We start from the raw sequence: 144,179 nt of genomic DNA on the forward strand, positions 1-144,179 counted from the left end.
CATGTTACCACTTATAGTACCACATTGCTGCTATGCATTTACTTTCATTCTGGCAGCAGAAGATATGCCTGTTTGTAAGGAATTTCTAATTACATTTGATGTTGCATACCTGCCAAGGTGTGCTGCTGAATTTCATAGAGTTCACAAACATGCTGTATCTTGTCATACCTCACAGAACTTAGCACTCTAGAAGAAAACATTGAAGAAAATATGTGTGCACTTAATTTTTCACTGTCTAAGCCCACACTGAACCAACAAGGCAATTTTTAATCTCTTGTAATGGTTCATATGTCTATCATGTATTTAAGTATTTTACTAGACAGATTACATTTCAGGGAAGGTCTGACTACCCATCCAGTTTTGTATCTTTCCCTTTATGAAGGAAAACTGAGATATTAGCATCCTCAAGATTTCAGGTGGTCTTGGGGGTCAAGTAGCCCAAACGACGGAGCCCTCATTTATTTCTGGTGGAGCAGCAGTGGAGCAAAGGGACCACACAGCTGCACACTGGCTCCAGTTCAGGTTCCCCAGCACCACGATAATGAACTTCATTATTCCTGTCAGGTGGCATCACTCCGAGTAAATGAAGTAGTCATGTAAAAGGATTGTTTGATGGGGCCTGTAGTAAATGTATCTTCAAGCCCAATGGTGAAGACTTCGGGAGCCATTCTCAGGTTTCACCCTCCTCCTCCCTGATGAATAGCAACAGCAGAGAAAGCCTTGTTCACCTCCTGAAGGATAAACTCTGGCTTCCTGACTATATGCAGTACTTGCAAGTGTGTTGTACCTTTCACAGCCTAAAGGAAATGCCAGATAGGCATTCCTGAGCTCTCCTCCTGCCCCTTCAGTAACCCTTGTATCCAGGTGGTTTTGTACATGATATTTAATTTACCATTTGACCAAAAGACAAGCTTAAATTCAAAGTAAATGTTAAACACTTGCAAAAAAATATGTATAACTGAAGCTAGGGAGTAAATTCCCTACTGAAATATTTTTGCTAAGGATTGATCTAAATGTTATTGCTACAAGTGGGAAATTCTGGATATACCTTCCCAAGAGTGACAGCAGCAAAAGCCCCATGAAAATCCACTGAGAAGTACCCAATGCTCCCAGCTCACTGAGGTCAATCTGAAAATGTAACTCACTTTTTATTAGATTCTTCTTATAAACAAATAAATTAAATTCCTTCCTGTTTTCATAGTATAAGTTTTCACTGTTAGCCAGAAGCTAGTGTGGTGGTCATACGGACAAGATTTGTCTTGCTGGGTGTGGGTAACAAGATATGATTGCGGAGACAGGCATGGCAGATACCATGGAAAGACAATTCTCATTCTATGCCTACAAGCTGTAAGGTATCTCAAGCCTGAATCTATGCAACCAATCACAATGTGTCCTCTAGTTTCAATGTGACAAAGCAAGGTGTGTCTCCACAGCTGTGACCCTTATCAAGAGTAAATTATCAGGAGATTGAAGACATGGCTGGAGAAAAGCTAAATTATTTCAGTTACAATGAGGGAACTAAATTTATTTAATTTAAAAATTTATTATTTTACTGTGTAACTACAATGTAGAGAAATTGGGGGGGGAGGGGGGAATGTAAGCAAGATATTTTGAAAACTAAAGATCTTTTTCACATAGAAAATAAGGTAGTTGAAATCAAGAGGTGATTTGAAATTGTCAGCCTTCATGACCTCAGAAATGTTTATTTTTGATTGATCAATATGCATTCTAAAATACACTTATTTGTCAAATGAACATGCCAAAAGAAACATGTGATATCACATGCCTTTATAAAAGAGAAACGCATCACATTCACCTTTACTTTATCCCCATCATGAAGGGCTTGATAATAGCCCTGGTTTTAACCCTGGTGGGTAAGTATTGAACTCGAATTTACTTTCATGAATTTAAAATAATATATTGAGGAAAAGCTTTCAGAATCTAAACACAGTTGACTTGCAAACATGACTTTGTTATATAAAAATATTTTATTACTCTTTTTGTTGTTTAGGGGGGAAAAAGGCTTTTAGTGTGTTGAAATAAAGTAAAATTAATTAGAAAGGGTTATGCTATATGTACAAGATGAAATATAGCCTTTTATACTAAAATACGTTAACTTTTTGTGTTTGGGGTTTTTTCCTTTGTCATTTCATTACTCTTTTTTTTCTTCTCTTTCAGAGAGCCAGCATCTTAATTACCGTAAGTAATTTTCCTATCAGCTAATATAATTATAATGAGTGAAATTAAAAATAAAATCTGAAAAGTATATCAATGTTTAATATAGTTTTACAACAGCTAATTTTGTTTAGGTGCAATGGAAAAATGAACAAATTCATCTTTTTTTGTTCCATACATTCTAATACAGGTACTTCAATATGTTCTGTACAGTCTCTATAATACTTCATGGGAACCATTTCTTTGCAGAACCTGATTTCAGTGAAAACAAGGTTTATACATTTGATTATGAAAGCACGCTTCTTGGTGGACTTCCAGAGAAAGGACTTGCAAGAGCTGGAATAAGACTAAAAAGTAAAGTGGAAATTAGTGGTATTGGGCCAAAACTTTGTCTTATTAGGGTAAGAAAATTTATTCAATTTGCAAGGTAAAATTCTCATCATAGTTGACTTCTTTTTTAAGCTTTTCGGAAGTAATTAGGTTTCATCGGGTGTTGTGCTTACTCAGGGAGAATGTAACTGATACTGTTATTTTTAATGCAGTGCCCTAAATTCTATTTGCACTTTGCCAGCTCAAATCAACCTTCAGCTTGAAGGATTTCTTCTGATTGGTGGTCAGGGAGACAATGCATTGTAATTTGAAATGGACAATAATTTATTACTGTATCAATCCAATTGTTCAAAACTGTACAACCTAGGATTATTTAATCAACTTATTTCATAACTAGCAGACAAAAGTCTATAAAACTTGCAGCAGTAGTTGGATGTGATTCAGTATTTAGCACAATTAATGTCATCTGGTAGCTTCTTTTTCTGAAGAGTCCCAAGTGACATTCTTTGTCATCCTCAACTGTATATTTTTGCCGCATGCTGAGTAATTACCAAGAGTTTTGATTATGTGAAAAACACTTTCGCCTTTAACAGAAGCCTCTACATCCTTGTAATGAGTGTATAGAAACACACACTTCAACTTCTTTATATGAACTCCACTTACTGCTCCGCATATGGGGGAAAAAAATTATGTTTTTAAAAGCTTTAATTTAGCAAATTGAAAACTGCAGTTTAAAAAGACTGGTGACTGTCTGATAACAGTTCTAAATGCTGTAGCCTTACAGCCTGAATTAGCCTTCTGTTACTAGGTACTTTTATAAATCCACATTACAATAGATCTGGATGGGAAGCATTGTTTTTCCATGACCTTTGCAAGGGGATGGATTTTTTGAAAAAAAAAAAAAAACAAACTAACAAACAAGGAAATAAGAGCCACATGTGTACAGGGGTGAGTAGAAGTCTTCCTCAGCAGAAGGAAGGCAGAAGCAATCTTGTCCTCAGCCCACATCATCCCTCATTCCTGCTGGAAAAGTTCTTGGTGTGTCAAGATGAGTCTTAACCAAAAATTGACTCCTGTTCCCTAAAGCCTTCCAACACAATTTCTCTGGCTCTAGTGCATTTGTAAAAGTTTTAGTTTCAGGAAAAATTACAAAAACAATTTCAGACAAGAAATAGAGAAAAGGAAAAAACCTCACAATTTGGGGGACAAGTTTTAAGCTAAAGGTAATGGTACATTTATTCTCTTCTACTATGGGAAAAGTTATTTTGCTGCTTTTATATTTAAATGAGACAGTTTGGAGGGATGGTTCAGGGAATTAAACTTTCATCTGTAGCCTACTAGTTCACATTCAGCCCAAACAAAAAGCTGTGTTCCCATGGCAGTTTCCAGCTGACAATTTTTTCATCACAAACCTACAAGTAAGAATTGCCAGCTGTGTTCAAAACCGAGCAGACAATGTAAGTCCTGACTGGGCCCTGAGGGCTGGGGAAAACTACCCCACCCTGACCCTGCTGAGTAGTCCCAAACCTGCCTGTACGCAATATGCCAGGAGCATGTCCAAGAGGCAGCATGAGGGATTTGCTCCGTAACAGCCTCCCCTGGAAGGTTCAGTTACTGGGTTTGGCAGTGATCTCCACCAACAATAACAAAAATAAATATGAAAGTGCAGTCTCCAGTGATTTGCTGTATGAGGATTTAGTTTGTGTGACTTTTTGAGAAATTAATCTGCATCTTGGATCACATCACCAGCCTGAGGTGTCAGAGAAAAGTCTCTTTAAATTGTCAAAATATATAGAAGGGAAGAGTCCTCTGAGAAACTAAGCTAAGCATGCCTATTCCCATGGGGCAGGAATTATTCAAGTTAAGCATAGTTTAGCACAACTCTACTTGCTTGGATGTGCCCCAGGTTGAGGCTGGAGTGTGAAGTGCAGAGCACGGGTGGAGCCAACAGCATCGTCTTCAGTTCTACAGCAAAACATGTAGGGAATGACAATTTCTGTAGTCTGCTGTCCACTGCTCAAACTAATTCAGACTATCTGGCTGGCCCAGCAGCCATGTTGTTATTAGTTTCAGACTGCTGCCTGTGCTCTGTGACCCCAGCAAGGGAAATGACAGAGTTCACAACAGGAGTTAATGATGCTTTATGCAACATTAACTTTCTCCTGCAATTTCCTGCAGATCTTCCCTACTAGTTTTGGGTAGCAACCTGCTTCATGTGGCTCTTCTCTGGCTCATTTCTTTGTACAAGTCAAACTTTGGCAATATGGATTGTCTATGAAATAGAACAGAGTGCAATGGCTGCAAAAGTATCACAGCAGTAGAAGTATCATTTGCATTGCTCTCTTTCCTTTTCTATATGGAATATGTGTATCAACTGGTTATGCTAAATGATAAGCTCTAAGTTTTCCCTTTGAAGAGGCTTTGCATTATTTAAAAGTGTATTTTTGATGTGAGTAAAGCTCTAGATGCTTATGTGTATTGAAAAGTGACTAAACTGAAAAAAAATTAAAGAGGAATTATATTTCTCCTTTGTTCTAGATTCACTCAATCGAAGCAGCAGAGTACAATGGTGTCTGGCCCACGAGTTCATTCTCTCGGTCACTCAAACTGACGCAGGTTCTAACTGGGCAGCTCAGTAACCCCATCAAGTTTGAGTACAGCAATGGCCATGTTGGAAACATTATGGCTCCCGATTCTGTCTCAGATGATGGTCTTAACATCTACAGAGGGATTATGAATGTGCTAGAGCTAAGTATAAAGAAGATGCAGCATTCATACAGTTTACAGGAGGTGAGATTTTTGGTTTGGCAATTGTGGTGGCTTTGTACATAAAAAAGTCTTCTCTTCATATTCTTCTACTGCATTTGCTGAATTTATCCTTGTCATAAACTTCACTAATGAGAAACTCCTAGGCTTGGAAAATCATGATTAAGTTGTTTTGATGGGGCATTTGATGGAGATGTAGTTATACAAGACAACAGAAAAGCAGATTTTTAATCTGTTTGATGGAAGTATTTCAGAAAATGCATTTACAGTGTTAGAGCTGTAGAAAATCTGACTGATTATTCTAGAGAAAGTAAACACCTGTGAAAGCTGAAGCCTACATAAAATGTGAATGCTGTATTAAAACAAGCTTAAACATACAGCTTAATAGTAAACTTAAAATAACAGTAATTTGACTTTTTTCACCAATCATATATACTTTAATCTCTTCTAGCTCCTCTTTTAGGAAAAAAACTGTATATCTCATGACATTACTCTAATAGCTTTGGCAGTTGCAGTTGATGCTCTGTTGGAATTTCCACTGGTTTTCAGTTTTAAATATATTAGTCAGGGTAAATCATCTGATATTATTATTCACCACAGAAATTGCAATGTGTTTAAGTTTTGTGAAACCATATTTACATTGATTAGAGTACATTCAATTCAGAGAACAGCAAAAACCTTGAAATTATTATACTTTCATGTTATTTTTATTGAAAATGTAGACCAGAGTAACTTTCATTTTTTAAAAATTTATTTTTGTGTAAGCAGAGTTGTTTCTGGGAAATGAGCTACATGATTTAATATTTTCATCCTGTTTGTTTTGCAAAAAATCCATGTGGTGGTGTTGCATATTCTGCAGCACTATTTTCTCAAATCTAGTTTCACATCTTAATTCTTTCTAATTCAGTTAGCAATATGTCCTATTGCTAGGCAATAGATGTGACTTCATCTCCTAGAATTATTTTCAAGTTTTCTTTGCTTCTCTCAGACAAAACTGATTAATGAGCTTTGGCACCCTTGCTTGACAATCGAGTCACTCTTTAAAGGAAAATAAGCATTATTAGTTCCAAAATCTGAGCTGCAGAGAGGTTTAAAGGACTAACCTCCTACATACCATCTTGTGGATGCAGGGTAAGGGTATCTGAGCTAACCATGAACTGCACACAGCCAGATAAAAGGAGTTTAATTCCTCCCACTGAACTCTCTGGGCTGAACATTAAAATTTAAAGTCTGGATGCCTCTACCATACCCTACAGTCTGCTGAGGAGCCTCATACATGTATTTGCAGAGTACAAGTCTTTCAGAAATCTTGGGCAATTCTTCTTTCAAGCCCTTACCAAAGGCTCAGTGTCTCCAGGAACTCTGTTAAACTAAAGATGAAGTGTGTATATCTTGCCTTCTAACCACCACATGACCACTTTGCTGTTCTGACATAGCCCAGAGCTGGTATCTGCACAGGCTATGCTATAAATAACAATAAAAAAAATCATGAAAATAACTCTTCCTCCTAAAATTCAATCAAATGTTTTTCCTCTCCAAAAATCTCACTGACTGAGGAGATTTAAAAGCTCTTATAAATGTATATGCTGAAAATATTATTGAAGAGCTCAGCTAAAACTGCAAATTCAAGAAAACCCACAATCAAAAATCTGTTATACTGAAATTCTTTTTAATTATTGCTGTTCATATTGTGACAGATCATCTGATATTGTAAGGCCTGTTCCATAGGCATTTATAACCTCTCAATAAAAGCAAGGATTTTTTTAACCTTGAAATACCTTACTGTTGAGATTTTATTCTGACAGATCAAATTATTTTGACACTTTTTGTTAATATTCCTCAAATCATATTTCATAATCAACAGCTCTAATTGAAAATTGTTACTCCCCCTTCCTGAGGCTCCAACTAAAACTTTGGGAGTTTTAGTTCTCTCAGTGCAACTCTGATGTGGCTTACTGGAAACTGGTACGTGTGAAAAAGAGATGAAATTAATGATCATCCCAATTATGCTTCTGGAAAGCATAATGAAAAAAGAATTCATTTCCATTGTTAATTTTGAAAATACAGAATTAAACAGGAAATTTCATGTTGTGAATTGAAGTTTTGCATAAAAGTGAACTTTTCTGATCCTGTTCTTATTTTTGCCAGGCTGGGATTGGAGGTATTTGCAATACAACATATGCAATTCAGGAAAACAAGAGAGCAAACCTAGTCTATGTGACCAAATCCAAGGACCTAAACAGTTGTGAAGAGAAAGTTCAAATTGTCACAGGTTCAGCATACACTTATCCGTGCCAGACCTGCCAGAAGGTAAATTACAGTGGTATTATGTATATAGGTTTTATATTCCTATGCAGAGCACCATTTGGTATCCATCATATGAAATAGCATGAAATACTTTGAAACACTAAAAATGAGGGAAGAGTCGGGTCTACTGTATCCAGTTGTCAATATTTTCTTTCTATATGAAAATCAGGCCACATTGCAGCAGAGGTCTGTGGTGCAGACTGTCATGTACTGCAGGCACACTTTAACTAGCTCAGAATAGCTGGCTTGGAAGCCATTAATTATCAGCATGAGTTAATTCACCTACTCTGTTGAGTAAAAAATAGTCATGATGTCCACTTTCTGCTATTCAAGACAGGCACTGCTGAATTTTATTCCAATCGTCCCTTTGAAATAAGAAATTGTGTAGTTTATGCAGCTGCTCTCCTCAGAAAATGTGGCTCCTTCTCAAGGGAATGACCAATTACTTATATTTGGGAAAAGGAAAAAACAGCTAACACTTCTTAGCAGTAAAATTAATGGAGCCAGGCAGCATGCCTGACCTCTCCCATGGAAGTGACTGTGCAGAATTCACATCAATCGCTCTCATGGCCAATGAACAAAACAGCCCTGGAAAATAACTGGTTTGCAGTGGGTGATGTAATAGCTTCTAGTCACAGAATTTAGAACTTCAATGACTTTTTTTTCCTTTATTTCTTTGCTTTTTTATATTTTAAAGAGAAACAAGAATTCCCAGGCAACTGCAACTTACAATTACAAAATTAAATACACACGTAGTGAAGCTGTAATTACACAAGCTGATGTTGAAGAAATCCACCAGTTTGCGCCCTTCAATGAGATAACAGGAGGAACTGCTGTAGTACAAGCAAGGTACTGTACATGTGCCTTTAATTCAGCAACTAACTCAGCAACTCAGTAATCTGGTGAAATTCCACAGCCTATTGTTTACCAGTATTTAATTACATAAAATCCCAAACAGTTCATAAAAACAACCTTCACTGTTAGTTATAAATCTGAAACATGCACATCACTATCCAAATTTTGTTAGCTAAACTTGGCAGGGTTTGAGTATTTTATTTCTCCAGGATATTTGATTTATGTCATAAAAGCCAAAACAAATGTAATTCCATCTGAAAAATTGTGAACTAATATATTTGAAATAAAATACTTTGAAAGACAGTTGCTCATAGAAAGAGAGTTCCCTGGAAAATAATAATGCAGTAAGAGACCCTTGGAGACTAGTTCACAAGAAACATAGGTAGGACTTTGGATTCCTAAATACAGTGGGCTGCTTGCAAATCTCCCATCAAAACTGTTTCTAGGTAGGAAATTGAGTTTTATTGCAAAACAATTGTGCACAAGGCATGTAAAATGCATTTGCTTTTCCACAAAAATTTTGCATATTTCTTAAATAAGTTTGGGGCAAAACAAGAATATTGCTGTCTAAGAAATTATGCTCCTGCTTGCTATTACCTCAAACCCACAAACTTCAGTGTTCAGATATGTTTTCATCTATCAAAACCCATCTATCAAAAATTTTCTTAGTTACCTAGTTAATGAAGGACTCTGTGTACAGGAGTGCCCTACTGAAAGGAGAGGCTTTTTGCATAAAAGTCACTGTGTCGAAGTTACACCTCCAATCCCACTATTCAGCTGCTGTAGTCTTGCATTGCTTAGTTAGCTCCTGCAAGAATCTATTGGTGTAATATACAGTTTTGGAAACCGCAACATCAGAAAATTCATGTCAGTAACTCACCAATTAACTTCATTTATATAATGAACATGTTCAATATCACTAACAAAAAAAAAATCACACCACAAACAAAACAGTAAAGGCGAAAGTGGCTTTACTATCTTATACAACCAAGGAGTAGATAGACAAAACTGCAATGCTTTTACCAAATTGTAGGTTGTTGTGAGTCAGCATTACTTTGGAGACAATGGACTTATGATGCTTTACACTCTTCTGCATTCTGCAGAAACTGTCTTCTGTAAGAAAGATGCTCTTCCTCAGCTTTCAGATGGGTAGTGCCTTTACTTTTTCCATTTTCTCTAGATTTTTTGCATTGCCCAGCAGAAGAAATATAAGATAGCTGGTAAGATGTGGATATCTCACTCAAGTCTCCAGAAGTTATTTCTACAATACATTCTCTGTTGGGGAAAAAAAAAATCTATCAAGGATTTAAAACACCTGGAGCTGAGTTCTCTGACCTGGTCAGCATAAGACTCTTTCAAAGCCAAGAGAGGTTTTACTGTTATTTCATCTTTTAAAGCCAATCTTTAGTATTCATTTCCTCTTCATTTTTCCATCTATTCTAGGCATATATATCTCTTCCCAAAACAATGAAGATGAAGACGTAATAGATTCATCATGATCTGGAAGGGGGAATTAAATCTGTCTGAGTGTACCTGATTCTCTGATTTCTGACCCAAATGCCCTTTCAATAATCATATATAAAATTTCAAGAGAGGAAAAATCTCTGCTGATTCTGTAGTGATTTCTATTCACATTCCAGCAGCTTGTCTGTAAAGGAGTTATACACTATTTCTGCAGCAGTTCTCTGCAATCCATATAGAAGGAGTGAATAGAAATGATACAGAAGATCATAGAGATTCCAAAATAAACGTGCCAATTTTCTACAGAGATTTTGAGATACTATGTACTACAGTAGTATTGCTTCTGAAGTGTGTTCAGTTGTTCTCTGCAAATGCCCAACTTTAATGTAGTGTCCTAAATGACCAATTTTAAACATAACTGGTGGAATAGGTTGCATCTCTTCAGCTGAAAATGTAGCAAAGATAGCAAATGTTTACAAAGACAATCTCTCATTGGAATTATTCTTAATAAAAAAGGATGAAGGTTTATTGCTTCTTGAAAAGTTTCCAAAAGCTCAAGTACTTTTCCAAAGAGTAATTCTGAATTTATCTGGCCATTTTTGTTTGGTAAATCCAATTTGAAACTTCATGAGAACCTTCTTTTGCAGTCCCCAGGATATTCAGCTTACAAGACAAAATGGGGAGGGAATTGTAATAGCGCAAGTAGAATTTTCAATTCCTCTTAAAGCTTCCAGGAGACACAGCCATGTAACAGCTTTTATGAACTTCTTAAAAGGTTTAAATTAAGTTATTAATGAACAAGTTTCCCATCTGTGTTTTCCTATAACAGTTAATTTACTCCCTAAGACACAACACACAGTTCTGTGATCTTTATGCCACTGCTTCTCACCTCCTTCTGCTTTCTTTAATTCTCAAGCCAGGTTATTCCCAATGGAAGGCAAAGGCTGGCTCTGATCTGAGCCCTGCTGCACAAGTACCTTCTTAGAGTACAGTTCTGAGTGTCCTGTCCAAATGCATCTGCTTGCAAATATATTTGCCTCTCAATAACAAAACCCTTCTAAAACAATTGTAGTTGCATTGTAAATGCAGGAGGCAGAATTACTGTTTTCTTTTTAGTTTGTACCCTGCATCTTGTGATATTGTCTTTCTGGGGTTCTCCATTCCAGGCAGAAACTTACTTTGACTGATGTGCAGAAGCAGAGGGCAGAGGTCCCCCCAAAAGAATATCAAAATCGTGGGTCACTTCAGTACGAGTTTGGCAGTGAATTGCTTCAGCTTCCTGTTCACTTATTCAAAATAAAAGACGTGGAAAGCCAGGTAAAGTTCAGACACCAGATAGACTCTTTGTTGGAGATTGGAATCTATTGCATGCAGGAAACAATGCATGTTAGCTTCATGCATTTTCATCTTCCTGCAGATAGGGGAAAGCCTGCAAGATCTAGTAGAGGCCACCTCTGACCAGCTTCCCAGTGACGCACCAGCAAAAGCTCTCAAGCTTATGCACCTCTTTCGTGCAGCAAATGAGGAGAATTATGAGTCTGTGTGGAAGCAGTTCTCCAGTCGGCCAGTGTACAGGTACAATCAATAAAGGTGGTTCTTCTTCTGTTGATAAACTCTGTTGAAGACCCTCTGGAATGCCTACGCTCAGAGGCAGGTCTGGAAAATGCTCCATGTCTTTCCTATTACAGGCGCTACATTTTGGATATAATTCCTGCAGTTGCCAGTCACCGTGCACTCAGGTTCCTGCGGCATAAAATGGAAAGGCAAGAGCTCACCAACTGGGAAGCAGCTCAGACTGTGCTTGTGGCTCTGCACTCATGCACACCAACTCGGGATGTGATGGAGGAAGCAACAGTAGGATTCTCTAAACACTCTCAAAACACTCTTTGCTAATTCTAGCATCTGTTGTATTTATTCCTTTGACAAGATATTAAAGGCCTTGAAAAGATAAAGGGTTTATATCTTCTAGCAAGGTTGAAAGGACTTTGTTTTTGGACTGTCCTAAGGGGAGGAGAACACAAATCAAAAGGGCAAAAATGAGTCCACAATTAAACAGGAAAGGAAGAGTAAAATACCCCTCAGGAACAAAGGTCATTGCTGCAAACAGTGGTTTCTCATCTCCCTTTTTCCAAATGTATTTTATAGTTACATCAGATTGGATCTCTAAGTGACTGTCTACAAAGACAAGGGAGCAAGAAATACATATTTGTTATATATTTGTTATATCCATGTATTTATCCTGATTTACCTAGAAGGATGGATACACATTTGAGAAGATCTATCAAAATCAAGGAATTATGCCAATGTGAAGGCCATGTGTGAGAAAGTCTAATTATTTTTAATTTTTTTTCTTTATCTGCCAGGTTTAATTCTAGCCTCAGATGCAAGAATTTATCTCTGCATACCTTAGGTAGATAGTACAAACCTCATTCTGGAGTTTTGCTCTCAGTGAAAGCTGTGACAGCCCTGCTGTTACTGTGCTGTGATGCTCTACTTCCCACACAAGAAAGCAGTGGGCTGATGCCTCCTGACAGCTCTTGCATGTATACAAAATTTTCCTGTCTGCCCAAAATACTGAGGTCCATTCACAATGAATCTCAAGTTTGTTGTTCCTACAGCTAAGGCAACCATAAAACATGATGAATGATTCTAGGATACTGTGTGTTTTTTCCATTCCATAACTGGATGATTTCCTACCTTTGGAAAATTTGGCCTATGCCAAATTTAAATCTGAAACACTGTAAAAGCAACAGATCTGCCTTCCAGATGTTACTTGGAATTGCTTTACAACTGCATTGTCAAATACAGTACTGTCCACTGATTAACTGAAAATCCATCAATACAAAAATATCACAAGCCTAGTTTTATCTTGCATTAGGCAGAAACATAGTTTTTAATATTGTTTCTTTTCATTAATGGTATTAACAAACAACTACTTTCTCCCCAGCTCATTGTGAAAAAACATTGCCCGCGCTCAAGCACTGTACTTGGAAAGGTTTGCTACCTCAGCTACGCATCACTGTGCCACAAACAGTGCTCTTCATCAGACTCCTGCTCCGAATGTCTCCAGGTAATCACACTGTTATTTATCATTTAAAAGAAAAATTAAGCCTTGGGTTCTTTCTTCATTATTCAGAAAGCTGTGTTTCACTTCACTACAGAGTATTCTTTGGGGAAAGGAACGCCAGTTGGTTAAATACAATTTTTATCTTCAGATTAGCACACGAAAGAGAGTGAGAGGAAGAAGCATCTAATTCGTAACACTTTCCATCTGAGTATCTCTGAGTGCTTTATTGCCAATTATTAATGAAGTCCCATGATACTGCTCAGAAATACTTTCAATACAGGTACTTATCTATACTTATAAATCAACTAAGTGACACAAAAGCCCAGATTTTTTCCTGAAATCATGTATCCCAGCCATTTCTCAGCCAGAAGCAGAGCCCAGTCATCCACATGGTCTGTAAGCTTTTCATAAGAGCATTACCCTCCCTGTTCTGCACTGCTTTTAATCAGCATGCTTCAAAACAATTTCAGTGGTCATTAAATAGTATTTCCCAGTTCAAGAGATGCATGTCGTGGTTTACAGAGGCCAACTACTCAGCCAGTAACAGAAGCAAAGAGAAATAGGTGTTTTCGGTCTTTGACACATGTCAGTTGACCATCCCCAGTAAGAGCAGGATATTCCAAATACACTGTGTGCTTAACACGATTTTTTCCTGTAGCTCACAGGCATGGCCAACATTCCTATATGTATCTCCTGTGTTACAATTGCCATCAATGCTCTTTCGCTAAATCTGAGAAGTCCTGTGTCAGAGAATGAAAATTTTTCCCAAAGCAAATGATTGTATAGGCTTATTCTATGCATTTCAAATGTCCATTTATTTGGTTAGTAATATCAGTAGTCTGTTTCTGCACCATCAAGGGATCTCAAATGTGTTCTTTTAAAATACAGACACTGTACTGAAATTATTCTCTAATATCTCAGTTTCATTTTTAGAGCCAGTTTTTAGCATTGAAACCAGATTATCTACTAGGATTTAGTTCTTTTCTCTTATTCAACCTTCAGACAACTACTTCTAATCTTGCCACGCTAATGTAAGTGTGATCCAGTTGCTTATAGTGAAGGTTGTAAAATGACCTGATTTTTTGGCAATATTCTCGTTTACCACCTACTATTCCACACTAAGAAAGGGGCTGTCATAGCTGGTTAAGGGCACCACCACCAGCCATATCTTCAAGAATCTTATTTAAGGATCTGAAGGTTTAACTGCATCTGTATTTTTGCACCTGTCCTCAGCCATGAGACAGAGATATTCAAGCAGCATTTCAGGGTTTCCAACTAACCCAGAAAGGCAGTGGGAACTATCCACTACTTTTTCCTTTAAAAATCTTACTTGATAAGTTTAAGGTACAGTGATGAAGAAGCTGTTCATTGCAACTTTCTTGGCTATACTTGCTCTATGAATAAAATGTTCTATTCATGAGGACAAAAATGGATTTGAAAATATTTAAAATAAATGAACTGAACAAACTTAAATTATGAAAGTCAAACCGCAGAATAGGCTGAGGGATGGAATATAGATAAGAGCTGGAATTGAACTCAACAGATTTGTTTTCTTTTTTCAGCTTCTTCATGGTTTTGCAGGAGAGGCATTGAGCAAGTCTAGCTCAGAAGAAATATCCCTGTCTTTGAAAGCCCTTGGGAATGTAGGACATCCAGCCAGCATCAAGCATATAAAGAAGTTTTTGCCAGGGTATGCAGCTGGTGCCTCAGATTTGCCACTCAAGGTCCATGCAACTGCTGTGATGGCCTTGAAAAACATAGGCCTGAAAGACCCAAAAATGGTAAGAAAACAAAGATGCCTCATTTGTGCTTATGGCTTTCACTTGCAAGGCTGCTAATAGATTATGGGTGATGAGGAGAAAACAGACCTTTTTTCAAATAAAGCACAATTCTGTTTTTTTAATACTTAGCCATTCCTTAGTTGGCATGTCCTTTCTTTTGACACTAACCTCTAGTGTTTCAGACTGCAGCAAAAACCCCATTAAAAGGATGCATTCATTGTTGTTGAAAACAAATCAGTATTTCCATTGCAAACATTTAGTTTTCAAGGTCATTAGACAGAAAACTAAATTATTGACCCAAATGTGTTTAGTGCTATTTCACCTTTGGTATGTGAGAGAACCACAAAACAAGGTTTTCAGAGAATTGACATTTAATACTGACTGTCACATCTAATCGTAATTCAACACCAGGTCTTATTGTAAATAGATACTAGAGGTTTGCATCCTAATTACAAATTTACAGACATTGTGTGGGTTTAAGTCACAAACAGAGCATTTACTAAATGTGACTTTTGTCCCTGACTGAGATAATTATTAGATCTCACATACAATGGCTACACTGGCATGCTCTCATCCATCACAGATATCACTTTACAATCATTTTCACCTTAAAGCAATTTACTTTTAAAAGGAAACCTTTTCAAGGTTTTCAAGATTATTTTTATCTGATGTTGAAATTTTTTTGTTTTATATAAGTCAATTCTTAATACAAAAAGTAAAATAAGAGCTTTCATTAACTATTCACCTACTAATCTATGTCAGTTTTTCCATTATACTCATTTTTTGCATGACTCCCAGTTTGAGTGCACATATTGATTCACAGACAATAGTGTGCCAGGGTATGCTTTTAAGCAAAAGAATAAAGAAACCATTTACTAGAGTGCAAGAGCTGGATGGGGAAAAGCAGAAGGGAGGGAGAAAATAGCAAAGGTAGGAGTTAGGGTATTTGCTGGGGAAGAAAAAAAGCCAATTTTATGTTTGAAAACAACACTGCATCTCTGATTGCTCTTTGGCCTGACTTTTCACATGTGACCCAGACCATTCTTGAGTTCCATTTTCTATGCATTTTCTTTGGAGAAATTTGATCTGGAACTACTTGATGTTTTTACGTTGTTCAAAAAACAGTTTAATGCCTGGTTTACAGCTAGTCACACACCTATATTTGCATTAAACAGACTAAATTTATGGTCTGTGTTTTTTATTGTTTCATTTCAAAAGGCTGTTGCATTTAGAAACAGGCTACTACGTCTTTGTCACCTCTTTTAAGTTAATATTTAGTATTCAACATATTCAAATTAATAAAACCAGTCACGGTCTTTTCAAAGTTTGTTGAAGTTTTCTAGATAACTCTTTGCTACAGTGCATGGATGTGCACTCTCCCAGGCAGGACAGGACTGTGCACAGGGAGTTGCCAGAACACTGGCACACCATTCACATCCCTTTTAAAGTTAGGACCAAAGGCTGCAGTGCCACTCATGGAAACTGCAAATGTTCCAATACAAAATTATTCTTGGTCCTGAATATTGCTGAGGTCAAACACATTGGTCACAAGTAGTACTGTGGAAATTACATTTATTGCATAAAATTTTGGTTTAAGCTGCCTACAACATAGAGATTTCTGGGAAGAAATTGAGTTTTATTTGTTTCATCTTTATTCTGTTACTTAATAGAAAGGGCCCCAGAAGATCAAACTATTAGAAATGTCATACTTTTGTGTCATCAGTGAAATAACTTGTCAGGTATGTAATGGACTAATGAAATCTCCTTTACATAGGGTGGGATAGTTCAAAAAAGGGATAATAGACCTGATGCAGACATTAACCAGGGAAGTTCCTTTGCTTTGATTGTCTAGGAAGTTAGACTAGATAATCATTATGCCCCTTCCAACCCTCCGACTATGAAACCAGGAACAGTGTTGCCATAATAATTAACAGAAAATTTTACTGTGCCAGTGATGAACCGGTCATTCACTGCTGTTGAATGGTTATTAGCAAATGTTCAAATATACAGTAAAATTGAATGTATCTATTATTTTCAGGTCCAGACTATCACCCTTGAGATTTTCCTGAATCACAAAATTCATCCTCGGATTCGAATGTTAGCTGTGGTGGTTTTGCTTGAAACCAAGCCAGGTCTTCCGATAGTGATGACATTAGCTGATGCTGTGCTGAAGGAACCTAGCATGCAAGTGGCAAGTTTCATCTACTCTCACTTGAGGGCCCTGGGTAGAAGCACAGCTCCAGATCTTCAAGTGATGTAAGGAAAATCTGGATACTTTTCCTAGAAGAAAAACTTGTTTAAAATTAGTTGACGTATTAATGTGCTCACCAATCTGTTTCAGGGCTTCTGCCTGCAGAATGGCTATCAGAGCATTAAGTCCCAAATTTGACAGATCTGGATATCAGTTCAGCAAGGTTTTCCGCTTCAGTGTCTTTAAAGGTAAGATTCAGAAGATTTTGTAGAGAAATACATGCTGCTAAATGTGTAGGGAAAATTGTACACTACACGAACCCAATTTTCCTAGCCAGCTGTTAGCTGCACATTGTTCCTCTGTATTCTCCTATATTCAGTGAAAAAAAAAATATAACAGTGTCAGGCTTTCCATTTGGAGAGTGTTTAGGTCCCTGTGTGTTTTGCATTGTACACTGCCAGCATGAAATTACCAGAGGGCTTGTGGGGCTCTAACCCTCTGTTTTTATTAGTCAGTGAGGCACATGCTCCTGTATCAATGCCATAGTCTCAGTGGTGCTTAACAATTTCATACCATTGTTCAGCACCAAACAAACAGAAGGGACCTGAATTACTGCTGAAGTGGATTAATTTCTACTGGTGTTGAACACCTACAACTCTTGCTGAATTCAAATGTGATGCTAAATACGCTTCACCCCAACAGTTATGCCCAGTGAAACAGAAACCTCTGAAAACATTCAGATGTGACAATTCATTGCACCCATGAGCAGCTCCCTCAGGCTTTTTGTCTAAAGATCTTTCTTGCATCTTCCTACCAGGATTCTTTGCTGGAATGAGCAGGTCCATGTACAGGATCTCGAGACTGACCAGTTACATCAATGGGAGTAGCAAATAAAAATATAGTCATAGCAAGGAGGATCAAATCAGAGAACAAGTCTTGCGTGGCTAAATTGTAGCTGTTGCTGTTTTCCATGTACGTTATTTTCTCAGAGAATATTTTAACTCCCCTATGTAAATGACCATGACAGCCTCATGATTTGGCATAGGTAGCTGGTAGACTAGGGGGGTTATATCTCCAAACACAGTCTCTTTACACATGCTATCTATCAGAAGTCAGATGGTTTTAGTACTTTTGTTATTCACTGGTATATGATAATATTCTTTTCAAAGTAATCAATATTAAAACAGACTCTGAAATATACAAAATCCATAGTCTGAGTATAAATGTACTTCTGCCTTCTTCTTGGAGGCAAGAATGTGGTTGAAAGGACTTTTGTAGATCTTACTATTGTTCTGTCCTAGTTTTGTGGGGTTTACATGACCATTTAATCTGCTCTGTAATAGAAATAAATATAATACGTACAGCAACAATTACAGTAATATACTATGCATGTGCTTGCTGCCTCAGTGATGGAGACAGAGAATTCCCAAAGACATGCAGTCAATTACATGCACCATGTGCACTTTTATACTATTTAAAATGCATTCAGGGATAGATACATTTTCCATTAATAGGCAGATATGTCTTTCTTGCTTAGGCACTCATTTTGTCTTCTTATTTTTGCTTTTAAAATTAAGCTATCTAAATTTTCACACGGTGAGAAAGAGGGGTTCAGTATGCATGATGGATGCTGGCAGGGGCGATAAGTAATGGAATCCTTTTTTCTGCCTGTACCCTGGAAATGCAGCACATCAGGGAATTGCTGTTACTTTCCAGTGAAAATTGTTGTCAAAAATTTGGTTGCCATCTAAACCTCTCATCCTGAAGATCACATGCTAATCTTAGAGTTGGATAACTCAGCTAAATTAAGTCAATCTCCTACTACACTGATTTGGAAAGAGGATCCATCCTCCAGCTTTCTGATTTGATTTGTCACCACTAACCATGGGTGAAATGTGATTCAGGGAGTCCATTCTGGAGGAGTTACCATAGTGACAGCTGTAATGCAGTACCTATTTCCTTGATAAAAACAAAAATCTGCCCTCAGCATCACAGTTCTTTGTGATGCTACATGTTGAATTTTTAATGACAGGCAATAATGTCCAATGACTCTATCTCTAACCTGGAAATGTGTCACACACGGCCACCACAAATGGTGCTTCATGCTCTACAGACTGCTACTGAAATCATAGGGGTTACCCAGGTTCTGCTGAATTTTAGGACTGAGAGACTCTGACTCTCAATATCCACAGATTCATATAATTAAATATGTGTACTAATGTTCATAGGTACCAAAGACTGCTTTCTTTAATCACCAATATTTTTCCCTCATCTTTGGAGCAAGACCTTCAGTCAGATCTATGCAGGTGTCATCACATTCTCAGAGTATAGTGGCAGTTTCTTACCTCAGGCATTACATAGTGCTAATGCTCTATGGAAAATATTCCTGCTCTCTTCAAGTTCATGAATTCTACATAATCATTTAATCATTTATAAGCAACACTTCTTATTAAGTATCAGGAAGTACCACAGAGTACTAACAGTTTCTGTGGGTTAGAACATGAAAAAGAGCTTTAACAAATCCACTCAAAGTACTGTGCCTCATTTCTAGTCCACATAACACCTAGGATTGCTCTGGCTAAGCTTATTCAGAGAAAAACTGGAATTCACATTTCCAAGTCTTATGTCAATTCATCAGTACTGTCCCAGTGTGGCACCACTTTGCTTTTTATTTTCCATAGGATCAGCATTAAAATGTGAGTTTTGATCTCCTTACTATCTACTGAAGGTTCTCCACTTATGCCTCTGACAACAATGGGGTGGCATTGATTTTTGTGTTTTGTTGGCAGGAGCTGTTACTGAACCTCACATTTAGTAGGTAGATAGTGTCCAGCACTTCAAATAACACAGTAGCTTCATAAAGCAAAACAGTGAAGGCAGTGCAGTAACATTCCAGCTCATACATACTTCCAAATGGTGTAGGAAGAGAAGAGAGAGGAGGGCGGGAAGAAAGGAAGCAACAAGAATGCCTACACATCCTGTCAGCCTTGTTCCTTTTGAAAGATAAGGAAACTTAGAAAAGCCTTGTGATTGCTTTAGGTCATAAAACAGGACACGATATAACTGTGCCAAGATTGTGCAGAATACAGAACCATGCTCTGCACCGATTATCTGTATCTAAGAAATTATAGATGATAAATCTAAACAGGAAAATAAATAGAAACAAATTATTTTTGCTTAAAGTTCACTCAGTAGTTAACAATTACTTAATTGGTGCATTTCATGTAAGGATTATAGCATTTGGAACTAGATGTATTAAATTTTCTCTGAGTCATTTGAGAGACAAATCTATAGCTCACCATCTGTCCTTATAGGACATCTGTATCATTTTCTCTAAAGTATTAGCAAAAGATGGAAAATCTGTTTTCATTTCTGATCCTGTTTGTCAAGGTGCCCTAAATGATGTCATAAAAGCATTTCATAAGCTGATGTTACAGAATCTGACCAGATATAAATGATACAGACAGGCATATTTTCCATACTTGGACAAGCTTGAGAAATGGGCCCATAGGAATCTCATGAGGTTCAACAAGATGAAGTGCAATGTGCTGCACCTGGATCAGGGCAATCCCCTGTATCAGTACTGTCTGAGGGACAAGCAGAACAAGAGTAGCACTGCCAAGGACTCAGGGATGCTGATTGACAAGAGCCTGGACAGGATCTGGCAATGCGTACTGGCAGCCAGAAAGTCAGTTGTATCTAGGACTGCATCAAAAAGCAGTGTGGCAAGCAGGTCACACAAATTCTGCCTCTTTATTCTGCTCTTGTGAGACCCCACCTTGAGTGGGCTCTGAGGTCCCCAGCACACGAAGAACATCAACCTGTTGGAGTGAGTCCAAAGAACGACCACAAAGATAATTAGATGGATGGAGCATCTCTCTGTGCAGAAAGGCTAAGAGAATTGAAATTATTCAGCCCGGAGAAAAGAAGACTTTGGGGCAACTTAATTTTGGTCTGCCAGTACTTGAAGGGAGCTTACAAGAGAGCTGGAGAGAGATTTTACACTAGGGCATAGGGTGCGAATGGACAAGGGTGAATGGTTTCAAACTGAAAGAGAGTAGGTTTATATTAGGTATTAGGAAGAAATTCTTTACTATGAGAGTGATGAGACGCTGGAACAGGTTGCCAAGGGAAATTGTGGATGCCCCATCCCTGGAAGTATTCAAGGCCATGTTGAATGGGGCTTTGAGCAAACTGGTCTAGTGAAAGGTGTCCGTGCTCACAGCAGGGTGATTCGAACTAGATGATCCTTGAGCTCACTTTCAACACAAACCATTCTATAATCCTATGATTTAGCAGAAACAACTGGAAAAATAGCATAACCACCATGCAGTGAACAAGGGGCTTGTAACTTTGCCCATTATTAGTTAAAACCTGCACAGTATTGTGTTTATAACTGTTTTATTGTGTCACTTTTATAGCTGAGTTTTCTGACCTTGCTCATATCATGCTGTAGCAGTTGAATTATAAAATTAGTAAATACATACGATCTGCACACTGTGACTTAAAAACTAACTGTGCTGTTTCTTGCTATTTCTCTTCAGAGTTCCTTATGAGTGGGCTGGCAGCTAAATACTTGGTATTGAATAACGCAGGTAGCTTAATTCCAACAATGGCAATGTCACAGCTGCGAACACATTTCCTTGGAAGAGTGGCTGATCCTTTGGAGGTAATTGGGTCTACCCACAGTTTGCCCTCTCCTTTCTTAAAACCACTATCCAATTGACATTCAGACTTTACTTCTTTCCACAGGTGGGAATAACAGTTGAAGGACTGCAAGAGATGTTTGCTAAAGGTTACTCTCCTGACAAGGACTGGGAGAATGACTATGACTTCAAGAAAATCCTGAAAACGGTAACTTATGGAGGAACGAAAATCTCTAAGATATCACTTCCTCAAATGTTATGAAGAATTAGACTTTTTTAATCTTCTCACACAGCTCTCTGACTGGAAGGCATTCTCCAGTGACCAACCTTCTGCATCAGTCTCCTTGAAGATGTTTGGCCAAGAGTTGTTCTTTGGTGGACTTGATAAAAATACCATCCAAAATGCACTGCAGGTATCATTTTGAAAACATCACCATCCAAGAATCAAAAGCTCTAATACAGTGCTACTTTCACACATTCTCTCCCTTTTTTTTACTTTTTAATTCAAGGTTGAGGTTTTTGTCTTTAGTATTAAGGTAAATAAGGTGAAGCTTTGATCAGGATTAGTTATAATAATTGCTAGCAGAGTTTCCCCTGAGGCATAGTTAATGACATGGATCATGATATTCAAGTTCTGTTTATTTAGACATGTTGAAATCTTTCAGGCATGGTCTGGATCTGATGAAAAAATCCCTTCACTAAGGAGAATAATCAGCAGCCTTCAGAGTGGTGTAGGGAGGCAGTGGACCAAGGCTCTCCTGTCCTCTGAGATCCGTCGCATCGTGCCCACTTGCACTGGGTTTCCAACGGAGACCAGCTTTTATTACTCTTCTATCACAAAAGTGGCAGGAAATGGTAATACATCGCATTACTTAAGCAATACAAAAATGCTTGCCAGGGTTGGAGGGCATTTATAACACTTTCTTTGCTTTCTTTGTAATAGTTCAAGCCCAGATTACACCTTCTCCAAAGTCTGATTTCAGATTGACTGATTTGCTAAATGCCAACATTAGGCTGAGATCCAAAATGAGTCTAAGGTAAATATTTAGTATAAAATAAAAGATTACTATTTTCAAGTGACAGAGGCCATAAAAATTCAACAGCTGTTTGCTGCCTGAACATAATTATACCCTCATTCTACCTTTTCAGCATGGCCAAGGAGATGACCTTTGTAATGGGGATCAACACACGCACAATCCAGGCAGGGCTGGAAGCACACACCAAAATGAATGCTCATGTGCCTGTGAATGTTGTTGCCACTGTCAATGTGAAGGAAAAAAATATCAAAATTGAACTTCCACCATGTAAAGATGAGACTAACATAATTAGCATAAGGTAAGATATACTACTTAGCATCTTTCTATGTAGCAAAGCAGAATCTTCTAAATAAACCAAAATATTTGCCTAAGGATCCTGGTTTGAACTTACAGCTTGGACAACTGGCTACAATTGGTGTAGTTTATGTTTATTTTAAATGAAGTGACATGCACCGAAGCTTCACTTGAAAATATGTGTTACTTCCTGTGGTCTTCACCTGAAAATCCTCCTTAGGACTGTATCTGAGTTGTTGAGATCCATAAGCTATTTGAAACTTCAATGACATAAAATTACTACCTCAATACAAATATTTGAACTCGGGAAACTAGGTAAGCTATAAGCCAGCTGAATCCTATCAGTTAGAACAGATAACCCATCTATATTTGCATTTGTTGTCTTGAAGCACAGAGGATTTGGTGTTTCTTGTGTTTTTTATCTTGTTTCCCTGTGTCTGCCGTTTGGTTTTCTTACCTGTTAGGTCTACTTGATTTTTTATCAGTGCATGCAATTACAATCACTCTGGAAAACTGTTGTAGCCAGATGCCAAACAAATGAAAACAGATGGAAATACAAGCACAAAGAGAGAGAGGAAACAGAAAGAGTATGTCCAAGGAATCAAAGCAGTAGACCCAACTTAGAAAACCTTCACACACACAGACATGAAAAAACCTGAGAAAGACAAGCTGAAAATTCATTACAAAGAAAAAAGCATCACTGACAACAGAAGTCAGCTATTATACAATCTGCTGAAATGTTAACAAGTTTCTGCTCTAGGAATACAGCCGTAACAAAAGAGCTCAGTTGCTTGATCCAGCTGCAATTAGCATTCATGGCTGCTGGCCCAGAGACGCTCTGCTCGTCTCCTCAGTTTAGCCACCACTTAGGCTAATCATTATTCTCCCCTGCCCTCCAGTAGTCACAGACCATTTGACAAGTATTCGACATCGCATCCTCCTCCCTAAGACATTTCCTCCACTCTATCAAGTGTGACTGTAATAATGTTCTCCATGCAGAGCAGGGAGGGTCTCAGCATTTCAGAGAGCAAAAGTTAGTTGCACAGTTTCTTTGGTTTAGTTTCTTGTAGAGGCCAGGACAGTCTGCTCTCAAGGTCATCAGGAACAGCAGCACCCACTCTCACTTAGCTGTCATTGTTAGAGAGAATGAGGAGTATATTAATGAACGCAATAAGGACATTGAACTGAAACGATAATATAGAACACTGATACAGAGTTTAGAGCCTTAAGCGGATCTACAAATATTAGCAGAAGGATCCTTCCTGCAAAGCAAAATAAAAATATTTTCCTCCTTTGACTTAAGGGGGAATCAAATAAGGCACACAAAAAAAAGGGTGAAATGCTTTGCCAGAAAGCAGAAAGCAAGTCGGCATCAGAAACATGAGATTACAGCAGAGGAGTCCATGAGTTCCAGCCCAGGCCCTGCTCCAGACCCTGCAGCATTGCCATTTATAAAAAGTGAAGTAGTCACCTGGAAATAGCTCTATAATGCCAAGTATATGAGAAAGCTAATACTCACTAGCTAACTTTTAGCACCATCAATTCTCTCCAAAAAGCATTCCCATTCACTGTTACAAAACAAATGGTCAGTGGAAACCACACAGAGCAATGAAACAGCAATGAGTGCAAGTAAAGGTAAAGCAATAACTAGAGAATGTAACACTGAACCACATCACTGAGGGGGTCAAAGACCAAACAAGTAAAATTTTAAAGGTATGAAGAGAAACAAGCAGGAATGGTAGAGAGAGGATGGAGAGATATAGATATAGACACAGACTCTACATAGAGTAAGTCACAAATTTTAGTTCAACGTAGTCTTTGTCTTCCTTTTGCATAGGTCCACTAAATCACTAAATAATAAAAAACTAATTGAACCAAGGGATATTGTGACACCTTCCTTTGCTAGCTTTCAATTTCCCATTTAAAGAAATAGTTCTAGAAAGCTATTGATCTTTCATTCGTTTGTGAGCTCTGTTCAAAATACTTTAGTATTGGCACTGTTTTAATGGTCAGCAGGTTACCTTCTACAGTACCATGTCATTAAAGCTAGGCAGGATGTGATATTATTTTGCCCTTCATCTCTCATATCCAGACACAGGAAGAAAACAGTCTTCAATAGCATTAAATTCATTTATATCCTACACAACATACAGGTTATAACCTGTCACAGCAGTGGGATTTATATAAATTTTCAGAAGCCTAAGAGAAATTCAGGTAAGCAATCATAGACTCCAAAGAAAAAAAGTAATGAAAACTTTAGTGATAGAGAGATTGCATTCCCAAGACAAATCAACGCATTATGGACTCAACTCTCTCTATAGCAGAAATCAGAGCAAAATAATTAATCATACTATGGAAAGAATATATAACAAATGTTTCAATTCAATCTTATCAAAGTTAAATTTAATTAAAAATCATGGTTATTTTTAAGGCTCTTTTGACATAATTATTTAGTATACTACAGATGGCTACTTCAACATACTTTTAAACAAAATTTACAAGAGGAAGTAAAAATCAAATAAATTTCAGGGAAAATTAGAGCCCTGTGACTAAAGTGTAAATATGGAGAGCTGCCAGAGAATGCACCTTGCTAATATATTGTATATTCATAATGGCAGGCTACTGGAGTATATACATAATCTTGAATAGAGCATGTATCATATGGCTTTTTTGCTTGTTTTAACTGTAGGATAAGCAGAAATTGCTTCATATGGGCATCTTATTTATAAGATGAATTAGGAAATTACATTTTGTCCAACAGGTACATAACCTGTGTAGCAGAAAACACAGAAGACCCAGTGTACGCTTGAGCTTGTAGAGCAGCACAGTGTGTTTGGGGCAGAAGAGGGAAACAGTGGGTGCTTCAAGTCTCTGGTTTTATACCACCTTTTCACCAAGGTCAGAAGGAAGATGTGTAGGAAAGGCAAAAATTTGTGTTTCACTACAGCAGAAACAGAGCTAAAGATCTGGCTGGATGATTGTCTCCTGCTTCTCATTTATTTAGATATGATATCACCCTGTGCTTTAAAATCTGGGAAAATATTTTTTTTGTTGATCTCTTTTTTTTTTGTTTTAAACAGACATTGAGCTCTCCTGTTCCCGGGTTAGGGATGTGTGTAAGGCAACACTCCCTGAAACATCAGTGGGTCCAAAATAGCTGAATTGCTGGTCCCTTACCCCTGCAGTGAGTTTGGCTTATATTATAGCACAGCTTCTTCTGTCATCCAAAAAATGCACTAATACATATTGGAAAATCTCCTTTTTATTTTTTCTCCCTTGTGTGGGATCAGAGAGAATGGATTCTTTCATACTATAGCTTTAGGCCTTCTTTGTGACTGTTTTTTCTTGTTAAAGCACCAGAGCTGGCTCTTGTAGCCTATTTTTACTGTGCCGTGTGATTCTGCAGACATTGACATGTGTCACCTGTGATGCAGCTACATTTGTCGGTTCTCTGTGCTCAACAGGGAGGAATCGATCCTTTGCTTTCATTAGGTGGCTGGAGTAGACTATTGGCATAAAAATACTAAAAAAAAAAAAAATGGAAAAGAAACCCCAGGGCTTTCTGCTTGGAGAGCCAGCCTGCAGTTCAGTGGTCATTTGAATTATTGAATGGGATTAAAATAAAACTATGTCCTTTTTGTCTCTTTACCCAGATGAGCCATCTGAAATGCAAGTTGATTTGTATTTTCTTTTATCCTCTCCGCTTGTTAGGGAGAATATTTTATTTCAGATTCCATTCTTCAAGGTTCTCCTATCACCCAGCATGGAGCGTTGCTGTCATGTCCTTATCTAAAAAAGAGAGAGATGGAAAAGAAAACAAAGCCCACAGGTGACACACGTTTTATTGAGGTGTTCCACATGAAGAGCAATTGTGTGCTTTACAGTGCACACAGCACGGTAGGAGCCTTCAAGAGGAAGAGAGGACTATCAAATGAATACAAATTCATCTCTTAAATAGGTTAGATTAGAATTGCTCAGGCTAGTACAGTGTGGGCCATATTAAAATAGAGACCATTTTGACACCATCTTTCCATTCACTGTCACAGCAGCCTCCTCCATTGGCAGACCACAAAAGCCCAAGGGCAAACAGATCAGCTCCATACTTAAGAAAGAGCACATGGGGACTTTTGAGATGGATGTTAGCACCGATAAACAGCTAATAAGGTAGAGATTGCACAGTGTTAATAACTGAGGGAAATAGGTTTTCATCTCTCAAAAGTATTCAACATTCAAGACGTTTCTCAATTATCACAGCACTGTAACAAATTCCATATAAAATGTGGGATATGGTGGCAGGGGGTCAGGATTTTTATCCATGAGAGTTTTAGTCTCATGCTGCACCTTTTATCACTTATTCTGGATCCTGCCTAATATGCTTAGAGTTTACAACACTGGAAACAATGTACTGGACACATTTATGTATTAAGCTCTTAACCTTCCTACACATCTCTCTGTGATGTCTTGCCAAGCCATGGCCAAGATCTGAGTACCAGTGAATTTAAATCAAGCTGGAGACACTTTGATGATTTCAGACTCCCTTCTTCAATTCTGCTTTAATAAAAATTGCACAGGAAACAGCATTCAGTAGCCACCAGTACCCAGGTTGTTTTTTGAAGTTATGGCAGTATTTTCCAAAATATAATGTCAAAAGACATTAAAACTAAGTCTAATACAGTGAATTCACAGAAGATGAGTTTAAAAATTTAAAAGTGCAGAAGATCAAAATAGGAGACTCAAAAATTTAATAACGTAATCCACAGCCAGGCTCCTAAATGCACTTTTGTTCAAGGAGTTAGATTATGGAGATCTGACCAACTGCAAAGCTTTTAACCTGTACAAGTGATTCTAAAAGCCTATCTGCACTATCTGTCCCTGAGATTGGTCTGTGTCTTTATTTACTCTTGAAAACACAACTAACAGGAAGGATGCTGTAAATATCTGTAAAGCAATTTACAAGGTATGATACTTGTTGCTGAGTACATGCTACAAGACATTATTCAGGTCTTTTCCCCAGCAGTGCTTTATCAATACCAGTTTCCTCTAATGTTTATTCTGCAGGTCTAAGACAGTTGCTGTTACACGAAATATTGGGGATTTGGCTGCTAGTAAGATGACTCCAGTTCTTTTACCTGAAGCAGTGCCTGACATAATGAAGATGTCCTTCGATTCAGATTCTGCATCAGGCGAGACTGATAAGATCAGGGTAAATGATGTAGTGTCTGACTATTCTTTTTGGGGCTTTTAATCAGTAGGAGACCATTTCTTTTCTCCATAGGAAAGGGTGCAATTCATCTCTGACCAATATAGCTTCACTTAAAATAAGTCAAGTTCAATCTAATAACACAAATAGCCCTACAGTAACATTATTTTAAAATCTGGAGTGTAATATATCAGACTTGCAACACTTTTTCTAAGGCAAAAGCATTTTCTTTGGTAATTAATTTTACACTGCCATCTACAGGATAGGCCCACAATCTTTAAAATACTTTGCAACCATTATGCCAGCATCCCGTTCCTGGGGCAGTCACAAATGTTCCACAAGATGCTCCATTGGTCAACCTGTAGAGACAAATTTAATGCTTTATAAGTATCCTGATTCAAGGATGGATTGGAGTTTGTGTGTCAAGTCTGATGACTTCCTAAGCCAGGTTTCCGTAAAAGCTAGTGAAGGCTTTGTAAGATGGGCAGCATTGTGAAGGCATCGCTGTGACAATTCATTCAGTGAAAGACTGACAGAGGTGAGGAATACACTGTCCTGTTCTGGTTTCATTGTCGTCATGCAACTCTGAAAGGTTTTCAGATAAAATAAGAGATGAACAGAGGATGAGTACAGCACTTTCATATGGAGTCAATAGACAAACATGCTGTCAGTGAGAGTAGTTTCCAATATCCTGGAACAAGCTACATTCTTTGCTTGGGACCTCTGTGCTCCCCTTCCTGAAAACTCAGGGCTCCACAGTTATTCTTAAATGAACGGCAACTGGAAAATGGCATTAAGTGGAGCAGTTCCCAGTATCATTAGAAATTCCAGGTTTTTGGTGGGGTTCATGCAAGTCTAGAATCTAGTGAGACATGATAAACTGAGTAAAAAAATTAATTGCCAACCTGAATTACATGTGAAATGAAAGCTTATGATTAGGTGTCTTTAGGTATTTGCTTCATTGCTTCATGAAATCATAGTTTTCATTTCATGGATTTGATTCCAATTTTAATTAATTTTAATTTGTTCTTCAGCAAGCATTGCTTAGCACATGTTAATTACATAGTTTTTAGTGAAAATTTCTAATATATTATATATTTTGACCATCTAGTTGATATAATACAACATTTATGTGAGACCTCAACTGAGTCAGAATTTTCATGGACAAAGTTGAAAGTTCTCTTGTCTGACCCAATCAAATATGAAAGGAAAAAATTCCAGTCAGTCTAGAACACACTCATTTTTATCAAGAACCTGTTAACACTGTCTAATACACCAGGAAAACATAATTAAATATTTAGAACTAATTTGTAATATCATTTTCCATTTCTATAGCCTGAAGCTCTTTTTACAGTAGATAATCTAATCAACCCCTTCAGATGATAATTTTGTCCAATTTAAAACAAGTTGTCCTATGTCACAGCCTTGCTATCTTTAGTAAACCGGTTAATTCCTCCTAAAAAGTACATGTAACTGTTACCAAAATAGGATGCATAACATGCAAGTGTTCCTCTTACTGTTGTCCAATTTAACTTGATATGTATGCTATCTAATAGGACAGACAGTCCGCAGAGGATGCTTCATCGAGAAATCTCTTTTCTTTTGGACACTCTTCTTCCCAAAAAGAACCATTTGTTCAATCCGTGTGTTCCAATGCAAGTACATTTGGGGTTCAAGTGTGCATTGAGAGGAAAAGCATACATGCAGCATTTATCAAAAACATGCCTCTTTATTACCTAGTTGGAGAGCACGCCCTGAGAGTGAGCTTCAAGCCAGGTAAATACAACTGTGCACAAAACAGAAAATAGTGTGTGGGTGGGTGTGTATATACACATATTTGTATATGTACATATATGGTTTTTTGCATCTTAAGTACCACTAAAACTACCATTAGAAATACCAGGCCTGAAAGTGCTGGCAAGGGACTATGCTCACAGCAGGAATGCATTTCTCCTCCACTCGCCTTAGCAGCGATTTCCCAGCTCTCCCAGCAATGCCACTCAGCATGGCCAGCATCAAGCCGAGAGGATCTATGCCTGCAGAGTGTGTCTGATGCATCCTGAATCATTGGATTTGGGATGTAAGCATGAAGCAATTGGACATGGGCAACAGATCTGATGCAGCGTCCTGTAGCTACATTCTAAAAACCCAGACTATTAAAGCGACTTATGGATTAACCCTGCCAGGATCTAGTCCTTAATGTCTTAATCCACGATCATAAGAAATAAAAGCACAGCAGGCCACTGAATCTAGATCTCCTAAATATCAAACTGTGGCCTAACCACTGGGCCGTTCTTTACAATTCAAGAGTTGATCCTCAACTCCTCTCTGATGCTTAATTTGCTAACCCATAGTGTTATCTCGTTAAGCAATCCAATTCACTTGGCTTAAGTCTGTTGATCACTCTGCTTATTGACTTGAAAAGAAGCCAATATCATATTTTAAAATTTGGTTGCCAGTACATGCTTTAGCTGTTAGAGAAAATTTTCAGCAAAATTATTCTATACTAATAATAATCATTAAGCATTTCTATTTGAGAAAAAATGGCTAATTAAATTATAGCCAAATCAGCTTATTCTCTCATTGGGTTGCTAATACTAACAGTAATACTAATTGTCATGCAATTTCAGTTTACACAGAGGCACCTATTGAAAAAATACAAGTCACAATTCAAGCAGGGGACCAAGCTCCTACAAAAATGATACGGCTAGTAAAATTTGAAGATCCAGAGGCACAATCATCTTCCAGAAAAGAAGCAATTAAAAGACTGAAGAAAATCCTTGATGACACTGATGACCAGGTACTGCTGTAAAGTCCACTTCTAAGTTTGTGAGAAATACTACAAAAAGCTTAGTTATTTACATTTCTTTTACTACGTTTAGACAGTATGCAAAAACTTGAAAACTAAAGACAGGTTCTTTTGGGTACACAAGTCTTTTTGCAGGTCTTTTGTTTGCACTCATCTCTTCTGCAGGTGAAGGACATTAGAAAGAGCATGTTGGTTTTGTATGCTTTTCTGAAAATCTCTTGTAAGACATTAAATAGCTGTTGTGTGCCCAAAAGGTAGTCTATTCCTTCCAGCTACTGCAACTCCAGCAAAACAGTCTGAGACCCACCTACACAACCTGCCATGAGATAGTAGGACAGTCATTACTGACACCAGTTACATGTTACTGTGTGGTCAACGACTCCTGAATATATTCATTATCACAAAAGTGTTTTGAGTATTGTCCTGCTTATGTGTGGTTTTAACATATTATTATGAATTTGTCTTTGAATTATTTTCTTGTGTGGTAGAGATACTATCAGACATACATCTTGTCTTCTAAGGCAGCAGAGATTCAGAGGTCTCTGAATCTGATTTTACTCACAGCATTTTGCAGGAACACAGAAAAATAACTTTATTTTTCCAATGTTACCATTGACTAGGGGACAAGAAAACACATAAGCTCATCGTCCAGTGCCAGCAGCACCAGTGGAAGCACCGAGAGTACAACGAGCAGCCCCTCCAGCAGCAACTCTGATGAGAGAGCATCACAGGGAAGGACCCAGATAAATATGAAAATAAGACAGTCCAAAGTCAAAGAAAAGAAATTCTACCCCTTTGGGGAAAGCAGCAGCAGCAGTGGTAGCAGCAGCAAAAGCAGTAGTAGCAGCAGCAGTGGCAGTAGTAGTGATAGTAAAAGCAGTAGTAGCAGTAGCAAAAACAGTAGTAGTAGCAGTAGCAAAGACAGCAGTAGTAGCAGTAGCAAAGACAGCAGTAGTAGCAGTAGCAAAGACAGCAGTAGTAGCAGTAGCAAAGACAGCAGTAGTAGTAGCAAGAGCAGTAGTAGCAGTAGCAAACACAGCAGTAGTAGCAAGAGCAGTAGTAGCAGTCGCAAGAGCAGTAGTAGCAGTAGCAAAAGCAGTAGTAGTAGCAGTAGCAAAAGCAGTAGTAGTAGTAGCAGTAGCAACAGCAAAAGCAGTAGTAGTAGTAGTAGCAGTAGCAAGAATAGCAGCAGCCAGGGCAGTAGTAGCAGCAAAAGCAGGAGTAATAGCAGTGAGGATAGCAGAAGCAGTAGTAGCAGCAGCAGAGGCAGCACAGGTAGCAGCAGCAGTAGCAAAGCATCTGGTATAAAGCATAAGGCTAAGAAGCAGTCCAAGACCACATCATTTCCACGTGCCAGCACTGCTGAAGGAGATAGAAGTGTTCATGAGCAGAAGCACAAAACACAGAGTAGCAGCAGTAGCAGCAGAAGCACCAGCAGTGGCATCAGCAGCAGTGAAAGCTCTGCTGCTTCCCATCGTCAGAGCAAACATGACAAACGGGCTGAGACGAAACATGTCAAGTCCCAAATTAACAGTCTCAGTAGTTACGACATTTCTACAGAACGGGTAAAATTTCTATTACTTTAACTCTGCTAGGAGGTGATCTTGACTGAGCTGTAGGTAATAACTTCTTTTGGAATTTTGTAGGAATTACACCTTCCAAAAGTATATCGTCTCCGCTTCAGATCTGCTCACATTCATTGGGTAGGTCCCTAATTCAAGTGCATATTGCCATGGCAGTTACAGTTGATATGATCAAGCATATTGCTGAAGAACTTTGTTTGGACCATTTAACCTGACCATTCCATACTGTTCAATAGCAATACTGATGATGGCCAAAATAAGCACATCTAATATAAAAACACTACAAGCATTTGTTGTTGCAGCCCTTGCAGTCCTCCAAATTCAGTCAGAACACCTTTGCAGTAGATGATGTACAATGCAGCCAAAGCTAGATTAGACAGACCATGGGGGAGTTACAAAACTGTAGGATTTTTCAATGGCAATAGTTATGTCCACAGTTTTTGGCAGTCATGGGCAAAATCATTAAGTATGTGGATTTTTTTCAGAAACCAGATTCAGTATGCATTATGGCACAAAGGTATTTTTAGTATATATTAGAAGAGTGATAAATTAGTGCCTTCGTAGATATTACCTGTACAGTATTATGTATCCTGCTTGTGAAAGAGGAAAATTATTTATAGTGTTTTTCATTAAATTGTATTTTTTCCCCTGGATAGGGATACATTTGACCACTTATTAAATGTCACTTTTCATTTTCTCTAGCATTAGATCGAACAATGTGATGCTGCCATTTGCAATCACTGTCTGTGCAGCCTTCCTTTCAGCAGAGAGGCCCAGGTGAACCTGAGGCACATTCTTACTCAGCATATTTCATGTCTGATAATAAAAATAACACTCCAGATATGTCTAAGTCTGTTACTTATAAATGGAGGCTGATATCTCTGATTTTGGTATTTCCACTGTAAAACTAGAGGTCATATCATAGATTTTTAACCTATTTTTAATTGATAGCATCCAGATCATAAGGTATCAAGCAGTTCATCATCATCTTCCTCTGAGTCGGGAAGCGGCCACAGAAACAGCAGCAGCAGTGACAGCAACAGCAGGAGCAGGAGCAGTCACCTGAGCAGCAGCAGCAGCAGCAGCAGCAGCAGCAGCCACCACCATGGGAAAAAATCTGCCCACAGCTCAAGGAGGAGCAAAAGAGTCAGCATTCACCACCACAGCCACAGCTCCAGCCTGACACGTGAGGTACAACTGCATGCGGTACCCATGAGCATCCAGGCTCAGCTGGCTGCTGAGCTGGAGCTGTAGATGTGGTGCCACTAACCAGCTGAGGGGGGTTAGGCTCAGGAGGAACATTATAAGTCAAGTCTGGAAATTGAAAATCAACATCCATTGAGATATTTTTCCCTCCATGATTTTTTTTTCCAAATTTTCTTGTGGTCAGGCTTCTGTTTGCTGGTTTCTTTCGTTTATTATTCTTCATTTCTGAAGGTCTTTGAAGTATGTAAAATTTGAAAATTATAAATGGTGAAGGGAAGGGAGTTGTAATCTAAAGAGGAAAGAATTTTCCTTTTCCTATGGAAGCTCAGAAAGAAAAATCATTTGCATTAAGTTAAAAATGAGGAGGAAATAAGTAAGTCTGCCTAATTATTTTTAGATGTCGACCAGAGGTCATCAGTGCATGCATTGTATAACTAAAATTAGACTTTCCATGGGCATTGCTGATTGGTAAATGTGAAAACACATGAAGCACAGATCATCTTTATTATGCACTTAGTATTCTATAATTGTACTACATAAAGGTATCTACATAATAATAGAACAAATAGCTCTGCAAATGCAGGCAATGTCTAGGGCAATTCTGCTACCAAGAAGGATTTAAAAATATTTCAGTGGCTTGAAGAAACTGTAGTATAGTACAATAAGTTGTGAATGTGTATAATGCTCTGAAGATCTTTAGTATGTGTTGCAAGTAGCTATCTGAAATACTAGAATAATGAACAAAATCTTATTATGTGCGTAAAGATAGCTTGGAAGAGTCTTCGATCCCTCATCAAAACAATCACATCTTTGAAAATTTTGGGGGTAATTGAATAATCAAATTTTCAACCAAATTTATCCTTGACTATTGGGGATATAGAAATATGTACTGCAAACTCAATTGATGAAGGACAAGGGCTGCTTCTTGCTATCAGCACACATAACCTGGACTGTAAGCTCTCCAGTGAATGCACAGAAATACTTAAGTACAGATGGTTGGGGGTTGTTTTTCAGCGCAACTTCCTGGGAGACATAATTCCACCTGGCATTACAATTGTGGCACAGGCAGTAAGGAGTGACAACAAAAATCAAGGTTATCAAGCTACAGCATATGTTCGTTCTGATGCTGCCAAAGTTGATGTGCAACTAGTTGTGGTTCAGCTGGCTGAAACCAATTGGAAAGCATGTGCTGATGCTGTGATACTACCTCTGAAAGCACAGGTAAGTACACAGGCAGCTTTGCCCAGAGAGACATGTACAAAGCCCAGAGTAAGCGCAGAGAACACGCTGATTAGAAGAAACAAACAGGAAAGGTACACTTATTTTGAAATGCTTCACAAAGTTATTGAAGAAAATTTTCCTATCTTTCACCATTCTTTCAAGTTTATAATAATAGTAATAATAACAACAACAATAACAATAATAATAATATCAGACACTGCAAAATAAGGCAAAAATATTGGTTTTCAAGATATGAAAACATGACCAGCAGACACATAAACATGTTTGAAAAATTGACCATTTCATTACTATCTATTTATTATTTGCCCTACTAAGAGTTTTCTTGTCTGGGAATCTACTTGTTTTTCTCCATATTATTCATTTCAGAATACTCATAATGCAAATGTATTTCTAAATTTGTATTTCTTTGGATTTATGTGAAAAGATGGAACAAGCAAAGTTGGCTAATGGGTTGATGCCTGAGAGAGCATCATAAATGAAGGAACAGGTCTTTTTTTTTCATTTCCCTATGCTGTGCTTCCCAAGCACCTTTTAAAGTAAGTTATCTTTGCGTAAAAATTTACAAATCTCCACTTTCTGGAGCTGCAATTAACAAATTCAGCATGATATCCACTATTGAAAAAAGTGAGGGGGGGTCATATCAGGAGGTCTTGGGGAAGGCTAATAGAAATTACAGTGTAGTCATCTTTTAGAAAAAAAATACATATTGTTTATGAAGTTGCAAAGTCCAAGGAAATCTCTGAATGTTTCAGTGGCTGCATTGAGGCAGGAACATGTGTATGTAGCTCTGCACAGAGCCGTAAACTTTTTTCCTTCTATGCCTCAGGTTTTGCCAGAGGTAGTCAAAATTTCTCTGTGAGCCTGTTTAGAGCAAAGGAAAGATTGGAAGCAAAGATCAATGCAAAATTTTGTGAAACAAAAGCTTGCATTTTGAAATGGATAAAGTTAGTTTTGATATTCTTTTCTGAAATCTGGGTGACTGTTTCCCTGCTTGTAAAGGTCAGACTCAGATGGGGCAAGGAGTGCCAGGACTACAGGATAGCAGCCGTGGCTACCACAGGACTACTGGCAAGAAAGCCAGCAGCACAGCTGAAAGTACAATGGGGAAAGCTTCCATCCTGGATAAAAAAGACAAGCACAGCGTATGTAATTCATTCTTTCCTAAGTTTTTATTTTACCTTTTTTTTTTTCCTAATTGGCTTTTGAAAAACACTGAAAGAATTGGATGAAATTTTTCAATGCAAACATATTTGCGTGGGCAGTGTTTGGATGGAAACCACACGTTGCGTGGGACAAAAATATTTTATGAATGTGTTCTACTTTCTACATGTTTCATATTAAAAGACAGACCTCAAATATTTAAAAACTTAGCATGGTGGATTTCATTTTCCATATTAAATCTTTTGATAATTCAAAATGCCTTTTTGTTTTGAAATCTTCTTCTATTCAGTCTCAAAAAATACTCAGTTTAAATGGGCAAAATAAAAACTGTGTTTCTTCTGGATAAAATCAACCATTTAGTTTGACCCAAAGTATTACTTCCTTGACTTTTCAGTTCTCCCATTTTTTCCAGATTTTTCAGATCTGCCGGTAGTCCTCACCCTCCCATGTGTGATTTTCCTCATGCACCTGACTTTATCACATCTTGTTTATCTCTAGATTCATGCAATACCTTCCTGGTGCAGCAATTATGTTGGGCTTCTCAGAAGCATATCAGAGAAATCCATCTCAAGAATTTATAGTAAGGGCAGCTGCAACATCTCCACGAACAATTGATACAGTAATTAAAGCTCCTGGGGTACGTTAAATTTTTATTTTACTTTTCTTTCCCTTGCGGGATTTTCAACTTAAAACATTTTGATACTTAAAGAAACAAAAAAAAAAAAAAAAACAAAAAATTCCCTTATTATATACCTGACTACATCAGATGGGTGTTGAAATACATACAGCAGTTCCCTTGATTTTGTGCTGCTTTGGTCCAGTGTAGTCATAAGCTGAAAATCAGACACTGTAGTCAAATACCTTATTTGCATGCTGAGAACAGCAGTGAGATCCAAATTGTTTCAAGTATGACCAGTCTGCACTCACTCTTCTTTTCATTTTACCCAGTGTGACTAGTTCTTATATGGAGGTCTCAGAGCAGATAGCAGGGGCCTTGAGAACACTTTGCACTCTGCTGCAGCCATGAACATCTGTCTGCATTGGCAGTGAAGTCCCACATCTGTAGTAACCGTGCTTGATGTGACTGGTCTGAGCAAGTTATGACAGCCACAAGTACAACTCTGCCCTAACCAAACTGGAGCAGTCACCCTCTCAGAGCAGTTTGCACAGGGAGGGTCTGCAGAATCCCACTGATTAATTGGTGTTTGTCCACCAAATCCCTATGCACTGCTTTGAAAAATTTCCCCTATGGATCTCTGGAACAGCTAGCTATTCATTCACAGAGAAATCAGTGTGTCTTTAACCTTTCATGGTACTTCAGTATTATAGGATCTTTAATATGGGATAAGAAAGAAGTAGACACACTAGGCATTAATTTGATTCTCTTGAATCTCTGGTAAATACAATTTTTTGTTACAGTGAGTGATCTTACCCCAGTGCTACTCAGGCCAGTTTTCAGCCTTTAATGGATGGTGTTCACTTTTCCAGACACATCCATCAGCTTACTCAGTTACTTAACTTGTTTCCTTATTTTTTAAGAAGTCGCTTAATCGCCACTTAAACTTCATCTGTGTCAGTTACATTCCAATGCTCTTAACAACTTTTAAAAATATCAAGAAGTATGACTAGAAGAGACAATGATTCCTCACAAAAGCTGAAGCTTTGGGTGCATCCTGGAGAGACTAACACAACTACAGTTGTATAAATGCATCCTCAAGATTTTTTTTCAAGATAAGAGCATACGGTTCAATTTATCTTAATGTATTTTCATTTCTGCTTTTTCAGGTAACACTTTACTGTCAGGCACTCCGATTGCCATTCACTCTGCCCTTAGGCCCATCTCCAACTTACGAGACTCGAGATATCACTGCCTGGAATTTATTTCCTGAAATAGCTTCACAAATAGCACAAGAAGATCAATGTAAATGTTATTTATATGTTTTTCTTGTGAATAAGTAGTGTGTGCAGATCCATACTCTGCCATGACTGGGCTTGCCTTTCCTTGTAGTGGTCTTATAGGGAAGCATCTCTAGCCCTGCTTTATCAACAGCTCATTCCCTCACAGAGAAGAATGTTTGTTGGCAGGAGAATGAAGAGAGTTCAAACTGCTGTAAACATGCAAAGTTTGGGTATCACTGCTGCCTGCAAGGACTAGAGATTCTCTTTTGCCCCTCATGAGAAGACACCAACTCTGCATTAAGAGGCATCAGATTATGAGTAAAACACAGTCCATGTGTTTTCTGCCATGTATTGGATTCAAAAAGGAGCCACATGAGTCTTAGCTGATTGGTACCTAGCACTCCTGGGGGAAATGTGGAGTTTTTCCCACAGTTTGTTACACAATTTTGTACATTTTAGTCCCTGTTAGCTTGAGCTTTGTGTTTGGCATGTAATCAAAATCAATACTAGTATAGTTTTTACCAGGTAGTTGTTTTGTCGTACTCTCCTGTCCTTACAGACTCTCCCTTCTGCCAAGGAGATGAAGTTTCTTTCCTGTTTGCTGGGTAGTTCAATCTCATAGAGGTGTCTTTCAATACTTCACAGCAACACGTATACCATGGTCATATCTGCCACTTCTTTTCTGGTTTTGTTTTGCAGCCACATGTGAAATCAGAGAGCAAGATTTCAAAACATTTGATCGTGTGAGCTATTCATACTCTTTCAATAAAAGCTGTAACCTGATAGTGGCTCAAGACTGTACTGTACATCCAAAATTCATCATCACTACTAGAAAGGTTGATCCTCAGTCTTTCTCAAGAGAGGTTCACATAAATACAACATCAGCGTAAGTGTGGTTTATACTGAGGTCTCAGAAATTAGCTATTAAGTTTCAGGGAGTTAGTCTGGGGATGGGAGATGTCTAGTTCACAGGTGAAAATGATGGATTTTCCTCAAACGAGACATTTGGGGAAAGACAGAATTTCCAGCAGAAATCATTATCTGTGACTTTTTGGTATAGTTGCTCATCTTAAATTTCACAGCCACCAATATCTGATAACATACTCATTCAATCTTCTTTAAAGGTTGAATCTCAAAGCCCAAAGTCCCAATGAATTTTGCACTTTCAAAAGAAAACTGCCAATTCATTCATTCAAAATTCAGACATTCAAATTGGTTCTCTGCTAGCTTTGGTCACAAATATCTGTACTTTTCACATTTTAAATTAACCACTAGTTTCTTCCCTTTGATTTTTGCTTTTTTGGCAGGAACATCACAATCTGTCCTGCTGCAAATTCATCTCTCCTTGTGGCATGCAATGAAGAACGAATTCTCTCACATGGTGGAGTTTCTGAGTATGAAATAGGTAAGCTGTGATGCCCAACTCTCCAGGACTGACCTGGACAGTAAATGTCAAGAATTTTGTAAAAATTCTACAGAAAAATCTCAGTATAAAGAAAACTCTAGTGAGATAAATTAAAAAAAAATAAAAAAGAGACTCCTTTTTAAGTTTTGTATTGCCTTACTTTCACATTTCCCATGGTACACACACTCTTACTGTCCTCCAGCATAACTGAAAGGTGAATGAAGCCCTTTCTTATAGATACCCTACACATAGGTTGTTGATTGGCATGAAAAAAGGTTCTTGTTATAGTCACAGACAAAAGCTTTCGTTCAGATATTTAGCTGGAGCACCACCAATATTATTATCATTTCTAGATTTAGTAGGTACAAAATAAGGGATATGAAAGTAAGTTCCAGCTATAGGAAACAGCAGTACAGCACTTTTCACATTAAAAAGAAATTGTTTCTTCTAATTTTTTTCCCTTTCTCCTTAAAAAAAAAATATATATATATATGTAACTGTAGCAGCAAAATTATCATTGTGAAGAAAAATGCATGATGGTGTATTTTGTGCTACACAGTTTCACCATTATTTTGAAATTTACATCACCTAATGAGTCACCATCTTTTTACAGACAATGTTAAAATTTATAAAAGTGGAACAACAGTTATAGTGGAAGTTCCAGCACTTGGACTGAAGAAGGTGACTTTTGATGGTGTGAATCTTAAGGTACTGCACTTACTTTCATGGTTACTGCTTTCTTTCTGTCTAGTACCTTGCCAGTGTAATAGACCAACACTTTGGTGTTCCCTGCAAAGATGTGCTGTTTTACAGGTTACTGTTTCTTCATGGATGAGAGGAAAGACCTGTGGAGTTTGCAGTAATAATGACAGAGAAAAGCACAATGAACTCCTCATGCCAAACCATAGGCTGGCACACAGCTGCTCTGCATTTGTTCACTCATGGGTATTGCTAGAAGAAACCTGCTCTGGTGGTGAGTAGATCTGGAAACACTTTATGCTTGGGGAGAATATGATTACACTTTTTCTCTGCTGACAGCTAGAAAATATTTTTTGTAAAAGCAGCAGATATCTTTTACTTAGAAATTACAATGGCAATATATATGCATTTTAACTTTATTAATCACTGACTGTTTAAAACACTGCTTGTGAATATAGAGAATATATACTCCAGCAAAAGTCTTTGGCTCATGTGCAGTTCCATGTTAAATAATTGATTCTAATTTCTTACACTGAGATGCTTTTTTACTGAGAGGTAAAATCAGGCACAATCTTGCTCCTACTGAAAAAAGTGTCCTTTTCACCACCATATCAAAACAGTTGCAGCTGTTGTCTGCAGACCTAATTTAACCAAACAAGTGACAGACTATGAATGCTGTTTCAGATCCTACATTAATGTAAATTTCCAAAGTGCAAAAAATGTCATTTGTGTTCTGCACCGAGGGTGTAATCTCAGGAAAAGATTTAGAAATACTCCTGCAGTAAAGAGCTTCATCTCACATGTAGCTGGAAAAATAACAATCATCTCCCATAACATCAATACAGTTTTGTTTGGTAGGTCTCCACTTACCTTGGACCTGAGATAACTTTATTGAAGTTAATGGTTGTTTTCTCCTTGACTTCAGTGGCAGCAGAATTGTACTTATCTGTGTGTCAGGAAACAGTCATAGCTGGGATCCTGTTAAGTTATATTATACCTTTCTAGTGAGATAATTGCAGCATTATAAAAATCATCCAATACAAAAATTATCCTTGATGTTATTATATAAATGCTGCCTATTGTTTTTATCCATTCAGTGCAGTTGACATTTTTCCTAATGCAATGAAGTAGCCATTGTGCTTGCAATATCTATTCTTAATAGCTTTCAGACATGAGAGGTTATTTTCTGTGTATTATGTAGTTCTAAAAAACTGAGTATACATGATTCCATTTGGGTTATATTGTGCAATTAGATTTTAAAAATAGCTCCTCTTTCAGACTCCTTCCTCAACTTATTATTGTCCTATCTCAAAAACTTCACTACTGTGAAAATGGTTTGTCAGATACCTGTGTTTTAATAAAAGCTGAAGAGAAAATATGGACCTTTATTATTGCAAGGATCGATTGGGATTTATTTCCACAATTTTAACTACTTTTCCTTTTCCTCTTAGGGTGCAAGCTGCAGCGCAGTTATGTGAAGCTGAATCGAAATCCTACTATTGATGGTGAGGAATCTACGTGCTACTCTGTTGACCCAGTGCTGAAATGTATGAAAAACTGTACTCCAATCGAAAAAACTTCAGTAAAGGTTGGCTTCCACTGCTTCCCAAAAGGTACGATATTTTTCTCCCTCTGTGTGTCATGTACCGCAGGAGCTGTCAGAGCATTCAAAAGAACAAAATACAGCACAGCCATGCACAGACCTGTATTGCTCAGGCTCCTCTCTGAGCTGCTGGTTTTAATCCCATTAGTATTTGCTGTAACTGCTGACAGTGTTGGCCAGCTAAAAGCTAGTTTAGACAATGGCAGGTAGCATCATCTGAGAAAAACATCTGAGGTGGTAAAAGGGGGAGCAGTGATCAATAAAATCACAAAACAAAATTTGTCATGTCTTCAGGATCTCCATAAGCTTGAGATAAGAAACACTGGGTCCTTTTATGTACATTACAGCCTGCAATTTTGTGTAGACCAGGGCAAGCAAGGCAATTGAAAGTTGCTCAGATAGTGTGACATGACTGTTGTGATTACACTGCCATGCTATGCCACTGTGCAATACATCAGCAAAACCACTTTGCTGGAAGGTTCTCTAGATTGTTCAAAAAAATTGTTTGTTTTTTAAGGTGTTTTATACACACACACACTCAGGCCCTAGATTAAAAAAAAATCCACATAAAAAACCCCCACACCTGGGCCTTTTCTTCCTTTCACTTATACCAAGTTGTCATGGATGTGATGCACTGCCTTAACACAGATTCACACTGAAGTTATATAAGCATGAGACGAGAATACAGCCTGGAACCTACAGATATTTCTGGTGCATTCCTCCCTAAATCTTTTAATTAATTACACAGTACATATATACCTTAAAGGGAAACCTACCATTAGGGAGTATCTTCTGAAGTGGTCTGTTCTCTGTGTTAACCATTGTTGGCCAAATCCATTGTTAGCTGGCATAATCCAGTGTAGTTTCACTGAAGCCAATGGATCCCTGTGTTGACTAGTACTGGAGAAGGACAGAGTATTTTATGTTTGAATTTTAAACAACATCTGTGTAGAACTTTGCACTTTGCTCGTGTTATTAATATCTGCAATGTGCTGAATCAGCCCATAAAAGCAGAGCTCTGTAATAACCAACTATCTGCAACTGCCTATTCAACAAGTAGCACAGAGAGAGTGTTAATAGTTTTCTGATGGCTCCCTGAGATGAGAATAGATGCATTCTTTCATGAATAGAAAAACCCACCTTCAACAAAAAAAGCTTCCAAAATCTTGTTATATCCATGTTTCACAGATTTCTTTTGTGTATCCAAGTCTGTATCTCTGAAGTGTCATAACCCCAGGCCACTCACTGCCTCAGAATATTAGGCTATAATAAAGCTGTCTCATTCTCTCACAAAACTGTTTGAGAAAAGAGAAAAATCAGAAAAAAAGATATGTTAGTTGCTGCAGCCAGTGCTGCTTTTAGAGGAACCGCAGGCTTCTCTGGTTCATTTATTGAAGCAGAGACTGGGAAGTCTGCTAGCAGCACTCCTAGTCAAGGAGTTTATTTTTTAATTTTATTAGTTACCTTAAGGAGGACAGGGAAAAGAACAGGGAAGAGGAAGGAAAAATATGCCATTTGTTGTTCTTTAGCAAGATGATTGCTTTTCTTAGGCTAAAGATCAATAGGAAGCAAGGCCAGCCCTTAGAAACTGTTTTCTTTCTTTGTTCAATGACTTTGAGAAGTAGTAGGAAAGAACCCCTCATCTTTCTCAACCTAGGAACATATATTTGCATATACTGGAGAAAGACCTTTTCTCAACTCTTTATATGGGAACTCAGGCATTTTAGTCTGCTGTTTAAAAAGAAAAGTCACCAGTGGAGCAAGGATAAAACAAAGTACAAGAATGCAGAATTTCCCCTGTTGTCCTCAAATCAACAAGACTGTAGCCTTAGGACCTTGACTGAGGCAGGTTTAAGTCCACATATTGGTTTACATTTCAAACATGCCACAAGGCCTACTGCTAGGGATCACAGTTACTCAGCCATGATCCAGTTTGCCACAGAAACTATTTTCTATATGGATATGAATGTGATCAGACCTACAGTATGCCCAAGGGTAAGAGGCGTAATGTATGTAAAAAACAGATTTCAGCCATTTTATAGCATTTCTCATTTCACAGGCTGAAAACATTCTATATATTTTTAGAAGCATCTCCAACAGTTTTCTGGGAAATATTTACTATCCAGTTTATTATGTAAAACCTGTGCTTCACACTGGACAGTAATTTAGCCAAGGAGAGTGTTAGCCTTTCAGAAGATAAGTGACTGATTCAACCTGAACCCATACAGCAGTCCCCAGATTTCCCTGTGTTGAGAGATGGCATGTTATAAATGTACTGTCCAACTAAGGGATAAAACAAATGGAAGTAAAATTATGAAAACTTTACCCGTTCTCATTATACGAACTTAATCTAAATGGATGTCCTAATATTCTTCCAGATGCAATGATAAACCTCCAACTAGCTAAGAATATTTATTGTGAGAATGAATATCATTATTCCATTTAGATTATTTCAGCATTAAGGGATATGGCTTATTCAAGCTGCTTTTGATAAAGCAGTGTGGTAAGGTTAATACTGCAACTGACGATGCTCTGCCAGATTTCTCAATATATGGGAAACTTTAATTAGAAGTTTATGAACCTCTGAAAATTCTCCAAAGGGCTTATCCTTCAGAATGAACTTCAACAAATAGTTAGCTGAAATACCCAGTGATATGCAGCACTAACATAAAGAGATTGCTGATGTGGATTGGTACCTGGTGATCTTACATTGACAGTGGCTACTTCTAGCCCTTTTACAGCCTGCTGTTTTTGTGCTTCATGAAATGTAGCTCACTTTGGGTTTAGGGAAGTATTATAGTAACTATATCATGGATGAAAATCCTGCTCCAAGTCAATGAGTCAGTTAGATGTCAGTCATGAGGGCAGGATTTCATTCTTTACTTGATGAGGGAGTTGACAGCCATCAAAACAGTATTTCATTGAAATGTGTTAATTTGCTTGATATTAGTTAACAATAGCTTCACTCTTCTGACAGAAACTGCTGTAAGCCTGCTGGAATGGCAGAGAAGCAGTGATAAGAAATCTGCATCTGAGGATGTTGTGGAGTCTGTGGATGCTGACATTGATTGTACCTGCACTGGCATCTGTAGTTAAGCTAAATGCTTTAGCATTGTGCTACAGACATACTACACAAATAATTGAATAGCTGGACAGATAAGAAGGGAACATAATAGCTGTAGTAAAATATTAAGAAAGGTCCTTGAAGAAAATAACCATGCTGCAAAGTCAAATGTATTATGTACAGTCTGCACTGCTTAATAAATACGTTGTTCATTAAATAAGTGTTCATGTGGTCTCTCTCTGTTTTTCTCTATCAACAAAACAATCAGGCCAACGACAATATTATACAGAAATTCTTCTTCCTTTTACCTGCGATATAATTACAGCAGTCATCTCTTAAAATTAGGTTCACTAGGTGATGAAAGGAAAACATGATTACGGTTACTACTAACATTCCATTGTGCAAAGAATTTCATATTTAGCATACTAAAGACACAGTAAGCATTTGTTTTCTTTTATGTTTTCTGGTAAAGAGCAAAGTCTGTTCTTGGAACTGTTCAGCAAAAAAAAATACATTTTACTCCCAGCAAGACCATTAGCCTTAGTACATTCTACAAAGGAATGAATTGGACTGCTAGACTCCCACTGTAGCTTTCCAAAGAGCTATAGTGTGTGACACAGTCCCCATTTTCATTTAAATTTCAATGGATGTTCTATTGCTTCATGAGCTAAAAGTGTGAATAGGAACTTTTTTTTTTGCTTTACCATCTCCTATTGTATATTTATGAAAATGATGGGTCCAAAAATTTCAGGGAACAATAATACATCAAGTAGCATTCCAAATACACCAAAAAGTAATATATAGAAAAATATGTAAGGTTATAGAATCATAAAGCTAAAATAAAGTACAAGCAGGATAGTTAGACTGTGTTTAAGCAGTGAAGAGTCAATCTGCTAGCTTTCACTGTGCAGAAAGGTAATTCCCTCCCACTCCAGGGGATCAGGAATAGGTGACACCTTCAAACTCCAAGCAATGGCACAATATCTCTTCACCTTGTGTCACAAATCAGCTGTGCAGTGAACCATAGGATGTTTTCCATAACAGGTAATAGCAGCCAACATGCTCTTCCAAGAGAAGCCTTACCATGGGCAAGGTACTGCTGAACCCAAATGCTGTCAGGAAACTGTCATTAAAGAAAATACTTTCTAACAAAAAACTGATCTATCAGAAAGATGATTGAAGACTAAATAGTTGAACAATTACAGAATAACATTTCACAGTACTTTTCTTTCAAGAGCAGAAACATGAGTAATGTATAGTGCTCCTTTTACTCTCTCTCACGTTGCAGCTTGCCACCAGCTTGAAGTTAGAAAAGGCCTGGTTGTTCTCTGTGTACAATGCTCACTTCATCTCTTCCAGAAGTAAGCCATTACAAGTTTGTTCAAACCAGATGCCTGGTGCATACCTTGGGGCAAGCACATTTGCCTCTGTCTCTATGCCCCTCTCTTGAGGATAACCTACAAAGGACACAAGGTGGTTACCTGTCTCTTTTCCTTCCCCCAGCCTTAATTTAGTCTACATGTTGATGCATTTGAGAACCTTCATATGTGCTGACTGGGTCTATGTGCAAGTAGACAGTGCTCTATTCAACAGCTTTTTTTCATGCAGGTATCTTCAAACTAAGACCAGTAACATGAATTCTTGCCCTGTGTTTTTATTTGTAATAAAGCATTCACGAATTTTCTGTACAAAAGCTCTGTTTACTAACTCATCAGAAGTGCTACGCTGCAAAACAGGTAGTCCCAAACAAGAGAGGAGATGAAGAATATTGCATTCCACTTTCCTTTAAAATCACACTACTATTACACAGGGACAGCTCTTTTCTTTCTGTTATTGTTTTCACTGTGGCTTATGGGAGATTTGACATTGACTTTCATAGGATCAGACTGTCATCTTTAATCCAACACCTTTCTCTTTAATCCACTTGTTTACAAAAGAGAAACTTTTGCCAGTCAACCACTTCTGATAAGACAAAGGTAGTGAAGAGATGTAGGGAAAGAAAAAAAATGAAGTTTCATGCTCAACTACTAAAACAGGAATTTAGTAATAGCAAAGAGCCATTAGTAAGAGAAGTAATTCTGCTCACAGTGAAACAGTCATTTACACAGAATCATGACACTAATTAACAATGATCAAACTGGGATGTACAGTACAAAAAAATACAAGCAGCTTATAAAAGCAAACACCTTCTCCCAGAAACAATTTACAGACTTTAAAGAGCATTGGGAAAAAAACCCTTGAAGGCAGAGACTGATCAGCAATCCTAAATTAGTTTATTCTACAATGATGATATATAATAATAATAGATACTATACAGCATTAAAAAATAAGCATGCCAGGTCAGGCCTATACCCACTGAAGCCACGCTTTGGATCTTGCACCAACGAAAAGATGCCTTCAGCACCCCAGCTGAAGGAAGCCACCAGAACAGCTACACATTTCTTCCTGCTAAATCATCATGTCTGGAAAAAAGCATCCTGCCCTTGCCAAAACACATGTATGTCTTCCTCTCAGCAGGAGCCCCTCTCTTAGCACTTTCCACTGGCTGCAGTGTTCTTGAGCAATAAAACCACCAACAGCGAGGTGCTGCACTTGAGCCAAAAGACCTAAAGGAACTCCTAGCTCATGCACCATCCTAGACAGAAGGAAAGAAAGGTAAAAATGCCCCACAATGTCTGCACACGTGCAGGGAATTCACTCACCATCACCCCTTCGGTAACACAGCCTGGGCTGGGTGCAGGCTGAGCCAGAGGGGAAAGCAGTCACTAGCAAAGCCCAGGCACATGCCTTTCCCTGGTCTGCACAGGGCACAGGCGAGACACAGCTCTTGTTATCTCCATTGCAAAGGGGCAGCTTTAGTTTCTGTCCAGCTCCCATTCGTTAGGGCCCTTTTGCTGAGACAACTGAATGCCTTTGACTGACTGAAAGACTTCACTGACATTGCAGCTGTAAAATCACAATGTAATGAACGTTAGTAAAGCTTGAGGTTGGCAGTGTGCGCAGCAAAGCAAAAGACTTAGAACCAGCTCATTTTGCCAAAGGAATTAAGAACATTAGCAGTACAAGTGTGAAAAAGCCCTTCTGGAATTTCTAATGCACCACACAGACATTTCCAACCCATCTGGGAGGATATATGCAGTCCATATTTAAACCTCATTTGGAAATCATGCCTGTCCTATCTTATAAAGCAAACCAAAGCTATATACCCAACCAAGTATTAAAATGTGTACTACATAGGCTGAGCTTTTATGCATTCTAATTTCATTCCCAGTGCTTCTCAAGGATATGTATTAATGAATTCTGGACTTCATTGCAGTAACCGAGTAATATAATCTTGCAATTATGGTACTCTAGTATTTTTTTTTAAATGAGTGTCAGAAAAAAGATGCAGACCTAGGCACAAGCCAGGCTTGAGTCCTAATCCTACCCATGCAGCTCTGTAATGTGGTTTTGTATGAGGCTAGGGACTTCTGGGTCTCATTTTCTGCATCAGAAAGATATGACTACTTACCTACTTGATGGACTCAGAAATGCTTATGAATTTATAGTCCCATATGTCTTTTGCAAGTTGTTCAGTGATCCTAGAGTTGAAAAGTAAATTTTTTCACTAGATCTCCTAACCACATGAGTGTATTTTATTGCTAAGTTGAAGGTTTTCATTTTCAGACTCATTCAACTGTAAAATAACTATACATTTGGAAAAAAATCAAAACAATATACTTAATTTGTTCATGGTCACTTTTGGTTAAACCTTAGTGGATTATTCATAAAAGCCTAGAATTGGATGCTGCTATTAAAGAGGCATAAGCAAAAGGCTATTGGAAAGATGGTCTTTTGTACCCTAGACAAAGACAACAAACCTTTTGTTCATCAGAGCTGGCTCTTTTGACTCACTAATTTTAAATGACACAGTGACCCTCAGGAAAGCATGGTCATTCTGCTTCAGAGAAAGGAGTTGCAGTGTGATAGGAAAGGACACAACCATTAATATCAGACCCCTCCTGGAAATGAAATGCCTGCTCCACAGCATGAGCATTAAAAAAATAACATCTACAATTCTAACCCCACTGAAGCCAATGGTTAAACTCAAGAGAGCTAGGCTTTTACTCAGCATGATTGAATGAGTTATTAAATGAACTTTAGTTGTCCCTAAAAATGAATGTACTGTGTGGATCTAAGTGCAGCTGATGAATAAGAAACCTCAGGAATCTAACAAATACAGTAGTTAGGGCTAAAACCAGAGACAGCTCAGAAGGTTGCAAAAGCAAGTAGCTATTAGTGGCCATCTGAGCTTTATGTCAAATCTCAAGGTCTCTCGTGCCATCTACTGGTTTTTTTGTTGACTTACAATGATTTAAACCTTTTTCCTCTGGGTTTGTTTATAGGTCTGATAAATTCCAGGTAGTTTTATATGAATTCTAATCAAGGTTTGGAGTGAGGTTTTTTTTCCCTCTAACCTCCACACTTGATTACTAGGTGAGGTTTTTTTCTATGAGTATATTACAATTTGGTACCTTTCTGAATACCATTTCACATTGTCCCCAGAGGAAAAAGACACTGCTTAAGACATTCTTCTTTCTGTTATTTCTGGATAGGCAGCAATTACATGGCAAGAAGGACTGGAGGAACAGTTTACTAAGAAAATCCAAAGCTGTTCAAAAACAGTACTTACAGTGCATCCTCAGTGTAAGAAGGTTGTCATTTAGGTATCTGAAAAAGCTTAATGCAAAAAAAAAAAAATCTGGTTATCCCTCTTTTTTTCCCTTGCAGTTCACTTAGCTTTAATTCACAGTAAACACTTTTATGTCCTAATATTATTAAGTATGCTTTCATGTGGGTTTGGGGAAATAGGAATTATCTATATAGATAGATCTGATCACAGAGCTTCCCTTCATTATCTGTAGTCTGTTTCTTCCTGCCATCCCAGTTTCCCTTCCCTAGTTATGTGTGCACTGGTCTTTTCAGCTTCTTTCAGTAGGAGAAATGTGGGCACCTCAGCACACCTTCCCCTGCTTGCAGGGCAACAGGCAGTCCTGCAGCTGTGCACCCAGCCCCATCTAGAAGCTATTCAGGCAGCTTCAAAATTCACATTGCAACCTATGTTAAAATATCAGCTCACTAGAGATTTTGGATCTTTATGAACTTGCTTTCTCTCCTCTCTGGACTTTTCTTCTGCAATATCTTTAGTCATCTATGATGACAAACAGGCTAAGATTCAGGGACATGTATGACACAGCAATTGCTGTAAAGGCAAGGCTGGAGTTCAGGCCCCGGAAGAAGTTTGAACATCCAAGACCTGTATGGATTACTGTGGATGACTCCAATTGCCATCTGCATACTATAGGCAAAGTCAAAATCTTTACAGTAGCCACTAACTCTGCATCTCATAGGCCAAGTATACTTGGCCCTCTTGCTGAATAGCCATATTCTCCAACATCTTTGATACATTTTGTCTTTAGCTAAATTGTGAGTCCTTTGGAGAAAAATACCAGTTGGAGACTTGTACTGTCAAACCCCAAGTCCTGCATAAACTCTGCAAGGTCACTATAATATAGTGCTAAACTAGGGTGCTGAAATAATAATCCTCAGGCTTTTGACACCTCTTTGTTTTGCCTCACTTGAAAAATGGATCACAATTTCTTTTCTTGATGAAGCTTCAGGACATTTATGTGACTCTTAAAATCCCTATAATGAAATTAATTTCAAAATAGAGTAAATGATGACAAACACATGAAATGTTGTGACTAGCTATCTTCAAACCTATCTCCATTATTTTTTTATATTATTTCTTCCATGCATCTTCTTAACCTTCATAAGTAAAAGTAACTCAACATCCCTTACAGACATTATATGAAACAATATTTAAATGCCTTGTGTAAAAGTGGTCATATCATATCTGTCTCTTATGTCATTTAGCATTTACTGTAGCTAGAGCTGCTTTGATGCTTTGGTTTTTTGCCAGCTGATAAAAAGATGATTATTGCAAAAGAAACAGAGCCAAGAATTTGGGCTGAATAAGCTAACATGCTAGAACTCTACTTAGATTCCTGCTTCTGTGGTCAAAACAAAACTAATATTCAAAATTTCTTCATGACTTGGGAATGATACACAGATTAGATTCACTATGGGCATAAGAGATTAACACAGGCTCAGGCTGGGGCTAGAACTGGCCAACAAATATTTGTCTCACTCTGACATTAACTTGTCTACATTACTGCAGACTCAATGAAGATATATCAATACCTCTGACTGTTGTTTCACCTTTGTGAAATAACACCACCTCCTTTTGATCTCTACCATGAGTCATAGTGCCCCCATAGTTTCTGGTATTATGACTCGTTGTGTTACAAGACCTGACTTTCACGTGTCTGAAGTTAGAGTATAATATTCTCCCCAGAGTGATGTACTGAATTCCATCTATTAAGGAGAGTTAAGCACTTAAGGTGGGATCTAAGATATCTTCCCCCTCCAGCCTGATAGCTATCTAGACTATTCAATAGGAAATGCTGCAGAGGTCATCACACACATCCCATTTCACAGGGGACTGGGCTCCCTGGGAACAGGTTTCCATACCTGAAATCACCTTCTAGGTTTGGCACCTACATTGCCCATTCTGAAACACAGCTAAGGGGCTGGGGAATGTCTTACATCTCAGGTGACTGTTCAACCCATTAAATCATTATCTGAAAATAGGTAGGAACACTGAATGAGCATAATCAGACATGCTGTGCTTTTGTGGGGTTCATTGATAAAGATTAAGGGGTGCAGAGGGAAGAGCAACTTGTGCAACATTTTTCATGTCTTACATGTGAGAAGGGGCTGAGCTCTGCAAATTTGCCATCATTTCTGAGCAGAGACAAGGCTGCTTTTTAGGATGCTGGAGAGGTTAACAGTTTGTGACAATTAGGCATTGATAGACTTTGTTATTTAAAGGTATAGAAGGGAATATTAAGGATTTCAGTCTTGAGTATCTAAGATGCACCTGCATCTAAGTCGTTTTCTTTCCTTTCCTCTATGAAGCTGGGCATCAGTCTCCACAACACTACAGCTTCACATTGGAAAATCCTGATGCAATCAAACTGAAATGCTCCAGAAGAATTAATTGGTGACCTTGCCTGACAGACCAAAATAAATCTGGCAGGCAGGTTGTCCCCTTTGCCAAGTCCTCAGCTCCCCAGCTGCAGCCATACGGATTACACTGCTTCCTGGGCTGAGTAAGGTTGCCAACTCCAAGCCCAGCAACCAGCCAACTCCCCTGTGCTACCTCCTGCCTTCAGCTTGGCTCTGCAGGCTTCTAAGCATGCCCAGGGCCAGCTGGTTAGCACCAGGCAGACAGGGAAACTGGCACTGCCTCCACCTTTTGGCCAGCTGGTGGATCGACAAAATGGATTGCTCCACTCATGAGAAATGCTGGGATGCCAACATCCCCCTCCCGTGCAGAGCAAAGAGCAGTGTGACAGCCCCAAACTTCCCTGGGACAGGAACTCTTCCTGCAGCACAAGCGAGCTGCTCTCTGCCTCACCTTCTTCACTCGGACAGGGGACAGAGGAGCTTTTCAGGGGTGTTGTGATGAAGTAATTTCATTTATATTTCTGAAAGAATCTGAAAAACAAAGCACTAAATTTTTGTACATCATTTGGTGTTGCATTGCAGCTTTCTCTTAGTGAGTAGGCACAGACTGGATGAATTAAAAGGTCGCAGTTTAGGTTACAGGCACAGGCAAAGCTCTATGCTTTGTATTCTACCAAAACTGCACCTTTAGATGAACAAACACTTACAGAGAGAATCCTGGCCTGGCCAAGCAGAGTCATAGCTCAGACTATGGTGTTGCTTTAAATCATGTAAATATAAATATAATTAAGAAAGATTTCTCAACTCTTTCAAAGCTTCTAAGGACAAATCTTTTATGGTACAAACATTTGAATGTCACTTTTACTCACTTGCTGCACATTTTTAGTGTGGTACTGAACAGTGGCTGAAACATGTTAGATTTTCTCCTCCTGAACTCATTCCTCCATTAAAAGTCTCATTTTAAAGGTGTTTTTTAATGATTTATATATGCATCTGATTTTTTTTGAGATTAGATGATCAGGACTTTATGCTTTAATGACCTTATAACAGCAATATCAATATTTTCTGTAATTGTGTCCACCCCTTCACCATTGTTCCAGTCATCAAGTCCCCTTTTAACTGCTGCTCCATATGGAGCAAAAGAGACAAGCAGTGCCACAATAGCTTACAATTGCATAACCTCTGTGCTGCAGACAGTGCAAGATTTGCACAAGTGCTAACTGGGAATGCATTTGTTTAGCCAAGCTGCCAAAACTCATATTTTAGCTTGGAAAGTCCTTCATCCAATAAGGCTGTCATTGCACTTCTCTGTTCCACAAACACTTCCTCCTAAGGCAATCAAGAAGGTAATAAATAGTACTTCTAAAAAACCAATAGCCCCAAGCCATGGGTGTTTGGAACAACCACTCAGAGATGAAGTGGGATCACCCTGAGTCAGCCCCCCTGAGGAAGATACCTGGCAATTTCCACATTACATCATCCTTGAATTTCAGCCATTTCCTTAATAGGTGCACTAACACTGAAAACATTGAACCTTGCTGTTTTCCTCCACATCAATATGCACTCTGGAAAAAAAGAAAAAATATTTCTTCTGTTGCAAAAATGTTGAGAGATCTTTTAAAAGAGTGTATGAGAAATAAAATACATGGCATACTCTGCCATACTATTCTAACAACGCAAATCTGAAAACTGTAATAATTTTTCTGAATGACAGAATGAGAGGTTTTCTTGCTTGGTGATCACATAGCAATTTCACAGCTACTGGGTTTCATTACCCCCTTCCCTCCCCAAAAGATTTCCTTCATATGAAAAGACCTTTCCAATTTTAAGTTCTTCTCTTTGCCTGAATTCTTCATTATGCTATTTGTAGGGCTTATTTTTCCCTTGTTAGGCAGTAAGTAGGGTTGTCATGAAAGCACTACATAATCAAGTGTGTCTCAACAAGCTGAACAGCAAACCCCCAGGAAACCAAACTGCAGCCCCCCTCTGCTCCCACCAGCTGTTGCTGTGCTTATCTCTTCTAGATAAGAGACTTGGTGATCTCCATTACAGCCTTACTCTTGAGGGAATGGAGCAGCAGAAAAGCAGGCTTACTCACACTTCACCCTGACTTCTAAGTGAGAGGAAGCCTTCCCTGTGCAGTTATATGCTCACACTAGAGGCTGATAAATAGAGCGAACCATAAATCAAACAATAAAATTAAATAAAATCCATTAGTGATGTTTTCTGCAGAGGCCACTCTTGGCTGGCTCCTGGGGATCCATCAGCTGCAAACTCACTGCCACTAGAGGGCAAACGTGACCAAGCCATTTAACAAAATAAATCCCTCTACATTAATAAATAATCGGTTTTAATTATGGTTAATTTTGTGAGAAGAAGCCTCTTTGTCTCACTGTAACTTCAAAAAAGATACAGTAATGGTATCTTCTACCAGAGACGCTGATGTCAAACACACTAAAAATATTCACAGTTGGAATTCTGCCAAGACACATTGCCACTTCATTTTGCCTGCCCCTAAAAATGTTATAACTGATCAAGTCAAACACTCTTCTCAAAAATTCAAGGAAAAATATGGTATATGCATTGGTGTTATTCAAAACAGTACAAATGAAAACAAACTAAATATTTTTCACCTTAAGGAAAAGAATTATTTTGAAAAAATATATTCACAGTAACCAGTCAGAAGGTTTCCAGAAACTGTTGAGATTCTGCTCTAGGTGTCTTCTATTAACAGAGGAGGTGATACAATGAGACCTCTAGACTGACTCCCTTTAAAAGCCAGTTGGCTGGCTTTCATTTCATTATGAATGAGCACATAGGCAGCTCAAGTCTCATTCAGTAACGCTTCGTAATGGCTTCAGGGGCTCTATGACAAGTTAGTCATCAACACATAACATAGGCATTTAGCTACTCAACTATTCAAGATACAGAGGGTAGTTTCTAGTGTGAAAGGACAGAAGTAAAGAGCACTGAGTAGGAAAAATTGACGATGTAATTTAAACTATGAGAACAAAACAGTATTTGTTTGATGATTTCTTGAAAGATTTGTGCAAATTATTTTCCTAATGGAAAGAAATTGCAGGTTTAGATAGATGCTGCAGTAGTACAAGCCTGCAGAGTTAGTATCAAAGTTCAGAAGCTGATGAGTTTTTTCTTCCTTTAATGTAAGCAAGGCAATATTTTCCTTTAAAGGGAGGTTCAGCTTCCTAACTACAATGAGATGCAGTCTCTGCAGTTGCATAAGCCTCTGGTATCAATAAGTGTGATGACCCAGCATCAAGATTTTACAAAGATTAGCCCAACAAGCTCATAAAATGTCAAAAACTCCAGGAAATTTTCAGCATTTTCCTTCAGCTCCTCAGAAGGAAAGTTGTCAAAGTAGCTGTCTGCTAAACATATCATCTGACTTACTACGGAAAGAAGGATGTCAACACTGCATGTCAAATCCAACACTGATATATATTTTTTAATGGGCAGGATCTGACTTAGACAGATCCCAAATCTCCCTGCAATTACCTGCATCTGTAGGAAAGGCACAAAAGGATTTACCTTAAAGAGCTCTCAAACTATTTTCCAGCCTTGCTTTTTGTGACAGAAACAAAGTAAAAATCTTAGGCAAATATTTTCAGAGGCATTGTTTGAGGAGACTGTAAGTGTTAGTTGCTTCCATGCCTTCACTCCAGCAATAGTGCCACTTGGGTGCAGTTTGGCCAATGACATTTGCTTTCAACCACCACCTTTTCTGGGAGTCTGGTGATCCCTCCCACGTGAGCTCCAGCCCTCAGTCAGCACTCAGACACCATGACACATGGTAGCTTTCAGGACAGGCTACTCACAGGTGGGCTAATGCCACCAGAAATACTAATCTACTACTACAGCCTATTACCTTCAGAGAAAGTGTTTGGGATAATGCAATGTGAATTGAAATTACTATCTCTGCACCATTCATTTAGCCAAGGACCCTTCAAACATAGGAAGGGAGGGCACAGAAACATAAGCACATTGAAGAAAAAGCTAGACACTTTCAAGATTCATGTTCCAGCTTAATCAGCATAATATGCTAAATATGTCAGTGGTCCCCTAGCACAGCCACCAATGAACATGCTATGGCAGTGGGAACAGACACTGCTTCCTGAAGCCAATATTCAGACTGGTGCAAGAGGCAGATTAATTCATTCCTGCCATCATGAACTATCATCTGTTCCCTGCTATGTTTTCTTCCTGTTCAAAGTATATTTCAAACACAAGCACGAATGTGACTTGAAGTCTACATTCTCCTACAAAAACTCTAGCTTTCAGGAGCCCTTCCCACATGGAAAGAGGAGTCATGTCAGTCAGGTGTGAGAGTCACCAGGTTTCATAGCTGGTTTCTCAGCTATCCCCCTGCAGATGGTCACTTCAGAGCTGTATCCAGCCAACACAACTAATTAATTACACCTGACTGGGTAAATACCTGCCATTCTGGATTGGGCTGGATGCAGCAAGTAATGCTAGCCCTTACTTTTCCTAAGCTTCTTGTCTCTTTCCCTGCTATCATCAGACAATTTATTCTTTAAGGATATCTTTCAGCATATCTTATTTTTTTAGAAGGGGAAAAAGACTTTAAAATGTCCTATGGCTTACGGTTTAAGAATATGGTAGTCCCTAATGGAAAAAAAATCTGGCAGAAAGGGAGTATGACTGCATTCTGTTTTCTCAGCTGATGTGCTTGTGTACATGGCCTAAGCAATCTTCCTCAAGAAAAGGAAATGTTTTCCTCCTCCTAGAGGGAAGGATGCTCTGGCATCAAACAAATGGGCAACCTTCAAGGAACTGCTCCCCAGGCAGCCTCTCTGCAATTGCTTTTGGTTGAAAATCACACAAGAATTCAGTTTTTCACAAAGGTATTAGGTAGAAAAGCTTTAATTATTAAAAGAGTGTGAATTAAGCAGATACTGTGCTGCACCTACAGTGCCTTGGTGAGAAAGCACTCTGTAAACAGAATTATTATTTCATCAACACAGTAGACTCCTCACTTAATGGCTCACTAACTGGGCCAGAGATGAGATTCAGTGTGAAGAAATCAATGGCGCAAAGCAAGAGATTCAGCAAATATGAAACACCTAGAGCTTAGCTCTTAGGATTGCATATTGTCTCCTGTGGAAGTGACTGGTATCATGCAGGGAGAAAATAACACTCCTGCTGCTGCATCCAACTTTATCCATAGCAGGGAAGACTGAACTGGTGTTTGCTAGCACTAGAGTCCCATACTTTAGAGGGGGTTTATTTGCTTTTTGGTGTTCTACTTCTGTGCTGCATCTTCTAAATTAATAAGCATTGCTACTTCATATTTCCAAAATGGTCCTACTGGTTTCTTTTTTCTTTTTGTAATTCACAACATGAAAGTCAGTATTTCTTAGTAATGGTAGCCTTATTTTGGTGTCCACCAGAGGTACACATCAATCAGAATGACTCTGCTGTACCGCAGAGCAGAAGCACCAAAGGGCATCCTGCAAAATTAAATGGGGAGAATAATGAAGTCCATCACAATTCCTCTCTGTTCTAACCATTATAACAACTTGAGAGAGCAGAGAAGATATTTTCAACATGTGGCTATAGGTGCATGACTCTTCTTCAGACAGCTAGCTAGAGGGTAAATGGCAAGAGCAGTAAGTATCTATCTCTCCTCCCCGGGAGTGAGCATGATTCATGGATGAAGAATACTTTATTTTCCTACTCACCAGCACACTGAGGCTTTACTGTGAAATTACTTCTTAAGTTTTCCCCTTCTCTTCAGTGCTAATTTAGGGATATAAAACTCACCACACTGGCTCACTTTTCACTGAAGTGATATCAGCTTCGCTTCCAATTTTCAGGGAAAATCTCGGCTTTACATTCATCAGCTTCTAATGAAAAACAGCGAATCTGACTCTGCAAAGAAAAGTTCCTGGTGTGGTCAGGAGTGTCTGCGCAAGGAGGGAGAGGCGAGTTAAATTGCAGAGGAAATCCTTCATTAATAGTGCCAAAGGACTGCACAAAACCTAACTAATTCTCTGAATGAAGGAAGGATTAATATCCCATTTTATAGGGAGGAAAGTGAGATAACAGAGCAAACATCCAGAAAATTAACAGACCGGATCACTGCAGTTTCAGTTCCACATCCATTCCCACGGGTGGAGAGCCAAATTCAGGCAGAATCTCTTCTATTGGTATGGTAGTTTGTTTATTTGTTGCAATAGAATGAACAGCTCAGCAAAATTTCTCACAAGCAATTTTCTTCAGAATATCTTGTCATTTCTCATTTGGGTTTTTTCCTATCAACACACATCTTTACCAAAGAGGACAGTTAACAGTTTATGTGAGAGAAAACAATTATAAATTCCTTGGAACTCTGTTGAAACCAGACTGACACTTTTCCTGTGTTTTTGAAGATAATATGTCTTTTTGACACATCTTTCTGGCTGCTTTTTGTGGGGGGGAATAATACGGCAGAGAAATATGGCAGTGTTGAAAAATGGCAGCTTACAATGCTTTCCTCAAAAAAAGCAATAACCTTTTTCTACACGTAATTGCACTAAATTCACCAAGAGCACATAATGGACAGGAATACAAAATGAATCACAGCATTTCTATATGAAACAGCTGTTCCATGAACTGGCCATGATGATTTTTAACTGTATGACTGCATCTGTAGTTTGGAAACAATTAGCCAGAAGCAATTATTTATCTTGAGTTGTCACCCTTGTTTTATCAGCTCTTTAGGGGGTTCTCTTGTAATCACAGAACTTGCAGAGCTGAAAAAGCTTCCTATTCCAGTTGGACCAAGAAATAAAATGCAAATCAATGACAGCATCTTTAAATAAAATTTGTGCAATCCAATTTCATCCATCATTCTCTTCCTTTCCTTGTTAAGACAAAAATATTACATTCTCTCAAAGACTCAGGAGATCTTAAAATATATTTAGTCGTCATACCAGTATACTGGAATCAGGAGAATGCAAATAAATCCCATTCTTCATTGCCTCATACTTCCTACTCCTCTAATTTGCAGTGGTAAATTTGAAATCCGAATAGTCTCATTTTTCAGAAAGCACTGAGCACTCCCAGGTGCCTTTTGCAACCACTGGGACATGCAGCTGGGACATCCAACACCTATGCAAATCTGGGCCAAGTTATCTGCAGTGACACAACTAATGCAGCTGAGAAAAACCATTGCTTTGCCTTCTCACAAGGGGATGAAATCTCTGTGGTGAGCTGCTGACTCTGTTAGAGGTAACTCAACAACATTACAATAATGTAAGCAGCTTTAGGAACAGCCTAAAAGTTATGAGGAGGTTGATTTTCAGAGCATATCAGGAGACAATGTATGGCACCATCATGCATTCAGGAAATCACATTCAGGTTTTCTAAACCACAAATGCAAATAAAGCCTGGCAATTTTTATACTATGAACACAAACAGATTTAGTATTGTAAACCACAGTGTAGCTCATCTGGAGAATTAATACTGTCCAGTAAAAGATATGCCAGAGTAGTAAGAAGTTTCTGAGTACCCAGGACAGTCATATCAGGCTTTCTAATTTCACAAGTCTGAAACGAGAACCAAGACACAAATGTTGTTGACATTAGACATCATTTTCCAGGACAACCTGAGCAGTTAGCCAAGTGCAGCAGAGCTGCACAAAAGAACTTGCTGTCACTAGTTATTTAGTTATCTGGCTGCTCAGATATGGACCACAGCCTCTGGACAGTTACTCTGAGTGCTCAGTTTGCAAGAAATAAGCATCACTTTTTGGGAAACTAGCAAGGGGGAGACTGCTCAAGTATGTATTAAAAAAAGCTGTTTCCTTTCAGAGCTGAATTCAAATTAAGGCTCATACAGTTCTTTTAAAACTTTTATCTATAACCTATTTTCTCCCTTTTTTTTTTAGAAGCCACTTTTGAACATGTAAGCAGACTGGGGAGCTGATGATGCTTTCCCTGTTGACACATTCACCAGTCTCCTATGCTGAATCCTGATTCACTGGATGCTCCCAGCTGCCAGGCATGTGCCCTCAAACAGTGCCAGTGCTTCTCCTGTACTCCTACTCTTTGGGCACAAATCCTTTTACAGGAAAGGGGCTCTGGGTGCAGCTGCTATAGGTGCACAGGATGGGCAAAGAGCTGAAGTGCACCTCATCCTGAATGCCAAACACGAACACTCTGCCTCACAGCTCAGGGGGTAATGAAAACTGAAGACACAAAGGGATTTTGCACTAGATTTCTGAAAAATCCAAGCTGAGCTGACAATCTAAGCACTTCTCTGTCAACAAAGGCTGCTTGGGATTTACAGACTAGCTGTCCCTCCTGAAGAGTCTGTTTTATTTGGTATGCTTTGAGCAATCTTAATGTATGCCAAGCTTTTATTCACAGACATGGCCTTTTGCATAACACCCGAGTAGAGTATTTGCTCAGGAAGTGGTAGACCTGAATTCCAGGCTTTTCCCTGCAGAGGAGGACTGAAAGCACAGTTTCTACCTCCTGCAGGAAAATGCAGAGCCTACAAAGAAGCACAAACCTGGATCCAAGTGGAAGAGACCTGGGACCCAGTTTTTGTCCCCTGGGATGTGTAAACAACTAACATTAGATGGCATCTGGATTCAAAAGCAAATACAAGCCAGAAATAATCAAGGACATAGAGACTGGGCCCACGAATACATCACTCTTGGCTAAGCTCCATAATCACTAGGTTAGATAATGATGCCAGTCTTCTTGGCAGACCTTATTTGCAATGTGCTATTGCAATTATATTTCTTCAGTTCTGCAGCAGCTTAAGTGTCTCTGCACTGCCCCTCCATGGCACAGTGCAGTCATACTTTCTTCTCTTACACTGCAGTTCAGTACAAGCTACCTTTCCATTCCCTGGGTCAGAGAGAAGTTATGCATAATAGGAGCAACACTGATTTAAGTGCTACAGCTTCACTATTTTTATGTATTTCAAAATTGGGACTGTACAGATCCTTAGTATCCATGGTACTGCCTTCAGCTGGAACAGGAATCCTCTCTGTTTCATTTCAAAGATGTTCCATGATTACAGCAGTCATTGATTTCATTGGGGCATCAACCCTTTGTTTCAAACATTATTTTAATAGGTTGCAGTAAAAGAAAAGCAAAATTGAGAATTCCCTATTCAGGAATAAATAACTTAAAGGATTTTAGAATAAATATCCTCAAGATTATAGAGTAAAGATGATTTGATAAGGAATAGTATGTTAGAATTCATCTGCCCATGTCTTTATTAACACATCCTACCCTCCCTACAATGGGGATGAGATTTTCTTGACAGCTGCATTTCCAAGCCAGCAACCCAAGAACAAGGAGCATGCAGGAGGCACTGCTTCATCCCTCCACCACAGACGGGGACATTTTGGTTGTACGAAGCTTTCTGCCTACCACCAAAAGCACCTATGTGATAGAAGGGACCTTTCCCCTGGCCTGTTGAAGTGGTTCTGAGCATATCAGCTTTTGAGAATCCCACCCCTGAGCCCTCCCAATCCTATGGCATATCAGGACACCCAAGTTACATACCTTGACTGCAAGCATAAAACATCTTGTATCTCCTTAGAGAATCAGCCCTCAGTTTCACTTTGTGCAATATCCATCTCAGTGAAGCAGTTTGGTCATAGGTGCACTTAGGTACGTGCAGTTAGACCTGCAAGGTAGTTGGATATCATAGAAATGGACATGTATCTAAGATTCAAGTATCAAAGTCATCTAGATAACCTCCTAGGAGAATACGAGTCTACTTTATTTAGCTCTATAGACAAGCCACTTGCCCAACCACAGTCTTAAGAAGTTGTTGCAAGGACTAACTGCGATGAAATTTGCCCCAGTGTCAGACACTTGAAAATAGTCACGAGTTATAGTAGTGCAACATTAAAAGTGGGTCATCAGAGTTTTTTGACATTAACCTGCCTTTGACTCACAGTCCACAAGATTTAGATCATTTCCAAGGAAATCTGCCACACTGAATGTGCAGTTTTTAAAACTTGACGTTAAGGCTGTGCTATTACTGTGCAGCATGTGCTGCTTGCACAGCAAGATTAGACTCATTTTCAAACTGAGGCTCAAATTTATAAACCTGCATACAGTGCATTGTCTCTTACTCTAATAGGATTTTTTTCCTTCACACCCTTTCCTGTTTAATGCATAGTGAAATTCCATTTCATCTTTAGTAAACCTTTCAGCAGGAGTATAATTTTAACTAATAAAACCTCCATAAACACCATCACTTTTATTATGCATGACTGCAACAGTCAGACCTTGGTAACAACACTTGGCATGACTGGCAGCAGCAAGGTAACCATGGACACTGCTCTTATTAAGAAGAGTTAAAAAATTGCATTCCAGTAACTTAGAAATACTTATTTGCTCATGAAAGGGAAAGTGAAAAAAGTATTTACAGATATATTTCCATGTCAGATGCCATGCCTATTACTGGTAACATTAATATTGTTATAGTTATAACTGTGGTGCTTGGAAACACCAGCCTGAGGTAACACCTACTGAGGTCTGAGAGAAATTACGATTCTTGTCATTCGGGAGTTGAAACAAACAAGACAAACAAGAGTAGAAGAAATTGGTTTTAGTTCCATTTTTAAGATAAAGGAAAATAAGCACAAGTAGACAAATCTTTAGTCTCATGGACTTTATAATCTCTGGAATTACTTTTTCTGTATCTATTAAGCATTAACAAAGGCATCAGAAAGCACTGGACTTGTCAGTCCTGCACAAGTAAAATCATATCCATGTCCTCACTAATCTTTTGCATTACTTATAAACTTTTTATAGTCATATTTTAAATAACAGTTTTTGCAAAAACTGATCATAGAGCAGACTGTTGTGCTGACATTTTTATGGTCTACAAACATGTCTCAAGTTCTGGAATTTCAGCAAACTGCATCCCTTAGAGATCACATTGATTTTATCTGTGCATTTTCCTAGCCAACTTGTCTTTTCCTCTTTGTGCATGGGTGTCAAAAACTGGTATTTGGGTTGACCCAACTCAAACCAGCTGTTGGTTCCCTTGTTTGAATTATTTCTCTATCACACACTGCTTTTGCCATTTGCCCTTCTCCATACTGACATCTTTTCCAGAATAAATCTTTGCTGTCCAGCCAGATGCAGAAACAACCCACAAACAAGGTTATTGTCCTTTTTTGGTTAGGTATGCATAGCCCAGACCGCAAAGTCCTGACTAGTGTATCAGGCTGTTTTCATATCCCTTATTCTGTATTACTAAAAGGTGTCTTTGAATCATTAGGTCATCTCCCTGTAAATAATTCAAAATTTTAGTAACTATGCTCAAAATAAATCTTCATGTGGCAGGATGCATACACTTTGCCTCAAATATGTACATTATCTCCTCTCAGGCCCAGACAATTTAAAAGATAGTTTCCAAGATTTCCTGAGAATTCTAAATACATGCAGAATAAAAATGATACAAAAAATATAAAAGGGAATAAGCCTGTAATTCATCCTAGCCCATGGAGTACTCCCTAACATTTATTGTTTTGAAATTACTTCTGTCACAGTGGCAAGCAAGTCTCTGTCCTTTCATCTGTAGACAAAGACTGAAGGATTGTCTCTGATGTCAAGGCAATGTTTTAATTTCTTGTGTGACTGTCACTTGAAAGTATGTCACCTATCCTGCAGATGGAGAGAGAGGGCCAGGGTTACATGCTTGCTGCCATTCTCCATGGAGGTATATGCATGAACTCTATCTGAAACTCAGCACTGGGGTTCTCACAGATAAAGCATGATTGCATAAATACCAAGAACTGGGTTCAACTATTCAATGATAGACCACGCTGTGTCTTTCTTGAAAATGTTCCTTACACGGGCTATTTCTTTGGAAAATTAAGTTTTTTCATGCATTATTTGATTCTAAAGAAGTGTCTTTTTCCACTCTGCACAAACGGATATATCAGATTCACTCTGAACCATCCCTTCTTAAAACTATCACTGGAAAAATGATGGGATTTTCCACTAAGATTTTAGTTGATCAGAGATTAGGATGTAGAAAAACCCTCCCTGACATGGCTGGACACGTCTAGATGCAATGTTAAGGGTTCAATCACCAATTCTATGCATATATATACACACTAAAACATATAAGTCAATTCTGAACCAACAGAAAGGTTCATAGCCCATTCTTGTGTATTTATAACAGGACTAAATCAGTACGAAATTTAAACAACCCTTTCCACAACTACATAGCATCTATATAGACATAGCTCATCCATTTCATTTTTAGAGACATCAGGTTTACTTAGACTCCCTTTGTCTTTCCTCTCACACATACCTTACAGTCCCTATTAGAAAGAGGTTTGTGAAGTTCCTCTGGGTGCCACTTACTTTCTTTTGTCTCTGTGTTGACAAAAAATGCACACATCTAAGGATGAATACTCTCAGTCCGGTTTGCATCTTTGGACTTCAGAGCAATTTGGGGTTCATATTTTTGTTACAGGGTATTTTTTCCACTGTGGAGACTTTGATTTCCTTAACCCCCAAATCCACAGATTTATAACATTTATTTATACATCTCAATGAGCAGGAGTGAGTGAAAGAAAGCTGGGATGTGTCATGGACTTCCCTACGGTCTAAGTTTCAAAAGGCAAATGAAAACACCTGCAGCTTGAAGAGGCAGAAAATAACAGAATTAATAACAGATTATTCTTCAAATGAGATGGCTTTCACTGTTACCAGTTGCAAAGAAAGAGCAAAGATACATTGACCTGTTTCATAGCTTGGTACCTAGCTGGGTGACAATGTGTTTAAATACAGCCCAGTCCAGAGAGGTAACATGATGAATGTTATAGAGGGCAACACCTTGTTTCAGTAGCTCAAACCTAATAAGAATCTACCTAAGAAGCTGTGTAGGCTTCAGAAATACAAGACGGTGACTGAATATTTGTATTGACTTTTTGCTGGCACAATACTGTTGCATAGCTTGGGTTCTTTTGAATAGAGATCAATATTATTTGTACAGTCATAATAAAATATGCACCACACCAAATCTCCTCAGGTTGTACAAGAAAATATTAAATTACATTACTTTAGAATACATGATACTAAGAAACACCTGGTTTCTTCTCAGCAACAGTACTCAATATATATAGAACACAGATACTTCCTTTACATGTTCAATAACACATGACTTACAAGCTGTGTAAGCATAGGTAGCAAACTACTAGCACCTCAACAGACCCTCAGGAGGATGGAGAGAGAAGCTCCATCCATTCAGACCCCGTCATGCCCACCAAAGGGGACAGCACATGGACAACAGCAGACCAACAAATGGGCAAATCAAAGCCTGATGTGGCATTCAAACTGCTCACAGCTCTTGGTGTTTTGCTACAGGTGTGTGCTCACCAACAACTACATTCTTGTCCTTCCCCTCTGCCACTGTTTTGTTCCCAAAAAACAACTCTTGCTGCAACAGGGCTCAGAGAACAGAGATTGCACTCCTTTCTTTTCCTAACCTGATGTTCAAAGTGAGAAATAACAGGAAAGTTAGAAGTAAAAAATTCATGCAAATGCATGAATTCTCTGGAATTCAATGCCACAGGACATCAACAAACTGAAATACTTTGGATAGTTCCACTGCTTACACAATGTACAAGCAAAAGCTCATCAGAATTCATGTCACACAATGTACAATCTAATGGATGAGGAAATGAACTTCTTTTATCTTCTGTAATGTGGTGATGGGTACAGTGCTCGGCACACAAATGTTGCTCACCCTAAAGTGTGCTGCAGGGATCACCTTCCAGTGATGTTACCAGGTCTGTGGTTTGAACAGACACAGTAGTTTCTGCTGCTGTGACCCACAGCTCTCCAAAGACACATCATTGATATAAACTGTGAAGTAAAAATGCTTGTTCCTAAAAGTTTGCTTTCATTTCCACTGTGTTCCATTCAAGTATTTTATCAGCACATTCAGGATTGTACTGCGCACCTCTAATGCTTTTATCTTTTCTTGGTGCATGTCTTTTACCCAAAGCACATGAAAGTTACACTGCCATTTATAGGCTACCAACCACTAAGTCAATTATCAGTTTAAGCAAAAAATATATTATTTTTAAGTTATTAACTCATATATATGTAACACTAGAAAGAATAACATTTCCTGCATGTTTTTTTTAAAAATACTTACAGCTTCATTTTTTCTGATTCTTCTTAATTAAAAAGGCACAGATTAAAAATGGGGAAATAAAGATATTAAAATATTGTCTTCAAGGCACTGTAACTTCAGATAATGTTATTCTCCTAAACTTTAGGTTGTGCTAAAACATCTTTATTGTCTTCAAGGCATTGTAATTTTCAGATAATGTTATTGTCCTAAACATTAGGTTGTGCCAATTTTTCTCTCTCTGCTTCCATATTTTTCTCCTCAGGTACAGATATTCCATTTCCCCTATCTTTTGCTTCTACTTCAAGTTTGATTTTTCCTAGGGACAGGTTTGCTCAGCAGCAAGCAGGCAGTCATTTTAGCTTCTTTATTCCCATTTTTCCCCATTCTCTTTTGTAGATCTAAAGGATACACCTAAGGTGAGCTGAGACTCTATTCGTAAGATCTTTCTGTCCACCCCCACCCCAATAACAATAATCAGAGACAAGGTGTCCTTGTTCTTTCCTTCTACCAGAACATTCAGGATTGACAACTCTATATTGAGTTGCTCAGTTAATCATACATGTTCTGGTGGAAATTATTACCTTTATTGCAAAGCTGCGTATAGATAGAATTAAATGCTCATCTTTGCAATAAAGAATGTGCTCTTCTGTAAAATAATTACTCCATTATCAGGTCTGCTTTAAGTATTGTGAAGTTGCTAGTAATTTCTTCCCATTCTGTGAGGATTATAAAGAGAACTTGAATTTCCAAAGTACAGGATTTAAGACTATCAATTATTTCCTTCATGGATCACTCCCTTTCCAAAAGAAAATAATCTCTTCTGAAGAAGGTGTCATTCTTATGACAACAGAAGGATTGCAATATCACACTTTCAATGAGAATGTTAGACCTGACTCAAAGTCCAAAGATTAGAACTACATGAAAAGTATCCTATTAACATCAGCGAGCTGCACATCAGCTCTACCGAACAAAAGCTTCCCCTCACTTAAGGTCCTGCTGTCAGGCCCTTGAAAGTTTTGACATCCTGGTTCCAGTTATGTCAGCTCCCACAGTATGATTTATGTAGGTTTTCTGCTCATCTTCACTGGTTAGGTATATTCAAGCCCTCCTTCCTTGCTTCAGAAACATGTTTTATATAAGCTTAACTTTTAAAACCTTGTTAAAATGATAAGCATTATAGGGATGTTGCCAGCAGTAATATCCAAACAAAATCATGGCCTTTTTAAGATACACAGATTTTTTAAAACCAAAGACTTTCTCTCATGTCTTACAATCCATGTGTTACTAAAACTTGAAAGAAATTATTGTTGTATAATTATCATTTCCTGCAAAAAACAACCATTAAAATAACTTACAATTCTGAATGTTAGATGTATCTGGTCTCATTTACGCCTTCAGAAACATTAGAAAGGTTTTTTTTATTTGATAAACACTCTTGAGTACAGAAAGGCTAAACAAGGCTTTCCTGTCAGGTGTACTCTTTTATGAAATAAAGCATCACAGGAGCATGTCAAGAAAAAACAAAATTAAGACACTAGATGTATACAGAAGAGAAATAAATACTCTAGGACAAGAACACAAAAGAAGAAATCCAGACAGGAAAATAACAGTTAGGTAACAGGCCTTACAAATAAGGCAGATAAAGGAAAGAAAATAACATATGTACATTGTCAGGGAAGGTGCATGATATCCAATCCCCTACAATCCAACTACTTCCATTCTTTTGCATCCAGAATCATTATTGCATTTTTTTTTCTTTAGAAAGGAAGCTAAAATGAAAATCATGCTGAAACCAGAACTGCCCTGTAAAAAGTCCCTGTCCAAGTGAGTATTGAATATTTATCCCCCAGAGGAGAAAAAAGACCTTAACTAAGGCTAGTCCTAAAACCACAAACTTTCAATCCTGTCTGCTCAAAGGAGGAAACAGCAATAATTCAACCCACATTAACCAAAGCCGAAATATTTTCTCTGACTGTGCCCAGAAAGAAGAACCACAGTAAGAGATACCGAGCACTTTTCACAAAGGGTTGATTTTTGGTTCACCATGATCTGTAAGTAACGCTGCCACAGGCTTCCACCAACCACCCTCACACCCACTGAGCACTATGGAAACGCAGTCAGAGCCAGGATTAAACAGGCAATGCCAGCTGAACCCACAAAAGCCAAACTGTAAAAGCATCAACTGCTACAGCAATAAGCCTCCCATTCCCACTCCCTAAACAGGCCAACTGACCTTGCCAGTGCAGTGGGTGAGCCCATGTGGTCCTCCCTCCAGCTCCCGTGTTCCTGCTGCTGTGCCTAAGGAGTAATGCAACACATTGGGATGACATTGCAGTCAGCAAGAAACACTCCAATGCTTTGGAGCAACGGGTCTTTCTGGACACGCTGGCTACATTTTCTAGGTAGTCAGGATTACTTTGAAGGACACGCTGTTATTTTGATCCCAGATGGATGCATTCTGCTCCCCCAGCTCATTAATGCCAATCTCTTCTACAATAAATAAGCTAGGTAGCCGGTCTTCTCTGGCCTCTCCTGGATGATTTATGTCATCGGCTTGCAATAAGTCATACTGAAGTTTCTCTGACCTAGATTCGCTCCAACGTTGCAACTAGTTTGGTGACTTCTTTCCAGTCTTTCAAATCCATTATTCAGCAAGCCGGTGCTGATGATGCACTTTCAGCCAGGTTGCTTTCATCTTTCATTTTATTAAACGCAAATTGGATTTGAAAATGAAGGCGGACACTGCTGTAATCATACTGGCAAGTAACAGTGTTACTCAGCTGTCAACAGAATTCAGCCTAAATAGATCAGGGCACAAGAAAGAAATAGTATCAATGACTTTTCTTTGCTTGTATTTAAATATTACATCAAACTTATACTGTCACGGGGGACAAAAAGGTGAGCAGAAGTTGCAAACATAGCATTCATTCTATATGCTTTCTCTTTTCCCTTCCTCTTGCTCCCTAGCTAATCCAAGAGGAGTCATTTCAGCGTGAAATTTGTGCATTGTTTGCCAAAATGGTAGCAGGATGGTAATAAACTAGACAGCACCAACGCCACAGGGTCCCACTTTATATCACTGGTTTAGACAAATTAATTAATTAAAATGTTAAGAGCATGCTTTACACATGAATACTGTTCAGTTCCAGAGAGCTAAAAGTAAATCAGTATAAAACACTAGGTACAGATATACACTGTTGATACAGCTTTGCTTGACTGTATGTTATTTGTAATACATGATACTGGGACCTGCTTTGTAGAAGCAACTATTAATAATCATATTTCAGCACAAGACACAGCATTTAGCACAGTCACAGGTGGGAAAATCTTGTATTTTCTTTAAGGAGACATTTTATTAATCAGTGCCAATGGGATGGGAGGGTTAAACATCTGGCCTGAGGACTGGCAAGATCCACCCAAAGCTTTCAGTATGGCATCAGAATCATTCCTGACACATCTCTCTTATTCTGTTCTGTGCAGGTACCAAAGTCAGTTGTCAAGGGTCTAATTGCCTCACTTCGATTGCAGCAAGCAGCTTTCTCACCCACTACAGAGCTATCATTTTGTGTGCCCACCACTTACTACAAATGCTGTCAGAAATGGAAATGAACAAGCGAGAAAAATATTTCCATTCTGCCATCCTTCCAGTGAAATGATAAAGCAGACAGGAGTACATGATCCTCTTGGCATGGTCAGAAAGGGAACTCAGCCTCTTGCCTTGCCTCTCTCAAGCCAAAACACAAAACTCGGCAGCACAGCCCATTCACAACAAGCTCCCTCAGCGCCCGAAGGGTTTCAGAGGTGGCTGCTGCCCTACGCAGGGCCACTGATTCCTCACTCCTCTGTACAGGTTCCCTGAGAAAACTGAAATCAGGTTCCTCTATCTCCTGGGGAAAATTCCAACTAGTAATCTGACAGATCCTTTTGGTTTTTTTAAAAAATAAAAATTCTTAAATACTACAACTCACTCAGCTCAAAATCCCTCTACTGTGTCAGGGATTTCTTTGCACATGGACACACTTCAGTGCTGTGGTCTGATCCACTGAGCAGTACCTACTTTCCCAGCTGCTACAGAGCAGACAAAGGGCTCTGCTGTAATTCAAATCATAAGCCTGCACCAGAGGGCACTGTGAAAGCATCTGCAGAAAGCAGACCTGCACATAAAGAGCCAGAAAGGGAGAAGACGCATCCCACATCCCGTTCCCCAGGAGACACGTGTGCCACCCTTACTGCTGCTGCCTGCTCATTTCCTCTCCTGGAAAGGTGAGGGTCCTTTCCCCTTGGAGCAGACATCCAGGAGCGAGGCTGTTTCTTCACACCATGCTCCCAAGAACATGGCCAACTGAATTGTTACTGGGTAGCTGCTGTTGATGACATGTTGTTCTAAGTGAGATATCTCCTGGGCTGGTTCATGGCTAGTGTAGACTGCCCATCTCTCCAGACCGGGCAGCTGGTGGCACTGCTGACAAGACGGACAGAAAGCTGTAAAACCGTGACTCTAGGAATCAGTACACACACTACAAGCAAATGACACATGCCTGTACAACCTAAGGATATCCCTGGTCCATAAAATCTGCCTGGGACTTAGCTGGCTTAACTTTCAAATATTCTTGGGAGAGACAATGCCATTAAAATACGGGTTTTATAATCAGTCATTTTCATTTGGAAGCTGAAGGCAGCTCTCCCCAGTTCTGCTTTTATATTCTGCACTATCAGATATTCCCAAACACCCTACAAAGAGGCTAAGCCTGCAGAGCTGAGATAGTGAATATTTACAGCAGTGCTCAGCAGCCAGCATCTCTGAATCTATCAGCAGCTCCTTGCAGGAGGAATCAACTCTGTTTTTCCCCATCTGCACAAGTACTTTAAAGAATAATTTTGGGAAGCAAATGAACCATTGCAGAACCATTAAAAGAATTAAATAATCCATAAGTAGCAGTAAAATGGTACAATAAGGAACACTTAATGTTATTGGAAAAGTCAGTTGTGTGTGGACAAAGGCTGGCTGACAAATGAGAAAAATATTTGTTCACTGTGAGTGATCTACAGCAGACCTACAGCCAGTGGTACCAGATGGTGGGACTGGTTTTTTGTAAACACACCTCTTTTAGAACCAAAAAAGCCTGGTTAATGGACCATGGATCATGGTCCCATAAACTAAGCAAAGCTGTGCCTGCCCAGCACCATTGGCAGACAGTTCCCATTAGAGAAGCAGTAAAGAGAAGTTCCTGGGTTCTTTTGGAGGTATCTGGACTCACTGGAAAATACACACCAAAAAAAAAAGAAGGGAAATGGAGTAGTTCTGAATATGGATCAGGTGATACAGAGATGATCATATTCAGCTTTCCATGTCTCTGTTGGATAATACATTTAATTTGAATGGGCAGACTTCATTTCAAGTCAGTATTTTTAGTCTTTCACCTAGAACATAGGGATATAGAACTAGAGATGCACAGCTGAGTAATCTGTCTCACAGAGTGGGTGTGTTGTATGATAACCATGAAAAGGATGTTGATTCTTGGTTTGAACTGTTACTTGACAATAACTAATAGCATTCTTAACTGTAGCACTGTGATGGTATTTAATCTACGGATTTCAAAAAGCTTTTATACAATGTAGAGGATGAAAGAAATTTCCAAGGAAAAAATTCCATCAAGGGAAAACTGACTCCGGTTATTAGTCTACAACAGCCTTTCAACCCTTGGAACATACTACTTTGTTTATTGGCACAGAATCACAGCTAACCCTGCTGTCAGTCACTTGAGGATTAATGACCTGATTAATGACAAGCAGCAGAGCAGCTCTGTTTGTTAAAACACATCAGGAACAATTTCTAATTTGACACACTGGAGGGAAGGGACGCCATGCAGAGGGAGTTTGATACACTTGAGAGGAGGGTCTGTGCAAAACTCAAGAAATTCAACTAGGCCAAGTATAAGGTGCTGCATCTGGGTCAGGGTAATCCCAATCCCAAATACAGGTGGGGCAGACAATGAATCAAGTGCAACCTTGGAGAGAAGAATTTAGGATTCTTCGTGAATGAGCTCAACATGACTCAGCAATGTGTGCTGCAGCCCAGAAAGCCAACTGTATCCTGGGCTGCACCAAAACCAGCATGACCAGCAGGTCAAGGAAGGTGATTCTGCCCCTCTACTCTGCCCTTGTGAGACCCCACTAGGAGTGCTGCAACCAGCTCTGAGGTTCCCAGCATAAGAAGGATGGGGAGAGGGGATTCTTCAGCCTGGAGAAGCGAAGGCTCTGAAAAGATCTTAACGTCAGTTTCTAGTACATAAATGGGGCTACAAGAAAGCTGAAAAGGGATTTCTCACAAGAGCCTGTAGTGATAGAACAAGGGGAAATGGCTTTAAACTGAAAGAGTAGGTTTAGAGACTAGAAAGAAATTCTTTACTGTGAAGATGATGAGGCACTGGAACCCTCTCCCTAGAGAAATTGTGGATGCCCCATCCCTGGAAGTGCTCAAGGCCAGGTTAGATGAGTCTTTGAGCAAACTGGTCAAGTGGAAGGTGTCCCTACCCAAGGCAGGGGGGTTGAAGTTAGGTGACCTTTAAGGTCCCTTCCAACCTAAACCATTCTGCAGTTCTAAGAATTATAATGTAGCTGACAGTATCTTCAGGTATAGAATAAATTTCTGGAAATAATTTTTTTCATATGCTTACAGAGTATAAACTTTCTTTGACCACAAGATGGCCCTCATGGTATATTGTCTGTGCTATGTTATACAATATCCTTGACTTGCTTATGATGCATAGCTTGTAATATTCTGGTTTCACTTTATTTATATATGTGTGTGTGTGTGTGTGTGAATATATAGCCTATTTCTTCCCTGTTACTAGAAGATAAAGTAAAAGTCCTGAATCTATGAGATTAATTCACAGGCTCTGGGGGAGTCACGTTGCCTCAGGCCAAGTTTGTGACTATGCTGTCCCAGGGCACAGGACTCAGAACAGCCACAATCACTCACTGTCACTGCCCACTGCAACTTCTGCATGGCCACAAATCCCACAGCATAACTTCAGCACACCTGTGGCACTAAGAAAGAGTCAGCTGAGTGTGTCTGGAGAAAAGTCTTTTCCCCATCACAAGGGCTGACTGACACCACATCAGATGCTGGGCGAGCAGAGCTTCTCCTCACTCATCCCATCAGGATGTTTTGCATCTCCTACTTGTTTTCTCAAGGATTCTTGGTATTGCTTCTGTAGGCATATTTGACCTGGCAGTGTTTCATTTCCTGTGTTTTCTCCCCAAAAACCACATGATCAGGCACAGTGATGTCAAGCAAAGAAACTAATAGTTTCTTTCAGTCTCTTGGCTTGCATGGCACCCTCTGCAGCCTTCGGCTCTAGTGACAGGACTCAGGTGTCTCTCTTTTTAAAGGTTTTGCTGGTCCAGAATTGGGGAATTTCTATATAAGTACGTCCTGAAAGGTTAGCTCAACATGATTCAAAGCAGATCAAATAATAAAAGATCTGTATAGTCTTCTGCCTAGAAACCTACCAGTTTCCTGACCAAACACGTTAAGAATGTTAAAAGGCTACAGCAAGGAGTTCCCACAGGAGGAAGGACAGTCCTGTCCCAGTCCAGCTGAGATGGAATCATTTCATGATGATATGATGCTGATTTGCTAAAGCATAGAACTATCCCAGAACAGGACAGGGTACCACTCACACTTCAAATGTGTCTCTTGAAGAAAAGTACAGGAACAATTTATGGTCCACGTATTAGTCAGGTATGCCTATTTCCTGTGGACTTCCATTGCTCCAAAATGGTGACAACAAGCACAGATGCGAAAAAAGAAAAAGAAGTAATTTAATTGTTTCTGATTCCACACTAGGGGCAAACCTTAGGACTTCTTTGTTTCCTATGGCAAGAAAAGAAACTACAGGTCTTTCCATCCTTTCTAGATCTGTAGGGCTTAACAGGGGAAATGGACTTCAGTGCTGGGGTTTTGGGGATCCTTTCCAGCTTCAGTCTGTAACTCATCTCTGATCTGTGCCTGCAGCTAAAATGCAGATAATTCAGCCAGGAATGCTAATCTTTAGCAACATATTTGTTAGCAACATCTGTGTGACTGATTACTAATCATAAATCATTCAGTACAATGAAAAGCTTATGTGAGGTATGAGAAAAGGCACAATAATACAGCAGTTCTTTAAAGGATGAAAGATGCATCCTTGAGCAGTTGCAGAAAAGTTAGCATAAGTATTGAAGACACAGTGAAACAATTATTTCTTGATTATCCCCCCAACACATAATTTGAATATAAAAGGAAAGCACTGGATTAAGTTATAGAGCAATAAATTTTATATCTGTAAAATGAGAAATATTTCTTTGTAGACAGATAACCTGCCAAAACCAGTTAAACAGTGCAGTTATCATTTAAAGCAATCATTGTACTTTTACATCCCCTTTAAACTGCTGAAGATGTTGACTGATGCCACTAATGCAAATTAAGAGTTCTCTATGAGGAATGAAATCTAATTCTCTTCTTCCATAAAAAAAAAAAAAAAGAAAAAATTTGTATAGCTCTCAGGAACCGACACATGATATTTTCATAGCATACCAGCTCTTAAAAATTTTCTGACCTATAAAAGAGTTTGAAACACTAAAAGAAGCACAAGCATTAAACAACGTCCATGTATCAGACAAATTCAATTTAGCTCTGTAATTATTCCTTGACTAAGTGATTATCCAGCAAACTGTGGAAGAATGGAGGAAACATTCTCTCCTGCAGGTCTCTCCCACCACTGTTACTGCTGCTACCAACCTACTGAACTCTAGCAGTAATGAATTCAAACCCAGAGGCTGCATATTTTTCTTAGCATTATTAGCTCACATACACACACACCCCACACACACACAGATCAGTACCATGCTTCTCCAGTCCTATGCAGAGGATGGTTTTTCATCTATGAAGTGCAAGTCTCCTAGGAAATCACAGAATGACAGAATATGCCAAGCTGGAAAGGACCCAAAAGGATCATCAAGTCCAACAGCAAGAGCCCTTGCACAGTAACATATCAAGGAGCCAATAGGGTGGGAAGCAGCAGGGCCATACCGTTTCTGGTAACCCAGGTGGGAGAGGAGGAGAAAGGAGGTAAATGATGTCCAGCAGCTTTAAGACAGCTTTTTTTCTCTCTCTCCTGATAGAAATGAGTATGTAGAAACTTTTCCTGAAAACTATCCATCATGGTGAAAAGTTAGGTTGACAGTACCTTCATGAAAGAAGAACCTTATACAAGATTGTGTATCTTCTGCCCAGAATGAGACCAAAGTCATGAGACTGAAAAGCATGAAAATCTTCACATGAAAAGATTTCCATTCTTCAAACCATTGATAGACTGGACACAGAAATCAAGACTTTTTTCTTTTGATATCAGTGGACCAACATTGCAGTTTCCATACAATAGAAGGGAAGCCTAGATGTCACTGAAAAAAACATGTCTGCTACCCCCTTCCCTGTTGCTCTCACGCACAATAAGTCACCAAAACATATCCAGACCAATCTATGTCACTGTGCTGCCTCTGCTGCTCAGCTGTGGAGGCAGGTGTGTTAAAGACAGAACTTTGGCTTTATATGCTCTTCATTAGTTCCCAGCCATCTGCTAAGAGGCAAAATATGTGAGCTCAGTCTCTGCATGCAAAATTAAGCAATAAGGATGGGAAAGATAATTTTATATAAAAGTATTTAAGCATGTTTAAAATAAGCATGTCTGACTGTCTCTGTGAGCTATGGTGCCCAAACTGGACAATAAACCAAAGGCAGCTACAGAAAAGTATAAAATAAAAATTGAAATGGTGCCATATAATTTTTAACATTACTTTAGACATAAAAGATGCAATTAAATCAATTCAGGCTTTTTTTTGAGACTAGTATCCCTAAAGGTACCAGTAACGGAAATAACACCTGTTCTTTAAAATCCATTATTTTTTCTTTAAAAGAAAAAAATTGTTTCAAATTCAGTATATTGTGAGCTGAATTTCAGTTTTAAATGGGCAAATGTGTTGACCTGAAAGAACTTGTTTAGAGAACCTATTGCATTATTTTCAACCTGTTTAAGACATGAATTTCAACCATAAATTAAATTCCATTCCCAGGAATTTTGTTGGTACTTTTTAAATCCCAGAAACCTCTAAGACAGCCTCTATCATTGCTAGCAGTTTTCAGCATCTCAGCTGCCACGGCTTTCTTCTACTGCTAAAGTAAAACCATTACCCAAATGATTGTGTAATACTGGCAGCTAGAGCTAACATTTCATTGAAACTACTGAAACTAATTGCTTTTCATGATGTCTTGAATGGAACAAGACACTGTATCATATTGGACACATCACTATTTTGAAGATTATTTCTTTTAATGATGATGTTTTTATCACAGGTCTTCCGTTGAGAGGAGACTTTCTCAACATGCAATCTCTCTCCATACCAACAGAGAACCACAGTACACAGGAGAATCTTGGAGAAAGGAGGCTGGACAATGCCCTGAACATACACCTTATGCCAGAGAACCATGGCATGGAATAAGGCACTCTCATTGTTGATCAACATGAAATGAAAACACTTTTGGACTAATCCACTATTCTTAATACAGTCTCTCCTTACTCTTACAATAGTACAAATCAAGAATAATGCCACTAACATTAATATAAGTACATAACCAAGAAGTTAGCATAAGCTAGTGAAAATCAGAATGAAAATTGCACAGCTTGACTGAATCTTCAGTGAAGTTCAGCCTGTCAAAATATTATATAATATCAATTACTATTGCCTTATTCTGCTGTGATTACTGTTCTTTCCTGAGAAAAATACCACAGTTTTTCAGAAACACTGAAACATGTTAAAACTACAGTGTGCCTTTTAAAAATCCACATCTTTCAAATTTTACTTGTTCAATCAGCCAGTTTAAACAATAAATCTTTGGAGCACCTTTAAGGTCAGGTTTTGTAAAACAGCTAGCTTTTTAGGGGATTGTCCTTGAAAATTATTTGCAATGTTATTTCCAAATTCACTTGTCTGAAGAAATGTTTACATATATATACATATATAAAAATACATATTCACATGCATGTGTATATATATTTGTATAAACATCCTCATACTCTGGCTTTGTATGATGATCTTTAGTGGCTTGTGTCCACGGAAATGAACAATTGCATTCATTCCAACAACATCCATCACAAAAATCCTTCTTGATGCTGGGAACAAATAAACAAACAGCAGCTCCCGGCTCCTCTGCCCCTGCACCTGGCACAGCTGCGGGAAGCAGCTGACAGTAGCAGTTACATGATTTACACTCTCTGTACAGGTTCTTAGAACCTGTAGTGCAAGCAAACAGAGTTTAAGCACTGCTGGGGTACTTAGATTTGAGGGTTTTGAACAAAATTGGGCATTGATTTGGGCACTTGTAAAACAATTTGCTCCACTAAGTCCCAGAAAGGTGGTTCTTGGGGAAGGGCAGGGGAAACGTGTCATAGTAGAAAGGGATGGGTCTAGAGTACCCTTCTGCAGAAATGTCCTTTCAAGACAGCCATCCCTTGGAGCTGCCAGCCAGGAGCCTTGGACTGTCACATATTAACAGGCATAGTCTGCAGAAGCCTGCACCAAGTGCTACCTTATGGCATGTGAAGAGTCAAAAATAAAACCTTAGAAATATATGCATCTCTCTATGGAAACACCTTCTTTTTCAATAATCTTGCAGCATCCATATTTATTAGTTACTTCTCTGACCTTATCTTAGAAACATAGCCATACAACTTCACTGTAGCCCTAAGACCATTTCCCATTTCACTGAGCATCAGCCTTTTGCTTCTCCAGGGAATCTACTATTCTGCAGTTCTATCAGAAATGGTGCCTGGTGACAGCTCATTTTTTTCTCCTGCTTTGATGTTACCAGACCATCAGAACAAATTATGCACTTTTGTGAGAGCATAATTTGACCTGCTGACCACTTATTACTGGGAATGAAAAAGAAATAAAGAGCAGGATTTGACTTTCAGGGCCAAAAATTAACTTGCTAGGCTGGCAGTTACAGGAAAAAAAAATTCTTTTTATGTACTGAAGATTTTTGTCTTTAGTTCCTGGCACACAATTTTAATAGACCCCTGAACCACATCTGAGATTGAAATAGGCCTTTAATGTAGATCAAATATGAGAGACAGGGAACCCTCTGGTTTCAATATTTCAAAGATATCCTACCTAAATTGCAATAAACATCCTTACTCTCTTTCCAGACTCTCTTTTCTCAGTGTTCTCACATTAACCTATTTAGCTGCCTGTCTGACAGTGATTAGATAAAAGGCATCTTTTTTTTGTGAATGTTAGATTTAACAAACATCTTGCTTTCATAAGCACTTTAAGAAAGTTGAAAGTAAAACCCCGTAGAGCTCAGAGTCCGAGGACAACCCACTACTCCTTACAGCAGGTCTTCCTAGGCTATGCTAAGCATTTCTTCATTGCAATTGACAAAACCAAAGTATCCCTGCATATCATCATCCAATTTTGATTGCCAGACCTGAGATGGAAGAAGACAAACCAGCCCAATTTCAGAGAGAAGAAAATATGTCAAAAGTGGGTTCATGATATCCTCTTGGATACTCTCAACTGGTGTGGCTAAAAGAGGGAGGCTGAGCCACCATGCTTGAAATGCATTTCACATGTTAGATCTATTTGGTGTGTGTGTGCTGTAAAAAACAGCACTATTTGCTCATCTATGGAGGCTGAAGGTGAAGACTAATTGACAGGAATGAGGGAAAGATTAATAGAAAAATTATTTCCCTTGCCAAACATGAGGTTCAGCCTCAGATTGCTTTTTGTTCTGTCCAATAAATTCATAGTCAAGAAGATTGAAAGAAACTGAACTTCAAAAAGACATCAGAGAATCACAGCATACTAATACTACTAATAATAAAGGACATAATTCTATGGCTTTTGTTAGGAAAGCTTAGTGGAAACTTGAGTACTGTCATGATTTACTTTTCCCCAATCCAGTATTCCTAGTAAAATGTACAGCACTTTACTGTATTATTCCTCTTGAAAAAGGAAGCTTCTCGCCTGTTTAGAAATATGACTTAATTGCGCCAGAAAAAAGAAAAGCACTTTGAAAATCCAATAGCTTAAAACACACAGTTGCTATTTCCAATTCTAGCTTCCTTATAGCTAGAGACCAGAGTTTTAAAGTGAAAAGTTTGGGGGTCAATATTTGGAGCAGTGCATGCCTCTGGTTCTGGCTCACTTTTCAAGTATATTCTGTACCATTCCTCACAGCTAACAGCTGCCCAAGAAGGATCATCATTGCATCTATTTAATCACTGCTTTCAAAAACACACACTTTCCAGATATCTTATGGAATGAAGAATTTCAGAACATTGTTAAGTTCTCAAAGTCTCTTCTCAGTCCTTCCATTTATATCACTAAGTGCTAATTCCACAAATTTTTTCTTTAACTTCCCAAACTACCTAATAGCAAACATTTTTATAAAGGGTAGTCTAGATAGACTGCAGCCTTGGACACAGTTCCTGCTTACCTCCTCAGGGACTTGTGGATTCTCTAGTGGAAGAAAACAGATGTTTTCACAGCAGAAGTAGAATTTTCAGGGCATTTCTCTACTGAGGGGTCACAGGAACTTTGGATAAAAGACTCATTCAGTTATCCATTACCTAGAACTAGAGACAACTATATATACCTATTCAACCACAAAGAACTTAAGCCTTTACACTAAACTGTGACCTACACGTTTGCCTGAGGCAGTGGTGGATACCAGAGCAATCCAGCTGGCAACTTTCTTTCAGTGTTAACACAGCTTTTACCACCTGGCACTGAAACTGTGCAAGAGGTAACACTGTTCTGCACAAGCTGTCTGTCTCTTCCTTTGTGGCAGCACAGAAGTGGCATAGCAACGTTTCTAATTTGCCTTAGTTCTTCTATAAAACATATATTATCATAGCTAAGTTTAGGAGAACTTTATGTATTAATGGAAAGTTACAGTAACTTAGTACAAATAGATTTATTTAATTCAAATATTCTATATGCATCTTTCATCTGGCTACATGAGCAATTCAATGGTTTAGTCTTTAGCATAAAATCTCAGGGCTTAAAATGAAACTCTGTCTAATTCTGGGTGTATGCTTTTAATTTTATTCCCTTTTTAAATTATTTCTACATATTATTTCAACAGCAAGTTGAAATTTTGACAAATTGCTTACTTTGCCCTAACCCCTCACATAAGCTATGTTTTGAAAGTGTGTTCAAGTAGAGCAGCAATTCCTCACTTGCATTAGGTGTTTCAGGCAATACTTTTCCTTTGTGTACTGACCAGTGAGTGTTACAATGCCAGTCCTAGCAAGCTCCTTTTCCTCTTTACCTTCCTTTTCCTAGTTGTACCTTTTTTGTAGCAAGTTCCCTGATGTCAACCAATGTGTCTCACATCACATGTAGGGAGAAAATCATCCCCCCTCCCTGCTCAGTAGACATTTTACCACTACATTAAATAATACTGGGTTCTCACTCAGAGATAACAAAAAGAGCCCATTCACCCTTTCTCCTCAAGGTGCAGAGAGAAAGTGCTTCATAAGCACATCAGTCTTAAACATTTTCAAGATGACAGTGGAGTTCATGGGTTCTTTTTTCTCATTTAAACATTTTAAGAAGGGCCATAGGTCAGATTCACATTCAGGTCTTTTTCTTTGGAAATGCTCTGGTTCCTACAGGAACCACAATGGCTCATAAGACTTAATTCTCCCTCAAAAACTAACAAGTAAATGATCAGAGAATACCTGAATAGCTTTTCAGTGATCAAATCGAGTTCTTTACCAGATAGGGTCTAACTTATGCAGCTTTCTTTTGTGTATGAAAAATCCCATTTTTCTTTGTTCATTTCACAGTGAAAGTCACCAGTCCCAGGCTGTTACTGAGACAGTTATTACACGTTTTTGGTTTAAAGCAGTGCTCTTAACAACACTGTGAAACTGAACTACCTCAAAAAAGCTTTCCTATTTGCCTACAAAGGGCCAAACAAATTATCAGGGAGAAGAAGGGGACAATAAGTATAGCTGGTGAGTGACAAGAATATCATTCACTATGAATTTTAAAGTTTTGACATTTATTAATGTCAAATCCCTTCTCCTAAAAGCAAGAGATTCCTGATAATATGGATTTACATATTCCATATGGTAATTTGTTCATAGAGAGTGAAAGAGATCCACATTTAAGGGCCTGCTCTGCTCTTTAGGACTGGAATCTCATTCTTGTATAAACGCCATAGCTGTCCCATTAGAAGAACTTTGGCATCTCTCTCTGTTCTCTAGAAATTATGAACTAGTCCTATCAAGCCTCTACATGGAAAATATTCTCAAATATTTATGTGTGTATGCATAAAGTGAGGCTATATAAGTACAAAAATATTGCAAATAGCAAAAATGTTATAAATATTAAAAAAAAGAGGAGGGAGGGCAGGTTTCTTGGCTTGCTGAGCACTTTTAATTGAAAATTTGGCAAAAACAGGAACAGTGAAAAAAAGTACATTTCCAGATGAATCTGCTCTTCCTAAATCAGGTTTGGGAGTAAGCCAGCAGGAAAGAGAAATTAGGATAAAAATACAACTATAAATTTCCCATAATAGAGATCACAGTAGAATTGAATGGGTTTCTTGATATTAGATGCTCAGTCCTACCCCTCACTGCACTCTGATGATGTAAAACTCCTCCAGGCGGAAAACTGTTGAGAAATAAGATTGTTTTCACAGAACCCTCTCCACTGCTAGAAAGAGCAAAGAACTCCCAAACAAATATGAGAAAGTAAAATTTTTGTTTTACCTTTGAAATATCATGTCAGATATCTCCTGGGATTTTGAAAAAAAATCACAAAATAATAAATATATTATTAACATTTTTAAAAATTAGATCCTTTGTCTGAAGTTGTTCTGTCATGTCTTCCTTTGTGGCAACATAGAAGTGGCATAGCAACACTTCTAATAGAGATGTTATCATTTGCCTTAGTTCTTCTATAAAAGATAGTGTCATAGCTTAGTTTAGGAGAACTGTATGCATTAATGGAAATTTACAGTAACTTAGTAGAAATAGACTTATTAAATCCAAATATCCTATATGCATCTTCCATATATATCTGTACTTATATAGTTAAAATGTGTGTTAAAACAATTGCAGATGTGCAAATTCAGCCAGTAGAAATAAACTCTGAATAGATTATCCATCTGGGCTAGAATCTTTTTTTCAGGAGTAAAATACCTACACTGAAATCTTTACAGACATGTGCACAACAAGTATACATTCTACCAAAAGTAAAAAAGAGATTAAAAAAAAGCACATCCTAAAGGGTTTTACTCCTAGAGTATTATATGGCAGAGTCCTGCTATTCAAAACATTTAACCTTATTTTTAAGGCTAAATTCTGTCAGTAAAAACACAGAGATATTAGGATGATCTTTGAAGTTACATCAATATCCTATTGAAACTGAAGTCATCAAAGTTCAAACATGAAATAGTTCAAACATGCAGTTGTACTGAGATGTACCTCAAAACTGGCTTGTCACAATAATCTGATGTTAGTGGACTACACGGCAGCAATACTGGTGAACTATTTATTAGTGATTAACTGATTCAAAACTGTTTTTCCTCTACAGGAAAACATCCCTTGTTTGAGTCCTGAGTACTACAGTTTCATCCTGTTGTTTGAGGCTACATATCTATGAAAATCCAACTTCTTTTTTAGATCTATCACAAACCACAGATTCATCACAGAAATTGCAGCTTAGGTGACCATCTGAATGCTGTAGACTGTTTAGGCCAAGTCCAACACCACAGAAACCAAAGAGCATTTTACAGTAACGTTACAATTTCCATCCTTGAGGATAATCAGAGTTTGACTATGCAAGGCCCTAAGCAGCCTCATCTAAAGTTAGACCTACTTAGGTGGTTTGGATCAAGCAGTTTTCTGAGGTTTCTTCCTACCTACGTTATTCTCTGATTCCCTAGGGAAAAAAAAACAGTAGGTAAGATGAAAAGTGCAGAAGCAGAATGTGAGAGGTTTTCACAGTGACTACAACAGAATTGTTGAATAATACTGCTAGAAATAATATTTTGAATTGAAGAGGCAGAAATAACAGCTGGAAAATATTTTGTTGAAGTGCTGCTCAAGTGTTACTTAAAATGGTCAAGTGAGCCTTTCAAGGCACACGATAGCAAAAGCTTTCATACATAAATCCCTTACCATCTCCAGCATTTTAAAAGAGATGTTTGAATATTCTACTTTCCCCTTTCCACAGACACAGGAGAAAGGACTGCTCAGGTCAGCCGATCGGGTTAACTTTTTTTTTCTTTTTTTTTTTTAAATAATTTATACATCAAAATAAAAGCAACATTTTTTCAGGAGTTGCCAGTGAAGATTTTTTCTTAGGGGGAAAAAAAAAATCTACTGAAGACTTCGATGTGAAGTGAAAGAAAAAATCATCAGTAATTGTGAAATTACATTGTATTGTGGGAGTTCTGAATAAAGAGACAGGCTGAAAATTGGATTTTTCCACAGAAAGCTAGGTCTTCTGCAACAAGAAAGCCCGAACTGAGAAGATGAGAGAACTCTGTTTTCACCTTTCTTTTTTGGCAAGCTACTTTTGCTCTTTTGTGTCAGAGTTTCCTGGCTCATTAGAAGGTTTAAACTGGTTGATCTTTTCATGCTCCATTCTGTCTCACTGAGGTTTGGTGTTCAGGTGCTCATACATATGTTTAGAAGTTAATCACATTTTGCTGAAAAAAAAAAAGCCTAGAAGAGATGTCATCAGCACCTTGCTCTCCCAGTCTCAAGCAAACCATCACTGAAGTACCTGAGCAGCACAACCAGACACAATGAATGCCTCAGTTATACCAAATATGAAGTAGAAGCAATCACAGCCAAAAGAGAGAAGGAACAACTCCATGACTTTGACTTTTGGTTACAGTGACACCTGTGACCAGAATGGAAAATGAAACACACAGGTACAAGGACAAGATGTGTGCCTTGGATATGCCCTGTGAGACAGGACAGAGCCTTGCAGCAGATCCATACTCACCTGTGGGAGGGAGCTGGGTGCTCCCCACTCTGCTGCCCCTTGCACCCCTGACTTCAGCCAGCCAGAAAACATCCCTCTCTCCCTTCACTTGCACTCATGCCTTATTAGCTGAAACTCCCGATTAACATGGAAGAGCCCAGAGCTTGTGCTCTCTTGGAGAGAGGAACAATAAGATTTCAATCCTGTCAACTATTTGCCTGCTGAATATAAAGAAGTCCTATTTAAATATGGCAAGTTACGGTCATACATTATGATTTTGACATGACTCTTGAGCCCTTTGGAACAAAAAATCCCACAGAACACTGAAGAAAACTCAAAAGTCCTTCCCTTGACCAAGGGTAAAACATCACTATGAAATGAAATGAAATTATCATCTGGTAATACAATGCAACCACTTTAAATCATGCACTTCAAGCAGGTTTCTAAAAATATTTTCATATTAAAAGAAATTCCCTACCCAAGTAACACTGGTTTATGAATTCACTAGACATACAGACAGACGCTGTTTCTAAAGATCAGGTTTGGCAATATCACCCAAAACGGAGCATGTTCCCCTAGAAAATTCAGATTAAACCTATTCCATCAGGATCCTGAGGCCAGAGTTCATGTTAATATGTTCATTTACTCTTGGTCCCTCACACTGTTTGCCCATCTTGTTATCTGCTTCTGAACACAACATATGAACTACAACAGTCCCCTGGTTCCATTGCAGGGAGCATTCCAAAGCCTTCAGCAGTATAATAGGCAATGCTGGCATCTTACTAGTTATTTTTTCCACCTTACACCCAAGGGATTTTACACAAAGAGACAGACTCCACAGGCACAGTCTCTGACCTTGCCTATGGCTGAATCTGTATTTATAGACTGCTGCTCCATGTGAAGTACAGAGAAGAGTCAACTCACTGAAAAATACCATGTCAGCCATGGGGCCCAGGTCCTCCACAGAGGATAGAAAGAAGTCACCAAGAGAGCAGGAGAGAAGTAATCTTTATCTGTCCGTACCATGTGACTCATAAATGAGGTTATTTTAACACATTCAAAAACAGAAGACTCACACACAAATTTAAAAGAAAAATATCACACACCTTGTTTGAATTAAGTAGTCAGGAATGTTTTACAGAGAAACACTCACATCCAAGTAGAGGAGAGCTTCCTATGTCCCATATTCCACAGTGGCTCACACTGACTTCAGAAGAGGTGAGAGAAGTTGTAATATGCAGCCTGACCCCAGGGAAGTTTTCTGCTTCAGATCTTGTGTGGACCATTATGACAACTACCACCAAAACTGAAGGTTTAGTGCTCTCCTCCACACTTACGTAGAAATCCTAGCATGTTGTTGGCTGAGCAAGCATGTCACAGCACACAGAGTTGGGTAAAAAAATAAATAAATTCTAAAAAAAAAAAGACATCTTTGCAGAAATTAAAGCTAGCATTTCCTGACTATTGCCTTGATTTTTGAGATCATATTTTGACAAGCTGTATTTACAGTTCCCCTTATGTGTTTTGAAGAAGGGATATGAAAAATGAAAATTATCTGACTTGCTCTGAAAGGTTTGATAGAGGATTTAATAGTTGATGAAGATACAAGAGTTGTGGGGCTTACTTATTTTCTTCTGATTTCTTCAAGATCTTCCTAAAACTCTGCACAGATGCCCAAAAACTGTTTCTGCTCATCTTTTTATGTAAATGACAGCCTAGCAGAGAATGGGGGATTGTTCTGTTATCCTCCTTCCGGAGGATGCACAACAAACAAAATAACTTTCCTGTTCAAAATCTATTTCTCAGTTTTCAGAATTAAAAACATCTGGGTTTTCCAATTCAAGTCATGACATCTTGAAACTATTCTGAGATAAATGAAAGCTCATTTTTCCACTGCTGAATATTCTGACCAAGGCTGAAGAATAATTTTACAATAATTAGAAACAAAATAATATTGATTGTAAAAAAAAAATCAAATTTTTTTTTTTTATGTTTAGTAAAAATGTTTTTCAACAGCAGTCCATAACATTAGTTTCAGTAATGTTCCTAGAAAAGGACAGCCATCTCTGTGCAATTGAGCTATTTCAGCTCAGGGCACAGGACCGAGCCCCAGTAGAACCATGTTCTTTTTCCCATTTAATGCTACTGACCTTCAGCATATCAGTGTCTCTCTGAGGATCAGGGATGCCAACTTACAAAGGGCTTTGTGATAAGCAGGTGAAAAGCACTTTATCACCTCTTAGTCTAATCCTTACTAATTAATGACATAATTGGTTTGGTCTTGTTGCCCATTAGGTTTTGATGTGTTAATTGGTTTATTCTAATGCCTTCATTGAATAGACCGCTTCCAGGAGATGAATTGCAGGTCAATGAATAACACACAAACTGTTTTCTTACAGCCATTTAAAGCACATATGTAAGGCTGTATACTACAGGCTTTACGAATATTGTCTGAAGTACCTGAAAGACAAATTTAATCTGCAACCTGTTAGTTCTTTCAGAAACAAGATGTGTGAACCTTGTTATCTCAGTTCATTGACAGAGTGGTTTCTCCAGCCATGACAAATCCTATCTTCCACTTTTCAGGTCAGTAATAAGGCATAGAATTCAGTAAATGAGCCTAGTTTCTTTACTGTAAGTCCTTTGAATCCTTCTTGAAACTCTACTGTTTTAAATTTGTCCTCCTGCATAAAAGATCTTAAATCAATGTTATGCAAAGACATAGGAATTCCCTTCACAACATGTAATAGGAAATACCTGTCAGGTGCAGAAACTGTTATTTTACTAATAAATTAATAGCATTTTTCCAAAATAAATTTATTTAAAACTACTGCTCTGATCTTAAGAAAGAGAATATAAAACATGGAAAATTGTATCCCCCAGCTGAACTTCCTTTCTGAAATGATTCCCTGTTTATAAGTGGGCAGAGCTATGAGTCACAGTACTACAATATACTATTTGTCTGAGACTTTAAGGAACAAGAAACATCATTAATTTCTGTTCAGAGTGAGATTATATGTACAGGGAATTTTGTATAAGAAATAGAAACTGCTTCTGCAGTCTCAAGCAAGCAGGAGATACTCAAGTGATGGTACTGCAGCCAGGGCTGGAAAGAGTAAAATTTCAATTCCAAATAAATACTGTGTCCTCCTGATGTTTTTGCTTTGCCCACCAGTCAGCACAGAGCCACCACAGAAGCCAGACCACCAGAGCTCTCTCCATCCTTGCCCTCCTATCATAGTCTTGACATGGCTTTCTTCTCTCCCCTAGCCCTTTCCTGCCTCAACTTATCATTGGTAAGGACAGAAATAGCAAGGTGAAAGCACATAATTGTATTTATAATGGTTTCTTTGGTGATCTCTGTCAGAAATTAATAGGTTACTTCTCATATTTTACTCTATTTCTTCCTTACTACAACATTTAGACACCAGTATGCACTAGACTGGTTTTTTGTGTTTGCTCCCTACTTACCTTACTGGTAGTTCAAGCAGACTGCAGGCACTCCAGGAAATTTTCTTCAAACTTCTTTTCATCAATGTAATCCTGAATTTCTCCCAATTCTTATTAATTTATAGCAAAGAGAAAAGGTTACTTGGAGAGGTTTTGAAGCAATTTTTAATCATTTTAGAAATATCTACTCTAACATACTGAACCACTGCCTGGTCAGATCACTGAAATAAAAAAAAAATAAAAAAAAAACTCATGCTTTTTTCATAATTAGAAGGAAGCAGGTGTTTGCATTGTTTCAGGACATTATTTCAGCACAGCACCATATTGCTTCATATTTTCTCTTACAGCACTACCCTAAACACTCTATCCATCATGTCTCTTAGAAATAACAAATACACCAGTAGCTAATTAATTATAGTCACTATATTATTAATTCTTAAATCAATTAGTATTAATTAATTGGGAATTATGCCCAAATAACACGAAAAAATGAATGCCAAGACCCAAAGTGTGCACTAACACCCAGGGAAACCTGGATCTGAATCAGAGCAGAGTGAGAACTGGCCATCGAGCTCCTACCTTTATCACAAGGAAGATATTATCTGAACAGTGAGTGTGTGTATTAAACACAAACATGGTATCAGGCACTGAAAACCTACTCTGTCTCCTGTAACTATGTAATATTTATATTACTTTTTTTCTTCTGTTCAGATCCTGAGGAAAAGTGAAAAATTAAAAATGTATATATACACACACACACATATATATTTATGTATGTATGTATATAGAAAGAGTTATTTCATCATTTTCCTCCTTTTTGGTTCTGGAGGACCACCTGCATATCTTCTACTGAAACAGCTAAGAATAAGGGAAAATGAAAATTAAATAGATCAGAGGTGAGAGAGAGAAAACAACATGAAAAGAAAAAAGTTAAATGGAAAGAAAAAATAGTTTGTCTGGATGTTTTAATCACTGCAGTTTCATTTCATTCTGGTCCTTAGAACAAATGAGAGAGGTACTAGCTGAGGACAGTATGTTCACAGCTGACTGGAAAGAGGTATTAGCCAGTTTTAGTTTACAAAAAGGAGCAAATATGCTTACTGAGCCAGCCACACCAAACACATGAAATGTGCTATTGAGAAAAGGCACAGAGTGCAACTGCTGGCATAGAGAAGCTCTCAAGACAGATCTATGAAAGTTCTTGCACAAAATATAAATCCTATAACCATAACAAAGCAAGCAAAGGGCAATTGTTCCAAACACCTGCGTTCCGCTCATCAATTCACTGATCACACCCTCATGGTCCAGTTTTGTTAGAAACCTGATGATCTCCACACCCAAATGTGTTCAAGTGTTACATTCATGCATTAGAAAACATATGGCTCAAATTTGTAGTTTGAGGTTCATGCCTTTGCTGTTGCTGTTAGAAGCCTCTAACCTGAGATGGAGACAGGAACTAAATACAGACTCAGTGATTTCCTGCTGGGCTTGCCTTGTTATGCTTTTTCTAATTTATTCTGTCATATAAACACTTTCACAGATGTGTCTGACAACCTATTCTAGTTCTGTTACGTGCCTCTTCTCAGCAGCAGATTCTTTGTGCTGAGGATGGCATGCTTGCAGTGAACATTTGCTCCTTTTTGCATGGAGCACTCACAGGCGTTGAGGCTGGTATAAATTTATATGTTAAAGGCCAAGTTCTCTCCCTGTCTGTCAACCTGTGTTACCCCATCTCCTGTAGATGCAAGAACAAAATCACAGGCAGAAAACAAAGCAGAAAAAAGCAGCAGAAAACTGAAGCAGCAATAATAAAGGGTCATTGTTCATGGAGCAGCAGAAGTTCAGGGAAGTGAAAGAGAAGTTCTAGGTTTACTTCATAGATGACACTGTGATGCGGAAACAAAGGTAGGACTATACTCCAGCTTCTGTCCCTGCTAGACCACCAGGCAATTGGACCACATTTTGTCATGACCTGATGAAAACTGGCTACAAAGTATTACTTAGTTTCTGGCAGTTTATTCTGCTTATTGATTCTTGAAAATAAAGGACAGCCTATGGTCCATCTGATCAAATTACCACGCATTGGTTATAAGAGATCGCAACTTAGATCCAATATTTTATTTAATCCTTCTACATAAAGCTGCTGTGAGAAGGGAAATTGAGAGCTAGGCTTTCCTGCAGAATGATCATCATTTATTTAAATAAATATTGACAAATTAATGGAAACAAAAGACTGCCTCTACATCAGGCACCATACAATAGACGTGAAATGACATATTTCATCCTGCTAAAGTGATGAGCCAGATGTTCAGCTTCCTTGTTCAGAGAACTTACTAAATAAAGATTGATAAAAGACAATGTCATGAGGCAGCTGGGACTGATTATGAAGACTCTTGCTGCTCAAGTGATACTGAAACTTAAAGACCCTTTAAAGCAAGTCTCCATCAGACCTGTGTGAAACTATGGAAAAAAATACTACAGTAGGCAAAAGCAAGCCCAGACTTTTTTTAAAAAGTCCCAGCACCATTAAAGTACAACCAAATATGGGAATACAAAAGCAAAGATTGTATTAGAAAACAATAGAAGTGAACGAAGCGAGAAAGAAAACAAAAAAGGTAGTTTTATTTCTGGATATTGCTAGTTCTGAAACTGTTTTCCGTAAGCCTTGGTCTACACAGAGAAGTAACTGATACTGTGTTCTGACATATGACATCTACCACACTCAAAGGAGATTTTTTTAAAAGTATAAAGTGGAAGTAAACTGTGATTTTTTGAAAGCAAAGGCTCTTTGTGGAGCTGAGATCTTTCAGACTGTGTTACAGTTTGGGTCTACCATAGGACATTGAGAAGGACTAGAAATCTTAGGAATTACTTGTTGGCAAGCACACATTAGTCAAGTTTGAAGGCTGAATGGTATCTTGACACCAAGAATGAGAAAGAATTCAAAAAAATGTGGGAGATAACAATGGAAATTTGAACTTCAACATTCAAGACTGCAAAACAAAACAGAAGGGTAAAATATCACTAAACAAATCACTGTATTTGGGGAAAGATGCAAAAACTTCAAAGGATTCTATCACTTTGCAAGAATTTGGGAATATCAACAGAGTTTTCACAGCATAAACAGAAAGGATAACAAGAGCAACAGTAACTCCAAGGAATTTTTCAGTAACTGGTGAATAATATTACAGCAGAAGACAAATGGACTACATCTGAAAGCCAGTACAACATTTAAATTTAAAAGCTTACATTCTTGGCTTCACATTAAGCAGACTCAAATGCCCAAGCCAAAGGAATACTCTGAAGTGCCAGAAAGTTTCCAGATCATGACTGATCTTTGCACATTTCTACCACCTCTCATTATCTGGAATTTATAATATTGTCCTGCACAATGAATATAAACAATGAAGTTGTCCACCAATGCATTCTAGCAGATGGATTCTGAACCACTTTAAAGTCTCAGTTAAAACAAATTCAAACATGGAAGACACTACAATGAAGTACTTGCCAGATCTGATACACAATGTCTTGCAAAGGCACAAATTTAAGCTGTTCTCAGCACAGTGTCAATTGAGGTGTGTTACTCCAGTTCTCTGACAGAATTAGTTGAACCATCTTTATGAACCTTATAACAGATATATACTGTTTGAGACATCTGGTCACATTAATGAGAAAATGCAAATACAGAGGAGAAGGAATGCAAAAATAAAATCCACATGATGAGGGTCTGCACTTAAAGCTAATAGTTAAAGTTAATACTACCAGAGTGAATATGCAACAGCAGGCTCCCTGAATATACAACAGCAGATTCCCTCAGTGCAGACAGTCCAAACACATAAGGTTCAAATAAACACAAGCAGCTCAAAATTAATTTTATACCCAGAACTGAGACAAAAGGAATGAATGGATACTGACTGAGAGGTGGTGATTTCAAAGTGAGAATAAGCATAAGCATGTGGCATACTTAAACACTGAGCAGCAAATTCACCTTCTCCTGACAGCTCTGAGGCTCTTTTCAGAGTATTACAGTTCCTTCTGTGAGGCAAGGCACTACATTAACTGGTAATTGAGGTAATGAAGTGCTTGTAAGGATTTGAAATTGTGCCTTTAATTGCTAGCATTATGTCTACCTAGAAAACAAAGATATGGGAATAGCACCTTTAAAGGACTGCTGGTGGGGAGCTGTGGGGCTGGCTATGGTGGGAGAATGTGCATGCTAGAAAAAATAGGCACTAAAACAGAGTGTAAGTCCATACTGTTTCTGAGTTACTGAACCCCATCCACCAGAACTACTCATAAGACAAGGTGCAAGAGAGGACAACAAACTACACTGTTAAACACTTCCAAGAAAGTTTTTTACACATCTGTAATGGAAAAAAGTATCACCTGAAAACAGAAACAGAAGTCTGAAACTACTCCCTCAAATCTCATGGATATTCTTTAAATTCAGAGTGTTTTAGAAGGGTAACAGTACACTTGGGAGTTCCAAGTGAAATATTTCAGCTTATGTTTCATATCCTTCAAACTAGAAAATGTGACGTCTTGGTTGTGGTAAAATATTTGTTTTACAATCATATCACAGATCTTACCTACTTATGGGCCTTGTTATCTTTAACATATGAAAATGTATTGAAAGTCAATAATACTTCATTGTCTTTCTAACTCTTATTGCCAATATCCAGAGATGTCAGATCCTGAACCACATGAATTATAAATTCTTTGCTTTGTTTCATATTTACTTTTCTTTCTGGTTCTTCAGTAAACTGTCCTTTAGTAAATTAAAGCTACTGTATGTGGAACTTGATCATTAAAAGGTATTGGTTTAAGGTCGAAAGCAATTTTAATCACAGTTTTTATTGTCTTTTCTTTGTTAGCAAAAAAATCAAACTTATTCTCCCTCTTCACCTGCCTTACAATCTTATGTTAAAAATCTATGATAGAACCGTTTCTTTTAAGAACACCAACAATTAAATTTACTCATTTATAGATACTTAACAATTTAGGAAATCAAAAGCTATTTATACTCATTACATGTACACTGACAGATCAATGTAATGGACTATGTCAGCCCAATGTTTTCTAATATACCTACTAATATACTCCTTGACCTTTAAATTCACCCTTAAAAATGTAAGCTACTTAGTTTGTCAAGAAAATCAAGCAGGCATCTCCCAGATGATAATATTTCCATGTGCTGTTGCATGTGCAATAGTTAGGGAAACTTGAATATGCTTCAAAGATGAACTTTTTTATTTTATTTCACAAATCATTATAGGTATTACATTGAAATTCAACTGCAGAGTATTTCCAAATGCCTACCAATGCACCTGTGCTTCATATATCACAGAGAATATAGACATTCAAGAGATTAAAGAGAGAGGCAGAATAAGGCATGTGACATCCCCCAGTCAGATTCACTTAGTAATCTTTGCAACTGGAATTATCCCCTAAAATGTGAAACTCGAAGAGGTGCACACTCAGTAAAAGCTTTAGGTCTTACATGAATACTATACCCTACCTGGTTTGTATTTGTCAGGAACATTATTATACAGACACTGTACAAAGACAGCATTATATTGGCTACATAGCTTCCAGACAATGCAAAAGAATTACAAAATAAAATGAGGTGAAAGCAATTTCCCAGTAGATTTTCCCATACTCTTTCCAAAAGAATGAATAAAGTATTTCCTTACAGCTGCCCTGGTACAGCTCTGTTTATATATCATGTCAAATTTCCAAACCTTCCTTCATTTTATTTGTTGCCACAGTGTCCACTAAAACATTCTGGATCACTAACCAGGCCTAAATATTTTTTTCTTGTTTGTTTTACATAAATATGTGGTTGGTTGGTTTTACTGAATTCAAAATTTTTCAGTCATCCTAAAAATGACACAATATGCTTAGGGCACACATGAGAATAATTCTATGAAGAGGGATTTTCCTGTTTTACACATTAAACCTCTGGATCAGATGGAAAGTTTGACCAACAGCTTGGGGTTTTTTGTTCTGTTCTAGACCTTTTCAGGACTTTGGAGACACAGAGCACATCACCAGCTGTTCCTGGCATCACCCAGGCAGACCGGCTGCTCCTCTCCATGTGAAGCAAAACAAACAAGATGAACTGATGGCCCCACAAGAGCAGCAATTTGTGATTCCATCTTTTTTTGTGGGTAACAAGTTTCCACCACCTCTCTAGTTACCCACTGGGCTCTGGTTTCATAAGTGCTTGTGTCTGCCTTGCAGAGAGCTGGGTTTTAACCACCCTGTAATAATTTCAAAATCTATCAGATATAGTGAGAGTTTGTAGTGACTCCATCTGTTCAGCTATGAACTTCATCCTGCTGGGATTTTAAATGACGATGGGAAAGAAAATTACACTTGGGTTTGGGATGGCTTTTTTATCTGTACAATCTCCTGAAAGCTGATAGACAAGTAAAAAAAAAAAATTTAAATCAAACAGACATAGCAAAATTATTGTCATCAGGGTCAAATAAATCTAAGTAGATAATCCACTTATAATAGCCTTGCAATGTAGAATCTGAAAGAGAAAATAGTGTAGGCCATTAGTGGATGAAAGCTATAACTAATAGATAGTAAGCAAACTGGGTCAGCCAAAAGATATCGTCTCTCATAGACCTATGCACTAAATAATTATTTTCTGTGCTTTTCATGTCTTTAGACAAAATCCTTTAGATTTCATAAACAAAGTTTTGACATGGATGAAAAAAAGTAATTACTAGTATGCAAGACCATTATTAAGACAGCTCAGTTAATGTCTGAATCATAGGAATGCCACTTTCTCACTCAGGCAGAAGAACTTTAAAATATGTTAATAAATCTGACTAAATCCCTTAAATAATTGATCAACTCTTATAAGTATTGAAAATCATTAATAATTCTATACTCTTATGAACAAAAGCCCATTTCAGTCACAACATGAAGTACAGGAATGTACTTTGTAACACATTTTTCTGTGCAACGCTTACCTATTAAAACTTACATATCCCACCATATAACATAAGTGTCTGATGCAAAGCCTTCTTTCTGGTGATCTTGGTTATACACCAAGCCCCAAAAGCCCCAGGTACATTCAGAGGGAAAGAACAACAGCTTAGGTTTATATCTCTTCTCCACAGGGTAAACAGTATGGCAGGAGTTGTCCTTTCATTGGAGCAGGATAGGAAGGACACCCAGCACACAGGCTCTCTGCAGAGTACTTGTATAATTTTGAGAGGCATTTTATTCTATTGATGAAGCTGATCAAATTCCAAAGCTCAGGAATTTTTCTACCCATGTCCCTCTCCGAACCCCTTTGCAGTTTTGCAGGATGCTCAATACAGAGGCGGAAGATCAAATACAATGCAAGAATTGGTGTCTGTTTCACTCTCTTGACAAAACTTGAAGGAAGAGCTGCTTCTTTGCTAGCCCATATTCCATTACCCAAACACATCCATAGTGAAGCCTCCATCTAAGGTGAGGGAAACCCATCTTCATTCCCTTCTCCTCCTCAGCCATCCAACATGATTTTTTTTGAGAAAAAGGTTAATGTTTCAAACTTCAGCAAGTGCAACTCGTCATATTTTGAGTTCACAGATGGGCCCATAGACAAGGCCACCACCTCCTTGTGAACATGTATACAGACAGTGAAAATCCTTTATGAGGTTACAGGGACACAGAATCCATTATCAGACAAAAGGATCCAGCCACTGCCCAGCTCATCTACCATACAAGGAGCAGCAAAGGGATGAGATAGGTGATTATGAACATTGCATTTGTGACACAGTTTCTTCAGGGCTGAGATCTCAGTGCCTGAACCTGATGCATGCAGCTGTTCATGACACCTTGAATGACTATGATGCATCTACCCACTTTCAGATCTGCCTCAAATGCTAGGAACTCATTTGGTTGTGCTGACCTGTCCCACAATGTCCTATTTCCTGCTTGATCTTAAGACAGAATGTGTGCATCTGTTCAGGAAGCCTGGCTGCCATTGTTTTATTATCCCTATTTTTGCTTGCTCTTTCCTTCCACGTCAGCATGATACTGCTATTTCATATTCACAGAAAAGAAATAATCAAAGACAGGCAGGTTTCTTCTGCCATTTGAGCTAGAAACATGATCTAAATTCCTGCCCCATATAACACAGCCATACAAGAGGTCTGTATTAGATTACATGAAAAGGACTTGCTAGCAAATCTTATCTCTCTTGCAATTATTAAATCTACTACTAAGTAATATGATTGTGTATTATTTGTATGATATGACTTAGATGTGTGATTATATATCGGCTCAATCATTTTAGTTCAGCTAGAACATTGAAGCAAATTGGTCAATTTTAGAGTATATTTATTTCTTTCATGTTCATTTGAACCATGTACATTTATTATGAGCCAATTTCCTGAATGAATGCAAGGCCATCTCTTGGATTCCATTACAACAAGCTTGTCTGCCTTGCAAGGCTTCACACTGCACAAACACTGTTCCTGATACTCCTGCTACATTATTTGAAGTTAGATAAGGTATCACTCCACTGCTCACTGCAGTGTGAAGCATTGGTGTATCCTTAAATTGTTTGGTGTGGTTTTCTTTTTCCATTAAATGCTTTTTATTTACATCACTGTGAGAACAGAATCAAATCCAAAACTGAATATTTCTGCAGATTTAATCATGCTTCCCTCATTTTAATGGCCATTTAAAAGCACATTAACACCTATCTACATACCTATCTTTATTGTATCTGCTCAAATCAAGTAATTTCTTGCGTTCAACAAATTATTCCAAAGTACATGAAAAAGTGTAAGTCAATGCTTTAGAAAGCACAGTTGTGGCTGAGGTGTATGAATGCTGCTGGGAGCAGACAGAATTTTGCTAATGACATACAGATAAGGGCTGCTCTCCTAGCACCTTGTTGTTTTCACAGTTTGGATTCTGAACTTTTATAATTTGCTGTTACACAAACTGGGCTCTTCCTCCCAAGTAACCAAAACTAAAGTGGTGGAGACCAAGGTCTCCATTGTTTTACTTTCACGATTTTACTTTCAAGTTGTTTTACTTCCAAGGCATAAGAAATAAATGCTGTTCTATTCATCACACACTTACTGTATAGCACACAGTTGCCACAGCTTGTGATGGTATCATGGAGACTAGCTTACTTTGACTGAAGTTGGATGTCAAAGGAGTTCTCTGGCCTTTGGAACCTTAAAAATACAGCCCTGCATTTTCTGAGAACTTTCGCCTTTCAACTATAAAATCTCATAGGGCTTTTTGTGGCTGAGTTTGAATCATATTTTTAAAATGAAAATCATGGGAACCTCTGTGCCTATTTTTACTTCTGTACTGCTGTATTTTTCTAGATGTGTCATTAAACATCTGTAGATTTACTGACATGTAACTGAAAGCGAATCCCTTCATCTTCTCACTGAGAATAGTGACATTAAAATGAGGTGATCATCATTAAAAAAGATCTCCACAGTTTCAGTGCCCAAATATATTCCTCTGTGCTGAAGAGAGTCCAAAGGCACGTTTCTTTGCACATTTAAAAAAAAAAAAAGAAAAGAAAAAAAAAGAAGAAACTAAACATGGCATCAACACAGAGGACAGGCCTTGAATTTACACACCAAATAACAAGTGAAAAAGTAAAACAAACTGTGTTTCAGTCATCTTTAACTTCTGAAGTGTAATAGGAAGCTGGACTTACATAAATCAGTATCACACATTTCAGGTAATGCCAAGAAACATTTTTCTGTTAAAATAGAATAAAAATAAATTTGAACTAGGTGTTAGTGAAAGGAATTCTCACTAGTGTCTTCAGAACTCTGCATCTCATTCTACATGTACTGAGAATCCCAAGATCCCACAAATAAAAAACAATGTGGATCATTAGGAGATATCTTGCACTTGGCATTTTACCTTGAGTGCTACAATAATACAACAAATGGGTTACGAATATTAAAAACAGTAATACATTAATTTTTTAAGCTTCTAATGAATACAGAAATTTACTATATACTATTTAGTTGTGATTGAATTTATACCTATTACTAATATTTTGAAAAAAAAACAGAGGGGGCGGCAATAAAAATGTTCACTTCCATTATTTTTCAAATTCTCTTAAGTCTGCCTAAAAAAAAAAATCTTCCTTCTGTCTTGGTTTTTCTAACCACTATACAAGCCCAGCTTTAACCTTTCTGCATAGACTCCCACAACACTTTCAACTAGAAAGATTCAAGTTAGTTACGATTATCATGCAAAGAGTTTTGAGTAAATTGGAAAGATACACAGTCTGGAGGAACGAAGCTGGATGGAAGCTTTGGGTGTTGGCACAACAACATGTAGTTTTGACATGGTAGAAGGCATCTGTGTTTCGTTCTGGGTGAAAGACAATAAAGCCTTCTGATGAGCTAATTTATAGTCTTGGGATATTCTTAAAGAACCAAGCATATATTTTTTTTGTTTTGTAATATTGTTTCAAGAAGATACCTGTCAGGTTAGTCCTTTAATACACATGGGGTTTTGTTTACAAATAATAAATTTAAGGTAATTTCAAAGATTTTAATAAATATTTGTCAGATCTTTGTGGCTGTAGGGAATTTTAAATACAAAAATTATTTGAAATATAAATTGTTTTCTATCCAGTCAAAAAAACCCTGGGCAGAGTCAAAAAAAAAAGGGCAGAAATGTATATTTTTAATGGCACATAAACTCACCCACACCCCCCTTTCCTCTTGATGACAAAACTTGAACATAGTGTCTTCAGCACAAGAGACATGACTGAACATCATTGTTTTAATGCTACTCACACATTTATTTTTATCTTAGGCAGACTGTGCAGTTGTGGGCTGTCATGTTTACTTGAGGCATTAAAGCAGGGTGAGCAGACACAAGGCACTCGTGAAAAACTGTGATATGAATAATCACGGCTTAGTAGCAGTGAAATCAGTCATTGCAGCTCACAGTAAGCCTAATTCATCCCCAAAGTGGAACAGGACATTCTAAACTGGTAGCAGAGTTTATAGCAATTTGAAAAGACATTAGAGAACCCATTTTTAGAGTGTAACCAGTATCATTTCTCATTTTTTCTGCAAGAAGTAATAAATGTTTGTTAATTTTGGGGCAGAAGAAAAAAAAAGAATTAGCAAGGACAGCTCATAAAAGTCATTTAATCAGCAGTACAGTCCTTGGTTCTCACTGTTGTTCCTTTTCAAAAAATCAGGTAAAATGCAGCAAAGCTGTTTGGATTTCCTTGGCCAAGCAGACCCTCCCACTAAGAGGATGGGACTACAGGTGCTGTTCGGGCCCCATCGACAGAGACTTAATTCTGTTCAGCATGAGCCCTCCAACCAGAAATATTCTCAAAAAGGTGACAGTCACAGCACCTGTCCTTGTACTCCTTGATATACAAGCAGATAGGCTGAGAGGACAGCAACTGTGAACTTGCAGAACTAAGAACACAGTGTATTGTGTTATGCTCAGTCCTCTGTCATGTGCATTTGACTGATTATGGTTCTCGGTTGGTTTATTCTGTTGAAACTCCATATTTTTGCATCACTTCTTATTCTGAAAGACATAGTACACTGGTTTTGCTGGTAGCTGCTTATGTATAAAACAGTGGAAGAGATAAGCACTTCATTATCCCAAAGATAAGCAGTAGAGATGGACACCTGGGGGAAGCAACTGGTATACAAAAGTGTACCAGAAGGGTAACAGTGTCAGTTCTCATTACTCCTACCATAAATCCCCATCAGTGACACCAAAAATATAAAGCAATTAGAATTGACTAGAAAGAGGCATAAAAAATAAAGGAAAGATGAAATATAGAAATTACAAGATAGTTCGGCAATCAGAGTGTTGATTGAAGTGCTGGTGTAGCTTTTCCTCTCTCTAATAGCTTGCTTTCCTAGTAGTTTGTTCTGCAATAGGCTATGATTACAGATTACACTGTTTTTCCAGGTGAGTAAAAATAATTAGTTCAGGTTGAATTGGACACCATTTGCATTTAATAAATCTGAATATGAAGGGGCACTCTTACTATATAGGGATTTACTCAGAAATTAGTTCCGCTTTTGTAACGAAGACAATGAAAATTTCTCCCATATAATGTAGCAGAACATAAGAAATACCATAACAAAATCCCCAGACCTGCTTTCATTTCTCTTCAAATTCACAAAAGTAGCAATACTGCTTTCCATAGAAAATGATAATATCCTTTGAATTTAGGTAGACACTTCACTGTTTCCTCACCTTTCTCTGAGACTGCTACACAGTAGTTGAATCCCTTGACAAGGAATTAATGACCACTTTGCAGGTTGACTTTATTAAATCATCTGGGGCAGGAAACCCAAGTGTCTGAAGTAAATGAAGAATTCCTGTTCTGCTGCCAAGAGCTGTCCCTACCTTCCACACAGGGTTGTTTGAGAATTTCCTTGCTCTGATTGCACAGAGTCAGTAAGACTTGAGGTAAGAAAATTTATAATTAGTTATTACTCTTGGGTGGCCCCCGTCTCCCTGAGAACTGAGTGCATTACTTGTGCTACCCTCTGGGCAACATGTCCTTACAGTGAAATATTTTATTATTAGAAAATAATCTACTACAGGACTGATTTCTTTCCTTCTTTTTCACCATCATCTCACCATCCTGACTTCAGGCCAACTTTTCTCATACTGGCCAGAGTACAAATAAGAGATTTCACCTATCACAGAAACTGCAGAGTGGATCTGCAGATGCTGGAGGCTGGCAGGCCTTTCAGCTGCTCCTCCCAGCCTCCCAAGGATGCTCACATGTCACAGCACATGGGATCAGCAACATCACCCACCTTCAAAGAGCCTCCTGGGACCAGTCCTGCCACTGCTGAAGCATCACATCCCAGCGAGTGGAGCATCACCCAGAAGAAGGTGGGGAGTGCTGACAAGTGGGATCTGCCTGGGGTCTTTCTGGAGCAATGTGCAGTGTGCAGGATATGCTACCACATCGCCTTGTCTCCTGGGAGGAGCACAATAAGAGTGGCTCTTCTGGCTGGGATTCTGCTGGCATGTGTATGACACTATCATTTAACCCACTTTATACCCTTTTCCTTGCCTCCAGCCAAGTTTTTCCCTTGTTTGGAGATACAGATTCAGATGTGGAGATATAGACTGAGTTCATCTGTTCAGGCCATGGCACTGGACTCTGTCAAAAGCTATTTTGAAATCCAAAAAGGCTACAGATGTAACTTTCCCCATATGTTCTTTGCATATTTTTTTCTGAAAACAAGTACACCAGACAACACCACATTCAAGGGTTTTTAGCCTTTTATGAAGTTATATTGGCTTGGGTTTGTCATCCAGGATTTTTCCAGATGTTTTGTGATCTCACAATTCACAGGATCCAAGTCTCACACTAGAACTGAGATCAGACTTGGACATGTACTTTCAACAGTCTGATATCATTCTTGATTTGATTTACATTTCCTAAGCCTTTTCTATGGTAAAAAATAAAAAATGCATGCAAATGATAATTTTGAATATCATCAACAAGTCCCAATAATCTATTTCACTGCTGATCTTTAACACTACAAATTATTGTAATTCTGTTTTTCTGTGGAAAACACGTGGTGCACAGACACATCCTGGGTTGAGTCTCCTGTTATTCATTTCACAGCTCTGAATTTAAAATGACATTTCTAATTTTTATATCTGAGAAAGAAAAATTAACTAAGCAAAACATGGCAGTATGTGTGACTGTACAACACTAATTACTACACTGGCAGAAGCCACCAGCATTCACATATAACTTTAGCAAGGCTTTGACTCAGAATGTTATTTTTCTACCTGTTACCACCCTAAACTCAGTCCACTGTCATGAACTACTGATATTTTACCACTAGCAGAACAATATACTGCACAAACTGCTGACCAAAAGTAGTTTTTTGACGTAGTAGGTGGTATTTTGTTATTGAGATATCCCTGTTACAATAATTCATTTGGTCCTTCTTTTATCCCTTGATAAAAACATCATCCTTTTAGGCACAGTCAGTTGGATATTTCTTAATAAGGAAGAGGTACACAAGAACCATCCCTGCTTAATTATAGCAAAAAGCATAGTTTCTGGTTGATGAACTGAAGTGTTTTAAGAACAAAAGTAACTTTTTAAACATGAATGATGCTCACTTTCACTTGATAATTTTTTTTAGTGTCTTTGAAATGAGAACTTTTTGAAACAGCTTACAAAGGTTCAGGGGAGAAAGATGGTTGTCTTGTATGTATTTGCAAATCACATTCCTTTCAGATCACTGAAAGGATATAAACTATTTCTTGGGAAATAAACTATTTTCCAAGATGGCACTTACGGGAGCAGAAACACACCAGCCAAACATGGTGAAATGTGAACATCTATTTGGGAGTGAAATGAAGCAGTAAGTGATATTTTGTGGGATTATCCTGTGTCAAGTTGCAAGTTATTTGGTAGAAGGAAACAATTTCAAAATATATCAGTATTTCTTCAAGCAGTGAATATTTTGCTACAGCTGTGTCAAATCTAGAACTGAAAACTGAACTCTGACAGTGAATCGAGGAAAGGCTTGCAGTAAGCATACCGAGTAAAATGTAAAACTAAACACTGCAAACACTTTAAAAATCATTTTATGGCTTCTGTGGTACTGAAACAATAAAACACCACAGAAAGCATTACAGTCTCTCACTAAAGTGGATTAATGATTCCTTGGAAGAGATCAGTGTACAAAGACTGACATTTCTGTATAAAAATAGAAACAATACTTATATACATGGAATATTTTATCCTGCTTTGCAGGTTAAATTATCCAAACCACTACCCTTCCTTCTGGCCATTTGCTCCTTCTCACACTCACACAATAAGTTACCCAAAGAGAAGGTGCCAAGGAGCTGTGGCCATGGCACACAAAGCACATCCCTGAGCTGCAGAAGTGATGCTTTGACTTGCTACTCCTCAAACAGACAGCAATAGCAAACAGAGTACAGTGATCTCTCTTATGCAGTGTATTTTATAATTTTTTTAAGTAAATAATATTAATTTAAAAGTGACTTCATTTCTTTCTTGGAGATTTTTCTACATTTCTCAACAATGCTCACCATTAGCACAACACTAGGCATTGCACGATGGTTGTGTAAATGCGGTAGGCAGAGGATCACTGAAGTAGGGAGGTGCTATATGTATCTTCTCAGATTCAGACACCTTAAACTATTTTCTAAATCTCTCAGAAAAAAGAAAATGGCTTATTTTTCACTTCTGCTTTTTCCCAAAAACTTTAACAGTGTCCTTCCATATCCTATTAGTCTGCAAGTTTCTGATTCTATGGCCTGCAGTACAGCCATAAAGAATATCTCTTAGTTAAAGGTATTTGCAAAGAATCATATAACGTATGTGTGCATTTGGAGGAGATAAATCTGAAGGAGCTATTTTATTTTACATCATGTAAAATTTGATACTGCCATCACATTCCCTTAAAAATGACCTCTTCTAGGAGATGATCTAAAACAATAAATCATCAATCTTAATGTTCTCAGTTAAAGTTTAAGGATGTACAATCAAAGAGATTATTTGGTTTGGACTGTTTAAAGCTGAAATTGAAGGGATCACTGCTGAAGTCCCACAGTAGCAGACAACACAGCTGCAAGAAGGGTAACTAAAAAGAACTTCTCTTATCAGAGGCAGAGTGCACTAAAGATTTTGTCAGCAGGCACAAGTCTGTTAACAGAGTAAACACAGCAATGAGAAATCCTGTTACATCAGATTACAATTACCTGCACTGATAATGAGTGTGATGGACACGTGGCTGAGAATTTGTGAAAGGAAGATGAAATAATTTAGAATCATAGCATGGTTTGGGTTGGAAGGAACCTTAAATGCCATCTAGTTCCAATCCCCCTGCCATGGGAAGGGACACCTTCCAGTAGACCAGGTTGCTCAGAGTCCCATCCAGCCTGGCCTTAACACTTCCAGGGCTGGGGTACCCACAACTGTTCTGAGCAACCTGTGCCAGGGCCTCACCACCCTCATTGTAAAGAATTTTTTTCCAGTATCTAATATAAACCTACCTTCTTTCAGTTTAAAGACAAAACATTATCTTCAATGGAGGTGACAAATGTCAAATTACTGTTTTAGGAAGCTGCAGTCGAATTGCTTCAGGCAATCACGGGTTAGAGTTCTGTCTTCATCTTGCCCTTGTGCCTGTTATACAGACCAGAAGGAGCAGCAGATAGCACGTGGTGTTTCAGCCATCTGGGGAACCTAATGGATGAAAACTAAAGCATCCCAGAAATGACTAAGAGTCACTACTTATCAGGGATTATAAAAATGAAAAATTTGAATCCTGAAATTAAATTTAGACTTTCTCACTTGTTCAAGTGTCACTGCAAAAGTTTCACTCCAGGCTACTTAGGTTGTTTGGCATGGACTGTACTAAATTCTGCTTGAGCTCTCTCCTCAACACAACTCTGCCTTCAGTGAGTCTGAAGCAAAAATAGGACTGACACATGAAATCCAATGAAGAAAACCAGATTACAGATAGCTTATTTATAATTTATAACAGAATTTAAAGTATTTTTCTGCTGCTGTCATCAGAAGAAAGTAAATACACACATAAACCTTTGCTGGGAATGGTAGCTGCTTGGTAGAGATGTTCTACTGATAACAATTTATACCCTCAAGAATTTTAACTTGTCAACCTCCTACTAGATTTTTTTTTTAATGAAATGGATTTATCTTTGTAAACTTCTGTGGCAAGTATTTATTTTGCAACCATGGTGCTAAAATTAAACAGCTAGATAGACACATGTTTATATTCCTACAACCACAGGACTTCTTTTTTAAGACTCCATGCATGTGTTGCTAAGAAACAAAGTCCTTCATATATCTATGTCACTCTACAACTTATCCTAATTATAAACAAATTTTAAAAATTCCTTCTGAAATTATTCTTTTCATGTTTAACCATTGTCCAGTCACTTCAGACATCATCATGCTTAGAGCAGGCAGTAGAAAAAAAGCATCAAGTGAAGTAAATACATTTATTCTTAAAGTATCATCATTCTTAAAGTATCATCATCAATGTTTACAGGAAGCCTTTCTCCCCACATGAAGAGGGTCAGATCTAGTATGGCAAACAGTTGTGACTGATTAGACCTTTGCCATTTTTGTGTTATTAATTCTTCCTGTAACTTACAGCAAATATTATATTTATTTTTTTGTTTCTTATGAATTAATTGTACTTAGACCAAATGTTTTAGGTCCTGCACAATTTTCAGGCACTCTTATCAAATCCCTAGGTTTCCACCAGTAGATATATTCGATTGCACTGCCTACCCCTTCAAAATATAAATCACCTTTAAAAAGTCATTAGACTATTACATTTCTCCACGGCTGGATGAAACTTTTTCTTACAGCATTACTCTCAAAGGAAAAAAAGGGAGGAAAAAAAAAACCAACTCAAACAAAAAAAGAGCACCAGCTACATAAAGGTTGGGCTGCAGATCTGTTTCACTATTGAAGTGAAAACTACAAAAAGTATGGATCCCTGCTTACAAAGAACAAGTAAGAGACGAGAAAGATTTGCAACTGTCCTTGCCTTTCAGCCTTCACCAAAAGAATTAATTGTGACCTAATTAGTTTTAATAACCACAAGAGCTTGGAAAAGCCTGGCGAAAGTATGAGTTAATGAACCTGTGAGTTAGATTTAAGAATCCTATAATGATAAACACATGTAGATTCTGCTCACCACCCTGACCTCCTCCCACTAAGGGTATGGGTTCATAGAAAAGCTGAGTAAAATTTACAGCAAACATTTTGGTGCAGAAGAAGCAGTTTACTTCATAGTCTGAATGGCTATATTTACAACAGAAAAAGGTCTGCACCCAAATCATCCAAGTGGATGTATTAATGATTATCAGAAACGAAACTGTTCTATGCAGAGGACCAAATACAGTATTTTTCACACTGTTTACCCACCTCCAGTGTTCAAGACAAGAATGTGTGGGACACACAATACCTGTCACCACTGTTCCCCACATTGCTGCATCCACTGGTTAAGGAGAACACAGCTTTGAAAAGTCATTTTTATAAGAATGCAAAGTATGCTGTTACTGAACCAATCAAAACAGCACTAACATGCAATATTTTCCATCTGAGACAGACAATACTAGCTAGCCAAGGGGTACTGGAACTTGTAATTTTTTTTTCCTTGCTGCTATTCCCCATCACACAGTAGAAAACTCAGGCTTATCTCAAGAGTACAAAATGCAACTACTAACATTAAGCAGTTTCTCTTTCATCTCACTTTTGACACAGCATTATAGTATTAGTATCTAAAAATTTTCTAGTAAATATCAAAGTTAACTCACCTTCAGCAGGAAAACAGTGTCTGTTCAAGGAGTAAATACTTCCCTCAATATAATGCAACAAGACTTAATTGCAGGTCATTGTTTGCTAAAGTGAAAGACCAGTTTTGTTATTGTTAATGGTGACAGGTTGCAGAAGTTTAAATTGAAAGCATCTGGGTTGTCTTTAGGAAGAAACAAAAGTCACAACAGGTGTAGTAAATTCCCTTGGGATTTGCACTTTTCCCAGGACCCAAGTGTTGAGAATTAAATCTCATGTCAAACTATGCTGTAACTCAGTGGAGTGCTGTGTTACCAAGAACATCCTGGAGTAGTGTATTGGCAACAAGGTACATCCAAAAGGTCCCAACATCTTGTTCTAAAGGATCACCATGGCTACAGGACTGGTACATATTGCCATTTCTGAAATTGTTCCTAACATATCAAGCTAAACCAATAAAAACACTTCCATGCAGGTATCTGGAAATAAGCACACACAGTAGACACTTTGTCTTAAGAATCAGATCTAAAAGGCCTCGAACCTTGCTCTCTATCTCTGTATCCAGGTAACAAACTACAGATATTTGCATAATCCCTATGATGAGCAACTGGTTACTGATGGTTTCTTTGCTTCAGCACATTTATTGAGCCCAGGCTACGACCTCATTTTGGGATAATGTGCTCCCTTATATAGTCTGCCATTGCTTAAGATCCCAATTACATTAAAATATTCTCCCACCCTGAGGATTTCTTTGGTCATTAGTCAGAAATGAGATTCACTTTCTTCCCACCAGAGCACTTATTGCCCCAGCATGCTCTGGAGGCACTAATTACTGTCAGCAGTAAATAGGCAGCTCATGACTGCTCACATCGTTACCCAGCCTCTAAAGAGATATCAGCACATTGCTAAGCAGACTGTCCTTTGCTCCCTGCCTGGGCTATACTCAGATGTGAAGTCATCCCACTTATTTCTTCATAAACTCATATTCCATAAAATATATAACTAATCATACAACACAGCACGTTTCTGTCTCTCCCATGAGATGAAATACAATAATAATCCAATCCCTTTCAGTGGTAACAGATCCTTGGGTGACCATATCCTGAGCTGTCTCTGCAGGTTCTCACATCACTGATCAAGACAAAAGATTAAGAGCAAAACTCACATTTTTGCAGAATTTATAGTGTATGTGAAACATATTGGCAGGTATTTGGATAAGAATGCTTTCAACCACTCCATTTTTATTTGCATTTTCTGAGCATGGGTCATTAGAACTTGACCTTTTCAGCCTCACCAACTGCCCTGGGCTGCTCATATGACAGCAAAGTGTACACACACTGGCACCTCCTGAATTCTTGCTGGCCTCTTCTGCCTTCACAACTGACAGCACACGTGGGAATGACAGTGGCTGGCTTGAATCCAGCATGAGAGTTTTTGTTGTAAGGATTATCTTTAAAAACTTTGGATCTCTATTGTTACACAAAAATACCACAACTCTCGGGATACAGTTTGGTAACTTTAATGAGGCTTTACAATTTACATTCAGTATGTATTAGTACACAAAATATAAGAAATCACATATACATATAAACTTTTGTTTGTTTTACAAGTCAACCAGAATTGAACTACACAAGTTACATTTATTCACATAACAAAATGGAACATTGTCGAGCTTCATTCACCGATCAAATATCTCAACAATTTACAAACCAGTATTTTTTTGCAGCTGCTAAAACAGCAATCTTCCACAAAGAACAAATAATTTATGTCAACAGATACACTGACATCACATCCTACGAAATGAAAAAGCCAAACTGAGCACTGACAATGCTTCCAGATTTCAGCAGAACCCACGTGAAGCAATAGTGCGAAACTTATACCAGCATCAAATCTGCACGGCTTATCAGCCCTATGGCTGAGAAAGTAAATCACCTACAGAAATTCTTTAGGGTAAATTAAGCCATTTCATTACAGGGTTATTTAACCCATTTATTTTTCAACTTTTTTAAAACAAAAAGGAAAGAGCTTAAAAACAAAAAATATTGAAATATTTAAACCTTTTGGGTTTTTGTTTTCTGACAAACTATTCTCACATACAACATGAATTTGTACTTTGGGAATAGTTTTGGTCCCTCAGAATGTCTTCTTGGTGAATCTGTTTTTAACTACTTTGTTCAAATGTAACAACACTTCACTAATGTAGTTATTTGAAGTAAAGTATGTAAAAATAACACAAACCTTTCTCTCTTAAAACAATATACCACTCATTTTTTGCTTCTGAAGAGCTTACAGTCACAAAAAACAAAGCTTCTTTTAGCAGCATTAAAGGTGAAGGGCCTTCTGTGTGGAGTCCTGGAAACCTTCTGGTACCTTCAAATATACTGAATGCCCTCGGCTCTTCACAGACCCTGCGAAAACTGAGCATTTGGTTTGCTTTCACAAACAAACTCATGTTCCCAAAGCAGTTCCCTGAAGAGGTGTTCATTTGGTCACACACATTTTCACAAGACACATGTGACCTTTTACAAATGAAGCAGATGTACCACATAAGGATTTCAGTATATGCAGGGAACATCTCAGAATCATCCTTCAGTTCTGGGAAGGAGCAGAAAGCCTATTTTTACAGACTATCCACTGTTTTATGCCTGTTAGCTTCAACAAAATTTGGTGAAAGGACTAAAAACTCACTGATAAATCTGAAAATTTAACTAAGCCTGCTGAGGTGATCTGCTTCTGTGCTCCCATGGGGAACCTTAGGTTTTGTCAGTGAGCTGAAAGGAACTTTTATATTGAAGTTTGCAGCTCTCCCAAAAATTCATGGAACAGTAAATAATTAAGAAGTCAAGTCAATGAACCAAGCAAAATGGATCATTTCATAAACTAGGCATAAGCAAAATGTCATATATATACAACTGGTAAATTCAATGCTTAGAAGCAAAGAATACCCTTATGGAAAGGGTGCTGGACTTTATTCTAGAAAGCAGTGACTCCACAAAGGATTTGGGGTTATCTCTGGTAGGTAAAATCAACCCCTTTTAAAAAATACCTTTGAGATCACTTTTGCAGTTGCATCCATGCTTAAGATGGCTGCAAAGGTAATGGGTTTGGTGGGGAGTACTATAAGTACACTGTTCACTTTAGTACCTGGAAGGGAGAAATATGGATGATTTATCACTCCACTGCCACTTTTGGACAGGGTGTATTCTAAAGGGAATTAAAACATTCAAGGGCATCTTTTGGCGTAGCAATATCAAACCGGTAAGCAGCAATAGCAAACCACTCACAATTTGAAATAAATGCCAAACCACTGAGCCTTGGAATTCCCTTCAAGGTATTGCCCATGTTATGAGCGTTGCCTCTATTGTCTCTTCACAGACTATGTTAAACTTCATTGTCCCACCGAGCTGAGCGGCTGCAGGTTTATCTGTTTGGAACTTGGTGACTCAGATATTGCTGCAACCTTCAAAGAATTCTTGATAGAGCTGAGTTCCCACATGTGTAAGTTTACGATGTGCACACCGCAACATCCCCTTGTGATCTTGTACAGGTTTTTAAGCACAGCCTTCCGGAGAAGAATGTACACCCAGGGATCCAAAATCTGATTCCATGTGGCCATTCGGAGAGCAAAAAGTATCGTTTCACAGGTCTCCTTTGAACGGCTCTCATTAATCCCAATTCTGGCCATTGTCACCTGAAAATGGAATGTTTTAAAATTACACATCAAAAAATACACCAAGAGAGCATATAAATTACCTGAAAATGGAATATTTTAAAATTATACATCAAAAATACACTAATAGAGCATGTAAATGAGTGAACTCATTTCTACATCTTCACACCTTCACAGCATCAATGTATCCCAATTACAATGTAAATACTTTCAGGCATGTAACATTTATCATCCTAGATACATGTGTCTCTGCTGAATTACTTCTGCTTAACTTTGAGCAGATGATGGCAACCAGCCAGGTAATACCCTCCAAAACCAGGGGTTGATTTGAGCAAGAAATAAAAACCTAATCCAGAATCTGATCTAACAAAGCATGCCAAGACTGTTCCCGGGATGAGTTTTTTCAAGGACAGAGGCCACTGGTAGGTCAGAACAATTTTATGAAAAGTATTTATTTTTTCATATTTTCCTAATCAAAGGTTGCATAAGGAATACAGCAGCTTGATTTTAGCAAGAATATTCATATTTTTTTAAGCTGCAACAGAGCATAATTTATTGACACCAGAGGATTTAGAGATTTGTAGAAAAATTTAGGCCATGGTGACAAAAACCACCAGTACCCCTTCTCTTGTCACTGGAGGGTTTCATTCACCTCTGAAGGTGTTGCACTTGGACAGACCTACACAAAGCAAGAACATGGGTTTCATTCACCTCTGGAGGTGCTACACATGGACAGACCTAGACCAGCAACTCTACCAGAACCAACAGTTTCACATGGTGGAGGCATCTTCCAGAATGGCTCATCAGGACTGCATCTGACAGAGAATACCCAAGAGCTACACCAGCCCAAAAAGCTTTGGTTGGCCTCCCCGGCCTGCAGAGCAATGACCGAGGCTGTGAGACACCCTAGTGAAGCTCAGGCTGCTGGGGCTCCTGCCCTGCAGAGACCTCCTTTACAGGCTGCCTGCCACTGAGGGTCTGTAACCTGAGTTCCTCTGTGAGGAAAGCCTGATCTGCAAAGCCAGGAATCTGCCATAAGATGGTAAATTATCTCTCTCTGTTATTAATGTTAACAGCACATGAAGACTTTTTTGGTAGAAAGATGAAACACGGTGAGGCTTTCAGTTCCAAAGCCTTTAAAGCTATAGTTATTTAACAAAGAAACAGGGTATTTTACAACTGATGCTATGGGTACACTGATTTATTGGGCAATGAGAGTTTAGGTCAGTCTGTCCAAGTGCAGAGAGCTGTACTTTCAAAAAGATACATTAAAAAAAAACAACAAAGAAAACCCAAAGATTAATGATGACTGAAGAGAGAAAACTGAAGCTCAATACTCTCACAAACCCACATCTGAGTATAAACTTGAGTGGAACAAAGTGAATTCATAAAAGGACACTGAACTTGCTTGATTAAGCATTTGATTGACCAGTTCTGTATGGCATCTATGGGAGCAGCAAAGAAATCCTCTAGGAAAATTGCTAAGGAAGCTGGTAGGACTGGCAGAAGCACAGCTGGGAACCAGTACAAGAAGAAATGTCTGAGCACCAAGCCAACACAAACACAAGCCAATTCCCTGAATCTGCTTTTCACCCCACAACCACTGGGCACATTCCTCTCTGACATCAGCAGCCAATCCAAACTTGAACAATTCCTTTGACTTATGCATGGGATGTTTTTTCAGGGCAGTCTACATTTTATTTATTAGAGGTCTAATACCACAAGCCAAACTCAGAATATTCCTTACTCATGCAAGTACGACTGGACAGCAAATTACAGCTCAGGAGAGTTCATAGATCAGTGTCCTTATCCCATACAGCATATGCCTGACTTAATCCAGACATATGGCTTCCTCATCTGCTTCTTGATGTACTGCAAAATTCATTTGTTGTTCCTCTCTAGCATTCTGTAGTTAATAAATGACAAAACCAATGCAATATCATGCACAAAAAAAGAAGCCATAGGTGTTGCCATCAAGGAAAAGTAGCTCCACACAGATTTTGTAAATCGTATTATTTTCTCACATGTTACCTGGCAAACTTGTGAGATTCCTTTCCACTGAGAAGTAATCACCTCTGAATGAACCTATTAATTTGCTGTTCAGCTTGCTGGACCAACATGAAGTATCTCTGCTTTGAGTATGGATTTACATTAAATAAATCAGAACAAGGAAAACTGGTACATAATTTATGGATTCTCACACTTGGAGAAGCTTCATCCAGAGCATTCAAGTTAACTATTCTGAACACTGGACATACAAAAAATAATACATCTCAACTCACACTGAGCAAGTAGAACTTATGTACATAGACACATGCTTAAGCAATGAAGCTGTGAATCCTTGTATTTGAAATAATAAAATCTAGATTACCTACTAATTTTGTTTCATAAAATAAAAATGTTATAGTCATTTTATTTACATTATTTGAGAGTATTATGCAGAAATTTAAAAATATTTTGTTTCTTTTATCACTAATAGAAAATAATATCCCAGCTATTGGAGGTTCTGAAGGCAGAGATTTCCAAATAGAAAAGGACTAAGACAGAGAATCGCATTCCAGCCCCAAGAATGAGCATTTTTATCCTTATACACCTGTGGCAGAGCAGCAAGACATGTTACCATCACACTGTCTCTGAGTATGAAGTGACAGAGCTTCTCACTTCCCAAAGAGACTGCACTGTACTGGAGGCGCTTTCATGTCTTCTGAGAAAACACATTACAAAACTGCAAGCAACTGAAACCAACTGCACCAACAGTGCAAAGAGGAGACTGTGTCCTGTAGCTTTTCTAAAATCATCTGCTGATTTCCAGAACAAGATCCTAAATGCCAGCTGAAGAGGGGCAGAATGAAGTCAGTATAAATTATTATTTGTATTACATTTTCATAGTCAATTGGTTTATTTATATTTAAAGTCTTGAAATACAAAAGTCAGTTTGAAACCACAAATTATAAAAGGAATAATAAGCTACCAGCATTTTAATAAAGGATTTCACTGAGGCAAAACATGCAGACAGTCTGTATTTGCTCCCTGGGCACAAGAAACTTGTGTCAATGAAACTGGCTCAAGTCATCAGGTCAGAGACTGCAAACAGAGCTTGCTGCAGTGCTGAGGGGACCTCGAGAGCAGGACCATTTCTGTAGGCACAGAAATGGTAATTCCTTTCTTTTCATTTGGCTAATAACTAGCTGAAGTCAGGAAGTCAGGAAATCAATTCAAAGACTTTTTTCCTTCCCTGTAGATCCATCAGGTTACTATGATGAAGGAAATCTGTTCTCTGTAGCCAGCAGTACACAAATGGGGAATTGGGAAGAGACAATGCAGTTGCATCGTCTCTAATTGTCTTTGGTCTCCACAACTTAAGTTAATATTCATGCAGATTCATCAGTATGACTCAAAAAATGAATCTCCAGCTGGTAAATAATAAATGTAACTCATGACATTTTCTAACCTATTTAGAAATCTAAGAATCCAAGTAGCACTTTGCTGATTTACACAATGTTTACATGAACACAGCTGTGGCATATCTCCCTGGTTTGCAAAAAAAAAAAAAAAAAAAAGAGAAAGTATCACATGATCTAACAATTCAAATGTTCTTTAGAAAAGTAACTATAAAGGCATAACTGGAAAAGCATTTTTTAAACCAAGCATTTCTGCTTGTAAGATATAAAGTTACTCTGCCTCATATTAGTCCTTACTGGTTTAAGGAAAGATCTGAGAATTCCCTGTCCCTAAAAATAAAGAGAAATCAAATTTATGTCAAGAAGGACTTGACACAATTAAATAAACTTCTCCATAGTTCTTGTCCAATTTTAAGCTTCACTAAAACCAAGGTTAACTTTGCAAGATCCAGGAAGTCTGCTGGAAAATTTTTTAAAACATTTTGAAATTGTTGACATCTTCAATTTTGCACCTAGCAGCACCAGAGAACTGCCATTTCCCTTAAGGACAAAGCTCTGTGCAACAAACTGAAAAAAAATGCTCCAAAGCTTCACACCACTCTCCAATCACAAACAGCAGTAATTTAATTTCCCCTCCAATTGGATCTACACGAGAACAACTAATAGGCTAAATGGCTGTGCTGCTGAGTCACATTCCTGTTAGAACTCAAGGACAGCCAGTCAAAACAAGTAGCAAACTTTACAGCTAGTTAGGAAATAAGACAAAAATGCTACTTTGATGCCTTTCAGCACATAGGCTTTCAATCCAGGTTCTATCCTTGACTGCAGGAAACTGGATAAAAAACAGTGACCAAGAGATTAACATGGAAAGCAGAATAGACAAACATCGGAAATTCTCATCCTCTGCAGCTCAGCCTTCAGACTCCACCACCCAGTGGGAACCTTTCAGACCCTCCCATACCTCTTCCTCTTCCTTTGGATTTCCTTAAAAGCAGTTCTGAAGATTTCCATGAATGGAAGTCCATGGATTTTTCACTATTTGCAGAGTATTTATATTTTGTCAGTAATGCCTATATGGAACCCAGAGGTGCAAATACCCTTCTAAATCACACAGGACTCAAGGCAGAACTTTACTGATTATGTCCCACTCCATGGAAAAAAAAATGAGTACTTGTTTTGAATTTCCAGAAGTTTTTGGAACTTTCATTATTCATGCCACAAAAGAAGCTGCAGTCTGCTAACAGGCAAGAGATCATACAAGATGACACTTTGTAGTACTCTATAAATACAAACTTTAAAAAAAAAGCTTGCAAAATAGGAGAAAGAACTAAAAATTTATCAGTCTTCACATTTTATGTACCATTTTATATTTCCTAAGAATAGCTATTAGAAAAGAAATAGCAAATTGCCTGTATCATTGTTATACAGATATTGCAGTATATAAACCACGCATTTGTTGCAGCAAAGTTGAGTAGGATTCATTCTATTTTTTATGTGACTCTGTAAGTCAGTTTGAAAACAAGGGCTTCCAAGAAATATGCAATGCACTACTTCTGCTATCAAGATGTTAGTACACACACTGTTCTACTTATGCCACATAATGTTTTTTATGTTCTTGATCTGAAACATGTTTTCTCCCTAATGTTTTCCTTTCCCTTTCTAAAAGAAAAACATGAACCACATCTTCAGCTTTTATATACCAGATGATCATTTAGCCTAGCAATTAAATTTTAACTGAGCACAGTGATTTTATTAAAAATGTCAAATTAAAAAGGAATTGTAGACAAAAAAATACATGAGCAAGTTTTCCACCACATTATAAAGTTCAGAGGGTACTGTTAACAGCATATGTAGTAATTCTTTGTGGAAAGTTTTGCAGGATCAGCTCTTGAGATGCAGCAGTAGAAATAAGGGAATCTCCTTTTCTCTCATACATACTTTTGTGAAAAAGTAGTAATATCACTAAAAATTAAGAGTGGATGCACTGGCTCACTATTCAGTTGGGAAAAAATCTATCTAACTACCAAAATCAAGTTCTAGTTCAAAACAGCTAAATCAAGGATAGTTATTACCTGCCATGATACACATCCTTGAAGATGCAAGTTTGCTTATTATCCTGTAAAAAGCACCTAGTCTGACAAAGACCTTTCTCCTGGCAGGATCAAGGTCTCTCTCAGAAAAAAAGACTCCAAACAGAACCCAAATGAGAAGCTGACAGAAAAGATTTGAAATACCAGAGGTAGCTGAGATTGTCAAATTATGTTATAGAAGTTTATTTAAGCTCCGTGTGCTCTGCATTTGCTCCCCTTAAAATGGAGTTGCACAAACCTGAAGCTATTGTAGCAGCATGTATGTGACACTGGAGCCATGACATTGAGTTTAGGCTCTATGGGTGTTTGCCACCCAGCAGTTCAGCTCCATCCTCACCAAGGCCATTCAGCTCTTCTAAGCTCCCTGGTCTTCTCAAGCAGGCTCAGGTCTACAGAGGACTCACAGTCTATTGCACTCCATTACTGTGCCAGTAGAGTCAAGTGTGACATTTTCATCATCTGTGTTTATACAGTTCTATGTAAAATATTTATGCATGACAAGACATGTTCTGAACAAACATTTGGAAACATCTTGAAATGAGTTTTTTCTGTACACAAGAATTTGTCAAAATTACTGAAAAAAATGTGAAGTGCCACAACATTATACTCACTGTTCTTAATTTATCAATTGCCTTTGGCATTATCATGCTCTATAAAAGGCAGGAATGCAATTATGAAGTAGAGCCTTATAAACAGAAGGTGTCAGGAGGTTTGTGCATAAATTTGCAAACATTAACTGAAGGTGAAGTTTTTATTCTCTGTCAACTTTCCCCTTAGATACTAGCTATTTGCATCTGTTTTGCAATAGCATAAATTCAGGTTGGGCTTGAATGAAGCATTCCAGGTCACCTCTCTCTGTTTCTCCTGAATAATCCAAATATTCCTCTCTTGTATTGACAGTCTTTTTTTGTTATTTCCTTTCCTCCCTGTCAAAATTAGAAATACTTTGCTTCAACTAGCTGGCAACGTAATTACTCTCACAGCTTAATTGATAACTCATTTGAATGGAAAGCATTGTGGATATGGGTAGAAAAGATTCTAGCACTGCAAGCAGTAGATGATTCACTTCATAATGAAAAGGCATACCTTCCACACCAAAGTCAAATAAACAGCCTGTTTTCTGAGCTACATGTTTTACAGTTGCAAGAAATCCTGCTTCCATAGTGTGAGGAATGTATCCCTGCCAAAGAACAAGGCCTGTATCAAAAAATATCTTGCATAAAAAAATTAATTTTATAGATAAAATGAAATATTCTTTACCCTTCAGTGCTGGGAGAGAAACTTTACAGGACAACTGTAAGGAACTGAAAACAACAGAGTATTTCTAATACTGTATAATAAGGACTATCCTTAAGTATTTAGTGATGCAAGGAATATACACATTTGGGATCCACTTATTCTTCCATTAGGGTCAGTTCAGTAAAGCTTCAAATCCTGGAAATGACCTATTATTTCTCTTTTGTTGCTTTGCTTTTCCAGGTTTTCACACTGATTTGGAAAAAAAAATGGATTTTTTTAATGGTTAAATAAATATTCTAAGTTATTTAGGAGCAACAGAACTTCTCTCGTTAATAGCCTATAAGTACCTGACGAAAGAATCACAACACATAATATTGGGGAGAAAGGGAACTGTCTGAAGGCAGAAAAAAGAGACAATATATAAACAACATGGAAGAAAGAGGATCTGCAAAGGTACATAACTACAGAATAAATCAAGCATTTAATTACTGTTGTGTGCAAGATCAAATTAACAACTTAGAGGTGAACTGTCCTTTCAAACATCACTATGTTCACACTGCTTCATTAGTAAACTTACCCTTCATTGTATTTACATGTCTAAAGAGAGATAAAACAATAGATTCGGCAACCAGAGGCAAATCTTCTGTCTTTCAGTGCAAGAAAATGTTCTACAGCAAATATGGGATCTGACAGTTCTTAACTGGCCATTCTTTAAAATTCTCTCTGATGTGTTATTTTTGTCTAAGAATCCCAGAGTTAGGGTGAACTCTTTAAGGGTTCCTTGGACAGGTAACTCCCTGATTTCAGAGGAATGTCACATACTCCGTGGCTTTCTGGGCAAGTCCCACCAATCCAGAGATATCCACACATATTAGAAGGGTTAAAAGAAAGGAGGGAAGAATTTCACAGTGAGTCAGTCATCATATATAGTGGCCTCTTCACCTCTTCTAGGGTTCGGGAATGAAGATGGCTTTGATGTGTGATCAAACCTGCAAGATCTCTATTAACAACGGGATTAAAAAAGTAAAGAACCTACTCTATTTTCTACCAAAGGAGTCAGACGTTCAGTTTAAGTATCGGAGAAACGATGGTATTCATTATATGGGTGTAGGAGGGAAAAAAAGAGGTATGTTCAGTTGTAATTGTATCTTATGTATGTTTATATTTATCATGTATGCAACATACACAGTGGAGGAAATAGGAAATCTTTTGAATATCACAGAATATCATAAAATCATTAAGGTTGGAAAAGACCTCTAAAATCATCAAGTCCAACCATTAACCCAGCACCACTGTGTTCACCACTAAACCATAAGCCCAAGTGCCACATCCACATGCCTTCTGAGCACTTCCAAGGATGGTGATTCCAGCACTTCCCTGGGATGCTTATTCCAACGCCTGACCACCCTTGCAATGAAGAAATGTTTCCCTAATTTCTAATCTAATATAAATCTCCCTTGGTGCTCTTGTCCTTGTTGAAGATGGATTGGAGTCATAGTCACTTAATGACTTGGTGTTACCTGATTTGCAGTGTTTGAAAATCTGGCTGGAGTCAAAGGAAGACTTGATATGTTGCATTCATGTTATTTTTTTTAAATTACCTTTGTTAAAGTGACTTGTTCTTTATATCACTCTGGAGAAGTAAACAAAGAAGCTACGAGCAGAAATATCAAGGCTAATGAATTAGCAATATATTTACCAAGTTGGAATATATAATTTACAATTACTTTTTTCTTTAATGTTGACAAACAAATTGAAAGGGGCTACTTGGCAGCTGGACCATGTTTTAGATGGAGGATGGAAGAGAAAAATCAAGTCTCCATTTAAGAGTGATTTACTTCTCAGAACTTCTGCAAATGCATGCTCCTGGTAAAATGCAGATTCAATTTTATTTCCAATTCAGTAATGAACTGTAAATCCTAAAGCAAATTGTTGCCAATTGCGTGGCTCCTTCCTACCTTCCTGCTTCACCTTCTCTTTTTCCATGCAGTGAAGCAGATGGGAACACAGCCAGTCATGTCTGTCCCAGCACAAGAGCTTTGTCCCCACGTACTCACATCCTGACATTGGTCATAACACTGGTGACAAAGTTACTCTTGATCAGATTCACTACATCCTTCTCATCCTACCTTAAGCCTGTCACTTTGAGATGGCTGTGCAGCCCATGCTCAGCCAGCTCACCCAGGGCTCAAGACTCCTGTGAGGCAGCTCACAGGTCCAGGACAGAAAAAGGGGCACCAGCTGAAGATCAGTCATGAATTTCCAATTCTCCAATGACAAAGTAATCTATGGTTTCCGTGACTTTAGTACTGAGGCCTAACTGTCTTTAAAACCTCAATTCAGGACATCCCTTACACAAAGGTTCATCTTCAGCCTTCTTTGGGGAATCATGCAGCAGCACAGCTCTCATGCCACTCAAACGTGCCCTTCAGCACACAGCTCTGAAGGGGGTCTTCACCAAACAGAGGAGAGCCAAGAGCAAGCTTATGAGCTGCTGTCCACTCCCTGCTCTGTCTGGAGCAGGTAAGTGCAATCCATCAGCAACAGACAGCACATTACCTACAATGCAGCTTCAGTTCATTCTGCCGCTCATTATTTCGCCTCATCCAATATGAGAATGAATCCAAAAGAATGAGTCTCAATTACTAAAAGTTTACCCTAACTCCTGGTGTAAACCCTTTCTGCATCTTCTGCTGTCTGACCACTGCTGTTTCTGAAAGCACATACAGAGAACCCAAGACAGGACAATGCTCCTGCACTGCCAGGAGCACAGGGAACAGACACCCTCCATCCTCAGGGAGAGTGCAACCCAAACTCAGCAATTCCTCTCAGACATTAACAAATTGTACAGTATTACTGAGACAACTAACTTCTACTAGAAAGCATTTATAAATATCATGCCATACTTAAGATTGTGAATTAACACAAGTATCTCTCAGAATATATTAACGTGTATCACACCCTGATGTCTGTCATTAAACCTGGAAAGGATGAAGGACTTTCTGGAGCTGTTCCATGTGAGTGTATTTGTCTCTGAGACTTCTCAGCAACAACTTTACCATATTTAAGTGTTTAGATAGTCAGGAAAGAGAGCTTTCCTAAAATAACTATCCAAAAATGGTTATGCTGTGTATGAAATTTTCCAAAGATGGTTATGCAGTGTATGGTATTTTCAAGTAAGAAAGGCCTGAATAAGTGTAATATCTGGGAAATAGGATAAATTCTCTTATACTAAGAAATGGAATGTATGTCAGACTGACTTACTTTTAATATCAAGCACAGAATCCAAAAACTTTACCAACTGAGTAAATAAGGAGAGGTTATGAATGGCAAATTTATTTGAGTGAAGTTTTAAGAATTTAATTTTTCAGATGGTAACTTCAAAATTGAAAAAATAAAAAACAGAAGTTTCTGTGAAAGTCACTGACATCTATTTGTAACAATTTATGTGTTTCAATTTATAGACCTTCATGGTTTAATTTGGTATATATCATCTAAATTTAAAAATCAAGAAACAAGAAATGAAAGAAAAACAGAATGTTATTTTGAAAATGCCATGTTCTCCCATGACTCAAAATCTGCCTTCCCTACTTTTACTCTCCAAAACAATCTTATTGTATTCTGATAGCACTGCACTTTCAGAAAAGGTTTTACGTAAGTTTTTCCAAACAGCACAAGTAAACATAGATAACAAAAACTATATTTATGCTTCCCCAAAAGCCTCGGTAAAGGGCAATCTGTCAATCTCAGCCCTTCTTCCTTCCCTTGTTCATATCATCACCACTGTCTGTTTCTTCTCCAGCACTTCTTTCCTGTTGAGAGAATATTTAAATGCTTGGCTCCCTGACTTCTGTGAGAGGGAGGTAAACATGTATTACGAATATAGCCACAATTAATACAAAGTTTCTAAGCACTCTATGATAAACTACACTCTAGCTGACATTTATAAACATTTTTTTAAATGATTCATATTTCTCAGAAAGGATAAGGCCTGTAAGAGAACTCTACATATTGTAAAAGAGGAAAGCAGACCAATTCTGAACACCTGGCGGGTATCCTCTTAATCTCATTCCATTTCTCATCTAACCTGGTGGAAACCTGCCAGCCTTTTAAGAATCTTAAATAAAAGAAAGATCTCTACAACCAATACTAAAAAAGGCATGAACATCTTATCCAAGGGTTTCTAGTATCATAGAAACACATCTGAATAAGTGCATTGAATTTTTACATGCAGCTTATTAAACTCTGTTACTCTCTCTGTAAAACCCTGCAAATTCTTTCCATGGAGTAATTTCATGAGGACATACAAAAGCACACTCAAATTGCATGAGTTGCTGATTAAACCTTACTCCATGGCAAACTAAGCTGGAAAGACACTTCTGTTTTTAGACTAACAAAAATTTCAATCCAAATGAGTTTTCTCTTAAATCCTAAAATGAGTTATTTATTTCAAAACACCTTTCGACACATAATATTAGCAATGACACTAACCTTTTAGCAATTTAATCCTGAGTATCAGATTCAGAGGAACTCAAGCAGGAACATTAATTGAACTTGCACAGTGTTAATGGATGTATTAGGAAACTCAGCAAGCAATCAAATGACCATGATAGGACGGAGAGCGAGAGCCCTTTCTCTAGTGTAGCTCAAAAGACAAGCAAACTCAAGATTTTTCTTTTCAGAAGAACCCAGTGAGCATTTTATTCACCCAAACTGCCACTCCTGATCTCTTCTGACACAAAAAGGTCTGGAAGACAAATAACTACCTACAGTCAACAATAACCAGGTACCGTATCGATGCTTTGGACTAGAAATAAAGAGGTGTACCTAGCAGGCCTGCTGCTATGAAAAGGTTTTCATTTCCCTGCAAAAACTGGTCCATTTAATAAAACCATTGTGGCAGCAGTGTGCTCCTGAGATGGGCTTGCATCTGTCCTCAGAGATGCAATGACAGCGTCAAGTACTGCCACAGCAGACCTGCCAAAGGTAGGGCATGAAGCATCACCCAGACCCAACCGAAAACATCTCCTGCCAACACATCCCATCTTTGTATGGTGTCAACAGACAACCATTTTAGCAAGAATGCAATGACAAAAGCCAGCACAAGCAGAGTAGTTATCATTGGTTATCTTCTTTAAAATCTGAATCTTGAAAAAAAGGACAGACAAAGTGTGGTTTTTTTCTCTCTGAAAGTTTACAATAGCATTCAAACTGCAAGGTTAGCTAACATAGAATCATAGAATCGATTGGGTTGGAAAAGACCTCCACGATCATCGAGTCCAACCCTTGGCCCAACTCTAGTCCACTTACTAGATCATGGCACTCAGCGCCACGTCCAATCTGCGTTTAAAAATCTCTAGGGATGGTGAATCTACCACCTCTCTGGGCAGCCCATTCCAATGCTTGATTATTTTCTCTGTAAAGAATTTTTTTCTGATCTCCAACTTAAATTTCCCCTGGCAGAGCTTGAGCCCGTGCCCCCTTGTCCTATTGCTGAGTACCTGGGAGAAGAGACGAGCCCCCACCTGGCTATAACTTCCCTTCAGGTAGTTATAGACAGTGAAGAGGTCACCTCTGAGCCTCCTCTTCTCCAGGCTAAACATATTTAAGAGTATCTCCTTCTTCAGTCTTCAGAAACATATGACTGGAAAGTGAAAGCCTAATTTATTCCTTTTCAAAAGAAAAGATTGCTCTCCCTGTTGACAGCTCCTGTGCAGGCACCACAAACTCACAGAGGCTGCAGTTTTGACTAATAATGCGTAAGATGAGAACACAGTTCTGCAGAGCAGCCACCAGTGAGATCTGGGGGGCTGTGCTGAACAGGCAACAAGGGCCTCACTGCCAGAGCATGGGCCTCCATCCTGGGACATCTTTTGGCTTCTCAGCTGCACTTTCTGATTATGAAAAATCACCATTCACAAAAGCACAACAGATAAATTTTTAAGTAACTCTTCTGTTGTAGGGACAATACAACCAGCAATATTTGAAGGTATACAAACAGTATTAATAAAGGAACAAGTTTTATGCCCAACAACATGATGCCTGTTGCACATATGGTAACATAACGGGAATTTAAACTGCTGGCTTATTAAACAAGACAGAAAACAAGAATTGAGAGAGGGATTTCAACAGTAACATGGTAAAATGTCTCTATGCATGTGTATACATGGCTACACATGCATAAACACTCACTGAGATGCCCAGAGGATTGCCTTGTACATCAAAACACCTTACACTATAAGCAACTAGAACTTAGTGAAAAACCTGCAACAAACTGACCTCCTTTGGCACATACCTCCTATGAGCCTGTCTCCACACCCAAAATACCTGGTGGAGCAACTAGGGTAGGATGGGGCAAGGGTATTCCAACAAGAGCCTCCTTGTTAGTACACACCTGCCCTTCTCATCAGCTCCAGAAGCATGTTTGCTGCGAAGATCACTCCAATCAGCTTCAGCAGCTTCTGGGTTGAAGTGATTCAGTAAATTGTAAACTGAAAACAGCCCCAGGTGCAAGAAAAGCAGCCATCAAGTTGCATTGCATGAGACAATCCAAGGACAAGAAGTCAGAGCAAATTCAAAGACACAGCATAACAAACTGGAAAGCGGAGAGATTACATGAGAAGGGAGTGATAAAAATTAAGATAAGTAAAAAAAGCAACTGAATAAGAGTTAATTCAATCACATGAAATAAACAGCTGAGCTCTTTCCAAACAACAACAACAAAAAAAAAAAAACAGAGTGGCTATTTTCTGCACTATAGGGGAGGCAAAACTGGAATGAAATGATCAGATAACTGCATGGAAAAAGATCTTAACAAGAATTATTTGAATGTAAAAGTATTTTTCTCATGCTAAGACTGTGTTCCACACATTAAAGACATTAGAAATTTCTCCATATCACAATTTGTTCCTATCCCTCTGAAATAAATCTCTCCTGTCCATAATTACAGGCATTTCTCTTTGCTACTCCAAAAACAAAATTTAAAATATGCTTATCCCTTGAGCCGTACAGAATATGACGTACTGAAGTCAGAGTTTGCTCATACAAACACAGCTTCAAAACCAAGCTGTTTCATGACAGGCCAGATGTCAAGTCACAGCCAAAAAACAGCTTTATATAACAATCTATTTCATCAGAGGTGCCTGTCACAAAATGCTCCAGCCCAACTATTTGCTTTGAGAATCCAACCCCAAAGAACCAAATTTATCCAGCAATTCACAAACTACTAGGAAAGGCTAAGGCTCTAGTAAGGATAAGAAAAGGTAACACTGCGCAGAGAAGTTGATGGTACTATCTTCAGAACATATTTACCTGGAAATTTCCCAACAAAAAGCAAAATTATTTGGACTGTCAGAACAAATGTGCCTCTGCAAATCATGGATTATACATTATTGTAAAACTCAGGAATTTCACTTGTGCCTTTTCTTTTTGCGAATTCCCTCCCTCTCTAAATTCCTCAAAAAGATATCAATGTTCCCCCATTCTGACGAAGTAGGGAGTACCCTTCATTCTCATATTTCATTAAGGAAAGTTACCCTCACAGCGGCAGAAAACTTTAAAAAGTGGCTCATTTTTGAAAAACAGATGAGATGATCTTCAAGAAAGAAATCAAAAGGGAAAAAAAATCAGAAGAAAGTCCCTGTCCAACAGCTCCAGGCAGAGCTCCACATGGCACATATCATGGGCTCTGCTTCTGAAAAATGTGACAGATCTCCAGTAATCTTAAGATAGAAGTGGTATTTGATTATAATACTATATATCATTATATATAACATTAAGTGTTAGCTATTCATGCATTTACATGCACATCAAGGAATCAAAACAACTTTACTACCACTGAGCAGATGTAGAAGTCGCCTTCAGTTCCACACCAGACACCATAAAGGATGATCCAGGGTCTTGGGACTCTAATGACATCTAAAAGTGATTTTATCACAAGACAGTGACAAGGTCTGAATACTAACTCCACTTGGAAAAAAATCCATGAAATGCAATTAAATTAAAATCTAATAGTGGAGTAAATCTGTAGTTGGATTACAGTCCTGGAGAGACTAGACTATGGTAGCCATGCACATATATCAATGGGCGTAACACCAGACTAGATTGAAAACAAAAGGAAAATAAACACAGCAAACCCCCACATCAGATGGGGAATCACACAATGAATCCAAACCCTTGTATCTGCAAACCACATGTAGCATAAACTGCATTGCCTTCCTCCACTTTCTCTTCCAAAGGTTTGTTTAGTTTCTAATTGCTTTGGTTTACATCAAGGCAATTGACTCTCACAAACATTTTGTTCGTATACCCTTTCAGAAGAGAACATAGCTAAAATTCACAATTCAAAGACTAACACTGACTTCTAGATTCAGCTTTGAGAAAAAAAAATTAAAGAAGCAAATGATTGAAGAACAAGCATGTATTTGGGTCCTTTTCCAGATAATTCCACCGATGAACACCTGCTCGTATTTATGTCCAGAAATACTTATTTTGGTATATGCTTTTTATATTATAGAATGTAAACCATTAATTTTGCAAATTAAAAGCCCTGAGAGGTTTCCAATATATCAGATAAGTAGGTTTGAATCAGAAATTCATTATAGAACATATATCTTGATAAACTCTGCATCACTTTAATGTAGCACTTGAGCTGTACAAAGCTTTATTCCACTGCAGCCCAAAAAATCTTGCTACATTAACACCACACTTTTGATTCTGTTTGTATTCAGTAAACAGAATGCTATCAAAACACAGCCTGGGTAATTCAGTTAATTAACTGACATAAACTAGGATCCTAAGAGCTAAGAAAGAAAATACCTACAAAGGATGCCAAGCCATTGCATTTCCCAGACTACTGAACTCTCTCTGGCTAAAACACTTCCTTAACACTTTGCTTCGAGAACTAAATCCTACCTTACGCTAACTTTTTTTAACTCTTCCTTTCTCACATAAATTTGTCCATATTGCAGAACTATTTTTCATGCTGCCAAGGTTATTATGGCACTAGTTTGGCTCATCTGATTTCAAAGTAGCCCCAGAAGCAAAGCATCACAAGCCCATCACACACACAGAGGACCTGCAGATTTTCCACCCAATGAACCAGAATTTCTTGCATACCACCCCCCTCTGCAATAGAGTCTCAAAAACTGCTAAGTACAAAATTAAGCAAGAAGTCACTCACTGGCCTGAATCCTCAGCTGATGCAAACACCAAACTGTGAAAAGGCTCTGAAAAAAAATTCCTCCTGGACTAATAACTCATCTTCAACTACAACTTAGATGAAGTTAAATGCTCTAACAAAAGTAGTGCTGTGATTTCATAAGATTATCAAGATTTTTTAAATTATTATTTTATATATATTTAATGTATGTCAGAATTAATAAAAATTGAAAGGTATAAAAAAATTACCAACACTGAAAAAAACTCCACAGTACTTGCAATTTAGGGTTCCTTCATATGTTGAATAAATGAAGCACCTCTTTTGAATTAAAACAGTTTATTGTTCTTCTGACACCTAAGGGTTTTTAAAACCCAAATTAACTCCTACTTTTCAGACCAACTATTTTATCTGAAAAAAAAATGTCACCAGAGGATAATGCTGCTTTTTCATGGAACATAAAGTCACCATTTGAGTCGCTCTTCTTAAAAATGACTCTGTGGCTCGTCCCAGACAAACTTCAGGAGGTGTCTGAAGTAACTGAAGTTCACTACAATATTTGCTATACTGCTCTGACAACTTTATGCTCTCTACACTACAGCCACAACACTGACAGAAGCTAACCTAAATTTGAACTATATTGCAGAGCAAGACTAGAAAAACTCTGTGATTTGAATGAAAGTTTTGTGCATTTCAGTGATGCAGACATTTATATCCAGACTTCCTCCTTGAAGTCTGAGATATTGGCTTAATTAAATGCTACCTGTCAGATACACCCAGCTGCTGCAGCAAGGCTAGTACCAGTATTTGAGGATAGTATCTGATTTAGAACTAACTCAGGTGACTTCATACTCTACAATAGGCAGTGAATAGATGAGATATAGCTGGATCTGAGACAGATCTCAGATTTACATGTCTGTATTTGTAAGTTCAAACCAAAATTGCTCTTCATTTGTATCACTGAAAAACTATGGGACCTTGTTTCTAGAAAAGAAATTATGATTTCACATGGCTTATAATTTCAACTCTCTGACTAGAGCAAAAAAAATTAATCTTCTCAGGACAGGTTTACTACACTAAAAGAGAGTCACAGCTAATATTAGCTTTATAACGCCATCATACAACAGGAGTTGTCAAATTCTTTCCCATATCACAATCCCACTTCCTTTGGCCCTGCTCACTGACAGAGCACACACTAACATGAGCAGCACTCATCGCTTTGGAAGAACCACAGAGTGACAGCAGGCAGTCCAAAGTCACAGCTAAATTACTGGTTGAGAAAGCACACAAACTGAAAAAACCAGCTTTGCTAGTCCTCTGGCCAGATTACAAACCCAGCTTGCTTAGGTCTAAACCAAATGATGTTTTAACCCACTGCCAACCACTGTTTCTCAACATGACTCTAAAGCAAAGCCCTTAACACCCTGTTAATGGACTGGAGGATTTTAAAGACCTTAACTGTTACCTGCCCTAACACAGTTCACAAGGGGCAGTAAACTGTGATAATAACAAAGAAACAGATTGCCATAAATAAAGAAGTTATATGAACCACAGTACAGACTAAAAAGACTTCTGACTCCAAGATTTCACTGAATTTTGGACAAGCTCAGCATTTGTTCTGATTTACTCTAGCCACCATTCTGCTACCACTGTCTGCTTCACAGCACTGGAAGTACAGTCCTCACAGTTCCTATATATTTAGCTTACTCAATGTACTTTGTTTATGCTCAGAAGTGGAGAATAAGTACCATATTTTTATAGATGCATAGGTACAGACATTATGCGTAATAGGCTATAAAATTAATATCATTGAGCAAATGGAGCTATTATTGCACCTAGAGCACTTTAAAACCTGGAGATAAAAAAGTATAACTTTTATACAGTGATGAGCATTAAACACTGGCAAACACATTAGGCTCTTACCAGGAATGGACTCCAGCAAATGCAAGAAACACACATAATAGCCAAGAGCTGAATGATCATTTCAAAATGATGAGATCTGCCTTGTCTTTGTTGACTTTTAAATTTGACTCTTAAGAGGGTAATTCCTGTGACAGCATTGCACAGGAATGAAATAGCAAGGGCCAGTAACCCCAGGCAAGAAAAAAGTAAGAGATAAAATCTGTCTTCCCAGTCCTCAACATGTTCTGTTTTATAGAAGCACCAGGTCCTCGATGCTTGAATTTGGTAGGCTCTAAACCTAAGAATAGGTAGCAAAGCTATAAGAACAGCAAACAGACATACCATAGTCAACATCATTTTCACATGTCTAGAAGTCATTTTTGTAGAATGAAATATTGGCTTAGTGACTCCAATGCACCGTTCAACAGCCATCACACTGCCCAGGAAGAGTGGGCACAGACCAAAGAAAACCATGCAGATGCCAAAAACACTGCAAAGAATGTTGTACTGGTTAAATCGAATCCAGTTTTTGTCCGATGCATACACAAACACTGCAATGGCTCCATTGATGAGGTGGCCGAAGAGGTCTGTGACAACCAAACCACTGGCAAGAAGCAAAAAGGAGGCTTTCGATTTCTGTCTAAATCTCTGGTATGCCTTCATGAGAATTGCTATTGCAAGGCTGTTGGACAAAATTCCCACCGTCATGAAGGTTATTGAAAAAAAAACTGAAATTTTTTTATCCATGTGGCAGGTTGTGTTTTTCAAGACTCCAAATCCAGCCAGCCCTGGTGATTTTGAACTGTTCATGGTTAGGAAAGAAGTGCAGTCCTCAAAGCATTTCAGCAGTCTTGCAATCAAAAGGCATCTGCAATATTAAAAACAAATATACACAACACTGTAAAAGGCATGCCACTGTACAAATAGCATTTGAAGCAGAAATTCCATACTATTAGTCTGTGGTACAAATCTAATTTTCCGGTTTTCTGAGTGATATGATATGGTATCACATTTTAAGTGCATCAGTCACAGGCTAAAACAATTATCTGCATGCATTATACAATGCATATAAAGCCTACAGGATCTTTTCAGTCTCTGCCTGTGTAAGATACACAAAATAACATATAAAATACCTAGTGCTCATGTACATTCAGTAAGAGAAACCATGCAAACCATTCGGGTGGGCCAATTACGTTAAACAAACATTTTTGCTACATACTCCTAGAATGACAGTATTTATCAGCCCAGTCACAGTAAAAAGTTAAATGCTCAAATGGAACATTTTGAGATTATAATCACACTCCATTTCTCTTCTTACTGTTTACACATTTATTTTCAAAACAATGTCCTAACATCTTCCAAACAATTCTCCTCTCACGATTTGTTTCAAAGCTTTAACCTAACCAACACTGAAGCCTTCGACTTCCCAGTGCCCTCGCTGAAGCACAAACTTGGTTTTTAGACGCTTCCTAATTCAGAAACCCATTCCGCAAGTTGCTTTACACGTTATCTCCCATCTCTACTCCCAGGACATTTCTGCTGGCAAAAATTTCCCAGGCAGAAAAAAAAAAAGGTAAGGGTGGGGGATGACTAAAAAGAAAAACTAAAAAAAAAGAGGAAGAAGAGGGAAAAAACAAGCAGGCGTTAATAACCCTTACAAACTGCCGCTGAAGTATCTCGGTTACATCGGGAACAGGGCACACGGGAGAGCCAAGGGCATCTCTGCCATTTGGGAGTGCTCGCCCGGCAAACTCCCGGCAAACTGCTCAGACGGAGCCCCTCCACCGCACCGCACCGCACCGCACCGCACCGCACCTCCCTTCCCACCGCCCCACGTCGCCGCGCCGAGCCCGACCCTCGGCGGGCACTCAACAGCAGCCCCTTCGCCGCCCCGCGCACCCTCAAGCGCTGCCGCCGCCGGGGGCGGGGCGAGCCCGCCTCGCCGGGCACAAGTGCCGTAGTACCGGCCCGACCCGCCCGCAGCGGCCCCGCTGCTCCTTCCCTACCCCGGTCCCGGCCCGTCGCCGCTCAGCTCCGCGGCGCGTTCGGACGCGGGGGGCGCAGCGCGGTGCTCCTCCGGCCGCGCTGCCCCCGCTCCCCGCCCGTCCGGCGCCGCCCGCCCTCCCTCCGCCTCCCCACCCGGCCTCCCGGCCGCCCTCCCCGCCCGCCGCCCCCGGCCCGGCTCCGTCCCGGTGCCGCGTCGCTGCCCGCCCGTGTCCCCACCAGGGCCGTGGCTCCCGTGGCGCGGCACACGCACCGCGCACCTGCCCCGTGCCCAGCCACGCTGCGGGGCAGCCTCGGGCCGGCGCTGTCCCGCCAAGGTGGAGCCCCCGCGCTCAGGCTTCCCCGCTGCGGCAGCGCGGAGCGGTGCGCGGAGAGCGGAGCCTCCCCCTCGCTGTGCCCGCGGGCAGAGGTGTCTCCGGCAAGGAAAGCCAGGTTGCCGTGTCACTGCACGGCGACAGGAGACGGGGCCGCCCCAGTCCGGCAGGGCGAGCTCCTGCCCATCATACTTCAGTCACTGCAGTAGCAACTCATAGGACAGCCAAGGGGCCACATCTGTCCCCAGCCGCAGCCTCATCTCTTCTTCACTTTCCACGTGCTTCTTTCCAACTACCTTCTTCATCAGCACGCAGGGAGTGCGGGAACGGGTAGCCTTCAGGAATAGGGTTAGGGATGTGGCTGGACACATCACTAGACGCACACCCCTTGCACCTGCCAGGTCTCACAGAGCTAACAGTGCTCCTTGGATCGTTTCTCCACTGGAGAAATTCAATGAGAACACATATAGACGATGAATAATACTAAGGATAAGGCTGGAGATTCAAATGTTTTTCCCTTATCATCATGTACTTATCCTGTTACAACTTGAAGTTGTTATAGATAACTTCTAAGTTATTTCATCCATCAATGTACAGGACTACCAGAGAGGCCTGAATAGGAATTTTTATTGAGAATTCCCCTATAAAATTAAGTTAAAATATATAATCAAGGTCAAATGCAAAACCCAGTTGTAAAGTATTACCAATATATTGTCACGGGCAACAATGATGGAGAACTTATATTTGTTTTCATTGAGACACAGCCTTGAGTTTTACTCCTAGTGCCACAAGACAATTATTTAAAACTTAAAATTTTCAAACAAATTACAATTTTTGCTTATCTTTGTATCTTCAATACTATAGGTACAATTTGCCTCTCCCTAATTCAGTAGTGAGGAAATACAGACCAAATGAATCCATTCTTTCAAACAGTATTTCAAGTCCCTTGCAGACACGGTTAAGAGCACCACACGAAGACAAGAATGGAGAGAGGCCTTCTTCCTCAAAATGCTTATCAGATTTTGGCATTTTATCCTACAATTAGCAAAAATGCTCAATTTGCTCTGATTGAGACCTATAAATACACATAAGTTCTTTTTTAAGACAACAATAAAACATAGAAACATTTCACAATACATTATTGCCCCTTACAGTTCAGGGGAAAATAGTTTGTTTTATGTTTCCCTGCCCAGAAATAAATGGAGATCCCAAACTACAAACAGCTCATTCCATGCCCTTCTTTATTCGCCAGATTTCTTCACTCAACCCTCCTGAAAAGGGGCACAATTCTACTAGAAAAGAAGCAATGCAGACCCTGCAGCCTGGGAGGCTGAAGCTAAAACACCATGATCGGGTAGATCATGACAAAGAAAAGAACAGAAAAACCTCAAGACAGCTGTTTCAGTGTGCGTGTAAAGCTGTGGTAAGGGTAAGGAAACAAAAGGCAAGCTTGTCAAGTGCATCCTGAGTAAAGCAGTGGTCTGCCAAAAGCAGGGAGAGTAGCATTTCAGTTGCTGCAGAGGTGGGGAAAAAAGGCAAGAAATAGTGTTAAGAAAGTAAATACATAAACTTCATCTCTCTTTTCAGACAAGAGGCATTGAAGAGTGCTCCTGCACCTGTACAGTTCGAAGAGCACGAAGTGAGCAATGCAGCAGCATGTTAAGCATCAGCATAAGCATGAGGGATACGTCTGGAGCTCAGCCCTGTGCATATTTTTGTGCCTCTGGTACAATAACAACTGAAATAATGGCTTCTCTGGAACGGAGTGGTTTGTAGGGTTATGGTTAATTAGGATGGTGATTTCGTAAGCTGTTGGAGGGGTGAAAACTGCCAATGACACCAGCAGAATTAAGTTTTTTGTACTGACCAGTGATCATCTCCTTTCATTTTCTATTACTAATTGTCCTATCACAGCCTCTGCTGTGGGTCCTGGCTGGGGAGCAGCTTCTTTCTCCAGGATGGAACAGTCATTTCACAGGTCACACACCTGAGCAAGAGCTGTGGGGAAAGGGAGAAGTGGCATTAATGTTGTCTTCATCAGGACACTGCCTCTTCCTCTCAGAGTTTGCGAATCAACCCTTATGGGTCTGGGTTTGGTTGAGCTCCTTACTTGGTTGAAAACAAAAGCTGCAGGTACAGGAGTAATGTAGGAGTATTTCTTAAAGGCTGTTGCTCTGGCTGTTCAAAGACTGCAAAAGACTGAAGAGCTGAGGTGGTGCCATTGGCTTACCTCACTGACTTCAGGCCTAATGTGTCGGGAGCCTGTGTTTATTGCAAAACGCTGGACTCTTTGAATACTCCAAGAATCAGGAAGATACGCTGTTTTGCTCGAAGTTTCAACTTGAATGAAAGAATCAGAAATCCCTGCTCACATTCAATGGGCTTAAATTCAGCAGCAATAGTTTAACATAGATGGAGATAAAAAGATATAGAGGTATAAAGACACCTCATATGTTGTGACAATTGCAATCCATCCATTGGTTACCAAACTCCAAACAGTGGGAAGAAAATGCAAAAAATACTTCTAATGAGGAAGGGTGTTGCTGGTCGGCACATGAAGTGTACACTAATCATATCCTCAAAGCCTCCTGTTACTAGTCCAGGAGCATACTCAAGTGCTGCACTAATTTTTCACTAAAGATCAGCTCATAACAACCTTGCTGTAAATGAACAGGTATGCATTTCAGTAGCAACATCAAAGCTGGTAGAATGCAATTAAAACAATATCTCTTAGTCCTTTTTCATCTACTCTTAAATTTCTTGTGCAGCCTTCAGTGACAATTACTATATATTTTTATTATATTCACAGTTATTGCTTCAAAATATTGTAAACTTTTCTTCTTTGTACATAACAGTGAGAGTCATCTTTCTGTTTAGTGAAATAGCAGTGGTGTAAAAGTCTTTATATTTAGGACACAAAAATAGTAAAACAAAATAACTATAGGTGGAAATTATTAATATAGGATCAGATTTGAGGCACCTTAGTCAAATAAAACTGTCAGTGAAAATCCTTCAGTTAAATGCCACATTATTCAGCCCATAATTGCTTGAGACAAAAAATACTTCTGCCGTCACAGACGCAGACAGTGAGTCCTACAGTACCCATTGCTATGAAGGATTAGAGTTACTGTCTTCCATTTCTTCAAAATTAGCAGTCCTTCAGAACTTCCTTCTCTGGAATTTGTGTTATTCTTGCCACCCTCAAGAGCAACTTCTATCAAAGATGCAACTATACAAGATGAATGAGCTATTCAAATGAAAAAGCAGATATCCAGGTGAAGGTAAGAAAGGAGATTTAGAGTAGGTGGGATTTACATCAGACAAATTTGTACATTTTTTGATGAATACCTGCCGTTCCAAATATTATATGGCTGACAAAAAAACAAATGAAAATTAAGAGTTTCAAGAGGTCAATAACCAATGCTGAGAGATTGGGCAGAGGCTTGCTCTGTTCTGAAGCCAGCAGTAGGCAGAGAGCAGAAACATGGAAATGAAAAATTATAGCCTTGGAAAGTCTGAGTCACTCCTTAAGCATTACTACTTCTTCTTGTATTTCTAGTGGTGTTATTTAGTATCCTCACTATGAAAAGAAGAATTATTTCCATGTCTTTTTTGAGGTTGTTAACTTGGATTTACAGCAGATTTTCAAAGAGACTGTGATTCTAAATGACATATAAGTGAAGGATAATTTGCAATTTCATTTCTTTAAACAGTTAAGACTGATAAGGGCAAATTTTGTTTTAGAAATTAATTACAAGTGTGGAAAATCTAATCAGAAAATTAGGTCAGTAATGTGGAAGGTGATGATGTACACAGTAAAATGGCAGTAAGTGCCTAAAAACAAATGTCACAAATTCTTAAGCTTTTGAAAGCTCATATAAATTTAGCAAATAAAACTTGCTTAAAAGCATCATATGACTGTTGTGTCCCCTCAAGGTCGTGGCTTGATAGTGTTAAGAAAAAACAGTAAGTTTCTGCCCAAGGTGGGAAATAGATTTTGCAAGAACACAAGCTCTAGCATATTGGTGTGCAGTTAGGCAGAGTAGGTACTTGAAGAAAGTAATGGAATTTGCAATAATGTCTCCGTAAAGATCTGGTCTCAGAATCCTGGGTTTGCTTGATTCTTGAGGAGGGTGGATAATATACTTGCTGTATCCTGTCATATTCAAAAGACACATATTAAAATATGTTGGAACACTTCACATTTAAAAAGTGTGGTTCAGCGGAATGCAGACAACTCATCCATAGCTTTGGCATTCCAATAACCACCACTCTGACCTTCATACCTCACCGTGAAGTAGTTCGTAAAACAGTCACAAATTGTGGCATGAGTTGCCTAAACCGGGACACTGGCCAATGCAGTTAAAGGAGGAAATTCCTAGGTAGTTAAATGTAAATTAATGGTGTTTTGCAACAAGCCACCAATCAGTTCAGGAGGTTAAAAACACCAACATGCCAGCAAGCATTCACTATCAGAGTGGAATAAAATGAAGAAAGGTCATCAGGAATCATAACAACAAACATGCATCCTTCTGCTGAGATCTCCACCTGCTGATGTCTAAAAATGGACTGTTTGGTCTTACTGGAAGTACAGCTGTGGATAATGGCGTTTTATTTTCTAAATATCCTTATCAGCAAGGAAGTTAATTCTTTGTTTCTTGATACTAAGACATGGCTTCTAGCAAACAGCTGTAGACAGAAAAAAGAGGAAATATTCTCAATTATCCTGGTGAAGCTGGGGGGCAGGGCACAAAAATTTGTGACATTCATATTTGCATTGCAGTTCTTTTCACTAGAAAGAGCAAAGAGAGATTTTCTGGTTTAACTGATCTCTTCTTTGTGGTGGCCAATGACAGAACCCGAGGGAATGGCCTGCAGTTGTGTCAGGGGATGTTTGGATTGGACATTACAGAAAGGTTATTCACCCAAAGGGTGTTTGGACCCTGGAACAGGCTCCCCAGGGCAGTGTTCACAGCCCCAAGGCTGACAGAGTTCAAGAAGCATTTAGACAATACTCTCAGGCACATGTGACTTTTGGAGATTGTCCTGTTCAGGGCTAAGGGTTGGACTCAACGATCCTTGCAGGTCCTTTCCAACTCAGCATATTCTGTGATTCTGTGATCTTGTTCTCACAAGAAGAGTCCAAGTCCATCAGAGGCATTCCTTTAACAAAGGAATTTAGCCATCAAATGGCTGATGGTACTATTGATAGCAAACAAACAGATTATTTCTGAGATACCAGCAAACCTGCAAAGCAATTCCTTGATAGGCAGACCAAAACCATTAGCTAAACTGCTGAAACAGCTAAATTTGACTGAGTCATCATGAACTGTTGGCAGAGAAGAGAGCTTAAACATCCATTGTCCGGCTATCAGAGACACAGATGAAGCATCCAATGGAAAAAAATTACTAAACCCAGAAGTTTCCAGTCGAGACCAGAATATTTGCAATATGCCAGGATATGCAATACAATAACAAATTTGATTCTTTACTGTCTTATTCACATATTTCTGGGCAATGTTTGCATAAACATAAAAATTTAGATGCAGCTTATTGGTCAAATGATTCACTAATGGATCATGCCACCCAATTCCAAATACATGAAGTGGATATTGAAACCTTTCATTACATGAGTTTATTGATTTGCATTTATTTCTGCTTAGAGATACACTTTCATCTTAATCACATGCTGTTACTCTATCTGATTGCTTCAAACAGTGGCTAACTATAGCAGAAAGAGCTGCAGGACAATAATTCCCCTTTCTTCTTCATTTGTAAACCTTGTGTATATCTTTATTCCTAACTTTTTTTTTCTACTATGTCACTCCAAGGCATACATGGAAGGTGTTAGGAACCTTCTGTGTGTAGTTTGGTTCTTTATGATGTGCAGTTTTATGCATTACTTTGTGCAAGTATACCCCTTAGGAACAAGGGGAGAGAAATAAAATAACAGCAATATGATTATACAGGAGATGTGTCACGGAGGATGTTCTTCCTATGAACCCATCAATATGAAAGCATTCCCTTCAAGAATTTATAGGAGGCTTCATGTAGTAGTTTTATACCCATTTGTCTTACTAATGAATACCAGATTAAACATTTTTTGTAACATAGTTTTTAGAGTTTCATGTGATATTTTTGAATCAAGAATTGGTTCCTTTATAATTATATGAGGTATTCATTATTCGTGCTACCATAGATCCAAATTTTTGAATGGACAGAGGAGAAACATATCACCATTACTGATTGAATCCTGCCTGTTCAGACTGGGGTAATTTGCAGTGAGTGGGCTTAATCAAGAGTGGAAGTACTGTTATACACATAACAATAGCAGTATCATTTTCTTGCATTTTAAATATGTGGGACAAAATGTTCTCTTTTATGATTCACCTCTTTAATATTTGAACATATAAGAACAAAAACCTATGAAATGATACTAAATGCTGAGCCAGATTAACTCCTTTTCTCTTCTTCTACTCTTCAGAACAGAGACACTGAAAAACCAGGTCAGAAGAAATCTTTCATCAAGTATTCATTTCATTCATTCTGCTCAGGTCAAATTAAATAAAGAAAAAATTTCCTTCAAATTGTCCTAACCTATTATGTTTATGCCATGTGACATAATGGGGAAAATAAGTCCATTATATGGATAAAACTCATTAAGGGTATGCCTGCTGTATGCTTCCAAGTTATATGGTATTATTTATTTGGTTTCTTTACTGGTAACACATGTTTAAGGATTAAATATCTGAAGGTTTGATATAAACACTTCTAAAGACTGTTTTGAAACTAAAGGGTTGTATGTTCTGTTAATTGCAAATAGAATTCCCACAAGGTCTTTAAAGAAATTATTTATTTAAAATCAATGACCCATAGCTCACCGAGTTCATTACTAGTTCTGGTAGTCATGCTGTATTACCTCACCAATTATTTTATGGTCTAACCAACAGGTAGAGACCTATGTTTTCAGACTTTATCAGTTTCACAAACATCAGCCAAACAAAAAAATCTTATTTTCATAATACATCTGTAAATAGTTACAGAATTAAAATACCAGTCAATAAACACACTAGTTACAAGTAGTTGTTTTAATGAGACATTCTTCATTCCTCATTTTGGTCATGTGATTTTTGAATGCATTTGTTTGGGAGGTATGGTCTGTGTATTACTCTTGATTGTGGCTCAAAAGAAGGGTGAGCTGCTGTTAAACAACTTTTAATTTAAATAATATGGTAAAGGGTGATGTTATTGATAAAAGTAACTCATCAAATTTATTACTAATCCAGGAACAAGCTTCATCGAGCAGTGATTGATACCCCAAGGCTGTCAGTATATGAGAGTCATTCAGACAACATCCTTAATAATATGCTTGAACTTGGTCAGTACTGAGCTGATCAAGCACTTAGACCGGATGATCATTTTAGGGCCCTTACAACTGAAACATTCTATTCCATTCTGTTCTATTCTATTGAAATAGTCTATTCTATGCTACCCTATCCTATTCTAATATATACTTTAACTAAGCAGGTTTATTTTGGTTTTCTGGTGTTTTTCCCTCTGATTCTCCTCTTATCAATTTTCATATTTAAAAGTAAAAATACTTCAGTGTTATTCTTTACGTATATAATAAAATACAAATCCAAAGTCCATTAAAAGCAATAGGAAGATTTCAAGTAACATCAGGAGGCTTTGGGCTACAAGTGCAGCCCTAGAATAGCCAACAATTGCATTTCAAATGAACAGTTCTCTTCCTGAGCCATGACACCACACCTAGGGATTGAAAGGAATGCAGAAATATGTTATTGTTGCAGATAAATAATAAAAAGTTAACATTGTCATCTAAAATTGAGGAGAAATAAACTATTATGATACACCAAAGTAAACTAAATGAGATTAGAATAAGGCAATAGCTTAGGCAAGCAAATCTAATTTTAGAAAAAGCTTCGTGTTTTCACAACATTATTTTTTTCTTAGAATCACTACTACTTTAAAGCAAAGCAAGAACTTTAGACTCAACAACAAACCACAGCCAGAAGTGGGAACTCAGCCTCAAGGTTTTCAGCGAAGTGGAAGGGTTTGAATTTCCTGGCAGAGGATAATCTTTTGATGAAGAAATAAATGCATTTTAATAAAAAGAAAGAGCACTCATTTATGATGTGGAGAGGTCTCTCTGTGGAGAGATTTAATTAAGAATGATCTAATTTATTTTTTTATAAGTAATTTTCACAGTGTTGGCTTACCTCAAGTAATATCTGTGCTAAAGAAAGCTAGTAAACAAGTTTATATCCTTCATTAGAATATATTAGTGTGACAGGCAGCCACACAACTATGCAGCTGTTACTAAATTAATACAATCTGTATAGATGCAGCCTTAAGCCAGGCAGAAAAATTACCTGTGAAATCTTGATAAGCCAGTTGCTCCTGATAAACAGTAGGATTTGATAAACAGTGGGCTAATGAAAGATAACGGTATTTCCAGTAACAGCATTAGCAGACTTTCACTGGAGAGAAGAGAGAAGAGCAAGAAGGTGTTTGGACCATGCCTTGGAGCATATTTTGAAGGAAGAGAGCAAAGGGGAATTCACATCTCCTACGTGTCAACACAAAGATTTTCTTTCGCTTTGTTTTCTGAAGAGCAGAGGGTTGAATTTGTAGGATGAACAAAAGTGTCCAGGTTCACTAACAATCCTCCTCTACATGACCAGACTGACCAAGCGAATTTCAGATGCAAGGATTTAGGTTTCAGAAGGGCCCGCATGTCTCTAAAGGTACAGGGACAGAGAAAAAACATCTGTGAGTCACAGTTTTGCAACCACACTTTCCAGGTACTGATGCTTGATGAGAAAGTTTAGCTTTACATACTGAAAACAAAAAGTGGCATGAAGGTTCTTAGAAGCCAGTCACATGAATTTGTATACAGCTATTAGGTCACAAGTTAGGGTTACTGTTAGAGTTACGTTTAGGATTAGGGTTAGGCTTCTCTTTTGTGTTAGGATTAGGGTTTGGGTGTTTTTTCAATGTTAATGGCACAGCATCGTTGGCACCTAAGAGACCAAGGCTGCCATGTTTTCTCTTGGCACAAAGCTCAGTCCTTCCTTGGTACCAGTGGGACTGGGAAATTGCCATTTTTCAGCCAAGAATTGAAGATGGATGAAGATTCCTCTTGGAAAAGGAATCAAAGAGGAAAGGTGCCAGCCCACAAAGGGCCTGCCTGTTTCTCTCTATTCTGCCAGACCCCCTCCTCCCTCCACTCACGACTCCTGGGTTAGGAGGCTGACTTCAGAGTTTGGAAAAATTAGTAACTCTTCAGCAGTTTGTAAGTCTATGAGTAACACTACAGGTTATGAAAACATGAGACAGATCTTTTTTTTCTTTAATCTTTAATTGATAGCAAACAATTTATAGCATTTTAACATTCTGACTGCCTGGGGTCATAGCTAGTTAATAGTAAACCCAGAAATGATTTATCAGACTTCTATTTTCTAGCTTGGGAAGCTGGACTAGGCAGAGCTGTTTACTTAGTAGAAATAAAATAGTAAAACATTTTACTTCCAGAACTAAACTGAAAGAAATAAAAGGCACAAAATTAATCCATAACACTAGCACTATATAGCACTCCAGTGAAAACAAGACAGTCACTGTGTAGCCTGATTCGGTTTAGAAAAGCGCTGAACATGGATGAGACTGTAAAGCTGCTGGAAAAGTACCATTTCTGTTGAAATTTGACTAAGTAATGAATGATCAGGATGTTTATAAGAGGACATTTCATCATATCCCAGGTAACAGCTTTGATTCTTCTATCCTGCATTTAAACTTGATTTGCCAGTATGAGATCAGATTTATTTCCTTCTGAGGGTTACTTAGACCTTAGGGATAAAGGACAAACACTGAGCCCTTGCCGCTTCAGGTCCTGCTGCACTTGAGCCCAACTTGAGGAGTGAAAACTGACAGTGAATCTGCATGTTTCCTTCTGAATCACTCCTAGCCCTTTGGTTTATTTTTCAAGAGGAACAGTCTTTCCTACATTTTTTCTTAGCTTTCATAGCAAATGATGCACTGTCTTCTGAGGTCATGTGAAGATCTTCCATTATGTCTGATAAAAGCTGACTGGCAGAGGAATTATTTAGGAAAAATGCATTAATGTTTCCTCCCATCTAGAAGAATTTAGATTGCTCTACCTTGCTTCCACAGATGACCAAAAGTTTGGAATGAATTAAATAAGGATAAGGATTAAGGGGTTGGAATGACCAATATCAGTTTTGAGGAAATACTGTAAATAAATCAAACCTGGCTAAGCAGAAATTAAAAGGGAGATGTAATGATATTCTACATGAGCATAAATACCAAAAACAAAAAAGAAAATGTTTAGGGTAAAGCCCAAAGAGATAAAACTAGTGCTAGATTGGGCAACGGAAAATATCACAAGAATGTACTCCAGGTGAAAGGTGGGTGGCTTTGATCGTTCTGGTGAGAATACTGATGCAACACTGAACAGGATGCCCAAACCTGACAGCCTGGTTCAACCACACACAATTCATTCAGTATTTTTTTTATTTATTTAAATAATTATTTTTACACTGAAAGAGGTGGTTTGTTGTTTGGTTGTGTTGTTGTTGGAGATTTTTTCTTTTTTCATTTTGCTTTGTTTTCTAATTATGTGATTGTTTTCATCTTAAAGGCCAGAAAAAAAAGAGAGTGAATCATTGCAGGCAAGATTTGTGTAAGTAGATTTTTTTTCATGTGAGAATGAAAAGGTAACATTTATAGAAAGATGTTTGGTTTATGGTAGTAACACAGACCACTGGGGTTTTCAGAAAGATGCTTGTAAGCTATGAAAGACAAGAAAAGAAATTTCTATTCTTGAAAAAGAAAATATTTTCACCTAATGTTTCACACTTGCTAATAATAACCCCTATAAGTTTTTAAGATTCTACTTCTTAACTAACAGCTACATCCTAAATGTAAAATATAGTGTATGCAAGCATAGAGTTTAATTAGGAATATAGAAATCACCAATAATTACTTCATACTTTTAAACTGATTACAGAGCTTCCAATTTTTAAGAGATTATCAATTTAAATCAACTATTTTTTTATTAAGTATATTATGTGAAATATTTTTCCTTTACAGCTATACTTTTCAGATGTATTGATTGATCAGAATGAATGAAATCATGTTTTTTTAATTTTCACTGCTCTGCTGAGTCAGAAGTTAATCTGGGACTGTACATTCCATGAAAACATCATACTTTATACAGATCAATGAGCAATAATTCTTTTAAGAAGTCCATACCTGAATGAAAAAATACAAATGGGGAACTTGTGGCTGCATGAAACCGCTGTCTCTTTCATTACTGCTGTCCAAAGGCCGGGAAAAGTTACTGTTTTGAAATCTCAAGTTTCCATGTTTCACTTTGAAAACAATTTTTTCAAAATTTGCATGTGAAAACAATATATGTCAGCAAGGCCAGTACCCACAGTAAATGTCACAGGCAGATGAGCATATATCATAAACAATTTACAGTAGTAAAAAAGAATAGGCCAAAGTGACTCAGAGTTTTGTAAGAGTACTGAACATAGGATCCTTTCTTGCCAGAATCTATTCTTTGATAAAATTCATTGTGATCTGATATTTTTCATCAGCTATTTACAGCAAGTAATATTTAATGTTTTACTGAAGTTGTCTGTCCTTATGTTTGATGAGGTATATTAACAACAGTATTAAAAAACTGGAGAGAAGTTACTGAGGCCATAAGTAGTTGTGTAGCAGTTTAGCTGTATTGGGAGTCACCTGTGGAAGGAATGCACCAATATCCATGAGCTGTTAATATCTCCATAAGATGTACATTATCCTTTCAGGGAATATGTAAATCGTAGCTGAATCCAAGATGAGAGAAAAGTTTTTCTAACTGAGCCAACAGTTACAAAAAAAAAAAAACTCAAAAAAACCCTCAAAAACTAGAACAACAACAAAAAAATAGAAAAAGTTAAACTTAAGCAAAAACTAATGACCCAAAATGTAATGGTCTTGTTATTGCTTCATTATCTTGAGGAAGCAGCAAATTAGTCTTCACTCTCTATAAAGAGCACCCAAAACTGCACACAGCATTTCTGACGTGACCATGTAGTGAGAAGCTTCTGTTGTGCTTACATAACCCTCATGTCACAAACTGTCACAGGGAGTCAGGTTTTCAGGTTAACCACTGTGGTTTTAAATATGCTAATGGGGAAAAAATAGGATATCTATTAAAAATACTAAAATCTATTAAAGAACTTTTTTGTTAGAATTAGTGGCTTCCTGAGTCAGAGGGAAAATGAGTTACAGCTTGTAACATAGAACATAACCATGCAACAACATCACCATTGATTTAGGCTTTGCTAACTGAGCAATTAATTTTTTACCATTGCATAATCAAGCCCTCACTAAAACAGAGAAAAATCGTGTCACATTTCCCTGGAATGTTTCTGGGGACAAGCTGCACCCAGGGGTCTTGCTGGTGCAGAAGGCAAAAGAGAGGAGCTGTAGTTAAAACTTGCTTCACTGAAACACTAGCAGAGAGGTCAGTCATGCTGCTGAATTTCAGATGTGGATACAGGCAACAAAATGAGGCCTACAGAAGTAATTTGGTTTAACAATACAGAACATCAACAACTTTCTAACACCAGATAATTTAGATTAGGCAGTGAAATAGTAATAAAAAAATTAAGGCTTACAGGTCATATCACATTAATTTAAAAGAGAAATTACAGGCATGTAGAATTCTTATTTCACTTTATTTTTGAAGGGAAAAAATTGCTTAACATTTCTGATCAGAGATCAAGTAGTTAACCAGCTATCCTCTAGAAAAATCCTATTCCAAGCTATTAGATATGGACTAATGAGAACAATTGTGCAGCAGAGTGGCTTTTTACAGTTTTTCATGCTTTCCTACATAATCACAATGAGGTGGCAATATGATAGTGCCCTGATAAACTACTGGATTGAAGCATATAAATTTTTTGCTAGATTTAGGATAAGGGTTTCCTCAAGAACAGTGTTCCAGCTGTGCTTTTCAGCTGACCTTTCCCTGGGTTTACATATGGCCAATAGGTCCCCCAGCATCAGGTAGGTTTCACTCACTAATCTTCAGGTAAAAGAGCAAACTCTTTTACCTGATTTGCGGCATAAGAATACTTAGAAACAGGGCAGAAGAGTGCAGGAATAGAAAAACAAGACCTATACAAGCATAAGAATCACATGTAACAAAGAAATACTCAAGTACAGGCATTTGTTAAATGGGAAGTACAGTATTTGTTCTGAGGCTGTCTCAGTGAGTATGTCTGAAGTGATCACAAGGAGGCAATCTGGACATTTAAATACAGAAAAAAAAAGCTGAGTTAGATGATCCATGGGAACTGTTTGCACTCTTATTAGTCTGTGGCCAAGGCACAGCATTGGACATAACTTCTTTCCCTGCAGAAAAGACAGAACCAGACAAATTTCTGATCCAAAGGACCTGCAGTTCCTTTGGTAAAGGTTCAGAAGCAGTATGTGAACACTGTTTATGTTTACTGATGAGAGGTCCTGACCCCAGTTTTTCATGTGTTATGATGAAGTGGTTGAGACAGCAAAACACACAACCTGCTGAGCTGTGAACCCCCATGAAGGTTAATTTTATGATCAATACAGAACACCAAAGATCATACACTCCATAACATTTAATCAAAAATTGAGGGAATAGGATGAGATGTAGACTACTGCTGCTAAAACCTGCTGGAATTACTCTTTTCCAAATTTAGTCAGTCTCTCTGCTGAGAGATTCACAACACTCTGATTGTGATTCAAGTGTTTAGGATCCTTGCATGGATAGGATTTTTGTGATATATGAGAAAACAAGAAGAATGAAATATAAATGTCAGCTGTAACAATGCCTTGTTGTAGAAAAATTAAGGCTGTGTTAGAATTTTAATTCCTTCCTGAGTAAATTACTCAGACAAATTCAGGCCCACAGGAAAAAGAACGCAGATTGAATTTTGAAAAGCAGATATGCTCTTGTCAACATTATACACATGGGACAAATAAATATTAGTGTGAATTTGAGCTTGAACGAACTATATTTCAGCATAATTGCAAGTAGTGTGAACTCACTTAGGTATAATATTTCATAAGGAATTGCCCCTTACACTTTACTAAAGTGGGTAATATAATTTCTGCCCCTGTTTTTTAGATGAGTTTTCTAACCAGGCACATCATTTCCAATCAGACACTACAACTATCACCTTTAAACACAGCAGAACACTTATCTTGACAGATGCAATAGCACTGTAAATTATGGGCAAGATTCATATAAAGCAAATAAAGATGCATATAAAGCAATGAAACTGAGAAATAATTTTCTGGTATTAGAGCCTATATTAGTCTTGGAGACTGATGATGCATGTCCACAATTCTTATGCTGTGTTGAAGGGCTGAGAAATTGTGCAGGTACCAAAACTGTTGATAAGGAAACAGAGAAAACGGCTGGCCTAGAATAATCACCACTTACCTGCCAGAAGGCAAAACAGTGTATTCCATGGCCCATATAT

The 144,179-nt window shown here is 38.2% G+C and overlaps 2 protein-coding genes and 2 long non-coding RNA genes across 10 annotated transcripts in view; 2 read left to right on the plus strand and 2 right to left on the minus strand.

Moving 5' to 3' along the window:
* Window positions 1-1,834: 1,834 nt before the first annotated feature.
* LOC139676108 (vitellogenin-1-like) lies at window positions 1,835-44,930 on the plus strand. Its single transcript, XM_071564664.1, has 37 exons — window positions 1,835-1,878; window positions 2,183-2,199; window positions 2,425-2,576; window positions 5,044-5,295; window positions 7,420-7,581; window positions 8,276-8,427; window positions 11,061-11,211; window positions 11,312-11,469; window positions 11,583-11,748; window positions 12,842-12,964; window positions 14,524-14,742; window positions 16,781-16,998; window positions 17,084-17,181; window positions 21,478-21,602; window positions 21,686-21,787; window positions 21,873-21,992; window positions 22,245-22,434; window positions 22,523-22,616; window positions 22,729-22,914; window positions 27,969-28,113; window positions 29,667-29,886; window positions 30,741-30,910; window positions 31,540-32,044; window positions 32,195-32,484; window positions 32,566-32,622; window positions 33,454-33,500; window positions 33,549-33,693; window positions 34,723-34,929; window positions 35,950-36,092; window positions 36,610-36,748; window positions 37,897-38,032; window positions 38,710-38,896; window positions 39,318-39,415; window positions 40,029-40,123; window positions 40,229-40,388; window positions 41,566-41,727; window positions 44,695-44,930. The coding sequence occupies exons 1-37, from the start codon at window positions 1,835-1,837 to the stop codon at window positions 44,811-44,813; spliced, it is 5,754 nt and encodes a 1,917-aa protein (XP_071420765.1). The 3' UTR covers window positions 44,814-44,930.
* Window positions 28,457-68,527, minus strand: LOC139676110 (uncharacterized). The gene is made up of 6 exons (XR_011698591.1): window positions 68,423-68,527; window positions 68,240-68,304; window positions 49,454-49,500; window positions 48,293-48,362; window positions 42,494-42,617; window positions 28,457-28,469 (listed from the first exon to the last, which is right to left on the minus strand). It is a non-coding gene; the product is annotated as an uncharacterized lncRNA (long non-coding RNA).
* A 38,820-nt stretch (window positions 68,528-107,347) lies between these two features.
* PTGFR (prostaglandin F receptor) lies at window positions 107,348-129,683 on the minus strand. 7 transcript variants are annotated; one of them, XM_071565642.1, is made up of 3 exons: window positions 129,555-129,683; window positions 127,319-128,165; window positions 107,348-109,529 (listed from the first exon to the last, which is right to left on the minus strand). In XM_071565642.1, the coding sequence occupies exons 2-3, from the start codon at window positions 128,105-128,107 to the stop codon at window positions 109,227-109,229; spliced, it is 1,092 nt and encodes a 363-aa protein (XP_071421743.1). In that variant the 5' UTR covers window positions 128,108-128,165; window positions 129,555-129,683; the 3' UTR covers window positions 107,348-109,226. The 7 variants fall into 7 exon arrangements, with proteins under 7 accessions (XP_071421743.1, XP_071421739.1, XP_071421744.1 ...); XM_071565638.1 differs by having other exon boundaries at window positions 129,521-129,683; XM_071565643.1 differs by lacking the exon at window positions 129,555-129,683 and adding an exon at window positions 129,304-129,402 and having other exon boundaries at window positions 127,640-128,165.
* Window positions 129,684-139,143: 9,460 nt separating this feature from the next.
* LOC139676362 (uncharacterized) overlaps window positions 139,144-144,179 on the plus strand; it is a 14,520-nt gene continuing 9,484 nt past the window's right edge. Inside the window, exons 1-2 of the long non-coding RNA XR_011698644.1 lie at window positions 139,144-139,394; window positions 140,294-140,335. This is a non-coding gene — a long non-coding RNA (uncharacterized lncRNA). The remainder of the gene's footprint in view (window positions 139,395-140,293; window positions 140,336-144,179) is intronic.

The sequence above is a fragment of the Pithys albifrons genome, chromosome 10 (assembly GCF_047495875.1).
Source record: "Pithys albifrons albifrons isolate INPA30051 chromosome 10, PitAlb_v1, whole genome shotgun sequence".
Classification (NCBI taxonomy): Eukaryota; Metazoa; Chordata; class Aves; order Passeriformes; family Thamnophilidae; genus Pithys; species Pithys albifrons.

Bases quoted from the DNA above. Each gene is read 5' to 3' on its own strand.
- LOC139676108 (XM_071564664.1), top strand. From the start codon at position 1,835: ATGAAGGGCTTGATAATAGCCCTGGTTTTAACCCTGGTGGGTAA. The intron at 12,965-14,523 runs GTAATCACACTG...TTCTTTTTTCAG, and splicing joins CCTGCTCCGAATGTCTCCAG to CTTCTTCATGGTTTTGCAGG. The intron at 34,930-35,949 runs GTAAGTACACAG...CTGCTTGTAAAG, and splicing joins TACTACCTCTGAAAGCACAG to GTCAGACTCAGATGGGGCAA.
- PTGFR (XM_071565642.1), bottom strand. From the start codon at position 128,107: ATGAACAGTTCAAAATCACCAGGGCTGGCTGGATTTGGAGTCTTGAAA. The intron at 109,530-127,318 runs GTAAGAGCCTAA...TTCCATTTTCAG, and splicing joins TTTGCTGGAGTCCATTCCTG to GTGACAATGGCCAGAATTGG.